Below are 142272 nucleotides of genomic sequence, written 5' to 3'. Positions count from 1 at the left end.
GTGTGTGCAGAGTAGAGCTGTTCCATAGAGTTTTCAAGGCTATGACTTTTTAGAAGCAGATTGCCAGGTCTTTCTTCTGAGGTGCCTCTAGGGTGGATTCAAACCGCCAACCTTTCAGTTAGTAGTCAAGAATTTACCCATTTGCACCACCCATGAACCCCTGATGAGTCCTTTGGGAGTATTCCTTTTTTCTGATAGGCCTTTGCCTGAGGGTGGAACCGATTTAATCCCTTCGAATTATCATCCAGTATTTCAAAAAAAAATCCTCCTCGGAACTGGCCCTGAAATAGTTACAGTTCTGATGGAAAATAGATACCCAGTTCTCCTAGAGTAAAAAGTAACCTTTTGTTCACATCAGTGCTTCATGGCCTAGGCTTTCCCACAAACACCACTATGATCTCATCAAGTGCAGGATGTCCACTCCCACCTGGTCCATTTGAACCACCTTCCCCCATACCACAGTTTTTTTATATACATCCCTTCTTGCTTTGGTATTTCTTGCTGGGTCATGTTCTTCAAAATCTCTTCTTTCTCTACCATGTCATGTCAAATGAAAGACAATTTTCCAACCCTAGAGTGTTCTTAGAAAAAAAAAATTTTTTTTTTTTTTCCTTACGTCCAAATAATCCCAGAGGCATACCTCTGTAAGGTGTGGTTATAATAAACATTGAATTCACTACAAAGGAGAGTTACCTCACTCTCTAGCAGGAAGAGAGATCTGCATAGTTTGGCTTATTTTCTGTTGTTCATGGAAAAACATTGGTGGATTCTTCCACCAACACGGAAAAATGTTACAGCTGTCGTCAAGACCAACTACGTCAAGGCCCAGAAAGACACAGAAAGCATAAAACCAAGCAGGTGTCAGGTTGAAAGATAGAAACAAAAACTTGCCTGAGAACACTGCCAAGAAAACAGTCCATCAGAAGGAATAAAAACAATGATCGAAATTGGGGAGCAAATTACTGAACTGAAGGAAGCTGTCACCTCTACAAACATGAGACAGATGTACAGATCCCAGGGCTCATGCTAAAGAGAGCAAGACTACAGAGGAGCAGATATGTAGGTAGCAGCCCTCAGGACAAGAAAAATATAGAAAGGAAGTGGCAAGTGATAAAAGTTTTTCCGTGGGAATAAGAAATGGGATGAGGAATTTTTTTTTTTAATTTTTATTGTGCTTTAAGTGAAAGTTTACAAATCGAGTCAGTCTCTCGTACAAAAACTTATATACACCTTGCTATATACTTCTAATTGCTCTCCCCCTAATGAGACAGCACACTCCTTCCTTCCACTCTCTATTTTTGTGTCCATTCGGGCAGCTTCTGACCCCCTCTCCCCTCTCATCTCCCCTCCAGACAGGAGATGCCAACATAGTCTCATATGTCTACTTGAGCCAAGAAGCTCACCCTTCACCAGTATCATTTTCTATCTCATAATCCTGTCCAATCCTTGTCTGAAGAGTTGGCTTTGGGAATGGTTCCTGTCTTGGGCTAACAGAAGGTCTGGGGACCAGGAACTCTGGGGTCCTTCTAGTCTCAGCCAGACCATTAAGTCTGGTCTTTTTTGAGAATTTGAGGTCTGCATCCCACTGCTTTCCTGCTCCCTCAGGGATTCTCACTTGTGTTCCCTGTCAGGGTAGTCATCTGTTGTAGTCAGGCACCATCTAGTTCTTCTGGTCTCAGGCTGATGTAGTCTCTGGTTTATGTGGTCCTTTCTGTCTCTTGGGCTCATAATTACCTTGTGTCTTTGGTGTTCTTCATTCTCCTTTGCTCCAGGTGGGTGGGGACCCAGTGATGCATCTTAGATGGCTGCTTGCTAGCATTTAAGACCCCAGAAGCCACTCTCCGAAGTGGCATGCAGAATGTTTTCTTAATAGATTTTATTATGCCAATTGACTTTGATGTCCCTTGAAACCATGATCCCCAAACCCCTGCCCCTACTATGCTGGCCTTCGAAGCATTCAGTTTATTCTGGAAACTTCTTTGCTTTTAGTTTAGTCCAGTTGTGCTGACCTCACCTGTATTGTGTTGTCTTTCCCTTCACCTAAAATGATTCTTATCTACCATCTAATTAGTGAAGACCCCTCTCCCTCCCTTCATCCCTCCACCCTCTCATAACCATCAAAGAATATTTTCTTCTCTGTTTAAACTATTTCTCCAGTTATTATAATAGTGGTCTCATACAATATTTGTCCTTTTGCAACTGACTAATTTCACTCAGCATAATGCCTTCCAGATTCCTCCATGTTATGAAACGTTTCATGGATTCATCATTGTTCTTTATCGATGCATAGTATTCCATCGTGTGAATATACCATAATTTATTTATCCATTCATCCTTTGGTGGGCATCTTGGTTGCTTCCATCTTTTTGCTACTGTAAACAGTGCTGCAGTGAACATGGGTGTGCCTTCGTGTAAAGGCTCTTACTTCTCTAGGATATATTCCAAGGAGTGGGGTTGCTGGATCGTATGGTAATCCTATTTCTAGTTTTTTCAGGAAGCGCCAAATTGATTTCCAAAGTGGTTATACCATTTTACACACTCATCAGCAGTGTATAAGTGTTCCAGTCTCTCCACAACCTCTTCAACATTTATTATTCTGTGTTTTTGATTAATGCCAGCCTTGTTGGAGTGAAATGGAATCTCATTGTAGTTTTGATCTGCATTTCTCTAATGGCTAATGATTGTGATCATTTCCTCATGTATCTGTTAGCTACCTGAATGTCTTGTTTAGTGAAGTGCCTGTTCTTATCCTTTGCCCATTTTTTAATTGGGTTATTTGTCTTTTTGTAGTTGAGTTTTTGCAGTGCTATGTAGATTTTAGAGATCAGATGCTGATCAGAAATATCATAGCTAAAAACTTTTTCCCAGTTGTACGTAATATTTTTTCTCTTTTGGTGAAGTCTTTGGATGAGCATAGGTGTTTGATTTTCGGGAGCTCCGAGTTATCTGGTTTCTTGTCTGCATTGTTAGTAATGTTTTGTATACTGTTTGTGCCAGGTATTAGGGCTCATAGCATTGTCCCTATTTTTTTTTCTTCCATGATCTTTATCATTTAAAATTTTATATTTAGGTCTTTGATTCATTTTGAGTTAGTTTTTGTGCATGGTATGAGGTATGGGTCTTGTTTCATTTTTTTGCAGATGGATATCCAGTTATGCCAGCACCATTTCTTAAACAGACTATCTTTTCCCCATTTAACTGACTCTGGGCCTTTGTCAAATATCAGCTGCTCATATGTGGATGGATTTATGTCTGGATTCTCAATTCTGTTCCATTGGTCTATGTATCTGTTGTTGTACCAGTACCAGGTTGTTTTGACTACTGTGGCAGTATAATAGTTTCTAAAATCAGGTAGAGTGAGGCCCCCCACTTTGTTCTTTTTCAGTAATGCTTTACTTATCCGGGGCCTCTTTCCTTTCGAGAAGAAGTTGGTGATTTGTTTCTCCATCTCATTAAAAAATGTCATTGGAATTTTAACCGGAATTGCATTAAATCTATAGATCACCTTTGGTAGAATAGCCATTTTTACAATGTTAAGTCTTTCTATCCATGAGCAAGGTATGTTTTTCAACTTATGTAGGTCTGTTTTGGTTTCTTGCAGTAATGTCTTGTAGTTTTCTTTGTATAGGTCTTTTATGCCTCTGGTAAGATTTATTCCTTGGGGGCTACAGTAAATAGCATTGATTTGGTGATTTCCTCCTCAACGTTCTTTTTTGTTGGTGTAGAGGAATCCAACTGATTTTTATATGTTTATCTTGTATCCCGATACTCTGCTGAACTCTTCCATTAGTTTCAGTAGTTTTCTTGAGGGTTCCTTAGCGTTTTCTGTGTATAAAATCATTTCATCTGCGAATAGAGATACTTTTACTTCTTCCTTACCTTCCATGATATTTACCATTTCAAATTTTATATTCAGGTCTTTCTTTATCTAGCCTAATTGCTCTGGCGAGGACCTCCAGCATAATGTTGAATAAGAGCAGTGATAAAGGACATCCTTGTCTGTTTCCTGATCTCAAGGTGAATGCTTTCAGGCTGTCTCCATTTAGGATGATACTGGCTCTTGGCTTTGTATAAATACCTTTTATTATGTTGAGGAATTTTCCTTCTACTCCTATTTTGCTGAGAGTTTTTATCATGAATGGGTGTTTAACTTTGTCAAACGACTTTTCTGCATCCATTGATAAAATCATGTGGTTCTTGTCTTTTGTTTCACTTATATGAGGGATTACATTGTTTTTCTAATGTTGAACCATCCCTGCATACCTGGTGTGAATCCCACGTGGTCATGGTGAGTTATTTATTTTTTTTATATGTATTGTTGAATTCTATTGGCTAGAATTTTGTTGAGGTTTTTGCATCTAAGCTCATGAGGGATATGGGCCTGTAATTTTCTTTTTTTGTGGTGTCTTTATCTGGTTTTGGTATTAGGGATATGTTGGCTTCATGGAATGAGTTTGGGAGCATTCTGTCATTTTCTATGCTCTGAAATACCTTTAGTAGTAGTGGTGATAACTCTTCTCTGAAAGTTTGGTAGAACTCTGCAGTGAAGCCATCTGGGCCAGGGCTTTTTTTTGTTGGGAGTTTTTTGACAACCTTTTCAATCTGTTCTTTTTTTATGGGTCTTTTCAGTTGTTCTACCTCTGTTTGTGCCCCACGTGTCTGTCAGTTTGTCATACTCTGGGTGCTTGCCTGTTGCTGTGATGCTGGAAGCTATGCCACCAGTATTCAGATACCAGCAGGGTCACCCATGGAGGACAGGTTTCAGCGAGCTTCCAGACTAAGGCAGACCAGGAAGAAGGACCTGGCAGTCTACTTCTGAAAAGCATTAGCCAGTGAAAATGTTATGAATAGCAGCAGAACATTGTCTGATATAGTGCTGGAAGATGAGCCCCCCGCCCCCCCCCCAGGTTGGAAGGCACTCAAAAGATGACTGGGGAAGAGCTGCCTCCTCAAAGCAGAGTCAACCTTAATAATGTGGGTGGAGTAAAGCTTTCAGGACCTTCATTTGCTCATATAGCATGACTCAAAATAAGTAGAAACAACTGCAAACATCCATTAATAATTGGAACCTGGAATGTACGAAGTATGAATCTAGGAAAATTGGAAATCATCAAAAATGAAATGGAATGCATAAACATCGATATCCTAGGCATTAGTGAGCTGAAATGGACTGGTATTGGTCATTTTGAATTGGGCAATCATATAGTCTCCTATGTTGGGAATGACAACTTGCAGAGGAATGGTGTTGCATTCATCATCAAAAAGAACTCTTCAAGATCTATCCTGAAGTACAATGCTATCATTGATAGGATAATATCCATACACCTACAAGGAAGACCAGTTAATACAACTATTATTCAAATTTATGCACCAACCGCTAGGGCCAAAGATGAAGGAATAGAAGATTTTTATCAGCTACTGCAGTCTGAAATTGATCGAACATGCAATCGAGATGCATTGATAATTACTGGTGATTGGAATGTGAAAGTTGGAAACAAAGAAGAAGGATCTGCAGTTGGAAAATGTGGCCTTGGTGATAGAAACAATGCCGGAGATCGAATGAGAGAATTTTGCAAGACCAACGACTTCTTCATTGCAAATACCTTCTTTCACCAACATAAATAGTGGCTATATGCACAGACCTTGCCAGATGGGACACACAGAAATCAAATTGACTACATCTGTGGCAAGAGACGATGGAAAAGCTCAATATCATTAGTCAGAACAAGGCCAGGGGCCGACTGTGGAACAGACCATCATATGCAAGTTCAAGCTGAAATTGAAGAAATCAGAGCAAGTCCACGAGAGCCAAAATATGACCTTGAGTATATCCCACCTGAATTTAGAAACCATCTGAAGAATAGACTTGATGCATTGAACACTAGTGACCGACCAGATGAGTTGTGGAATGACATCAAGGACATCGCACATGAAGAAAGCAAGGGGTCACTGAAAAGATAGGAAAGAAAGAAAAGACCAAAATGGTTGTCAGAGGAGACTCTGAGACTTGCTCTCAAATGTCAAGCAGCTAAAGCAAAGGAAGAATTGATGAAGTAAATGAACTGAAGATTTCAAAGGGTGTCTCAAGAAGACAAAGTTAAGTATTTTAATGACATGTGCAAAGAGCTGGAGATGGAAAACCAAAAGGGAAGAACACGCGCAGCATTTCTCAAGCTGAAAGAACTGAAGGAAAAATTCAAGCCTCAAGTTGCAATAGTGAAGGATTCTATGGGGAAAATATTAAACGATGCAGGAAGCATCAAAAGAAGATGGAAGGAATACACAGAGTCATTATACCAAAAAGAATTAGTCGATGTTCAACCATTTCAAGAGGTAGCATATGATCAGGAACCGATGGTACTGAAGGAAGAAGTCCAAGCTGCTCTTAAGGCATTGGCAAAAAACAAGGCTCCGGGAACTGATGGAATATCAATTGAGATGTTTCAACAAACAGATGCGGCGCTGGAGGTGCTCACTCGTCTATGCCAAGAAATATGGAAGAGAGCTTCCTGGCCAACTGACTGGAAGAGATCCATATTTATACCTATTCCCAAGAAAGGTGATCCAACCAAATGTGGAACTTACAGAACGATATCATTAATATCACACTCAAGCAAAATTTTGCTGAAGATCATTCAAAAATGGCTGCAGCAGTACAACAATGGTTGGGCAGATGGACCATGGGCACCCAATGCTTTTGGTTGTAAGGACTGGGAAGTACCAATTATCCTTGGACCCCTATCATGGGTGGCTGGGTGACCTGAGTGGAGCCACCAGTCCTTATGGCCCTGATGTGGGTAGGTGAAAACCCTGTTTAATAGGCAAAGCAGTGTCAAATATCAAACACCCACCTCTTCACCGCACAGCTGAAATGGTTGCAATCTGCCAACGGGGGTGGGGGAGGTGTTCAAAGTCCACAGACCATTTATGCATGGACAGGAGCCACTTCTGTCCTGAGCTCCCCAGTTAGTGGAGCTGGCAAATTATCTTTTCCCCCAATTGTCAATTTATTCCTACTTCAAGTCCGGGAGAATGGCTCAGGGCACTCAACACAGCTTATCTCAGACCCAGGGAAATCAACAGCCACCGAAGCCAGTTTGGGGGCTGGGGGTACAGTAAAGTATATGCAAGTACTTAGCTTTTGCCGAGAGTGCTGCTCTTCTCTGGTTCTGGAGGTGTGAGTAGGCTGTGTGGCTGGCTGCTTCTCCCTGAGGAGACTATGGCCAAACACTACCACCAGCCCACCGCAGCCGCTTCCAGGAAAGGTGCCTGAGGGATCCCCGCATTTCAGGTGTGGTAACTTCTCTCCATTTCTGAACCATCTCTCCCTACCCCTGCCACTCAGTCTGTTTTCTAACTTTGCCTTTGATGTTCAGGGCTTGCAACTCTTCATAAGTATAATCGTTTCACTTACTTTTTTGGGTCTTTGTTGTACGAGAGATTGCAGGAAGCGTCTGGCTATTCCTCCATCTTGGCCCCACCTCCTAATTTTTTTTTAATTGTATTTTAGATGAAGGTTTGCAGAGCAAACTAGTTTCTCATTAAACAATTAATACACATATTGTTTTGTGACACTGGTTGCCAACCCCACGACATGTTAACACTCTCCCCTTCTCCACCTTGGGTTTCCTGTTATCAACTTCCCTGTCCCCTCCTGCCTTCTCATCCTTGCCCCTGGGTTGGTGTGCCCATTTAGTCTTGTTTTGTTTTATGGGCCTGTCTAATCTTTGGCTGAATGGTGAACCTCAGGAGTGACTTCATTCCTGAGTTTCAAGGGTGTCCGGGGAACATACTCTCAGGGGTTTCTCTGAGCAGACGGTGGTAGCTGGCAGCATCCAGTTGTGCTGGGCTCAGTATGGTGGAGGCTGTGGTAGTTGTGGTCCATTAGTCCTTTGGACTAATCTTTCCCTCGTGTCTTTGGTTTTCTTCATTCTCCCTTGTTCCCAAAGGGGTGAGACTGGTGGACTATCTTAGATAGCCCCACACAAGCTTTTAAGACTCCAGATGCTACTCACCAAAAGTAAAATGTAGAACATTTTCTTTATAAACTCTGTTATGCCAATTGAGCTAGGTATTCTCCAAGACCATAGTCCCTACAGCCCTCAGCCCAGCAATTTGGTCCCTTAGGGAGTTTGGATGTGTCTATGGAGCTTCCACAACCTTGCTTTGGACAAGTTGTGCTGGCTTCCCCAGTACTGTGTACTGTCTTACCTCAAGGTGCTATGTTTTCAATAAGGATTCTGGAATGATTCAGTCCTTGAAACTATGAAAGGGTATCACTTCATTTTGAAGTAAACATTAAAAAATCCAACAGCTAAAAAAATTCATTACTTAAATATTTTTATTATTTAAAAAGGCAAGCCTGAAAGTAAATGAACTAAGCACTCAACTCAGTGAGTTAGAAAGAGGGCTCCTTCAAGAACATTCATGAGAAAAGAAATAGGAAAGACAAAAGTAAAAAAATTAAGGAATTATTTGATAAAAACTATTAGAGTTAAAAGTAAATCATCACTGAAAATTTCTTAATGATGAAAGTATTTGTCTTGTCATCTAGTGCTGCTATAACAGAAATACCACAAGTGGATGGCTTTAACAAAGAGGAGTTTATTCTCTCACAGTCCAGTAGTCTACAAGTCCAAATTCAGAGCATCAGCTCCAGGGGAAGGCTTTCGCTCTCTGTTGGCTCTAGAGGAAGGTCCTCGTCATCAATCTTTCCCTGGTGGAGGAGCTTCTCTGTGCATTAACCTCAGGTCCAAAAGACATGCTCTGCTCCCAGCAATGCTTCCTTGGTGGTACGAGGTCCCCCTCTTTCTGCTCGCTTCTCTCTTTTATATCTCAAAAGGGATTGGCTTAAGACACTATCTAATCTTGTAGATCTCATCAATATAACTGCCACTAATCCATCTCACTACATTATAGTGATAGGATTTACAACACATAGGGAAATTACATCAGAGGACAAAATGGTAGACAATCATACAATACCAGGAATCATGACCTGGCCAAGTTGACAGATATTTTGGGGAGACACAATTCAATCCATGACAGTACTGAAACTTGATGTAACTTGAGCATACAGTTTTTGACGTAGAGGGAGGAGGTAATAACAGGGACCAGGTAGGGTATGGCAGTGGCCCTCACGATGACATTTGAAAAAATGTCTGGAAGCAAAGAGAACAACATTTAAACCCTGCTTAGTTGTATTTGGAAACGCTGGTGGCATAGTGGTTAAGTCCTATGGCTGCTAACCATAAAGCTAGGCATTTCATATCCACCAGGCGCTCCTTAGAAACTGTATGGGGTAGTTCTACTCTGTTGTATAGGGTTGCTATGAGTCAGAAACAACTCAGTGGCAACAGGTTTTTTTTTTTTTTTTTTGGTTGTATTTGATAAGGAATAAAAGGAGACTCAAACCTTTTGATAGATCTCTTTTTCCTGGTGTCATAAAATTTCCACCTCACTATGGCCAGATTTTAGAACCTAAATAAGGCCTAGCCAAAGACAAGGTGACAACTCCTTAAGTAGAAAGATTACTAAGAATACCAAATATAAAGTGATAAGCATTAATAAATTTCCTTGATGACATCAAAACCCAGTTATAAATCACAATAAAAAATGTGAGATTCGCTGAACCAACAAAAATTTTATGTATGATGAAGGTGGCACCATAAATGGAAAGGAAACATTATTTAATAAATGGTCCAAGAAAAATTGGTGTATTATTTTGAAGAGAAGTTTAGATTTCCACTTCCAACTTTATGCAATAATAATTCCCTGGAGGATTTCACAGAGTCAACTTTTAAATAGAACTGTAAGAAAACTGGAAACCCCGGTGATGTAGTGGTTAAGAGCTACGGCTGCTAACCAAAAAGGTGGCAGTTCAAATTTACCAGGCGCTCCTTGGAAACTCTGTGGGGCAGTTCCACTCTGTCCTACAGTGTTGCTATGAGTCAGAATTGGCTCAAAGGCAACGGATTTAAGAAAACTAGAATAAATTGAGAAGATATACTAAATATCTATCAGGCCTCAGATAGGGAATGATGCTCCAAGCATTAAGACAATGTAAAGAAGTCACAAAGGAAAGAACTGCTAGATTTAGTATATAAACCAAATTAATGCTTCTGTATATAAAAAGAAAACCAAAATTAAACTATAAATGACAGCCTAGGAAAAATGTTTGCTACAAATATGACAAATGAAAGTTGGGATGTCTCCTTAATGACAAAGAGCCAAGAAAAATAATAGTATACCAATAAAGAAGATGGGCAATGGACAAAAATAGATCTTCACACAACAAAACAAAGTTTCTATTCAATTTATTCACAAATCTGGTTGGCTCTACCTTCAAAACATATCCAGAATCTGACTACCTCTCACCATCTCCACTGCTACTACCTGGTCCAGGCCATCACCATTCCTCAACTGCATTATTGCAGCCTTCTAAGTGGTTAATCCGCTGCCACCACTTCCCCCTTCAGCCTGTCCCCTCCACATAGCAACCAGAGTAAAATTATAATGGATAACTCAGATGACCTTCCTTGCTCAAAACCTTCCCAAATTTTCCCATTTCTTTTCTTTTCTTTTTTTTATTGTGTTAGGTGCAAGTTAATGTCTCATACAAAAATTTATACACATACTGTTTTGTGACATTAGTTGTAATCCCCACAATGTGACAGCATACTCCCCCTTTCCACCCTGCATTTCCTGTGTCCATTCAGCCAGTTCCTGTCCCTTCCTGCCTTCTCATCCTGCCTCGGGACAGGAGCCACCCATTTGGTCTCATACATCTGATTGAACTAAGAAGTACACTCCTCGTGTGTATTATTTTTTGTTTTATAGTCCCATCTAATCTTTGTCTGAAGAGTTGACTTGGGGATAAATTGTTTCAGTTCTGGGTTAAGAAAGTGTCCAGGGGACTTAATTTCTGGAATTCCTCCAATCTCTGTCAGACCATTAAGTTTGGTCTTTTTATGTGAATTTGAGTTCTGCTCCACACTCTTCTCCCTCTCCATCTGGAACTCTCTGTTGTGTTCCCTGTCAGGGCTGTCATTGATGGTAGCCGGGCACCATCTAGTTCTTCTGGTCTCAGGCTGGTGGAGTCCGTGGTTCATGCGGTCCTTTATCTTTTGGGGTAATATTTTCCTTGTGTCTTTTGTTTTCTTCATTCTCCTTTGCTCCAAGTGGGATGGGACCAATTGATGCATCTTAGATGGCCGCTTGCAAGCTTTTAAGACCCCATATGCCACTTACCAAAGTGGGATGCAGAACAGTTTCTTAATAAAATTTGTTATGCCAATTGACCTAGATGTCCCCTGAAACTATGGTCCCCAGGCCCCAGCCCAAATCTTCCCATTTCAAAGAATAAAAACTAAAGTGCTTACAATGGTTTTCAAGGCCCTACATGATATTCCCCCACACCTTATGTCATCCCATCGTCTCCCTCACTCTACACTAGCTATACTGGGCTTATTGCTGTTCCTCAAACACACCAAGCATGTTCCTACTTCAGGGATTTTTCACTTGATGTTTCCTCTGCCTGGGATATTCTTCCTCATAATATGGCTCACTCCCTGTTGTCTTTGGGTCTGTGCTTAAATGTCACAATATTAATGAGACCTTCTTTAGATAGCAACCACAGTCTTTTTCTAGTCCAACATGTAAAGGGCTTGGAAATCGTCACTCCTGTCCTGACAACAAGAAAAAAGCTGAACAAACTGAAAATGAACAACTCTTTTTAGATCCATCAGAGAATTGAGGTCACAGGGCAAACCGCCACCCTAAAACTGGAGAGACAGACAAATAAATATAGAGAACCACAGGTTACTGGGAGCAGAAGCCCCATCAGGTTCCCAAGGTGAAAGTAAAGAAAAATCCCCTTGAGCTTCCAGCAGGGGAGGAGGAAAGTAACCATCCTGAAATAAGTCCAGAATACTCTGTTCTCCTTAACAACGGTCGACTCTCAAGGAGAACTATTTTACCAGAGCATAACTGACTTTGGGGAAGGGAAATAACCCAACTCCAGCCCCTTGTAACCTTCAATGTGAGGGAAGGGAGATAACCAACTTCTGTCCTCTCTAGCCTTTCTTTCTTAAAAAAAAGTTGAGAAGAACATGTGAAAGTCACAATCCAGGGGCAAGGCTCACTAGAATGAGAGCCAATCATAGGATTATAGAACCCTTCCCTTCCCCCTACGCCTTACCACTATGTCAATAAGGCTCCTGCATAAGACAGGGGAAAAAACACAAGCAAATATTTAACCAAGAATTAACACCAATTTTATACAATCTCTTCTAGAAAATAGAAGAGAAGGGAACACTTTCCAACTCATTTTATGAGGACGGTATTACTGATACCAAAACCAGACAAACACACACACATACACTCACAAACAAAACTACAAAACAATATCTCTAATGAACTTAGATGAAAAATCATGAAACAGTATTAGCAAATGAAATCCAGCAATGTATTAAAACAAAAATGATACACCATAACCAAGTAAGATTTTTTTTCAGGTGCATAAGGCTGGTTCAACATTTAAAAATTAGCCTGTAAAATCCTCTATATCAACAGGCTAAGAGAGAAAAATCATACATATGATCAACTGATGTAGAAAAAAATATTTGACAAAATCAACACTCACTCATGATAAAAATGATAAAATTTTTCAGCAAGTGGGTTTTAAGAGCTTGGTTGCTAACTGAATGGTTGCCAGTTCGAATCCACAAACCACTCCTTGAAGATCCTATGGGGCAGTTCTACTCTTTTCTATACAGTCACCATGAGCTGGAATCAACTCAACAGCAACAGGTTTTTTTGGTCTACCTCAACGCGATAGAGTATCTACAAAAACCTAAGCTAACATCATGCTTCCCCCTAAAATTGAGAATAAGGCAAAGATGTCCACTGTTGCCCCTCTTCTTCCACACAGTACTGGAAGTCCTAGCTTGAGCAATAAAATAAGAAAAAAGAAATAAAAGGCATACAGATTGCAAAGGAAGAAATAAAACTTATCCTATGTGCAGATGACGTGATTGATTGTGAAAATAAGGAACCTACAAGAAAATTCCTAAAACTAGTAAGTAAGTACAGCAAGGTAGCAGGATAAAAAACCAACACACAAAAGCCAGTCACATTTCTATATACTAAAAATGAACATATGGAAACTGAAATTAAAGGTATAATGTCATTTTTAATTGCTCCAAAAAATTAATACTTAGGTTTATATTTAACAAAACATATACAGCATCAGCATGCTAAAAATGAGAAAAGAAAAATTGTGATTAAAGAAATCAAAGACATAAATAAATGGAGAGACATACTGTTTTCATGGATTGGAAGACTCAATATAGTAAAGATGTCAGTTCTCCCCAAATTGATCTATAGGTTGAAAGTAGCTCCTACAAAAATCTCAGTAGTTTTTTTTTTTTTTAGTAGAAATATACAAGCTTATTCTAAACTTTTTTTGAAAGCCAACTGATATTTGACAAAGGTGCAAAAGCAATTCAATGGAGGAAGGATAGCCTTTTCAACACATTGTGCTGGAGCAATTGGCCATCAATAGGCAAAAAAAAAAAAAAAAGAACCTCAAACTCAACCCTTTATACAAAATGTTTCAAGGACTTAGATGTAAAATTATAAAACTTTTAGAAAAAAATTATAAGTTTTTAGACTTGATGCCAAAATCATGACTAATAAAAGTTAATTGAACCTCGTTAAAATTAAAAACTTCTGATTTGTGAAAGACCCTATTAAGAGGACAAAAAGACAAGCTACAGCCTGGGAGATAATATTTGCTAACCGAACGTCTGACAAAGGACTAGTATTTACAATACATGAAGAACTCTCAAAATTCAGCAATAACAAAACAAACAAGCAATTAGAAAAGAGGGAAGAACAGAAGCAGATATTTCACTGAACAGGATATACAGATGTCAAATAAGCATATAAAAAGATGTTCAACATCTTTAACCATTAGGGAAATGCAAATTAAAACTGCAATAAGGTATAATTGCATGCCTATAAGAATGGCTAAAGTAATTATAGGAATGGCTAAAGTAATATATGGTAACAACACTAAATGATGGCACGGATGTGGAAAGACTAGGTACAATGCTGGTGGGAATGTAAAATAGTACAACCGTGGTTAAGAGCTAACCAAAAGGTCAGCAGTTAGAATTCACCAGCTGCTCCTTGGAAACCCTGTGGGGCAGTTCTACTCTGTTGTGCAGTGTCACAGTGAGTTGGAAATGACTGGACAGCAACAGGTTTGTTTTTTTTTTTAATACTGGAAAACAGTTTGGTATTTTCTTATAAAACTAACTAGGCGATTAATACATGACCCAGCAGTTGTACTCTTGGGCATTTATCCCAGAAGAAACTTCTGCTCACACAAAAAAACTATACACAAATGTTTATACTAGCTTTATTCTTGATAGCTCCAAACTGGAAACAACCCAGATGTCCTTCAACAGGTGAATGGTTAATCGAACTGGTACATCCATACCATGGAATCCTTACTCTGCAATAAAAAGGAACAGACCACTGACACACACAACCTAGATGAATCTCCAGGGAATGACAGAAGCCAATCCCAAAGGTTGCACAGTGTATGAGTCCATTTATATAATGTATGTAGAGGAACACAGTTTTAGAAATAGAAAACAGATTAGTGGTTGGCAGGGTTGAAGATGGGGGGTGCAGAATGCAGGAGGAAGGTCTGTGTTGTTAAAGAAGAACAACAAGAAGGATCCTTGGGGTGGTGGAACTGTCCTGTATCTTGACTGTGGTTGGGCATGTTGTTGTTGTTGTTAGGTGCTGTCAAGTCTATTTTGACTCGTAGCAACCCCATGGGACAGAGTAGAAGTGTCCTATAGGGTATTCTAGGCTCTAATCTTTATGGAAGCAGATTGTCAGGTCTTTCTCCCACAGAGCCACTTGGTGGGTTCAAACTGCCCATCTTTATGTTAGCAGCCAAGTGCTTAACCGTTAAGCCACCAGGGCTCCTTGTGGTGTTCCATATGCACATGTAAAACCGGGGAACTGGTAACAAGATCAATGGATCCTATCAATGTCAATATCCTGACTGTGACAAACTCAAGCTGTGCAAGACTCCACCATTGGTGAAAACTGGGTAAAGAAGACACGGCATCTCTCTGTATTATTTCTTATTACTGCATGTGAATCTATAATTACCCCAAAATATAAAGTTTATTTTGACCTTCATTCAATTCAAGTCAATTAAACTCAATTTAAAACATATTTACTGAATACTTAGCATATGTTAGGCAACGTGCCCAGAACGGAGCAAAAGTTATAGAGAAGGCAGACGTCATCTCACTCCTCACAAAGTATATAATCTAGCAGGCTGGAAATATGAGACTGCTGGGAGGTGGAGAGGCCATCCAGTCCTTCTCAAGCTTTAATATGCACACAAATCAGCTGGGGGTCTTGCTAAGATACAGGCTTTATTCAGTGTGTCTGCAGGGGTTATGTATTATGTCTATTGCTTCCCTGCATCCTTATTTCTATACTTAAGCTTTGCTAAAATTAACAACTATAAATAACATTGATTGAGTACTACTATCTGCAAGTGGGGGCGATGGTGGTTCAGTGGTAGAATCCTCACCTTCCATGTGGGAGACCTGGGTTCAATTCCCAGCCAAAGCATCTCACACTCAGTCACTACCCGCCTGTCAGTGGAGGCTTGCCTGTTGCTATGACGCCAAACAGGTTTCAGGAGAGCTTCCGGACTAAGACAGACTAAGAAAAAAGGCCTGGCAATCTACTTCCAAAACTCAGCCAATGAAAATTCTATGGATCACAATGGTCTGATCCACAGCCTATCACGGGGGTGGTGCAGCGCAAGGCAGCATTTCATTTATTTGTGCTTGGTGTTGCCATGAGTCAAGGGCTGACATGACGGCAGCTAAAAACATATGCAACTACTCGTGTTTTCTCCTTTAGTTCTCATAATAACATCGTGAGGTAGGTATTATTATTTTGTTAATTTTACAGACCAAAAAACTAAGGCTTAGAAAGATTAATTGGGTTTCTCAAGGTCATGCAGCTAGTAAATGGCAAATCTGGACTTAATCCCAGTCTGACTGTAAAGCCTATCTATGCCATGTAACTTGCTTAGCTTCCACGTACACCAAGAAATCTCCTTGGAGGTAAATGTCTCAGTGTCTCAGTGTTGCTGTAACAGAAATATCACAAGTAGGAAATGGGTGACTTTAACAAATAGAGATTTATTTTTTCACAGTTAGGCAGCTAGAAGTCTAAATTGAGGGTGCCCGCTCTAGCTAGGGTAAGGCTTTCCCTCTCTGTCAGCTCCGGGGGAAGGTCCTTGTCTCTTTTCAGTTTCTGTCCCTCAGTCCTTTAGTGATCTTCACGTGGTGAGGCATCGATCTTTTCCCATCTGTTCTTCCCTCTGTGTCTGAGCTGTTCTCTTTGTATCTCAAGATTGGTTGGTTTAAGACACACCCTGAAATGATATGGTCTCATTTACATAACAAAAGAAAACCGTATTCCCAAATGGGATTACAGCCACAAGTACAGGGGTTGGGTTCCAAGACGTATTTTAGGGGACTCAAGTCAATCCAGAACAGTAAATTTCTAAAATTTTACATAAAAGAAAAAAAACAAAAGCTGTCGACGTAATCCCAGCAGGCTGGTAGGGCAGATGCTGAGTTTCACTAATAATCCTTAGTGCAGTTCTGACGCATTCAGATTTGGGTGTTATTCAGCTAACTTTTGTTTTTAATACCTATTTTTTGTGTTATTTTAGTGCCACAGAGGTGGCATCCTGCTGGACCTGGAGTGGTGCCTCTCCTTGCATCTGGTCTGTGGTTAACTCCAAGTTGTCTAAGACTCATGTTATCATAGTGATGCGGATGTGATGTTACCTGTCTCACAGGATTATTCTCCGGCAACAGGTTTGGGTTTTTCTTTTTTTCTTTCTTTTTTTTTAAATCAGCGGAAGGCTTTGTTTGTAAGGAACTCCAGTGGTTGGTGAATAGCTTTTTTCCAAAGAATGTTTAAGCAAGTAAAACCAAAAAACCAAACCCGCTGCCGTTGAGTCCATTCCAACTCATAGCAACCCTATAAAACAGAGTAGAACTGCCCCACAGAGTTTCCAAGGAGCGCTGGTAGATTCGAACTGCTGACCTTTCAGTTAGCAGCCATAGCTCCTAATCATTATGACACCAGGGTGTCCTTCAGCCAATAAGAGAACCTAAATTGTTGTTGTTGTTTGGTGCTGTAGAGTAGCTTCCAACTCCTAGCGACCCTATCTGTGTACAACAGAACAAAACACTGCCTGGTCCTTCACCAGCCTCACAGTCGTTGCTGTGTTTGAGCCCATTGTTTTCCTAGATTCGTACTTCGTACATTCCACGTTCCAATAATAATGGATGTTTGCAGCTGTTTCTTCTCATTTTGAGTCATGCTACATCAGCAAATGAAGATCCTGAAAGATTTACTCCATCCAGGTCATTAAAGCTGACCCTGCTTTGAGGAGGCGGCTGGCTCTTCCCCAGGGTTGCCGGATTTAGCAAATAAAGATATAGGGTGTACAGCAAGGTTCATTGCTGCATTATTCACAATAGCCAAAAGGCAGAAACAACCCAAGTGTCCATCGACAAGAAAGCAAAATGTAGCATATACATACAACAGATTGTTATTCTGCCTTCAAGAGACATGAGGTTCTGATACACACTACCACATGGGTGAACCTTGGAGACACGATGCTAAGTGAAATAAGCTACACACACAAGACAAGTATTGTACATTCCCACCTACATGAAATATCAAGAATAGGCAAATGCATAGAAACCAAAGTTAAGCAGTGGCATTCAGGGGTTCAAGGGAGGGCAGAACGGGGAGCCATTGCTTAAGGGGTACTGAGTTTCTCTCGGGGTGAGGAAAAACTTTTGGATATAGATAGTGGTGACTATAATTAATGTCACTTGAATTTTACACTTAAAAATTATTAAAGTGGCAAAATTATTGTTATATATATTTTATTGCAAAAAAATTTAAAAAACATTATAAAAATATAGGCTGCCTATAAAATATTTATGATGCATTGGTGGTTTAGTGGTAGAATCCTTGCCTTTCATATGGAAGACCTGAGTTCGATTCCCAGGCAATGTACCTCATGTGCAGCCACCATCTGCCAGTGGAGGCTTGTCCGTTGCTATGATGCCGAGCAGCTTTCAGTGAAGCTTGCAGACTAAGACAGACTAGGAAGAAAGGCCTGGTGATCTACTTCGAAAAATCAGCCAGTGAAAATTCTGTAGATCACAACTGTTTGATTCATAGCTTATCATAGGGCTGGCGCAGGAACAGGGAGTGTTTTGTTTCGTCGTGTATGGGGTTGCCATGAGTAGGGGGCTGACTCAATGGCAGCTAACAATAACATGTAATATTTGGGACATACTTATACTAAAAATGTATTCATTATTTAACCAAAATTCTAATTTAACTAGGCACCTTTTATTTTATCTGGTAAACCTAACCTACATGCATTTTGAATTTATAGAACTTTGATGGTTACATTATGACAATTACTATCTTAGGACAGTGCTTCTTAACCTTGACTGCAGATTATAATCTTCTAAGGAGCTAAAACTTCATGGGTGGGACTCAGGCATAGGGATTTTTTTTTTAGAATTCCCCTCCTTTCTCCTTACAACTGGAAACTCTGGTGGTATAGTGGTTAAGAGCTACAGCTCCTAACCAAAACGTTGGCAGTTTGAATCCACCAGGAACTCCTTGAAAACCCTATGGGGCAGTTCTACTCTGGCCTATACGGACTCTACGAGTCAGAAGTGACTCGATGGCACACAACAACAGTCAAGTTAAGACAATGTGTTGAAAGACATTAAATTAGATGACAGCAATTATTTGGGGGAACTGTTTCATTCATTTTATGGAGCTTTGTGTAAGCTGGAGAATATTTTAGAACCTAAAAGTATTGATCAATTTTTCTAAACTTGACTGAACATTAGGATTACCTGGTTGTAAAAGGACCCACCCACTGCCATCCAGTCAGTTCCGACTCATAGCGACCCTATGTATAACAGAATGAAACACTGCCTGGTCCTGTACCATCCTCACAATGGTTATTATGCTTGAGCCCATTGTTGCAGCCACTGTGTCAATCCATCTTGTTGAGAGTCTTCCTTTTTTTTGGTGACCCTCCACTTTACTAAGCATGATGTCTTTCTCCAGGGACTGGTCCCTCCTGATAACATGTCCAACATGTACATAAGACGAAATCTCGCCTTTCTTACATTTAAGGAGTATTCTGGCTGTACGTCTTCCAAGACAGATTTGTTCATTCTTCTGGAAGTCCATAGAATATTCAATATTCTTAGTCAACACCATGATAACCTGACAGTAATATGTGCAATATATCTGACATGACTCCATTACTTTGCTGGTAGTTTGTTTTTCTATTACATTTCTTTGGAAATCTTCAAGCTTGCTTTCTTCCCACTCAGGAGAGAAATTGCTAAAGGTTATGGTATAAAAGCAAGTAAAACTCTTTCTCAAGCTGAGACAAAAAGAAATTGAATGTATTTTTTAAATTGTTTTTGGTGATGAAGTTCTGTTTCAAAGTAGAAGGCAAGAAATAATATTAATGAAGAAAACAGATTATATAAAACATACAAGCAGTTGCCCTGAAGCATAATTCAATATTTATCAAATTCTTTGTAAATTTTTCCTGAACTTGAAAAGAGTGGCTTTGGTCTTGACTAATACTCATCTGTCTATGATAGCTATTCTGAGTCCCTTCTACACCAGATTTAAATGTGCTTATTTTGTTTCTGTTCAATTTTGCAAGAAAGGGAGACGAGACTGAACTGCTGAGGGTTTCTTTTTGATCTTATGTACTATTTCAGCTTCTCAGAATAAATGAGAATGTCTCTTTATTTAATTAAAATGAACCCATTGGCTGTGTTAGCCTGTCTTCTTATTGACAGTGGCACTCACAGAAGGGTCAAAAGTTGTGGTTTCAATTGCTTCTGCATTTTCTAGCCTGTTTTGACAGCTTTTGGGAATATCAGCTGATTTTTTTTTTTTTAATGGTTTATCGTGAGTCTTAAAAATAACCATTTCCTACCTCACATCCTAAATCATTATGTCCAATCGGGGGGTAGTTGATGAGATGCCCCCAGAATAACCAACCACTTGCCATTGAATCGACTCTAACTCATGATGGCCCCATGTATGTTACAGTAGAACTGTGCTCCATAGAATTTTCAATAGCTGAACTTTCAGAAGTAGGCCACCAGGCTTTTCTTTTGAGTCACCTCTGGGTGGACTCAAACTTCCAACTTTCTGACTAGCAGCCAAGCCAGTTAGCTGTTTGCACCAGCCAGGGGCTGGGCCTCCAAATACCCCGAGATTATTGATTAGTTCAAATTGCTGATTAGAAAGGAAACTTATGCTAAAAACTGGTAATCTCAACGGGAAAGCCAGCTGGTCACCCAGCCCACCTATGGGCGTTATCTTGACAACTGCACCACACTCCATCCAGAGTCCATTCTTCAGCCCAGCAGGCTCACAACTTGATTTATAATGTCTCAGGTAAAGACTCAGAAAAAAGACCTGGCAACCTACTTCCGAAAATCAGCCAAGGAAAACCCTGTAGACCACAACAGTCTGATCCTGTTGCACATGGGATCACCAAGAGTTGGGGAGAACTTGATGGCAGCTGACAACAACAGGTAGAGACTCAAGTTAACCACACGCACAAAGACTAACGTATGTGACCAGAAGCCAATTTATTAACTGGTTGTAAAAATAACATACACTTGTCAATAATTCTTTCTCTCCCAGTGAATCTCAGTTTGAGGCCAAACTTCAATCAGAAGAGTTAGTTAACATTAGGTATTAATGGCTAGCACCATCAATCTATAACACTTTAATACACCCAGTTCCATTTTAGGATTTCATCTCTTGCATTCCTGATCACCAGTTTTGATTGATATATGCCTTTTTTTTTTTAATATGATAAAGCATTCAATCAGGTTACAGTCAAGTATTGCCAGGAAGGAGGAATTTCTTTAACCCCATGATGGTCTTACCTACTGATGAAATGATGCTTCACAGGTAACCCTGGATCATTGGTTCCCTAGTCTGTCTATAAACCAAAAAAGCAAACCCATTGCCCTTGAGTGAATTCTGACTCATGGTGACCTTATAGGACAGTGTAGAACTGTCCCTGCCCCTAGGGGCAGACTGCCACCTCTTTCTCCTGCGGAGAGGCTGGTGGGTTCGAGCCTCCAACATTTTGGTTAGCAGCCAAGGGCTCAACTGCTGCGCCACCAGGGGCTCTTTCAAATAATCATTATGTTCCTAAAAGTTGTTCATCTCAGTTAACATTCAGCTAAGTGTGTACTTGGTTTGGCTATTGAATTGTATGTATTTAAATGCTATTTACAGCTGTCAAGTTTACATTTTTTATTGTGTGTTGTGAAGGCTAACTCACAGAAAGAAATCTGTAGCTGAAAAGGAGTGAGGTGTAAAAGTGGTCATAAAAATTGTACTGTAAAATGTAGCGATGAAAAATAGTGTACAAATGTAACATTATGTAACAGAACAGCACTGTAAATGTAAACAGTGAGCAAGAGTCCAATGTGAATGTTGAATGTGAAGCTGTATTTGCTAGAACAAGTGGATCTTGATGAATACGTGAAAATTGGATTTTATCGGACCAGCAATCAATTTGCCTCTAGTTTCTATTGCATTGTCTGTTATGAAACTTTGTTAAAGAATGGCAAGAAGCCACAGAACCTTTTGCATTGTTTTCAAAGTACAGTGACCTCTCTGATAACCCAATGGAGTTTTTCCTGAACAAGGACAAAATAATGCTTTCTAATATGAAATTGACAATTTTTGTCATTGAACAGTGGAGAATAGACCCAAACTAAGGAAACATTATTCAAAGTTGTACTCCAAACAACAATGCTGTATTTGCCACACTAGCACTGAAAAGTTCTAGAGCCAGCTACAAGGTTAATGATGATTACCATACTTAGGAAGAAATCTCATTAGCTCCGTGAAATTTTGTAATCAAAGTGGACTGTTGTACATCATGTGATATTAATGACATACAGCATGGAAGAGCAGTTTCTATCATGAGTACATGCCAGCAGATATTTCGTTTACATTCAGAAGGAATCACAGATGAGCAGAGCATCAATCAGCGCTTGGCAGAAAGAAGAGGGCTCAGTGACTTATGGGTTGGTTCATTGCTGCAACTCCATGCTTGAGGAGATTTTTCATTCAGTTAGCACTTACTTTGTAAGCCATGATGTAGGCTGGAAAAGATAGTAATAAAAAGGGTTGTCCCTTTACCCATAGCTTTATTCCTGGAAAATAGTTGGTGAGAGCAGTTAACACATTCAAACTGTGGCCACCGAGTGTTTATCTTTTAAGAACGCTTTGTGAAGAAATTGGCAGCAAGCATAAGACTCCTTTTCCACAGAGAAATAAACAGTTTATTGAGATGAAAAATGTTTACACAAGTTTTGGAAATCAGGGATGAGATAAAAGCATTTCTTCATGAAACCAGTAAGGACAGTTAAAAAAAAAAAAAAGAAAGCAAAGTTGTTTGTTCAAGTGGTAGATGCCATGACATAATTCTAATTTTTTAATAGCTTCAGTCTATCACTTGAGAATAAATATTATCGTTTTTAATGGTGTGGTGATCAGCATTTCTTAAGAAGACCAAACTCTGGTACAAATAGCTTGATCCACAAGTTGGATTTTTCTCAACACTTGATGTTTTTGATTCATCAAACAATCAATGACATTATGGGATGTCATATCAAAAAAAAAGATAAAAAGAAACGAATCCAAACAGAAACACTTTCCAAAAGTCAAATGAAATCAAAGTGGCGTAGGACTCTTTTGCATCATCTCTGAGTTTGGGACAGAGAACATTCCAGAGAATAAGTGCAATGTTTTCCAACTTACTACCTGTTTAATACTAAATGGAAAATCATACCATATTTTCTGGGTAAATGTTTGAGCCATATATTTGGAATTATCAGACAGAGGCCCTGAACAACTTTGCCAACCCTGATGACCAAAAATTGTGAAAAGGATTTTCTATTTCAATAGAAATAGAGTCTACCATTTGTCTGTCAGTTTGTAGTACTGTGGTGGCTTGTATGTTGTTCTAATGCTAGAAGCTATGCTACCAGTATTTCAAACACCAGCAGGGTCACCTATGGCGGACAGGTTTCTGCAGAGCTTCCAGACAAAGAGATAATAGGAAAAAAGGTCTGGTGAACTACTTCTGAAGATTAGCCAATGAAAACCCCATGGATCATAACAGAATGGTGCTGGCAGATGAGCTCCTGAGGTTGGAAGACACTCAAAATACGCAATGGCCACAATGGGCCCGAGCATACCAGTGTTTGTGAAGACGGTACAGAACGGGGCAAAGTGTCATTCTTTCTGTTTTATATGGGTTGCCATGAGTCAAGCCAGCTTGATGGCAACTCAGAACAACAGAAAGAGAGTAAGAAAAGGAACTGACTGGATGTAGATTCTAACCAGTGCTTCAAGCTCTGCATCTTCTAGAGGCTTTCAGAAGTGCTGGGGAAACAATATCATCCCTTTCGCTGATAAGAAATAATTTTCATCATTAATTAAAATGTTTTATTGGTATATAAAAAAGAAAATAAAATTTTATTTAAATACATCCCAAATTGTTAGTCTTGTATGTGCCAAACACCTAATGAATGGTCTATGGATGCTGGAAGGCAGCTCTGGAAATCTTCATTAGGGACTTTGGAAGTGTCGATTCTACACAATGGAGGAAGTGAGAGTGGACTGGAAAAGGCCAAAAGGAGGGCAACCCTTAAAGCATTAAGATCAGGAGGTGTCATGAATTGTGTTTCCCAAAATATGTGTTGGAATCCTAGCCCCTATACCTAGCCCGTCTGCAATCATGTTTGCAAATATAGCTTTCTTTGTTGTGTTAATGAGGCCTAATCAGTGTAGGGTGTGTCCTAAACCTAATCACTTCTGGGTCATTAAAAAGGGCAGATTAGACACAGGAGCAAGTATGATTGGGGGGAAGATAGATGCCACATGAAGTTCACCAAGGAGCTGAGAAATGCCAGGGCTACAGAAGGTGAGACAAGGCTCTTCCGTCAGAGCTGACAGAGAGAGACAGAGAGCCTTCCCCTACATCCAGTGAACTGAATTTGGACTTCTAGTCTCCTAAACAGAAAATAAATTTCTATACTTTAAAGCCATCCGCTTGTGGTATTTCTGTTACAGCAGCATTAGGTAACTAAGACAGGAAGTGAAAGGGGGAATTCCTTGTGGTTTGCCTTGGGAGGATCTACACTCCTTTTCCCCGTGGAGAAAGAGCTTTCTTCCTACCAGGAATTCTGTGGTAGGCATGTCCAGTGTCAGGCTACTGAAGCACATTTGTTGCTGTTTGATAGTTCTGTATTTATTTTGTACATTAATTCATCAGGCATATTAAGGTGTAAGCCTTGGTTCTGGAATTCCTTCTTTAGGCAAAACCAAAACACCATTGCCGTTGAGTCAATTCCGACTTCTAGTGAACATATAGGAGCAGACTGCCACATCTTTCTCCCAGGGAAAGGCTGGTGGGTTCAAACTGCCAACCTTTCAGTTAGCAGTTGAGTGTTAACCAGTATGCCGCCAGGGCTCATTCATTAAGCAAAGTAATCAGAATAAGAGTTCTTTCGGACTTAAAGACAGAAGGTCTCCTTGAACTTACCTGAAGACCCACAGTGACCATATAGGACAGAGTAGAGCTACCCCATAGGGTTTCCAAGGAGTGGCTGGTGGATTCGAACTGCTGACCTTTTGGATAGCAGCCGAGCTCTTAACCACTGCGCCACCAGAGCTCCGTACCTGAAGACAGCATTTCCTAAACGGGAGCCATGGAATGTTAGTATGTATTCAAGAAAAAAAGGAGGTCTGTGGTCAAGTAAGTTTGCAAACTGCTGCAACAGGACTCCACTGCCGAATTTTCCAGAGAGCGTTTTGTATAAACAAAAGCATTAGAGTTAGGGTTAGGGTTCTTCATTTTTTCAAATGTTTCTGACATTGTGATAGGTCTTAAAATCAACGTCATTTTTTTGTTCTTCAGAGAGCATTTTATGGGTTGTGTGCTCTGGGGAGCACACTTTGGAGGAGATTGGTCCTAATGTGTCATTTATGTTGGCATTTACTTGCTTCTTGCCTCTGTTTTGTGTGATTACTGCAAACATCAGTGGATCCATTGCTGTCAAGTGATCGGAACACTTTTTGCTATAAAACATATTTAAAGTAACTTATTTTTTTCCTATTAAAAAACAATTTGAAACATCTTCTACTAAGTGCAAAGACTATATGTTTTCTAACACCACTGTAACTCCAGCACCTAGCCCAATACTTTACATATACTGTCGCTCAATAAAAATTGTTGAATAAATGTTGAAAGAAAAAAAATTTTTTAAAAATGCAATTTTATTGAAGAAAAAAATAGGAAATACAGAACAGGAAAAAGATTAAAATAAACACCCAACATCCCACCAGCTATGGGTAATCACTGTTAACAACTATGTATCAATTCAGCTCTGTTATTATAATAACTATCTACACATTTATTTACAATGGAACCTTCAGTACACATTTTTTTGTGCTTTAGATAAAGATTTACAGAGCAAATTAGTTTCTCATTAAGCAATTAACATACATATTGGTTTGTCACATTAGTTGTATTTTTTTTGTAACCTGATTTTTAAGTTAACCATCTACTACAAACTTCTACCCATGTCAATACATATTAATTCACAATTCAATTTTTTTATTCAAAAATTTTATACATAAATTGTTTTATGACATTTGTTGCAATCCCCGCAATGTGTCAGCACCACAAAATCATTTTTAACGGCTAAAAACACTCATTTTTAAATATAGTTTTGATATAATACTAAAAAGCAGGTCCTAACTATTGGCAAGAAGCCCCTGGGTAGCGCAAGCGGTGAAGTGCTTGACTACTAGTTGAAAGGCTGGTGGTTCAGACCTACCCAGAGGTGCCTTGGAGGACAAGCCTGGCAATCTGCTCTGAAAGGTCACAGCCACGAAAACCCTATGGAGTCCAGTTCTGCCCTGCAGCACGCTGGTCTCCGTAAGTCGGAGTTGATTCAATGGCAACCGGCAACTATTGGCTCAGATTTTGTAGGTTTAGGACATGCGTACCTGTCTTATCCATCTTATCTCTCTTGTGTTGCCCTTTTAAGGCAGCTTTCAGGCAATGATAGATAAGCCCTTCCTCATCCCTCTACAGCTGCATTTTCACTATACCCGTACAGCCAGGGCCATATCAAGATTATGTGTGTCAATAACATATTTGTTTATAAGGTCATTCTTGAATACTGAAAAATGCCTTATTTCTGAGACTCTTGCTTTTTTTTTTTTTTTTTTGCTTAGCAGCTCATATGCATTTATTTCTGCATTGATTGTTGTTTCCTTGTGCTCTCTGGACCTTAAATGGCGGTTAGCAACTGAAATACGAAGTTCACTACAGAAAATGGGAAAAACACAAAGCTTCTTTCCAGGAAGGAATTTGGCTTTCAGAGTGAAACATGTAGAGAGCACCAGCGCTCTCCCAAAGACGATGCTATCTAAGTATTACCATGTGCCACCCAAACCCTAGTTGTGATTATGTTTATATTTCAAAGGCCCTCGGAGATCAAAAGGGCTTGAGGATTGTACTCAGCTGGACAACACACTGTTTCCCAGGCAAGAAAGAATGCTGCCTACGGAGACATTGCTCCTTAAGCTCTTTTCGGTGACCCCAAATGAGGGTTCTCCTCCACTTTTCAGTCCGTTTTCTTTTCTTTTTTTCTTATTGCTTCTATACCGCCCCAAGAAATCATTGCAGACGTAACGTTTTCTGTGAGTTTAGCTAAAACGCACCTGAGTTTTGATCCTTTGTCCATGGAGAGAGCGACTCCTTCTCTGATGAAATAAAGAACTCACGTAAATTTGACAGCCAGGTGGAGACCAGCTCAACGTTCCTGAAGGATAGAGTGTTTACTCCAAATTAGAAATGAAAATTTTGAACATAATCAAGAAGACTTTGAACATAAGTTAAAAGATGGCAATTTGTATCATTATTTAAACAACACATGTGCAATTCACTTAAAGATCTTATTTTTTCCGAACCATACACATTTCTAATCTGGCACAAGAATAAGCACAAATTGATAAACAAAGGATTAAAGATCACACACTTTAAGAACAGGGCTGGCCTAGTTCTAAAAACTGTTTTGGATTATTGGTCACATGTAAGTTTCCCCTTCTAATTTGCCAAATCATTCAAGCCAGCCTCAGATATGCTTCCATGTCTAAGGATATTTCTATAGACTTAGAAAATAGATCTTGTGTTTCCCCCAAAGAGTGCTTTTGTTACCAGTAACTAAACTAAACACACACACACACATGCACGCACATGCATACTCACAAGCTTCTGTCTAGTTGCAAGGACATTAAAAAAAAACCTGTTGCCATTGAGTCGATTCCGACTCACAGTGACCCCATAGGACAGAATAGAACTGTCCCACAGGGTTTCTAAGGAGTAGCTGGTGGATTTGAACTGCTGACCGTTTGAATAGCAGCCTGAGCTCTTAACACTGTGCCACTGGGGATCCTAAAGGAATATCTAATTAACATTCAAAAAATACTGTTGATAGAAGCCCTGTTCTTTGTTGACACATCTCCCGGAAACGAAGTTTACTTGTCAATACAGAATGTATATTTCTGCTTTTACTTAAAATGACCTCATGATTTTATTCACATGTGCTTAGTTGTTCCCTTCTCTCTCTTCCTCAATCCCTCACCCCCCCATATAGGCATATCTATATATACAATTAGATAATTAAAAACAAACCCCTTGCCATCAAGCTGATTCAGACTCATGGTGACCCCATGTGTTTCAGAGTAGAACTGCACTCCATAGGGTTTTCAGTGGCTGTAATCTTATGGAAGTAGATTGCCAGGCCTTTCTTCTGCAGTGTCGCTGGGTGGATTTGAACCTCCAACCTTTGGGTTAGTAGTCAAGTAGGGATTATGTCTGTATTTGCTCACGATTATATCCAAAACACCCTGTATCTGGCATGACATAGATGCTTAAATAACAATTTGTTGGCTAAATGGCGATCATCGTATGCTGGTGATTGAAAAACAATTCATGCTGAGTGTTATGGTTTGAATTGTGGTCCCCCAAAAGATATATTGAAGTTCTAACCCCCTGGTACCACTGAACGTGATCTTATTTGGAAATAGGGTCCTATGAAACACATTTCTACTTTGACACACATGGGGTCACCATGAGTCGAAATAGACTCCATGGCAACTAGTTTGGTTTTTTAGTTTCCTTAAAAACAAACCCATTGCTGCCAAGTCGATTCTGGCTCAAAGTGACCCTATAAGACAGAGTTGAACTGCCCCGCAGGGTTTCCACCAAAAAGAAAACCAAACCCATTGCCTTGAGTCAGTTCTGACTCATAGCGACACTATAGGACAGAGTAGAACTGCCCCATAGGGTTTCCATGGAGCAACTGGTGGATTTGAACTGGTGATCTTTGGGTAGCACCAAGCCACTACATCTTGGAAGTACAGCGAGATTGCTCCTTAGAAGCAAGGATGGCAAGGCTTCGCCTCACATACTTTGGACATGTTATCAGTAGGAACCAGTGCCTAGAGAAGGATATCATGCTTGGTATAGACGGCCGGTGAAAACGAGGAAGACCGTCAGTGAGATGGATTGACACAGTGGCTGCAACAATGGGCTCAAACATAGCAATGATTTTGAGGATGGCTCAGAACAGGGTCATGTTTTGTTCTGTTGTACATAGGGGTCTATATGAGTTGGAACCAACTCGACAACGCCTAACAATAACACCATCTAGATTAACTAGTGTTTGAAAACCTGAGGACTGTTGCCTAGCCAAGGTGACATGTCACCAAAGCCACCACGTGGAGGCAAAAGAAAAGAAAGAGAATCGGAAGCTACAAGAAAAACAAAATCCCATCAGAAACTTATGGTCTTAATACAAAGCAATGTAAAATGAAAACGTTATTTTCATTAAATAGTTGTTGTTATTGTCGTTGTTAGGTGCCATGGAGTTGATTCTGATTCATAGCAACCCTATGTACAACAGAACAAAACACTGCCTGGTCCTGTGTCATCCTTACAATCACTGTTATGCTTAAGCCCCTTGTTGCAGTTACTGTGTCAACCCATCTCGTTGAGAGTCTTCCTCTTTTTCTGCTGACCCTCTGCTTTACCGAGTATGATGTCCTTCTCCAGGGGCTGATCCCTCCTGATAACATGTCCAAAGTCTGTGAGACGTAGTCTCGCCATTCTCGTTTCTAAGGAGCACTCTGGCTGTATTTCTTCCAAGACAGATTTGTTCGTTCTTTTGGCAGTCCATGGTATATTCAATATTCTTCTCCAACACCACAATTCAAAGGTGTCAATTCTTCTTTGGTCGTCCTTATTTGTCATCCAGCTTTCACACGCATAGGAGGTGATTGAAAACACCATGGCCTTGGGTTTCACCATGGCGCACCTTAGTCTTCAAGGTGACATCTTTGCTTTTTAACATTTTAAGAGGTCTTTTGCAGCAGATTTGCCCAGTGTGATGCGTCTTTTGTTTTCTTGACTGCTGCTTCCATGGGTGTCAATTCTGGATCCAAGTAAAGGAAATCCTTGACAACTTCAATCTTTTCTCCATGTATCATGATGTTGCTTATTGGTCCAGTTGTGAGGATTTTTGTTTTCTTTATATTGAGGTATAATCCGTACTAAAGGCTGTGGTCTTTGATCTTCATCAGTGCTTCAAGTCCTCTTCACTTTCAGCAAGCAAGGCTGTGTCATCTGCATAACACAGGTTGTTAATGAGTCTTCCTCCAATTCTGATGCCCCATTTTTCTCCACGTAGTTCAGCTTCTTGGATATTTACTCAGCGTACAGATACAATAGGTATGGTGAGAGAATACAACCCTGATGCACACCTTTCCTGACTTTAAACCATGCAATATCTGCTTGTTCTGTCCAAATAACTGCCTCTTGATCTACGTACAGGTTCCTCAGGAGCACAAATAAGTGTTTTGGAATTCCTATTCTTCGTGATGTTATCCATAATTTTTTATGATCCATACAGTCAATTGCCTTTGCATAGTCGATAAAACACAAGTAAACATTTTTCTGGTATTCTCTGCTTTCGGCCAGGATCCACCTGATGTCAGCAATGATATCCCTGGTTCCAAATCCTCTTCTGAATCCGGTTTGAGTTTCTGGCAGTTCCCTGTTGATATAATGCTTCAGCCGCTTTTGAATGATTTTCAGGAAAATTTTACTTGCATGTGATATTAATGTTATAGTTCGATAATTTCCGCATTCGGTGGGATCACCTTTCTTTGGAATAGGCATAAATATGGATCTCCTCCAGTAGGTTGTCAGGTAGCTGTCTTTCAAATTTCTTGGCATAGAAGAGTGAGTACTTCCAGTGGTATTCCATCAGTTCCTGGAGCCTTGTTTGTCACCAATGCCTTCAGTGCAGCTTGAACTTCTTCCTTCGGTACCATTGATTCCTGCTCATATGGTACCTCCTGAAATGGTTGAACATCGACCAATTCTTTTTGGTATACTGACTGTGTATTCCTTCTATCTTCATTTGATGCTTCCTGAGTCTTTTAATATTTTCCTCATAGAATCCTTCACTATTGCAACTCAAGGCCTGAATTTTTTCTTGAGCTCTTTCGGCTTGAGAAATGCAGAGCGTGTTGTTCCCTTTTGGTTTTCCATCTCCAGGTCTTTGCACATGTCATTATAACACTTTTCTTTGTCTTCTTGAGCCACCTTTTGAAATCTTCTGTTCAACTCTTTTGCTTCATCAGTTCTTTCTTTCGCTTTAGCTACTTGACCTTCAAGAGGAAGTTTCAGAGTCTATTCTGACATCCATTTTGTTCTTTTCTTTCTTTCCTGTCTTTTCAATGACCTCTCGCTTTCTTCATGTATGATGTCCTTGATGTCATTCCACAACTGGTCTGGTCTTAGGTCATTAGTGGCCAATGCATCAAATCTGTTCTTGAGATGGTCTCTAAATTCAGGTGGGATATACTCAAGGTCATACTTTGGCTCTCGTGGACTTGTTCTAATTTTCTTCATTTTCATTTTGCACTTGTATATGAGCAATTGATGGTCTGTTTCACAGTCAGCCCCTGGCCTTGTTCTGACTGATGATATTGAGCTTTTCCGTCGTCTCTTTCCACAGATGTAGTCGATTTGATTCATGTATTCCGTCAGGTGAAAAAAGGTATTTGCAATGAAGAAGTCGTTGGTCTTGCAAAATTCAATCATGCCATCTCCAGCATCATTTCTATCACCAAGTCCGTATTTTCGAACTGCCCATCCTTCTTCTTTGTTTCCAACTTTCACATTCCAATCACCAGTAATTATCAATGCATCCTGACTGCATGTTCAATGAATTTCAGACTGCAGAAGTTGGCAAAAATTTTTCTTTGGCCTTAGAGTTGGGTTTGTAAATTCAAATAATAGTCATATTAACTGGTCTTCCTTGTAGGTGTATGGATATTATCCTCTCACTGCCAGTGTTGTACTTCAGGATAGATCTTGAAATGCTCTTTTTGACGATGAATGCAATGCCATTCCTCTTCAAGTTGTCATTCCTGGCATAGAAGACCATATGGTTGTCTGATTCAAACTGGCCAATACCAGTCCATTTCAGCTCACTAATGCCTAGGCTATCAATATTTATGAGTACCATTTCATTTTTGATGACTTCTAATTTTCCTAGATTCATACTTCACACATTCCAGGTTCTGATTATCAATGGATGTTTGCAGCTGTTTCTTCTCATTTTGAGTTGTGCCACATCAGCAAATGAAGGTCCCAAAAGCTTCACTCCAATGATGTTATTAAGATCAACTCTACTTTGAGGAGGCAGCTCTTCCCCAATAGTTTTTTTAGTGCCTTCTGACCTGAGGGGCTCATCTTCTGGCACTATGTTAAACAATGTTCTGCTGCTATTCATAAGGTTTTCACTGGCTGAATCTTATTAGAAGTAGACCGTTGGGTCCTTCTTCCTAGTCTGTCTTTTCTGGAAGCTCTGCTGAAACCTGTCCTTCACGGGTGACCCTGCTGGTATTTGAATACTGGTGACATACTTTCCAGCATCACAGCAATATGCAAGCCCTCACAGTATGACAAACTGACAGACACACAGGGGGATTAAATGGTACCATACACAAAAGGGAAATCCATTTAAACTTGATTCCAGCGACATTTTCAATTGAGGGTCACAGGAGTAGTGACATTGGAACTATGGAGGAAAATGGGTAACTAGAGCTCACCATTTGGCTCCAGATGGACACAACTTACTGTTTACTGGCTTGGAATATTTAGACTCAAACTGTGGGCAAATCACAGTAGATGCCACTATGCACACAGCATAAATGCTACCAACCTTGGCATTGTACAATAAAGATTCAGGTTAGGAGGGTGACTGGAGAATTTAAAGTCAAGGTACGAACACTTATGTCTTCATCTCACAGTGTGAGCAGTCATGAGAAGCTGTCTCCAATTGACGCAGAGCAAGAATGGAGATTTAAGATTTGGAAATATGAAAAAGGAAACAAGAATCAAGAAAAAAACTATGCTGGGAGGAGGCAGGAAGGGGATGTTAGCTAACCCTCTATCATAGGGATGCAATAAATCAAGAAAAAGCAGTATAAGCTTATTATTTAGAGCTATAGAGATGGCAACCAAAAGAAAAACAATAACTTAATAATGACCATGGCTGCCTCAGGGCAGCAAAACTGGGAAAAGGGAGAGTAGAGTCCAGGATTGTAAATCATAAATTCTTCTGTACTATTGATTGCCAATTAATCATGTGCATGTAATCTTTAAAAAAGAAATTTAAACAACTGTATTTGGAAAAAAAAAAAAAATCCCAAACAAAAACAAAGAGCAGAGTGAGATATGTATAAGATGAAAGCTAGACAACAGAGCACCATAGCTAATTACGTTATTTACAACAGGAATCCAGGGTTCCCGTCCAGGTTTCCACTGCTGCACTGTGTCTGCAATGAAGCCCCACCAAGATTCATGTTTGGAGACCACCTTGGCAGTTGAGTATGGTAGGGCACACAGGTGGCCTAGAGATTGGGGAAGGGTACTTGAGAAAAAGTCAAGTACCATGTGGCAATAACCTAATATCTAATATTGGACCCCTCCCCCCCCTTTTTTTTTGTTAGTTGCCATCAAGTAGACTCCAACTCATGGTGATCCCGTGTACAAACAGAAGATTGCTCGGTTGCGAGCCATCTTCGCCACAGTTGGTATGCTAGAGGCTATTGTTGCAGCCACTGTGTATTTTGAGTGTCTTCCAACCAGAGGGACTCAACTTCCAGCACTATATTGGACAATATTCTGTTGTGATCCATACGGTTTTTATCGGCTAATTTTTGGAAATAGGTCACCAGGCCTTTCTTTCTATTCTCTTTTAGTCTGCAAGCTCTGTTGAAATCTGTCTACCACAAGTGATCCTGCTGGTGTCTGAAATACTGGTGGCATAGCTTCCAGCATCACAGCAACATATAAGCTACCACAGTGCTACAAGCTGGCAGACAGGTGGTAGATCTGATCCCTAGTCAATGTATCAAAGGGCATTGTCTCCGCTTCCTGGCTCCTCAGGCCATCTGCTTTCCCCCCCTCCCCGCGACAAGCTTTCCTATTTAACATACAAAGCTCAAAGAAAACATCAACTTGACCACCATGTGAAGGAACCTGGGGAGAAGGAAGCATTTTGCCCGTGAATACACGTTGTAGGCTATTCAAGCTCCTGGTTTGCTGGAAATGTCACCTTTTACTTTCTCCTTGCAATTTCCTGGCAGTCCTGCTTCCAAGGCTAGACGAAATCTTGGCTCTTGCCAGAAGTCATTCTCAATAAACATTTGCTAAATAAATGCTTGCATATATGAATGAATGATTAAAAGCTGGAGGAATAAGCTTCCAAGAGGAGCTTGGAAAAGAGCAGGTCAGCAAGCTGGTTTCTCTAGGATCTTTTGAAGGTAGGGGTGGCTGGTAGGAGCGTGAAGTGGGTACTGCAGGGAAATGGGACAATAAAAGGCAGACAGTCTTTTTCTTCTCTCTTTTCTTTTGCTGTGAGTCGTTAAACCAAAAGCCAGTGGCCATGGAGTTGACACTGACTCCTAGTGACCCCATGTGTGTCAGAGCAGAGCTCTGTGCTCTGTAGGGTTTTCAATGGCTGATTTTTGGAAGTAGATCACCAGGCCGTTCTTCCCAGGCACCTCTGAGTGGACTCCAACCCCCAACCTTTCTGTTAGCAGCAGAGCTCACTGACTGTTTGCACCACTGGGACTCCTCAGCAATATCAAGTTTAAGCTGAATCACCTTAGGCAGCTGTGCAACCCAGGAAGCACCTCCCGTTCTCCCTGAGTGTTACTGAAAGGCAAGAAGGATACAGGGTGATACGCTCTTTCGGTCAGCAATTCCCTCAAGGTGCTAACTCTAAAGAGGGCATATTTCCATTAGGAAGAGAAATGCATGCCCTCTTTTTTTTCTTTTTCTACTCCAAACCAAAGGGCAATAATGCTTCTTTTTCCAAAGGATTCAAAACAAAAATTTTCCAGGGAACTTCCGATTGTCATTTCCTCTAGAGAAAACCAAGTAATAAAATGCATAGTCCTTTAAAAGAGTTAAGCAACTTGGCTCATGTATAAGTAAAGCAAGTCATCATTATTTCAGAAGCCAAGAGCTTATGAAACTGCAATTTTAAAAGCTCAAACCCAGCTCAGTAATTTCATTATGAGATTTGCATTCTGACCTAGAGTACAAATGTAAAAGGAATTTAAAGTGTCTTGAAAGTGTGTTTGTGGGAAAATGGAAGTATCAAATAGCACTCCATCAGAGTTCAATTATATCATCTGGGGTAAAACAGAGATCAAATGCAATAAGCATATTATTTAGCCTCAGTTTTAAAGTGGTACCCTTTGGTATTGTATTTAACTTAGAGGGGAGGACAAATGGAATACTCTGTCAATTTATGAAGCCTTTTTGAGGAAATTGCCAGAAGCATTAGACTTCTCTGATGGATGGCAACATGGCCAAGCAGTGTGACGATGCTCAGAGACTGGATCCTAGACACAGCTGTGACACCAAGGTGCAGTGAGACCTCAGACTAACTGCCTAACTGCTCCTAGCCTCAGTTTTCTACGTAAAAGGTGAGGGCGGGCTAAATATTGGGCTAGATCTTAACCTTATATCTTAATCTTTATCCATCACAGATGTCTCTGAGAATCTAATCAAAGCTATGGATGGGCCCTTCCATTCCCACCCTTGCAGGAAAAATACATTTTGGTACTTATACAAAACATTTCACAATTTTAGGGGCACATGCCTTTCCCCCTAAAGCTCACACATGGATCACACGTACCCTGGTCCCTCAAGCTCTTTCCTTCTATAACTGTAGCTTAATGGTGAACCAGACTGGGTCACATCCTCCACTCTTTTGGAAACTCCACTATAGTGTTATGGTCACAAACATCCTTAATAAAAACGTGTTGAACTTAGTGTAGACAAATTTACCTGCCTCCATGAATCTGTGTTTTTACTGAACAGTATTCTAAAGAAGGAGCCCTGGTAGCACAACGGTTAATCACTCAGCTGCTAACCATAATGTTGGCGGTTCAAACTCACTCAGAGGCTCTATGGGATAAAGACCTGGGATTCTCTCCTATAAAGATTTCAGACTAGAAAACCCTATGGGGTAGCTCTACTCTGTCTCAGGAACTCACTGTGAATCAAAAATTGACAGCACCTCCCAACAACAACAAGTATTCTCAAGGGGTGGAACATAAAAATAACCAAGGGAAAAAAAATTCAGGTCTCACATTCAGACTCAGAGTGAATCGTGTTCAACACTAACCAATTGCCTTTGAGTCAATTCCAACTCATAGTGACCCCATGTGTATCAGAGTAGAGTTCGGCTCCACAAGATTTCAGTGGCTGATTTTTTGGAAGTAGATACCAGGCCTTTCTTCCAAGTTGCCCCTGGGTAGACTTGAACCTCCAGCCTTTCTGTTAGCAGCCAAGTACTTTAACCATTTGTACCACCAAGGACACAATCAGTTTACTCAGGTAAAAAGAGTTAGAACTCTTTACATGAATTTACTCTTTCATTCAGACAAACATTTATTGACTGCTTATTATGTTTCAAGCACTGGGATAATAAATGGGGATCCTAAACTAAATGCCACACAACCCTGTATCCAAGCTGAGTGGGGTAACGTGACTAGAAATTTGCACTAGGAGTGTTCACTGATTGCGTTGGGGTATGTTGAGAGTGCTATGGGTGTGTATTGGAGGGGACCCCACCTCTGCCTAAGATGGGCGTCAGGGAAGCTACATCTGAAGTATTTCTTGAAGGATGAGTTAGAATTTTTCAGGGAGCAGAAAGACTTCTCAGACAGAGGAATGTGTAAGAGCCAGTGGTTGTTAGAAAGCATGGGTGAGGATGACAGTTGTCCAGGGTGGCTGGAGCTCAGCCCCGCGTGTCACGAGCTAAGAGGAGATGAGAGAAGCCAGGCTGTGAAGGACCTCACTGTGCTTGGTCTCATTGTTATACATGTCATATATGGGTGATGGGGCTTACTAAAGGATTTTCTCCAGAGTGGCATGATATAGGGATGTGGGAGACGCAGGTTTAATTCCAGTCTATGCCCCTCAGTGCTGCCATGCCTCTTTGTCAGTAGAGGCTTGTGTCTTGTTGTGATGCTGAACAAGTTTTGGTGGACCTTCCAGACTCCTCTGGGGGTGGCACAGGACCGGACAGCATTCTGTTCCATTGTGCATGGAGTTGCCTTGAGTTGGGGGTCACCATGGGTCAGGGGTCACCATGAGTTGGGGGTGGCCATGAGCCAGGAGCCTACCTGATGGCACCTAACAGCAGAGTGACATACAGTAATTGGTATTTTAGAAGGATGGTGTCTTAGTCATCTAGAGCTGCTATAACAGAAATACCACAAGTGGTTGGCTTTAACAAAGAGAAATTTATTTCCTCACAGTAAAGTAGGCTGGAAGTCCACATTCAGGGCATCAGCTCCAGGGCAAGGCTTCCTCTCTCTGTCAGCTCTGCAGGAAGGTCTTTGTCATCAGTGTTCATTTGGTCTGGGAGCATCTCAGCACAGGAACCTCAGGTCCAAAGGGCACACTCTGCTCCCAGCACTGCTTTCTTGGTGGTATGAGGTCCCCCACCCTCTGCTGGCTTCCCTTTCTCTTTACCGCTTGTAAGATAAAAGGTGGTGCAGACCACACCCCAGGGAAACTTCCTTTACATTGGATCAGGGATGTGACCTGAGCAAGGGTGTTACATCCCACCCTAATCCTCTTCAACATAATCCAATCTTACCTTATTTACCACAGGCAGAGATTAGGATTTACAAGGTATAGGAAAAGTATATCAATCACAAAATGCAAGACAACCACACAATACTGGAAATCATAGCCTAAGCAAGTTGACACATATTTTGGGGGACACAATTCAATCCATGACAGATGGTATAGAGAGAGGATGGATTGGAGTAGGGGAAGGCTGGAGGCAGATTAATACTCTTTAAGTACACGTCTATTTATATACTCTCTTGACAATAGTTTCCACTCTCTTAGCCTTTCCTTTATTTGCCATTTTTTCATGCTGACAACCATATTTTTTCTTATTGGCAGTCAAGGTTTGCTTGGGGACATCAGACCTCATGTTTGTCCATTTATGCTTTCATTTCTAACCCCAGTTTGACCACCCCATCACCTATAGGAGCTTTTATATCCCTTGTATGTGCCCACAAATACAGTACTTTATCTAAGAAATATCATATCTAGTTGGAGAAAGAGAGCTTGCAAATATATTGTGAATGTTACAGGAATTTGCAGGATCTCTGAGACAGTGAGCATCTTGTTCAACACTAGCCAGTTGTGGTTGAGTTGGTTCCAACTCATGGCGACCCCAAGTGTGGCAGAGAAGAATTGTGCTCCACAGGGTTTCAATGGCTGATTTTTTTTGGTGCCGTAGATGCCACCACATTGCTTCAAATGTTCTAACATTGTATTTCATAATGCAAAGTTACACAGTTTTGTATATTACAGAATTATGGATGCTATGAGGCTAAATAGGTTTCAGCAGAGCTTTCAGACTGAGACAGACTAAGAAGAAAGACCTAGTGATCTACTGTGGAAAACCAGCCTATGAAAACCCTACGGAGTGCAACAAACCGATCCCCAAGCCGTCATGGGGATGGTGCAGGACGGTGCAGCGTTTTGTTCCATTGTGCGCGAGGTCACCGCGAGTCAGGCCAACTCGGGGGCAGCTAACAACAGCAACCACATGTACATATTACCACCAGGATGCTTGACCTCACCTTACCTTATTCATTCTTTCATTACACACATTGTGACTGGACCCCTACTATATTCCAGGTAACGTTGGCAGCACCAAGGAAACACTGCTGTAAAATCCCAGGAAAGGACCTTGATCAGCTAATGATAAGTGACTCAGGACCATTGCTGTTAGAGTGGTCAGCCAAGACCTAAGCATGTGTCTTAGTTTCTTAGTACTGCTGTAACAGAAACTACACAAGTGGGGAGCTTTAACATACAGAAATTTATTTTCTCACACTTTAGGAGGCTAGAAGCCTGAATTCTAGGCACTGGCTCTAGGGAAAGGCTTTTTCTCTCTGTCGGCTCTAGGGGAAAGTTCTTGTCTTTTTTAGCTTCTGTTCCTCGGTTCCTTGGTGATCTTCATGTGCTGTGTACCTTCCCCTCCGTTTGTGCTTCCTTCTCTGCACCTAATCTGCTCTTTTTTATATCTCAAAGGTGATTGGTTTAAGACACACCATACATCGATATGGCCCCATTAACATAAGAAAGGGAGTCCTGTTCCCAAATGGGATTATATCCACAGGTATAGGGATTAGGATTTACAATACATATTTTTGGGGAGACACAATGCAATTCATAACAGGAGGTGCCTTAGGCTGGGTTCTCTAGAGGAGCAAAACCAGTAAAGTGAATGTATATATAGAGAGAATATACAGAGAGATTTATTTCAAAGAAATGGTTCACGCAACTGCAGAGGCTGACGAGTCTCAAATCCATGGTGAGGCTGGAGGCCTCTCCTGACTCATGTGGTTGCAGGAGCTGATGAACCCACCCAAAATCTGCAGGTCAAAAAGCAGGCTGAAGACTTCTCACATCCCAAGAACAAAAAAGTCAGAGGATGATGAGATAAATGCAGGATGGAGAGAGAGTGAGCTCTGCCAGAATATTCGTTTATATCATGAGTGAAGGCCACACCCCCAAGGAAACTCCTCTTCCAACTGATTGGCTGCTCACATCAGACCACAAAATGGGAGGTGATATAGTGCCTGCCAAACCACTGAGAATCACAGCCTAGCCAAGTTGACCAAACATTAACCATCACAGGAGGTAGCACTTAACATGAAGCCATCTGTGCAAACAGCAGATGAAGGGGTAGGAAGGGAAATGAGTAAGCTGGTGCAAAGGCCCTGAGGTGGGAACGAACCTAGTGCGTGGAGGGTTTGGATTGAAGTGGGATGAGGTAAGGTGGGGGAGGTAAGCAGGAGCCACAGCACACAGGACAGTGGCTCATAACCCTTTCAGATGCAAACACAAACAAAAATATTTTGTAATGCCATTGGTGTTGCATTAAAATGAAATTCATAGATGTTATTTTCGCCTAAAAAAAAAAAAAAAAAAAAGTTACCATCAAGTCGATTCTGACTCATAGTGACACTATAGGACAGCGTAGAGCTGCCCCATAGAGTTTCCAAGGAGCGCCTGGTGGATTCGAACTGCTGACTTTTGGTTAGCAGCCATAGCACTTAACCACTACGCCACCAGGGTTTCCATTTTCACCTTAACCATTTTTTAAATTTAAAAGCATACTAAGAAGACAAAAGTCATCTAACTCTCCTAGAAAACATGAAATTGATATTAAAACTGAAATTCCAGCATCTAGCTTATAGGTGGCCAATAAACTGACACTCATCAACAGTTTTTCTTGTGAGGACAACAGAGTAAGATCTTCCATAGGTAGCCCACATTAATTACTGTTTATCGTGCCATAAGATTGTTATGACAACCACACCCCACGCACTGGGAAAACATGTGCTTCATGTAGAAATGCCCTCATCCCTCAACGGATGAGTGAATGTAATTTGTTCCCAAACTTTTGCATTTATACCCAAGCTGGTATCATCAATCAACCACCGATTCTTGTTAAAAGTCATTTGTTATGAAATAATGTGCATTTCAACATGTAAATGGTCAGGCACAACTCCATTAGAAGACATGAGAAGTGAAGAGATGATTTTCCGTTTAGGTAGAATCACTGTGCATGTGAATATATGTTGCATTAATGACTCACACAGAGGCAGTGGCTTCCGTAGGGGTGAGGCGATTTTCTGAAATGGTGAACATTGCTAGATGAAGTTCAAAGCAAAACAAGTACATCCTTTTCTACATTGACAAGGTAGTTACTTCCCTGGAAAAATCTGCGTAAGACCCTCAGTGAGATGGACTGACACAGTGGCTGCAAAAATGGGCTTAATTAAGCATAACAACAATTGTGACTATGGCATAGAACTGGGCAGTGTTTCATTCTGTTGTACACGGGGTCGCTATGAGTTGGAACAAATTCGATGGCACCTAACAACACTTTGCATTTCACTATAACACCAACTCAGGATCTAGGCTCAGATAATTATCAACAGGTTTTTCATGACTAGACGTTTGAAAGTTGTGCCTGATGTAGGGCAGCTCTTTGCTATGAGGGACCATCCCCACAATTGTCGATGGCTAGCATTCCTTACCTTGCTCACTAAATGCCAGTAGCAGCCCCTCCCTCCCAATCACTGACAATCAAAATGTTGCCATAAAATTCCAAGCACTCCCTAGGAATGAGAACCCTAAAGCAGGGCTTCATGAGCCATGGGAAGAAGGCTGGATTTTATTCTAAGTACTGTGGGAACCCACTGAAAGATCTTACCTTATCAGACATAAACTGATCCACATTTTTCAAAAATTGTCCTGGATGTTATGTAGAGAATCGATTGTTGCAGGAGCAAGGGTGGTGGAAGATACACTGCTTGTATCTGAGTCATTAAAACGACATGTGTTCACACACACATTTGTTGTGGTTAGCTGGCGTGGAGTCTGCCCGACTCATAGCAACCTAGTGATAACAGAATAAAATGCTGCCCTATGGTGGCCATCCCCGTGATGGGTTGCGGATTGGACCTCTGTGATTCATAGGGTTTTCTTTCGCCTTTCTTCCTAGTGTGTCTTAGTCTGGAAGCTCCACTAACACCTGTTCAGCATCAGAGCAACACTCGGGCCTCCACTGAGGAGGGAAGGTGGCTGTGCATGAGGTGTGTTGTCCGGGACGGTGAGAATTCTACCACTGAACCTCCACTGCCTCCTCGTGATTCTACTAAACAGGCAATCATCTGATTACTTCTATGTCTTCTAATGGGGTCCTGCCCGAGCATTACAAGTTGAAATACAAATTTCATATTTTGCTATAAATTTCTTTTAACAAGAATGGTTGATTGATGATACCAGTTTGGGCTTATGAGCAAAAACTTTGGAACAAATTATGCTCCTCCATTGAAGGATGAGGGCATTTCTATCCAAAGCCAGGAAGCTATTGTAGTAGTCCCGGCAAGAGATGATGGTGCCTTAGGCTAGGGTGGAAGGAGCAGAGATGGAAAGAGATGAATAAATTCAGGATGTGTTTTGAGCATAAATACTGATGGAATTGATGTGGGTTGAAGAAAAGACTTTTGGCTCAGCAACTGGGTGAATGATGGTAGTATTTATCAAGAAGGGAAGCAGCAGGTGGGTGGGTGGGGAGCAGCATGGGAATCATGAGTTCAGTTTTGGCCACATGAAGTTTAAGATGAAGCCCATGTGGAGATGTCAAGCAGGCTGTCAGATGCATGAGTCTTGAGTTCTGGAGACATGCCCTGTCTGGAGACACATCTGGAAGGCAATGGTCCATAGAAGGTGTCCAGAGCCATGGGATTGGAGCCTGGATGAGGTCACCATGGGAGAGTGGGTGGATGGAGGAGAGAAGGGTTGCCAGGACAGAGCCTAGGGGCCCTCCTACACTATTAAATGAGGCATTCTGCTCTATTAATTTGTCCATTAAGAGAAACACTCAAGTGTCTACATTAATTTTAATGGGAATATTTAATGATTGATGACACCAGTTTTGGTTTATGAATAAAAAATTTTGAACTAATTATACTCATTTATCAAAACATGAAGATGGACTTCCTTAAAATTTGAAGTTATTTCCAGATGCCTAGAGCATAATTATCATAACAATCTTGTAATTAAAAAAGCAGTAGCTAATGTTTGGACTAAGGGCAAACTAAGTAAGGAAGGTCTTGGACTCATGTTCTCATATGAAATATTAGAGATAAAGTCCATTAATCAATACTTACTGGTCACCTACAAAATAGGCACCGAGACTTTCTCAGTTTAAAAATTACTTTCAGATTTTCTCAGGGAATTTGATGGATCCCATTCTTAATTTTTTTTAATCTTTATTTTTACAGGTTTATTGAGGTATAATTTCCATACTATACAATTTTAATGGTTTTTAATTTGAAGGTAGTTATGGTAAATTTTCAAAGAGACATTTCAAAGAGAATTAAAAAATAAATCACCCTACCAGCTTAACCAAACATAATAGCAACTACTATTCACTGGGCACGTAATTGTTGCCAATCTTCATGACAACTCTGAAAAGTGTGCCTCCCATTTTACAGAGAGAAAACTCAGGCTGAAGGATCTGGAGAACCTCCCAGGGATCATCCACTGAAGGCATACAGGAGCCAGGATTGAATTCCGGTCTCTCTGACCTGAAGTCTTTTCTCTTTCCCTTACAGACTCCTGCCCCTAGTCTCCTGAAAGATAGAAGCTGGAATCTGAAATATATAGAAACTCTCCACCCATCTGAAAGATAAATCAATGTCACAGCCCACTGGTATTGGTGTCTTGCTAGTTCAAAATTTAAAGGGTTTTCCTGTCATATAAGGATTAACTTCAAAGAAATTTCTTAGTGGTGTTATGCCTTAGGCCTAAATGGACTTACATATCCTATAAATGTTAGACTCATCTATCTTGTCTCCCTTCCTCTCCCAGGAATCTACGTTAATTTAAGTTTCTAAATATATATAGGCAAGTGTAGGGGGTGGGGTAGGAAAATGGATAGGGACATGAGTTAATGGATTTTACTAGATACAAGTGAGTTATTAATATAGCATGACTGGTAATGGGAGAATCTGCTGTTTATTTAGGCAGACACCCAGGGCAAAGTGGCTGCCAGTTCACCCAGTTACCAATCAGACACTTCCAGATGCCGACTAGGAGACACCAAGTGCCCTGAACAGGAGACATAATCACACTACCAAAATAAATCCTTCCCTACAAAGGGAAAAAACAGGGACTTGGAATTTAGAAATATCCAGAATGGCAAAAGTTGTGGTGAAGGCCTATACTGGGTGCGAATTGCAAATGGGTGCAAGGATTCCTGGCATTACCTTTCACCAGATGAAGCAGAATCTGGGTGAAAGATTAAGAACTTAAGGGTCATCTAAGTCCTTTGTGGAAGTGGAAGATATGGGTTTGACAGCAGGTGGGACATACATTCGGAGCAGAATAATCCAGGGTTCAACCAGAGATGAAGAAATTATCTTAGTATTGGCAATTACAATGGTAGGGCAAGAGATGTCCTAAAAAGTGGGAATCAACTCGACGGCAATGGGTACGTGCTGGGCGCTGAACTTTTTTTTTGCTTTGCCAGAACTCAGTGTTTTTTTATTATAATGCTTATTATTGTCAGGGTGGGGGGGTTAATTTATTACTGGGTTTTAAATCATCTACCATACCCCAAGCATTTTGCATACCCCACCACTCACACTTATTAAGCTCACTGTTTTTTGTTGTTGTTTTGGGTGCTGTTGATTCCAACTCATAGAGACCCCGTGTGACAGAGTGGAACTGCCCCATAGAGTTTTCTTAATCTTTATGGAAGCAGACTGGCAGGTCTTTCTTCTACAGAGCTGCGGGGTGGGTTTGAACTGGCAACCTTCCGGTTAGCAGCCGAGTGTTTTACCATTGTGTCACCAGGAGCTCACTAGAAGCTCATCATCTCAGCCCATCAAAAAAACCCCAAAATTGAGTGTTTATTATATGCATCTGGCTCTGTGCCCAGTATTTAATGTGCATCACACCACTGCATCCTCACAACCACCTATGAGACAGTGGCTGTTATTTTCCCATTTTACAGATGAGACTGGAGCTCAGACATTCACTTACTTGCTAGGATGATACAGATAGAAAGCGGTAGAGCTAGGATTAAAAACCACGTCTATATAACTCAAGTGCCCAGGCACACACCTGCAAAATAATTGTCCATCCATGGGATGGAAATAACATGTAGGTGACTCTCTAGTCTCCAAATGACCCCAAACCAGTGGAAAGATAAATGTTTTTTCCCTCTTGTTCACATACAGTGTCTACTCCTAATTAGCAACAAGCATCTCATTTTTTCAATATTTTTGCCCCTTTCTAAAACTTTGTTTAGGGATAAGGAAGTGTGTCCGTTTGCTTTTTGGATCAAGGTGGGGATTTACAAATTGTCAGCTTTTCACAAGTAATATTCCTTAGAGAAGACACCCCCAAACTTCAAAATACAATAGGCCCCTGCCTTTCAATTATCATGCTACATTTAGACTGGAACAGGTTACGACCTTCCAAATGTTGGCACTGAGCCTCCGGGTCTGTTGACGTGGCTTTCAGTTCTAACAGTGGCAACTGCAGGTGAGCTTCCCTACAGCATGCTCTTTGGGGACTACTGCCTTAAAGACCACTTAAGAATTACAAAACTGTACCTGTTACAGTCATCAGACTTAATTAAAAAAAAAAAAAAACTTTTTTCAGCAAACTGCCTACGATTTGTACAATCTCAATTCTCCCAGGAGACAAAGAAATGTATATTTAACAAAGAAACCAGCTGACATCATGGCCATCTTCTGTGCTGGGTGAAACCACAGAATAATTAAATTTAAATCTGGTACACTTACGAGGCACTCGGTAAATCATTTCTATTTAATAACTCCTGCTAGTACAAGAAGAAACTCTGGTGGTATAGTAGTTAAGTGCTATGGCTGCTAACCAAAGGGTGGGCAGTTCAAATCCACCAGGCGCTCCTTGGAAACTCCATGGGGCAGTTCTACTCTGTCCTATAGGGTTGCTATGAGTTGGAAGCGACTGGATGGCACTGGGTTTGGTTTGGTTTGGCTAGTATAAGAAAATGCCATAGACCTAGAGGCTTTGAACCTGTTTGGTCTGATTTGATCCCTTTCTGAGAATTTGCATTTCCACTCCAGCTATACTCAATCAGAATCCACATTTTCATAACCCCCCAGCTGATTCTTATGTGTACGTCTTGGTAAAATGCAGATTCTGATTCAGTATATCTGGGGGGTAGAGATGCAAATTCTAAGCAGGGGGTAAAATCAGTTCAAAGCCCTGTGTAGACCCAATGCAGGCAACAAATAAAATATTCTTTTAAGAAACACCTGCTGTTCTAGATGACTCAAAACCCCAAAAACGCAGTGCCGTCGATTCCAACTCATAGCGACCCTATAGGACAGAGTAGAACTGCCCCACAGAGTTTCCAAGGAGCGCCTGGTGGATTTGAACTGCTCACCCTTTGGTTAGCAGCCATAGCACTTAACCACTATGCCACTAGGGTTTCCCCCAAATGACTCAGCTGGTGTTAAATCAGCCAAGAAAACACCCAAATGTTCCACATCTGTGGTCCTTAGAGCCATCACTCTAATGAATGTCATTAGTCCCCTAGAATTTCCCCAGTTTTGCTTTGTCAATCCTCCACTCTAGAAATATATCCTTTTTCTCTGACCCTGTCCCCAAATTCCTGAGTCTTTATACAACCATGTGGATTGGATACATTTCAAGGCCATGCCACCCAACCTCAACTGTGCCACTGATACTTCTTGACAATGCTTTAGTTTATTACTAGTTGACTCCTCTTCATAGCAACTGCTCTGACCTTCCTATTCTTCTCTAGCCTAGTCCCTTTTGGTGGATGACCTCACCACAAAGGCAGACATCATTTTACAGGCATACACCTAACTCCTTGTTCTAACACACCCTTCCTTCACATCTACTCACCTCCCCAGCTACCATATGTAGTCTGCCTCTTTCTCCTCACCTAGAATTAAAGATACTCTGCCCCCACTTTTTCAGTCCAAACTGTTAGAATTTAGCTTTACGCTCCCCTCAACACTTTTAAGGAGCCCCTGGTGATGCAATGGCTAATCACTTGGCTGCTAACCAAAAGGTTGGTGGTTTGAACCCACCCAGTGGCTCCATGGGATAAAGACCTGGCGATTTGTTCCTGTAAAGATTACAGCCTAGAAAAACCTACAGAGCAGTTCTACTCTGTCACATGGGGGTCGATAAGAGTTGAAAATCGACTCGTCAGCACACAACACTCCTAAGGTCATCAAAGACCTCCTAGTTACCCAATCTAAACCTTTTCTAAGTTCTCACCCTTCTTTACCTTGTATCATTCACACTGGAAATCAAACCCTCCTTGTTGAAACTCCCCCCTTAGCTTCTATGATTCTTTCCTACTCCTGCTAGCTTCTGATGGGTATGCTTCATAGGTTCCCTCCTGGACCCTGGCCTGTTTGATACCTTTGTGGTCTCATTTTCAGAACTACAATCCTAGGGGAAAATCCCACTCCTTAATATGACATATGCAAGATCCTTAATGACCTGGCCCTTTCCTATCCACTTCATTCCCTTATCTTCTATCACCCCCAACTGGCCTATACTCCACCTATCTAAATCACTGGCTCTTCCCAAAGGTGCAGATATATCCCACTCAGGCCTTTGTATATTCGGCCACTTCTACCTGTACACATTTCCTCCTACCTATCCCTTGCCCTGGTGGCATAGTGGTTAAGAGCTACATCTGCCAACCAAAAGGTCGGCAATTTGAATCCACCAGTCGCTTGTTGGAAACTCTATGGGGCAGTTCTACTCTGTCCTATAGGGTCACTATGAGTCAGAATTGACTCAACGGCAACGGGGGCAAGTCTTGGTGTACTAACTAGAACACTTGGTGTACCACCAAACCACCACTTCCATGCTGTTGTTGCACACCATGCAGTTGATTCCAACTCATAGCAACCCTATATGACGCAATAGAACGGCCTGTAGCATTTCCTAAGCTGTAATCTTAATGGGAACAGATCTCCAGGTCTTTTCCCCTGTGAAGCCACTGGTGGGTTCGATACACTGGCGTTTCATTTAGCAGCCCAGTGCTTAAGGTTGTCATAATCAACCAATTCAAGAACAAACTAATTTAATTAGCAGTGGTTAATACAGGTGACTTCAGGTTCTTCTTTTTTTATCTTATACCTTTTAAATCTTCTGTGAACAAGGAATTATTTTGGCTAAGACAAGATTTCTCACTGTGCTTATTAAACTAAAAACTTTAAAGGTGAGTCTTCACCAAATGTCTGTTGCGTCAAACTCCTTTCTGGTTGACTTCCCAAGCAAATTTTATTAAGTGCATTAATGTTTACTAAGAGGTTCTAAGTTTTTTGTGTGCATTGACTTACTTAATCTTCTTGATAACCCTATGAAGCAGCTTTACCACCCACTTTTTATAGCCGAGGAAAAAGGTGCAGAAAAGTTAAACTTGCTGGATATCCAACAGCTATTAAGTGATGGAGTGAGGCAGTAGCTTTAGGGTGCTACTGGATGCTGGTCGGCAGAAAAGACGTCTACTATGAAACAGTTCACCTTGTTTTTTTTTGTACAAATTAGTTATATTTTTTTCCCTAGTAATCTAAACAAATAGTTGTTTTGACTTTTCATTCCTTTAATTAAAAAATTCCAAGAGACTTTGTAGCTGATCATACTCATAAAACTCATAGCGACCCTATATTTCGATCTGGAATTCCAGATTTTGCTAGTTTTTTAATTTTTGAAGTTTTACATGTCCTTTCTTTTCTGATGTAAAGTGACTCTGCTCTGTACATGATTCTGTCTCCCTGTCTCTGTATTAGTAATTTAGTCTGTTACGTGCTTGGCAAAGAATATTGACCAAAACACTCTCAAAAGAGGAGCAAATCTTACTGACCCTAAAATCTGGTATATGAAGCAAAGAAACAACAGATTTTTAATCAAAGTAAGCAATAATGACAGGTTTATTTCAAATTTCCAGTAGAGAAAACCCACTAGTTTTGGAATAAAAGTACTCAATGTACTAGAGCGTTTAAGTGAATATAAAAGATTAGCAGAAGAAAAATAAAACCAAACATAGTACAAAAAAATTTTAAAAGTTTGAAATGGATTTAAACAGGGATGTTCTTTAAATCCTCCAAATATTTAACAGAGTTACTAGGTTTGGCAAATAATTCACTTGAAAATTAAAGCCTATTTCTGTAATGTAAACGCCATAAAACTGCTTATTAAATTTAAGCACTCCATACAATTGGTATTGAAACACACAGGCAGTCAATTTCAGGATAGCAGGAAGTATTCATTTGCTCTCACAGTTATATGAATTAACCAGCTGCATAACTGCTTTCTGGAGGGTATGAGACAGAAGAATGCAGGGGGGGAAAAAAAAAAAGTAGGATAAAAACTCTAAAAAATTGAAACACAGCAAAATTCAGATGTCAGTTTTTCCTTAAAGCAACAAACTGGAATTTTGCAGTATATTCTACATTTGCAGTTGTCATTTCCCTCTCCCCCCGCCCCCTCCAATACGCCCAGATCTTCTAGTCTAATTGATTCTTAACTTTCAAATATTCTGTACATACATATTTAGCAAAGAGCATACGGCTAATATTATTCTGACAGCAGATGGTCAGCATACAATTTTAGAAAGATTACTGTGTATATCATCAAGATTAAACCTTTACTTAAAAAAAAAAATCAAAAACCATTACTAAACAAATAGTTTTAAAATATTATGAAAACCCATGAAAAGGAGACGCAGCATGGGCTCTAAACCTGATAAAAACACACTTCAGAAAGACTAACCGTTAATGCTAAGCTTCTGCCACATGATGACCTTAAAGTGCCAAACACAAAAGAATCTTTTAGGATCATTTTTTCCAATAGATAATTTGTCTCTGGCTTGGCCATGTCTCCTTTAGCTATACACAAAGTCTTGCTAAAAGTCTGCATTTTAGTTGATTTTACAATAGAATGTTACAATGTAAACTAAACAGGTTCTTGATATCAACGGTATGTTACCAAGGTTTCTTTCTTTTTTTTAAATTTTTTTAGATTTCGGAATCCAACAGTTGGTCACGAGGTCAAGTATTATCAAGGCTCCTTTTTCAGTTCTTAATTCTGTCTGACTCATCCATCCTTCAAGTACATGCAAGGCTCAATAGCTTCCAAGAGGCAGAAGCCTGAGACCATTTAAGACACAGATGAAATGGGATTATGAGGCGAACCCATTTGAGTAAGAACTTTATCCAGCCACTGTAGGGGGCCGTGCAGATGTATCTCAATCCAGCAGGGGGTGCTAGTTACATCCTGGCGGTGGTATTCTGCTCCCCAGCCCTAGAAACAACACATTGAAGGTCATTTAACTTGTTTAACTTAGTGGTTAAAAAAAAAAAAGTGGTTAAGCTGAAGTAAAAACAGTTCACATTATCAGAGTCTCTGATTAAAGCTAGGGACCCTTTCCAACAGAAAAATACACAGGCATGTGCACACAAGCACAAATACACACACAATTTGGCAGGCAGTTTTAGGATGCTGTGTGTGTTCATAGTGCCTCCCTGGATTCCAGATTAAGAACTCCTGGTCTTGGGCAATCAAAGGTTTAAAATATATTACAAGGCTGTTTTAATTAAGACGCTTTTAACTTTCATCTTCACTGCCCATTACGTTCCACAGAGTTGGCTTCATAATCCAAAGGTGTACGTACTATCATGTATTTTAACTTCCTGAATTTGGATGTGTCTTTACACTTGATATGATAATTCCCTGTGATGTTATTTATTTTTCTCAAAAACCTATTAAGTTCTCATTTTATCATCAAGAAAATAAAGAAAAAGGTGTGTTAGACAGACTTGACATCCAGTTCCTTCTCTGTTCAGGCAACAAAGGTCCTCCTATGAACACAAAGCTCTTGATCTTTGCATCTCTAAGCAAGACTGGCAGGCGTACACTAAGTATCCAGAAAGCTATTATTGACACATAACCATCGCCCAGAATCAACAGATTCCATCGTTCATTTGTACAAGGGGGTAGTTTGCCAGACATCTTCGGAACTGCTGAATTAGGACAGGAAGGGTCGATAGAAGGAAGTCATTATGCACAAGAGAAAAGCGATTTTGTTATTGCAAAGGATCAAAAAACTCACTGACGTGGGTGGACAATGGAATGTGAAGTTCTGATAAACTTTTCTTTCATGAAGAATATCAGAGAAGACTGGGCTTTATACATCTCTGCTACCTACCTACTCCAACAGTTTCAAGAAATACATCTGGATATCAGAACTTTCAGGAAAAAGTTGTGATATATGAACTACATATATATATACACCCCCATGCATTTATACATACATCAACGAACTACTGTTTAAAGGCTTGCTTATGTGCATATTTCCTCTGCTAAACAGTAAATCCCTTGAAGGCAGTGATCAGATCTTACTTATCTTTAATCTCCAACATTTAGCACAGTGATTAGGAAAGCAGGAGCTCCATACTTGTTCAGCTGAACGGATTTGCATTTTTCAGATACAGGAGAGTCTAAGTTGCAAGTAATTTATAAAATGTTTTATATTAAAGTCCAAAAATGATCATCTTAAAAACAGAGCAAGTTTGGCTATTAACAGTTCATATCATTTCTCTAAGATGCTAAGTGTAAGAGAGTCAAGTACATGATCCTTATAATATCAAAGGACATTATAAAAAATGTGCAAATTCTTTGATGTTAGTTTATGATAACCAGCTGTCCTTTATCTTGTCAGCAGAGTTTGTAATAAGATTTGTTTATCCTTAACTCTTCCAATCCAGCTTTCCAGTTCTGTCCACTAAATCATATATTAAAAAAAACAAAAAAACAAAAAAAACTCAACCTTGGTGCTATGAGTCGATTCTGACTCATAGCGACCATACAGGAGAGAAGAGAACTGCATCATAGGGTTTCCAAGAAGTGGCTGGTGGATTCGAACTGCCGACCTTTTGGTTAGTAGCCGAGATCTACTATGTCACCAGGGCTTCAAATCATGTACAACCCTCCACTAGAGTGCTTACTATACTATAATTAAATGTAACTAGACCATAAGCTCTTGAAGCATAAAACTTTAGGTGCCTTTTCTTTTTTGTATTACTTCTCTGAGGTGGTACTAGAAATATTTGCTGAATAAATGAAATCTAATAAAATTTCAATTGCCTCATAATTCATGTGAAAGCTGGACAATGAATAAGGAAGAATCAGGGCCTCTGAATCATGGTGTTGGCACAGAATACGGTAATATACCATGGACTGCCAGAAGAATGAACAAATCTGTCTTGGAAGAAGTACAGCCAGAATGTTCATTAGAAGCAAGGATGGTGAGATTTCATCTCAAGTTCTTTGAACATCTTATCAGTAGGGACCAGTCCCTGGAGAAGGACATCATGCTTGGTAGAGCTAAGGGTCAGCGAAAAAGAGGAAGACCCTCAATGAGACGGACTGACACAGTGGCTGCAATAATGCGCTCAAGCATAACGATTGTCAGGATGGCCCAGGACTGGGCAATGTTTTGTTCTGTTGTACATAGGGTAGCTACAACTGGAACTGACCTGACGGTGCCTAACAACAACAACAACAATAATAAAATTCTCAATGTACATCATTGCATTATAAAAAAAAACAAAAACCTTTTTATTAGTGTAAAGGTTGTTTTTACTTGTATATAAAATAAGTAATTAAAATTGGTCAGATAATCAAGATGAAAATGAGTTTGAGGAGAAAGTCCAATTGGAGCATTTGATTTATAAATTCTTCTAGAGTGGTCCTTTAATAACAACAGACCGGTCAGGGGACTTCAGCATCATTACCAGTTTCCAACCTCACCCCATCTCCATGGTAGAGATGATGAACATGAGGATCAGAGAAGAATCCCTGTGTCTTAATCACACATTTAAGAGGGTAAAGACAGAACTAGAACCTGCATCTCTTGACTCCTAAGGCAGTATTTTTCCTCTATGCAAAACAAACAAACAAACAAACAAACAAAAAAGCACTTCTGGCAAGTCATCGGACTCATTTTAGCCAAATGCTTAGTCAAATATTTAAGAGTGAATGTTAATAATGAATGACAAGGGTCTTTATAGTCTCATATATACACAGCCTAGAGGTCAACCTCTTTAAAAGGCCTCCTTTCATACTAAAGAGGTACCATAATCAGCTACAAAGAACTGTGGAGTGATCTCTCAGAAAAAAACACTAAAAAAAATCCTCTGAAACTTTGCTAATATGATTCCAAGAAGTAAGGAAAAACAATGTCCAGGGAAAGATGACCTTTAACTTGAAGGACGATGAACAAAGTAAGGTTCTACCATTATCCTCAGTCATAAATACATTACAAAAATTACAAAACAGCTTTCAAAACAAGTTAGGTGAGCTTCTGAAGAGAGAACACGAAAACTGCCTCACCCAAATATATAATTAGATTTGTTTCTCAGAGTAACGGAGAATGAATATTTATCTTCGAGAATGCAGGGACAAGTCAGTCAGTTACCAGACTCAGGAACTGATTCATGACATCTATTCAGATATTTAAATATTTATTTGATATTTCAGTGGCATCTTTTAAATTTTTATTTCTCAGAGGCAAAAGATGAGGCAACAAAGAGATCAATTATTATGATCGATGTCTTTAACCTTCTCCCTCTTCAAATCTCACAATACTATCTTTGGGCAAAAACCTTTTGGACTGTAAGAAAATCATGAGGTTTACAGGAACCACTAAAAAAAACTGATCAATCAAAAACCATTTCCTGGATGATGGACGTGTATTTTTACATAAAGGTTGCCTGCTTATTCTTGAAACAAAAGCTTCAAGCCTTGCCATCATTAAAGTACTAAAAATAAAAAATGAAGAGAAATGTGTCTGTTGAACTGAACTGAGACAACCATGTGTTTAAGTTATGTATGTTAAATAGATAACATATTCTAATAGCATTACAATAGCTAAAACAGTGCAAACAGAATAACAAAAAGGTTATGAAAGCCTGACGGTTACCACAAACATGCCTCCGTTCCAATGACAGTCTCCTAACAATGGACATCCTGTTAGAGTCTGAAAATGCCTTGGTAAGTTGGCTTCTATGGACACCTATGAAGAGGACGTGTATTTCTGTATTGGGAGAAAGCACAGGACAGCGTGTCAAACCCCAACCAGAGGAAATCAGCACTCCTTTACCTTCACAAAGCTCATGCGGATCGTACACATTTTTGTGAGCTCGTAGACGGTCTCAAAACCATGGTTTACGGACTGTGCCAGTAACTGAGCGAATTCTTGGTTGTTGAAAATTTTCAAACTACATCCACTAGGGATCTTGCAAACCGTGGTGGGATGAAATCCATGATGGTAGTTGCAGTTCCGACTTTGCACAAAGATGCTACTATCACTGAGGCATTCGGCATATACCTCCCCGCCAACATAATAAAGATGAACGCCTGTAGGGAGATAAAGTATATGATTTAGCCACTACAATTTTTTTTAATAATTAAAGTCACCCGTGCCATTTCTTTTTTTAAAAATTTACTTTAGATGAAGGTTTACAGAGAAAATTGGTTTCTCGTTTAATAATTAATACACATATTCTTTTGTAACATTGGTAGCCTGCCTCACAACACGTTAACATTCTTCCCTTCTCAACCTTGGGTTCCCCATTACCAGCATTCCTGTCCCCTCCTGCTTTCTCATCCTTGCCCCTGGGCAGGTGTGCCCATTTAGTCCCATTTTGTTTTATGGGCCTGTCTAATCTTTGGCTGAAAGGTGAACCTCAGGAGTGAGTTAAAAGGGTGTCTGGGGGCCAGACTCTTGGGGTTTCTCCAGGCTCTGTCAGACTAGTAGGTCTGGTCTTTGTCAGTTAGAATTTTGTTCTACATTTTTCTCCAGCTCTGTCCTGGACCCTCTATGGTGAACCCTGTCAGAGCAGTCAGTGGTGGTAGCCGGGCACCATCTAGTTGTGCTGGACTGAGTCTGGGGGAGGCTGTGGTAGTTGTGGTCTATTAGCCCTTTGGACTAATCTTTCCCTGTGTCTTCATTTTCCCTTGCTCCAGACAGGGTGGGGCATCTGTGCTATTTCAATATAGAAATATAAATGTACATGGATTTAAACTTTGGTAGGTAGATAAATATTCTCTAAGTCCCGCACAACTGACAAAATCTTAGTGAACTGTATTAGTTAATACAATGTCTGAATGTCAACATGCATGTCTAGTAGGTTTCCAGGAAATAATTTAGCAAAAACATTTAAAAACTAATAACAAAATACAGCAGTTTCATTTTGATGAGAGTTTAATGCTCTGTTTAGCCACGAATTTTAAGAGTAGTGCCACTTCAAAAAATCAGCATTGTAAAGCCTAGGCCTTTATCACAGAATCCTGTATGATTCATCATTTAAGTTCTGTTGCATTTATTCTGCAGTTAGGCTGTTTGAGAATTTCAGGGTGAAAAGAAAGGAGGATAGAGAGAAGTAGAGGGAGCAGAGGAACGAGAAAGCCACAGGTGGAGGAAGTATTGCTCAGAGCTGTAAGATGTAAGGTCTGGTTTTAAAAAAAAACTGCAAAAATAATTCATACTATGTGAAATCTGATCTCACTGAACTAGCACCTGCTCCAAACATCTTCCTGTGAGATCTAAGTACTAAGAGTGTAGGAAATTGGTATTATCCATGCTTTAAAAAAAGGAAAGGAGTTAGAAAAAAAAAAAAAAAAAAAAACACCCAACGTTCTGACAAAGCCCATACCATCAGGGGAGATTAGACAGGCCACCCAGTAAACAGTCGCATCCCATGTGGCTTTAAATGACACACCTCGCAGGGAAAGGTTAACTCTGGCACGGTTTAGTCAGTGCTCAAGCTACTGTCTCATACAAAATGCTACGTGTTGTGCTCATGTGTTTGCACAATGGCTAAGACTTCTGTAACTCAACTAGAGAGCTGCTGCAGCAGAAGTCCATTTTTCTGCCTGGTGGAGAGAAAACAATTTTTTTTTTCCCTGACTATTAAAATGATGAATTTTCACTTTAGGAAATTTAGAAAGTAAAATATAAGGAAGCAGAACATATTATCACTCCTTGGGTGACCTAGAGGCAAAGACTGTTAACAGTTTGACACACATACTGTATTCAGTCTTGGGAATCATTAAAATTTCTTTGAACACATTTAAAACATCTGTGTGATTGCATGGATGTAACAATTTATTTAACTATTCTCCCACTACTGGACCATTTCTGCTATTTTAACGATGCCATGATAAATGTCTTCGGACAATTTTTGATAATATCCTTAGGAGAGGTTCCTGGAAATTAAATTATTGGATCGAAGGCTCTTGATTCACTTTGCCAAACACTTTCCAGAAAGCTTGAATGAATGTACACCCTCACCAGCACTATATGACTGGGTGCCTTTTCTCATTTCACCTGTGTCAGTGCTGGCACTTAAAACATTATGTCCTAACTTATGGGTGAAAAATAGTATCAGTTTTCATTTTCATTTTCGTGATTACCAGTGAGCCTGGGTACGCTCTCATATGTTTATTAGCCATCTGTACTTCTCTTGCGAATTCACTGTTCATATTTGCTACTCATTTATCCCACTAAAACCAATCAGGTGCTGTCGAGTCAATTCTGACTCACGGTGACCCCACACGTTTCAGAGTAGAACTGCCCTTCACAGAGTTTTCGGGGTTGTGACCTTTTGGAAGTAGATCATCAGGACTTTTTCCTGCAGTGCCTCTGGGTGGATTTGAACCACCAAACTTTCCATTAGTAGCTGAGACTTAAAAACATCTCTGCTACCTAGGGACTCCACTTATACTACTGGGATCCTAGTATTTTTATTATTTTTTTTATGAGCTGAGTGTATAGGGAGGATGTAAATAATTTGTTTCTTATTTGTTTACCCATTAGCCCTTTGTCTTTTAATTTTGTTCGCAGTATTTTTTTTTAACCTACAGAAGTCTGAAATCTTTAAGTATTCAAATCTCATGTGATCTTTTCCATTGCTCTTTAAACTGAGAAAATTTCTCCCTCTCTGATCTCTATCCATTGAGATCAAATATATTTTCTTCTGCCTTTTTAACGATCTGCTTTTTAAAAAAACCAAAACACTCATGTCGTTAATCTACTTGGGCATATGGGATGAGGCTAGAGTTTTTCCCTCTATTTCCACCTATTAACAGACCATTAGAAAACTCTTTTCTACTGATTTTGTTATGCTCCACTTAAATTTTTATATATATTACAGTGTGAGTTTAATTTAGTCTATTGTTTTATCTACACACTTTTAATTGTAGTTTTATAAACCCTAAAGTCAAGGATTTTTTCTTTGACTTTTTTATTAAAATTTTAGCTATTCTCATTTATTCTTCCAGGTAATATTCAGAATACATTTTCTAATTTTCAAAAAACAACACATTCTGATAGAGATTGTTTTAAAACTATAAACTGAATTAGGTAGAACTAATATTCTTAAAACACCTTCCCTTTAAAGAATATGGCCTATCTGTTCAAATTTTCTGTCTCAGTAAAATTTTGTTTTCTTTACATAATTCTCACATATTGTTGGTTCAGATTATTTCTAAGAAATTTGTTTTCTGTTGCTATTTGGAATGGAAGGAGCCCTGGTGGCACAGCGGGTTAAACGCTCGGCCACTAAATGAAAGGTTCGTGGTTCGAACCCACCAGATGCCCTGAGGGAGAAAGATGTGGCAGTCTGCTTCCATAAAGATTACAGCCTTGGAAACCCTATGGCGCAGTTCTACTCTGTCCTATAGGGTAGCTAGGAATAGGAATCCACTTGACAGCAGTGATTTTATTCAGAACGGGACTTCTCTCTTCACTGTATTTTCTAACTGGTGACTGCCAGATTAAAGGAAACTGACTTACGTAAATTTTAAAAAACGTCCTTTAGAGGTTTTGAGGTGAACAATCTTATCATTTGAACAGACACGATGTTCATATGCAGTACTAGCACAGGCAAGTAAGAAATGCACTCGTATGCTTCTGGTCTGAGTGTAAACTAGGAAAGGCTTTCTGGAAAGTAACCTGGCAAGGTCTATCAAGAACTTTGACCCACTAATTTCACTTCAAGAATACTTCCCAAGAATATAATCAATCATATCACCTACAAATAATGCTAATTTTGGCTTATTTCCATTATCTGTAATTCTACATTTGAGAACGCTTGTCAGGGTGTCTGGAATAATTTTAAATAATGGTATTCCTAGAATCCTCAGAGTACAATGGTTTTTAACGACTTTACAATAATGACTATCTTTAGAACTTGATGAAAAATATGTCCCTCGGCCCCAAAGGTATGCAAAATTGTGTTATAAACAATTTCAGTGGTTTGCAGGCTGTGGAAAGGCATCTATCTATGCATGTTAAGAACCTAAATTCTAGCATCAGTAAATGTGATGAAAGCTGTTAATTTGAAATAGAACAAACAACACAGAAAAACAGAACCAAGGATATCCATACACCCATTCTCCAGATTTCTCTATTGTGACCATTTGTTCCCTTTGCTTTACCATTGGGGCCCTCCCTCTCTACCACCCCTCTTTCTCTCTCTCTTTCTCAACACAGATTCTAACACAGGATTGTTTGATAGATAGACAGACAGATAAATCTTTATATATACATAATTTTTCCTGAACCATTTCTTCCAGCCCTTTACCCCTACATGGTTAAGCATGCATTTCCTAAGAAAAACGATATTCTCTTTCATAGCCACAGTAAGGGTAACAATGCCAGCAAATTTAACACTGATAAAATTAACATTGATTTATCTAATCTAACATTCATATTCTAATTCTGCCTACTGACCCCAATAATGTCTTTTAAATACCATGAAGTACTTTTTCCTTGTCTAGTACAGCTGCACGTCCAGGCGCAGGTACTGCACACAGTCATATCTTTATAACCTACTTTGATCTGGAACCTTTCCACAAGGTTTGTCTTTTGACACTGGCATTGTGGAAAAATACAGCACCCCCTCACCCTTTTTAGCAGAATGTTCATAGAGGAGGGTTTGTCTGCTGTTTCCTCACAATGAGATTCCAATTTGCATTCTCAGCTGGAACACGCAGAGGTATATCCTTCTCCAGGCATCACATCCGGAGGCACACACGATGGCGGTCTGTCTCTCGTTGGTAATGTTAATTCTGATCCTAAGTCAAGGTGCTGTCCAATTTCTGTACTATATAATTACTGCTTTTGATTCTCCCTTGTAGCTAACAGGTAGCCCATGAGGAGGCACTTTAACACCATGCAAATACCCGGCTTCTCCCTAGGGTGCAGTGGTTAAGAGCTACGGCTGCTAGTCAAAAAGCTCAGCAGTTCGAATCCACCAGCCGCTCCTCAGAAACCCTGTGGGGGCAGTACTCCTCTGTCTTACAGGCTTGCTATGAGTCGGAACTGACTCCATGGCCATGGGTTTTGTTTTTTTGGTTTAATGCCTCCTGCCTGATCCTTAGTATGACGGTTGCAAAATGATCATTTTCTCACGGTAGCACTCCCTCTACACTTAGCAATCAGCCTTACCCATTCATTTATTTATCCCTTTATTATTGCTGTGGGCTCACGAAGACTATTGCTTTTCAATGACTTAAAGTTCATTGTTGTTGTTGTTAGGTGCTGTTGAGTTGGTTCCAACTCATAGCAACCCTTCAAGACAGAGTAGAACTGCCCCATAGGGTTTCTAAGGAGCAGCTGGTGGATTTGAACTGCTGACCTGTCTGGTTAGCAGGTGAGCTCTTAAACAGTATGCCACCAGGGCTCCTTAAAGTTCATTACCATACGTACTTAATTTGGTGTTTAAATTGTCCCGGAGGTGGCCAGTGGGAGCCCTTCCAAGTTGGCTCTGCTGACATGCCCCCATCATTTTCACAGGCGTTTCTTTACTCATGGGCGTAACAAGGTATTCTAGGCTCAACTCGTGCCTACCTGCCCAGCTTTGGAGTCAGTCATTCTCCAAAATACCCTGGTTTCTTTCAACTGGAAATGATGTTACAGACCGAGACCTGAGCACTGGATTTGCTTATTACTATTGGGTGTCTTTGCTTCTCGGCTCTTTCAGTGGCGGATGTAGAAACTATACACGTGTATTTACATACATACATACATGTACATATAAACACGCAGGTACCTATATATGAGAACATAAACAGACACACAGACATGCTGTTGCTGCTGTTATTGTCAGCTGCTGTTGAGTTAGCCCTGGATTCATGGCAGCCTCATGCACAATGGAACAAATGCTGCCAGGCTCTGCTCCAGCCCCACGACTGACTGCAGATGGGACTGTTTTGATCCACTGGGTTTTCGCTGGCTGATTTTTGGAAGGAGATCACCAGCCTTTCTGCCTAGTCTGTCTTAGCCGGGAAGCTCTGCTGAAACTATTCAGCATCATAGCAACATGCAAGCCTCCACTACAGACGGGCTGAGGCTAAGCTTGAGGTGCACTGGCCAGGAATCGGACCTGGGTCACACATACACTATTAAAAACATGATTTCACATTGACACCTCATCCATCTCCATGGGATCCTCCCTCCCCACCCAGTCTTCCATATTTATATATCTCTTCTTCCACAGTGAAAACCTACGCTCCCAACAACAGCCACACATTTACTCATTTGTTTAACCTTGTAAGTTCCACAACTGTTTCACTCATGACTCCACAATCATCAGGTCTACTAACTAGAGTTCAGGAGTTGTTTGCAAAACCTCCCCAGCTCTTCCTACCCCACCTGGCCCCTACTAAAGGTATATAGTCAAATACTACCTTCAGAAATTATTTTGGATTAGTTCTTTCTTTACAGTGAGTTAGGGTATTCATCTGAAATAGAATTTGGTTATTTGCTTTAGTTTAATTTCAGTTCTTAGGTTGTAACTCATTCTTTAACAGCTATTTTACTCTGTGGCAATACATAAGACAGAATAGTGCCCACAAACAGCAAATCACTATTTTAGCTAATTTATATCAATATTACGGACACTGATAGAAAATCACAAAAATCACTGTTTGGAACATGAAGAACTTCCTGATAATACAAACTAGGGGAAACAATATTTACCCATTGTAGCAAGTGAGCATTACCTGATGTTGTTTGCTATGCTAGTTTGCCACAGGAATGATGAATGGTTCAGTCTCATCAGAGGAGACAGGGACCCAGCAGATTTGCACTCAAAAAAGGCCACAGGGAGAACTCACCTTTTCCAATATGCCGCCTCGTGTTTTCAATAGTGGAATTCCGGTTAACGTTGGATAGCAGCCCAAGGCAGAAACGGTTCTTGTTGTTGGAAGGATCAGTGAAACCATCCACCAACACACTTGTGGAGGAGGCATGGAACGCTTCACCCACACGATTGTTGAGCTCATAGTAGACAATAGAGCACCAGTGTTTTGGTTCCTCATAAGCAACTGCCTGAACATCTGCAAGAAAGAAAAGGCTATAGTCAATCAGGGTTAGTGCCTCCAGCTCTCAAAAACTGAAACTGTGTTGTAAACTTGGCTCAGGACCATGGAATGAAGATACAGGAGATCAACTGCTAATACAATGTATGTAATTTATCTATGATGTCTAAAGCAGGTACTTCTTACTAAGTGTGACTGACATCCCCCTGTAATTGAAGTTTCTCCAACTACTATCAGGTAGCCAAAATGCCAGCTAAGCAAGCAACAGTATATGCTGAACACCAACAATATGCTACTTGCTATGTAGTGTGCAGAAGTAGAAAGTAGGCTCACCACAGACCCCGGCTCACCATCTAAAGAAATGCAACAAGTAGCGAGGGAAAAAACAAACGGGAAGAGAACAATGAGGAGAGAAAATATTCGAGAGGTGCTGGCATAACAGGAATACTCTGGGCAAAGCCTTGGTAGGCCTACGCTTTTTCTAAGCAATGAGAATCAGCTTCTAATATTGATAAGAAATTACTTCACATTTGGTTGCCAATAACTATCACTGCTACAGCTTTACTCCAGCTCTCAAACCCAGGAAGAAACCTTGCCAGCTGGCCATTCCTACAGAATGAATCATATCTCTCTCATCCAGATTTCATGCTAACTTCCTTATATTTGCTTTAAGTCATGCAGAGCAGGTGTGTTTTGTCTCTCCATTACCAGAATGGGCCAACAATGGAAATTACCCAACTTTACTGACAGGATGCAGCTTGTTAAGTCAAATCTCTTAAGACCAACAAATCTCCAAACAGAACATGCTTCTAAACATTTGCAGCTAAAAGGTTTTAAAGATAAGTTCCTTCTGTAGTAAAACCTCTTATAGCATTGCTTTTAGAGATTCCAGGAATACAACCCATTGTACATCCAGTGTGCCAGTATGTAATGATCGGAGGTTTATGAAGTCTTTGGTGAACAATCATTAAAAAAAAAAAGAAAGGAAGGAAATCCACATCAGAAGCATGGGCTAAAACTGATAAGGGAGAATTACCACCGTGTTCTTAAATCAATTCCACAAATATTAAAAAGCATTTTACTTTAAAATTCAGAAAACAAGGAAAACGATCATTTAAAAATCCACACATACACTAGCTGTTTGATAAACAAGTGAGCTGCAAACAAACACACCCTAGTGTCCTTATCTGCTAAATACCTCTCCCATATCAACACAAATTTCCAAGAGCAAAACTTTAATGATTTACAACTGTGAAATCTTGAAGAAGCCTTCAGTGTCATTAATAAAATGTTCTTATCAGTTATCAGGATTGTTCAAAATACTATTTATCTACCACAAGGGTTGAAAATTTTTTCTGTAAAAAGCCAGAAAGGTTTTGTGAGCCATATGGTCTCTACTGTAACTACTCAATTCTGCTCACGTAGCACCAAAAGCAGCCATAGAGAACATAAATAAACGAGCCTGTGTTCCAACACAATTTTATTTACAAACACAGACAGAGGGCTGAACTGGCCTGCGGACTACAGTTTGCTAAACTCTCTAATCTAGGGAAACCACTAAAATTTTTTGTTGTTCTTGTTTAAAAAGGGGTCAATACTCCTTCCTCCTGAAAATATTAACTGCAAACTTTTTCTAGCGAAGAAAAAAAAGATTTTTAAAATTCTGATTTAGGTGAAAGTTTACAGAGCAAATTAGTTTCTCATTGGACAATTAATACATGAATTGTTAAGTGACATTGGCTGCCAACTCCACAATGTGTCAACACTCTCCCCTTCTCCACCCCGGGTTCCCTGTTTCCATTCGTCCAGTTTTCCTGTCCCTTCCTGCCTTCTCGTCTTTGCTTTTGGGCTCCTGCACCCACTAGTCTCGTATCCATGACTCAGCTATGAAGCACGTCCCTCACATATGTTACTGTTGGCCATACAGACCTGTCTAATCTTTGGCTGCAGGGTGAACCTCAGGAGTGACTTCAGTACTGAGTTAAAACGGTGTCTCGGAGCCATACGCTAGGGGTTTCTCCAGTCTCTGTTAGACCAGAAAGCCTGTTTTGCGGGGGGCGGGGGTTTGGTGTGAATTTGAATTTTATTCTACATTTTTCCCTCCACTCTGTCTGGGACCCTCTATTGTGTCTAGTGGAGAAAATTTTAAAGGCTATTTAAAGGACATGCCTATTTCTCAAAGTTGGCCATTTTAGGCATAACAACTAAATTGGCATAGAATGGAACAATAGTTACAGGGCCCACATGCTCCTAACTGTAGAGTAATGGCTGTGCCCTCTTTTGCTACACTGTCCCCCAAGTGCAGATTCCAAGGATGTGTGAGATAGAGGTTACTTTCCCCAACCAAAGTCTTTCACTGTTGGCTTGTAATCACATGTTCTAAGAGATGATCAGGAAGCATAAAATACAGAGCCAATAAAAAGGGATACAAAAACACTGCCTCTGCCTATGGAGCTGCCATATACTAAGAGATATACCTCTGGTATACGATCCAGCTCATTCCAATGGAGGGAGCACAAGGACAGAATTCCCCAAACCGTATCAGTGTAGATCGCAGAATAAAATTTTACAGGTAGAAAGGTGTACATTCTATTTTACCACATTGCACACCTAAGAACAGTTTTTTGAGTTCATGCTCAAATTTTAAGCACTGAAAAAATATACGCAATTCTAGCAAAGACTAAATTTTCTCCTAATGCAATATGACACACCTACGAGTCCCTGGGTGGTGCAAATGGTTAACATGCTCAGCTGCTATGCGAAAGGTTGGTGGTTCAAGTCCGCCCAGAGGCACCCTGGAAGAAAAGCCTGGGAATCTACTTCTGAAAGGTCATAGCCATTGAAACCCTACGGAGCGCTGTTCCTACTCTGACACACATGGGGTCACCATGAATCAGAATCTACTCCACAGCAACTGGTTTCCTGGTTTAAGTAATCAAATTGTAGTTAACTTCAATTTGCATAAACTATATATGAACTGAACGGTCCATGCCACAGGTTAAGTGCGTTACTGAAGTACTTTCTCCAACAGTGTGGTCATGACATCATATAGATGCTCAAGGATTCTCCCAAACTCATTTACCCGAGTTTTCTGCTCACTTGAACCTACTCAACTTCCCAATGCAGACCTGGAAGAATGATGCCATCTTCCCTTCAGCTGCTTCCAGGGGAGATAATGAGCTGGGAACAAAGGCCCTACCAGACAAGGAAAGAAATTTTCAGTTCTGCTTATAAAGTCTGCAGATAAGAACAGGAAAAACATGTACCTCAAAACCTTTTTGGCAACAAGGCTGTGTACCATCAAGTCGATTCGACTCACAGCGACCCTATATGACAGGGGAGAACTGCCCCATAGGCAGTTTTTTTGTTTTTTTTTTTTTTGACATTTGAAATTCAGATACCTGTATTATCTGAATAGGGTTTCCTAGACTATACTTTTTACAGGAGCAGATTGCTAGGTCTTTTCTCCCATGAAATTGCTGGTGGGTTCTAACCGCAGACCTTTTGCCTAGCAGCCGAGCATTTAAACCATTGTGCAATGAGGTTAGAGATAAATAAATACAGCAAAAAAGAAACAAATGCCATCAGTTTGCTCCAGCTGCACCTATACACAGATGGGCAGAGAAAATAAATGAGGTTTATGAAAATCTATCCTAACCAAAAATGGAACCCTTTGGAAAGCCCAGCTATACGAACTTCCGATTCTGGAAATCACTAGTAAAAACTCAACTTTAGCATTATTCTGCTCATTATTTCACAGCATCCCTCTGTCCTTCGTTTAAAAATACTATATTTATCACCAACTCAAAATTATCACATATTATACATCTATACAGACTGCACAATTATACTCAAGCCCTCATTAAGTCAAATGTGTTTTTTTTTAAATAAAAGACTTGCTGTCCAAAGACTTCTTTCTACTGCACTTTTCTTATCATTGTGCTCCATCTTCCTCAAAAAAGCTACCTTTCTAAAGATTAATAAAACTCGTGAGAGAAATGAACATTTGGAAAGGTAAACTTCAGCCTCTAAAAAGGGAGTCAGTGGCGAATCATTTTACCTCCTCTGTTGATTTCTGAGGGCAGTGAAGGCGCCATCATATTCGTGTCCATGGGCTGTGAGCCATCCTGGGTCATGGGGTCTTCAGGAGGCAAGTAAGCAGGCGGGGGTGTATCTGCTACAAATTTTAAAAGGAAAATCAATTCTTCATCCTCGATAAACACACAGGCTTAAACATATATTCTCTTTTGTGCTGAAATTCTTAGGAGATCATGTTATCATTTCAACTTGGCTGATCTCCTTGTCAGAAGACTGGCTACCATGGACATGGGTCTTGACATATGATTTCTAAAAATAACTACTACCCTATAATCTTATACATCTTTAGTGAAAATTCGGTGGGAGGAAAAGTACTATATACCAGTTCTAGAAGTTGTCTGCCTATCCTGGATCGTGACATTTTGAAACAATTGAATAGCATTTAAACCACACTTTCATGCAGTCCACTTTGACAGGACCTCTGCATTGTCCAGACAGATGGACAACCTTTGAATGCCACACGGGACTTCAGAAAAGCAGCTTCAAGGTCTCCTGCATGAAATCCATGGCACTTAGGAATCTACCGCTGAGTTTCATTACAGCCTACTGGTTCACACTGCTACTTTTCCACGACTTCAAGCAATCTGTTAGGACGATCTACTCCCCCACCCACTTCACCAATCACTAACTTCAGAAATCCTCGTAACAGAATAAGGAAATAAATCAGTTTATCACAGCTATCTCCTATTTCAGAAGTTAGGTTTTTCTTTTTCCTGAAAAGCACATAGCCAGTTGGCAAATAAAAACCCATCTGGCATATATGGCCGAGGCTCGGGAACAAATTTTTACCTTAGGGACTCATGGATAACTGGGATGAGCGCTCTAGACTATTCAGGGTAAATGTTGACTACAAATAGCTAGTACTGCTGCTTTAGTTTTTCTCAGTGATTTCCATGTCAGAATCTCAGCTGAATCATAACTCGGTAACTCCCACCAACTAGCTGCTAACAAAGGCATAGCTAACAAGCAATGACTCAAAGCACTGGACTATGGGGACCTTATCTGGATGCCTTTTTCACCCTTTCCTGAGCTTCTCTGAACTCAGCTTCTTCCCTACAGCTGTAATGCTGACTCTGATTTACCTCCAGCCAGGAATGAAGACAAAGAGCCTCCTCTGAGACCACATGCAATGAATTTCTGCAAACCAGCTGGTGGATATTTTATGGGCGACCTGCGGCATGAGCACCACTGAGAGGGACCAGACAATCAAGGCTAGCACTCTACTTGCCTTAAGAAGCTCCTCCTACTCCCTGCAACTTTCTCTTTTCCATACTTCCTCTACTTGGCCTATGACTTAATCACTGACAGCTAGGGACAAAGTGTAAATTCAAGTGATAATCTTCCATTTCCTTCACTGTTGGGACCACCCTGGGTTTGCCAAAACTAAACTCCTCACCACTAACCTAGCAAATCCACTGGGTTTAGGAGAGAGTGGGTTAGATAGGAAAAATCAGTAGGCAGGATATTAGCTGGACTTTTAAACTAATCTATGTCCCAGCCTCATCCTAAACAGCTCTGCATTGAAAAACAAACAAAACAATGCAAAATAAACAGGCTTAAAATAAAAGAAGCAATCAATCAATACATGCATGCAAGCAATATCAAACCTGGACGACTTTTCAAATTCTCAGGACATACCAGCATTGTTGTTGAATTCAAATTTACTTAAAAACATTTCAAGTGGCCCAAATGACACCGTGGCCCAGTCATTCTCCCTTCTTGAAATGCTAACAGATACGAAGTATATCTTTGTTTAGCATATCCTTCTTGAGTTCTATTGGCAAGCAATTTGGCACTATTATTTTTTTTTTGTCTGAGATGCTCGCTTATTAACCTATAACTTGAAAAATATAATGTTCTAATTAATCATTTGATAAACACTACACCATTGGTTCTATCTTAAAAAAGAGGGTAATTGCCTTTGTCTTTGCTAAATTAAACAGATGGTTTCCAGTGCTTCTGTTACAATTCCTTTGATGCTGAAGTGTATGTTTCTTGGGATTACATCACCATTTAAGTGAATTTAATTAAGTAGGGGGGTATGACCCCTCAGGAAGTTAAGTTTTCTGAGGCTGACCGTACAACTGGGTTTCTCATAGCAGCAAATGTGCGTAACATACTATTTTTCTCTTCCTCTCTTTTACAGAGAGCAAAGACTATGACCATTGTATCACTTCCAGAATGATGGACCTCTTTCAAAACCTTTTATAATCCAGGAAAAATACACAGCTTATTCAAGGACCTGTGCCTGACAAATAACACAAGAAGTTTGCTTACTCGGCTACCGGGTCTTCTTTCGCCAAAAGTCACATTGTAAGAGTACTAGAGCACAGTGCCACACACCAGGACTAGCCTTCTCCCTTCCAGATCACCCCGCGTCTCCCCAGCACTGCGATGACCCAGCCTGATCTAACCACAGCATGCGCTAAGCATTCCAACGTACCTGGCATCTGAAAAGGGCTTCCTGGGTCTGAGCTGGTGGGAGAGTGGGGGTAGGTGCTACTGCTGCTTCCAGGAGAGTTTGGGTAACTGCTGTTGGGTGAATGAGGAAACGGATGGCTGTTGGGCTGCTGGAAAGAATCCGGAAAAGTGGCATTGAGTGGCATGTGAGGCTCGTTTTGTCCTAAGTTACGGAACTGAGCTAAGAGGCTGTGCTGAGGGTTATACTCGCTATGGCGTGGAACCAGCACTGGAGGAAGAACTGGAAAAGGGGGAAGAGAAAAAGAGAGACAAAAATGAGAATGATTAACATCTGTAATTACGTACAAGAAAGCTGACACATGATCTGTGACAACAGACTACCTGAACTGTCTTGCTGGTAACTCAAAAGCACTATTCAGATGAGACGCCATTTTACACTCAGTAACAAATATGGACTCTTTAGACCCGTCAGTGACATATGCCTGAGATATGCCGCCTTGATAAGCTGTCGCTGGCAAGTCTTACAAAATATATTCTTTTAGGTTAAGAATGCTAATGTCCCCCCATTCTTAATTTTTTCATTCACTAAGAACAACAAAACAGAAACCCTGGTGGCGTACTGGTTAAGTGCTACGGCTGCTAACCAAAAGGTCAGCAGTTCGAATCCACCAGGCATTCCTTGGAAACTCTGTGGGGCAGTTCTACTCTGTCCCATATGGCCGCTATGGTTGGAATCAACTCAATGGCAGCAGGTTTCTTTTTTTTTTTTTAAGAACAAAAACACAATTAATGATACAGATCATCACTGACAATTCCAGTTTGCAGCTCTGGCTGATAAAGATTTTACGTTTAAGTGGTAATAATATTTATGAATAGTTTTAGAAGAAATAGGATGGAGTCACTGGCTGGCTTACTTTGGACATGTCATTAGAAAGACCAATCACTAGAAAAAGGCATCATGCTTGGGAAAGCAGAGGGTCAGAGAAAAGGAGGAGGACCCTCAATGAGAAGAACTGACACAATAGCGACAACAACGGGCTGAGACATATCAAAGATCATGAAGATGGTGCAGGACCGGCCAACGTTTCATTCCGTTGTTTATACATAAAGTCACGTGAATTAGAGTTGACTGGGCAGCAACTTACAGCAACGTTTATTGAATGATATGAACTATTCACCACAAAATGTTTTAAACTGACACACTAACACTTTAAAACAAAAGGTAGTGTAACAACCAAACCCGCTGCCATCGAGTCAATTCTGACTCATAGCGACCCTACAGGACAGAACAGAGCTACCCCATAGGGTTTCCAAGGGAGCATCTGGTGGATTCCAACTGCCGACCTTTTGGTCAGCAGCCGTAGCACTTAACTACTGCACCAGGGCTCTAGTAAATGAAGTAGAGGGGGTAAACGCAGCAAGCAGTATAAAATTCAAATGCCAATGAAGATGCTTCATCAGACAAGATATGACATTTTGTAGGACAGAATGTGTGTTGTGTCCCATTAGTCATGCTTTACGAAAATCTTTTCTCTAAGGGCCTTAATGTTCACTCACTCCTCACAATCTGATAGACCAAGGAACAAACAGGTCATGCAACCACATTTTTCTTCAGAATCTGTTGAGAAGCTAGGAAACCAACCCTCATGTTGTTCCTAAATACGCTGTATGTTAGGAACCTAAGGAGTTAATAATTAGCATGGTCATCACCCTCCAGAAACCCAATGTTTTGAAACCTCACGGTGGAGGCAAAGCCACTATAAACTTAATGCTCACAGCAGGAAAGGGTGGGGGAACAGTCACAGCCCTACCCAGGGCCAGACCCTACTCTCCTCACTGGGGTGGCCAGAATGCCCTTCCCGATCACAAAGGTCATTGGAAGCCCTACTTCTCTGGTGGCCCAGCTAGGAAGAGAAAAACACACCAGCTAGTAAACTGCAGGGGAGGAGCGAGGAGGAGATTTAAAATCTGTTATATTGTTGAGTGCCCGAATGTATCTTCCCAAGGAAATTATATTCAGTAGTATTAGGAATTAAGTAAACTTTTTAGGGCTTTCCATAGAATCTATCCATAATTTATATCATTTCTATGGGATCTATGGGAGGATGTGTTCTAACACTTGGAATGTCATTTATTTATGAGATGAAAATTGTTTTTCTTTTAAGTAAAAATAGGTTTTGAAGACAGTGAAATTTCCCATATGCTGTATCTTAAATTTCTGCATAATCCTGTATCAATAAGATTTGTTATTTCCCTGTTATCTGATCCCTTAGAAAGAAACCTTTTTAGTATAACAAGTATATTTTCTTTTTAGCATAGTGATGGAATCTGTCCAAACCAGCTCTTCAAAGCATAGTAATTTCTCCTTTTACCTTTCAATAGCCATCTGAAGTGTAACCTACTTTGTTCTGTGAAGAAAAAAACCCTGAAAGTCATAAAGATTCCCTGTACTCCAATAAAAATCTGTATTTTTAAAATAAATACATGCTATAAAAGTCTAATACCTTTAGATTTCCTATATAATCAGAAACTTTTTTTTTTAGCTGCTGCAGCTTTAGTTACCACTTCCCAACTTGCCTTTTTACAGTCATCTCTCAATTCTGACTCTTATCCTTAAAAAAAATAAAAGAGGGCAAACAATGGCCCTTAAACCTTCCCCACAAACGCAGTGCCAGACAGCAACTGGAACCAATCAATCTCCCATCTCCCCAACCGTTCTGGAGGGCCCCTCACCCCACATGCAGATTCTATTACCACAGCCCATGTTTTAATGGGTTTGGGTTTTTGTTTTTTTTTTTTGTATTGCCAGTGCTTTGACTCATGGTGATCCCACAGGACAGGAAAACTGTCCCATAGGGTTTCCAAGGCTGTAATCCTTACAGAAGGAGACTGCTATATCTTCCTCCCACATATCTTCATACAGATATTATATATTTCTTGTTAAATTTACTCTTACATATATTATCATTTTTGTTGATATTTTAAACGGAATTTTCTCATTGTATCTTCTGATAAATATGAAAGTTACTCATTTTGGCACGTTACTTTTATATCCTATTATTTTGGCTGAATTCTTTTGTTGTTTAGGTTAGTTTTATCATTGATTCTTTATAGTGTTCTCCTAGTATATGATCATGGCACAAACAAGTAGATATAAAAAAAAAAAAAACAACCAAACCCAGTGCCATCGAGTCGATTCCAACTCATAGCGACCCTACAGGACAGAGGAGAACTGCCCCATAGAGTTTCCAAGGAGCGCCTGGCGGATTTGAACTGCCGATCCTTTGGTTAGCAGCCGTAGCACTTAACCATTACACCACCAGGGTTTCCAAGTAGGTATGGTTTTCCTTTTCCCATTGTTTTCTCTTGTCTAATTGCATTGGCTAATGGGGGCAGAATAATGTTAAAAAGCAGCAGAGACGGCGGCTCCTTGACTTATTCCTGACCCTGATGAAAACACCTCCAGTGCTTCCCCATTGGGGCTGAAAACCAATAACCCACGGCTGTCGAGTCGATTCTGACTCACAGCGACCCTACAGGACAGAGTAGAACTGCCTGAAAGAGTTTCCAAGGAGTGCCTGGTGGATTCCAACTGCCGACCTCTCGGTTAGCAGCCATAGCACTTAACCACTACGCCACCACGGCTTCCATTAGGGCTTAAGTACATATATATTCTCTCAAAGAAGTATCTATTAATTCCTGTATTTGAGTGTTTTTAATTATCAATGGGTGTTGAATTTTTGTCAGAAGCTTTCTCAGCATTTCTGGAGATACTACTATGATTTTTCTTCTTATACCAATTAATATGGTGAATTATGCTTGAATTCCTGGCATAAATCCCACTTGGTCATGATAAACTATTCTGATCACTGCTTTAAATGTATCCCACAGATATGTAGGTGTTCTTTGTGATCATTATTTCCCAGAAATCCTGTAGTTTTTGCTTTTATTTTCTCATTCGAGTTATTTAATAGAAAAATTTAAAAAATATCCCAGTGGAGGAGCTTATTTGCTTTCAATTTCTACTTTTATGGCAGCATTATAAGAATGTTGATTGTAATACTTCTACTTTGTATGAAACTTATTAATGTTTCCTTTGAGACCTACAATGTGATATATTTTTGTGAATGTTCTTTGTACATTTGAAAAAAAGGCACATTTTCTATTTAATCATGGTTCAGTGTTCAATATTTATCTATTAAGAGCTACCTTACATTTTTTTTTTTAACTGATAATGTTGCTTAGGTATCCTGTATCGGGGTCAGCACAGTATTTCTGTGAAGGGCCAGAGAGTAAATATTTTAGACTCTGGAAGCTATATGGTCTCCTTCATTCAATTCTGCTGTTGTAGTGAGAAAGTAGCCACTAAAATACATAAACACATAGGCATAGCTATGTTCCAATAAAGCATTTTTTACAAAAACAGATGGCAACTAGATCTGGCCTGCAGACTACAGTTTCCCTGTCTCTGGTATCATTACTTACGTTTTTCCTACATGACCTGTCTCGTATTTAGATTGCCATGTAAAAGTTCCTATTATTAGTGTGTTTCTATTTGTTTTTTCCAACATATCCTGCAGTTTCTTCTTTATATAGGTGGTTGCTGTGTTATTTGGTACATAGATGTTCATTATAAAGTGTATATATGTATGTCAATGCTTTTTGGCCTGAATTGTATTTTGTTTGCTATCAGAATTTCAACCTTTACCTTCTTTTTGTTTCTATTTTGCCTGGTACTTTTGCTAATTCCTTTATTTTAAGCCTTTTAGATGACTTTTTTGCGGGGGTGGCTACAGAAGCCCCAGTAGCGCACTAGTTAAGAGCTCAGCTGCTAACCAAAAGGTTGGTGGTTTGAATCCACCAGCCATTCTACAGAAGAAAGATCTGACAGTCTGCCTCAGTAAAGATTTACTGCAGCTCTACTTTGTACTACAGGGTGGCTATGAGGTGGAATTAATTCAGGGGCAATGGATTTGGTTTTGGGTCTCTTGTATACAGCACAGAGTTGAGTTTTGCATTAAGACCCAATTTGGAGATCCTCTTAACAGGTGAGATAAGCCCATTTACATTTATTGATATGATTGATTGATGTTTGGTCTCAACTCTGCCATTTTATTACACATTATAGTTACCGTATTATATTACTTTTTCTGAATTTCTCTGTGATATAACTTCTCTTTGTCTTCTGTTTTTGTTTTTAAAGAAGCTCTAAATATAGCTTTGCGTTTCTCTTCTAAGGTTATTTTTGTATTTGTACCTTTTTGGGTCTTCAATTCCTTTTTTCCCTTATATTTTCCCTTAACATTATCCTATCTGGTTTGTCAGTCTTAAATGGTATCCTTTGACTCCCACCTATTACTGATACAATAATCAATAACTTTAATCTACTTTGCTTTTTCATTACTGCTTTGATTCCAGTTTGTAAAGTTGCACTCTTACTACTTTGTCAGAACATGTAAGATTTACATACTATTCCTTCATCCATGTCCCCAACTCTTCTTCTAGTCTTGTCTCTACAATTATATGTTTATTAAATACATAAAATGCTCATCACAGTCCTTTGCCAAGGTTTCCCTGGTCATCTCTTAGATGGTTAACAGCAGGAATGCACTGAAACAGCATGTTTAAAACTTTTTCTGTAATCTTGATATTTGAAGGACAGGTTGGCTTGCACTTGCTTAAGTTTCTTGCAAAACACTTTTTTTCACTGTTGAATATTTCTGTCTGATGCTTTTGAGAAGTCAGATTCCAACCTTACTTTCTTAACCTTTGTTAAGTAAATGTGTTCTTTTTGCCTGGAGGAATTTTGTCTTGAAAGTCTAATAGTTTTAAAAAGGTATGTTTCAACGTTGATTATTACAGGTAAAGGGAGGTCATTTCAACATGTAGAATTAGGTTTTCATTTATTTCTAGGAAGTTTTCTTAGCTTATAGTTTCAAACACTAGTTCTACTTCACTGTTTACCCCACCTACTGCTATCCCTGGGCTAGAAGCCCGGGAGCTCCAATTATACATATGTTGGATATTCTCTGCCTGTTTTTCATTCCAATCACTTTATCTCTGACCCTTTTTGCTTATCTCCTTTTCATTTTCTTAGTCATTTATCTTTCTTCAGTGAACTGTATTAAGTTTTAAAACAAACCTATTCTCCCTCTGTCATGCTGTAATTTATTATTTATGAAATGGTTCTGTCTTTTTATTTTCTGAGTTCCATCAACTCTCAATGATTTCTTCCCATTTTTCTCTGTTTCTGAACTCAGCTTTTGAATTTCTATCCCCTTCCCAAATTCTTCTTTGAGAATATTCAATTTGTTTTGAAGTATTGTCTTATACTTAACTCATTCAAGCCAAGGACTGGAAGAAAATATTTGCAAATCATGTACCTGATAAAGAATTTGTGTCCTGACTATATTCCAGCTGGCATCTAGTCAATTCCAACTATATATAAAGAGCTCATAAAGCTCATTAATAATAATAAAAAAAAATCCAATTAAAAAACAGGCAAGGTTTCAATAGACTCTTCATGAAAGACTAGAAACAGATGGTAAATAAACACATGAAAAGATGCTCAAAATTATTAGCCAGTAGAGAAATGCAAATTAAAACCAAAATGATATATCAATACATAATTATAACAATGTTTAAAATTAAAAGGACTGACCATACCAAGTGTTCACAAGAATGCTGAGCAACAGGAACACTCATACACTGCTAGTGGGAATGTAAAATGGCACAACCACTTTGGAAAATGTTTTGGCAGTTTTTTACAAAGTTAAACATACACCTACCGTATGATCCACCCATTCCACTTCTAAGCATTTACCCAAGCAAAATGAAAACATACATCCATACAAAGAGTGGTATGGTAGCCAAAAACAAGAAACAAACCAATGTCTATCAATAGATGAATGAATAAAAAAAAATTATGACATATCCATAAAATGCAATACTATTTAGCAATAAAAAAAATCAGGTATTGATTCGTGCAACATCAATCAGCTACTAACCAAAATAATTAGGCCAGACCCAAAAAAAGTACATGCATATTATATGATTCCATGCTTAGGAGCTGGAGGGAGGGATTATGAGGGTGCAAGAGTAACTTTTTGGAGTGATGAGTTATGTTCGTTTTCATGATTGTGGTGATACTTTCACATATATGTGAAAACTTATCAAAGGATATACTTTAAATATGTATGGTTTATTCTCTGCAAATTATTCTTAAATGAAGCTTTAAAAAAACTAATGTGAATAATTAAAAATTATCCTTTACCAATTTTTTAAAAAATGGGCAAAAATTTTAATTACCCATTCCTTTTCCACTCTCCGCTCTCACAGTCAAGGTTTGTGAACCGCTATTCTGAGCTCTGTAACTCTTCTGTTATATATTGCCAACCAAATGAGTTTTATCCTACTACCTCTACTGCATGGGTCACAAAAGGAAAATCTCCCGATTCAGACTCCCTATCCAGGAAAGAAATTTCAGTTGACTATCAAGCAGTGGTTACAAGCTTAGCTGCTAACCAAAATGTCAGCAGTTCCAATCCACCAGCCACTCCTTGGAAACTCTATGGGGCAGTTCTATTCTGTCCTATAGGGTTGCTATGAACCTGAAATCAACGACAGCAACAGTTTTTTTTTTTTTTAAATCACAGATACATGGAGCCCTGGTGGTGTAGTGGTTAAGAGCTCAGGTTGCTAACCAAAAAAGACTAGCAGTTCAAATCCACCAGCAACTCTTTGGAAATGCTACGGGCAGTTCTACTCTGTTCTACAGGGTCACTATGAGTCGGAACTGACTCAATGGCAACGGATTTTTATCACAGATACAGAGCTCTGGTAGCACAGTGGTTAAGCTCTTGGCTTCTAATTGAACGGTCAGCAGTTAGAACCCACCAACCACTCTGTGGAAGAAAAACATGGCAGTCTGCTTCCATGAAGATTATAGCCTTTGAAACCCTATGGGGCAGTTCTACTGTGTCCTATAGGGTTGCTGTGAATTGCAACTGACTTGACAGCAATGGGTTATCAGAGATACATCAGCTCATACAGTAAAAACCAACTGAAGTATCAAAAGCGAAGAACAAGGAAGCCTCAAGTTAAAGTGGTGATAACAATTAAGATTTATAACGTGGTGGGGTTTTCATGAGTCAGGGGCCAACGTGACAGCAGCTAACAACAGGAATAACAACGAGCCACTCAAGTTAATAAACAGAACTACAAGACTAAAATAAACAGATATCCTACACACTTATGGAAGAGATTTTTTTGTCATGTATACTAAAAGTTCAGTTTAACCCTTAATGAATATCTACAATCAGGGCTTCAAACCCACTCAAATTACCCTCAGAATCTCTCTGAGAGACATTTTTCCAGTATTTTTCAACATATCTCTTTCCTCAGCTCTGCTTGTTCCTCTGTTCTATTCTGCTCACCGAAAGGTTGGCACTTGGAACTGTTAACAACCTGACTATACCAGCCTCAAAATGTAGTCACTTGTGCTGAGCCCAACGTCTGCAAACCGAAAGCCCTGGTGGCATAGCAGTTAAGAGCTTGGCTGCTAACCAAAGGTTGGCAGCTGAATCTACCAGTTGCTCCTTGGAAACTCTATGGGGCAGTTCTATTGTGTCCTATAGGGTTGCTATGAGTTGGACTCGAGAGCAACAAGACTGGCTTTTGGTTTTAACCTTCCCATAAGTCAACCAATTGACTCTCTTGGAAATGGAAACCTACATAAGCCAATTAAGACTTGACTGATCAGTTTAACCTGGTTCAAAATTTCCCTCTTAACCTCAAATTAAGAAAATGCCTGCTAGCCAACTGGAAAACTGCTCAGTATAGCTTCCTTGTTCCCGTTTGTCTACTGTTACAAAAGCCCTTCTGCTTGTACCTTGCTTAGGAGCTCTTGTCTGACTTCCACACCAGACAGTCCCTGTTTCATGAACTGAAACACAATGCTTAGGAGTTCATACACAAATTTAATATTGTGAAAATTCTATTTTTAAAACAGAACCCACCCAGCAGCTCCAAAGGAGAAAGACCTGGCAATTTGTTCCTGTAAAGATTTCAGCCAAGAAAACCTTTACAGGGCAGCTCTACTCTGTCATGAGGTTGCTGTGAGCCGAAATTGACTCGACGGCATGTAACGACGACGACACAGTCTGTTTAAGGCATGGATGAGTAGAATAAATTCGAAAGTGTTTCTGGATCAATTAATGTTTAAGGTCTCTCAATGTAAAGGAGAAAACTCCAGCCTAATAAGTTTGGTTATGAGAAGTACCTAACTTTCTGATAATGTACAGTGAATGAATCTTTATAAAAATGAGATCTGTACTCCACGGCACTGGGTATAGTTTAAAGACTGTATAAGTAGTGTTTATATGTTCTGGCTTGCTTGGGACAGTCCCAATTTGCACTTGTCTGATGTAACTGGTAAGAGCAATCCTTTCCACTCTCCAAAGTGTCCTGGTTTGGACAATAAATTACGTGATCATTCTAACTGCAAGTAATAACCAATTAACTTCAAAGGTCACTATGTGGCGTGAGTGGTTTGTGCTTGACTGCTAACCTAGAGGTTGGCGGTTCGAAACCACCTAGCATTACCAGGGAAGAAAAGGCCTGCCAATCTGCTTAAGATTACATCCAAGAAAACCCTATAAATCAGTTCTACTCTGTCACACAAGGGGTTGCCATGAATCGGAACAGACTCGAGGGCAACTAGCAATTAACAATTCACTTTAGGAAACAGAGGTCTGGAAGAGCTGCCAGCCCTAGAAAGAGGTGTTACTATGAGAGAAGAGGCACGTGGAAGCCAGTTAGGCAGGGTTAAGCCCACACATGTGCTGCTCTAAAATGGCCTGGGTGCCTCCCGCAAGTGCGGAATCCGGAAGGACAACGCAGTTGGTCTTTCCAAGATGTCTTTGACTTCCAGTCCTTGTTACTCCCATTCTCAGCAGTATTTCAGGTGAAGAATACTTAAGATATCTCTTTTCTATTAGAGGAAGAAAAAGAATAAATATCCATGAAGTATGTTTAAAATATTTCTGTAACACACTTTCCATATGCAATTCTTAATTCTTGGGTGAAAGGCCGAATAACCAAATGAATCTGTAAACTCTACGCTTAACTCAGGTGGAAAACAGGATGGGGGAAAGCATGGTGAGTGCCTTCCTTTACTACGTATTTCTACATGTTTCAGGCTATTTCTGTTTTACGGGAAAACAGAAGTAAAGGAGTACTGATTCCACACGGGAACCATTTTCTTTGGTGTACTGATAAGGTCACTTCTACTTGGCAACTTCAAAGAATGACTATAGTTTGGGCTTCTCTTTAAAGGCTGCTCCTACTGGTTACTTTCAAATACAAGAATATCCTTTGAAAGAGGAGCCCAATGTTAGAACACTTTTTTTTTTTTTTTTACTCACGTGAATTTATGATTTGAGTCTTTTAAAAATCAGACTGTGTTGGGTTATTCCCTTGTTCCAGGAGTTTGAACCCTGGGCTAGTTCGGAAACCACCCACCCCAGGTGTATTCTGGGAAAAAAAAGGCCCCTGAGGGATCTCACTACAGCTCCCTTTTAGAATCACCAATTGCTAGATGTCTTTTAAAGGTAGAAACTATCTTCCCTTATTTTCCTGACTTCTCAGGAGAAGCTTCAGCACGCTGTCTTTTCTCAGTGTGATGTGTCTCGGCTTTTCAAACCACCTGTGCATCTTGCTTGGTTAAAAAATAAAATCCCTTTTCCACAACAGGGAAGCCAAAACAAGAAGGAAGAGTTTTGGGAGACATGTGTGATTTTGCTACTGGACTTGGCTCTTCTGAGTTGCCAAGGCATGAAAAAAAGGAATGAAAAAGCAGCAGCTCAAACTGGAAAGCGGGGATGACCTCCTGAAAGGGTTCCAGTACACCCTCCCCCTACATCTGTGAGCTTTTTCAAGGTTCTGAAATGCAGCTTGAAATTTCTATAACCAAGTCATCAGTGGTAAAAATAGTCTGGTAATGAGACATGAGGCTAGGGCTGACCAATCCCTACCATGATCTAGTCTAGCCATGTGCTCACAAAAAGGACATTAAAAAAAAAAAAAAAAAAGGCCTGATAACAAAGAGGCCCCTGCTTCTGTCCACCCAAATAGATATAAGGGCAAACAAGCCAGGTGCTTCCTGAGGTACATACAAGCTTTCTAGCTCTGAAGAGCTGGAGAAGGTATTTAGGTGAGAAGTAAGACTCCTGAGTTCTAGTTCTGGCTTTCATAGTAACTACCTTTGTGACTCTGAGCTGAGAAACAATTTTCTTGTTTTTGAATTTTTATTCTGTTGTTGGGCACATACACAGCAAAACACATATCTACAAGTATAACTCAGGGACACTGACCACATTATGGGAGTTATGTAACCGTCCTTACTCTCCTTTTCTGAGTTCTTCCTTCCCCTTTAACATCAACTCCGGTCCACTAAGATTCCTACCCAATCTTTCTAGTTGCTGTTGTCAATTTGATCCCATATAGTTCTTAAAATAGCAGGTTACTGACATTAAGTTGGTACCAATTTACCCCAAAAACCAAAAAACCAAACCCGTTGCCATTGAGTCGATTCCGACTCACAGCGACCCTCTAGGACAGAATAGAACTGCCCCATAGGGTTTGCAAGGGGCACCTGGTGGATTCGAACTGCCTTTTGGTTAGCAGCCATAGCTCTTGACCACTCACCACGAGGGTTTCTAATTTACCCTAGGATGTTATAAATACAAGCTGCTAAATATAATTTTCATGGTAACCACTAAGAAAGTATCAAGGGAAACAAAATGGCTCACTACAGTAAAAGAAAACCCAAAAGCAAAATAAGAAAAGGCAAATGTATAGAGACCAAAGTTTATTACTGGTTATGGGGCAGGAAGGAAAAGGAAAGAAGGGGTCATTGCTTGTAGATTATGTACTGAGTTTCAGTTTACGGAGATGGAAAAATTGCATTGATTAAAGGTAGGGTTGCACTATTCTAAGTTCTGTCAATAAGCTGTACACCTGTAAAAAGCTGAACTTGCCAAAGTTGTGTGACAGACATATTTACAACAACGACCAAAAAAAAAAAAAAAAAGAGTAGCTGCTGAGGCTGTTTATGTACGACCAAACACCTCATGGGATTTGGTTCCTTTATTTGAAGGTTTAAGGTCATGGTTTCACGAGACATCCCAGTTAACTGACCTGATAACGTGTCTAGTGCGTCTGTTCTACCTCCTAGTTCGTTGAGAAAGTTTTTAATTCTCCCGGAATCCAGATTTCTGGGGTCTATGGAGTTGGGGTGACCCACCCAAGCCACTGCCCTGAGATCTTCTTTTGAACTTTGAGCCTTGAGCAGACAGATCTCCTTTAAGTCAGACAATAGTCTTGCTACTTAATTAGTAAAGCCCCTTTTGACTTGGGCATTATGCTCTTTTGAAGAATTTAATAGTTTTGGGAAACAAACTCCAGAGCCTGACTGGAAGCTTTAGGGTAAAACGTTATTATGTAAACACTGATCCCTGACCCTTTTCTATGGCAATGTGGATAAGAGGTAGTATTTAAGAGTCTTTGGAAGTTCTTTTCTCTTTGGAACATTTTTGACTAAAATATTACCTTAATTTGCATATGTTAATTTAAATAAACATCAATCGACTCATATTATTGCCTTAATGTGATTTTTGTTTTAACAGAGCAAATGATGTAACTTCTCAGGGTCTCAATTTCCTCACTCCAAAGAGCAAGGGGCATGATTTCCAAAAGGCCCTTCTCCTCCGAAGTTCTCGGACTGATAATAGTGCTGCTTTACAGACATCTGGGCTTTCACAGGATACGTACACAGTTCAGTCACAACAGCCTCTCAGCTGAGTCTCAGGACAGTTCCGACAAGTCACTTAAGAGCCGAGAGGTGACCAACAGCCAAACAGCCAGTTAAAGAGCTCATCCCAGGAGCAAGTCCAGCTGCAGCAATTCTCACTTAAACAGGTAGTGAGGGGGAGTAGTCAAGCTGCCAAAGCAGCTGTGCCCAATATAATACCTAGATCGCTGTCCTTCCAGTATGGGACAGGCTTGAAAGGTTTTGTGGACAATAACCTTTTAAACATAAACTGTGGAACAAAGAATTTGTTTCGGTCTTTATTTCTGGTTTCCTTTGAAAATAACGCCTGAAATTCGCCAGCAATCGAGGTACCTTTATTATGTAAAATAGCGAGACAACACGTAAACATATGCAAATGTAGTGGGAGCCCCCAAAACCCAGTCATTGCCATCAAGACAATGCTGACTCCTAGCAACCCTACAGGACACAGCAGAAATGCCCCATAGGGTTTCTAAGGCTGTAAATCTTTATGGAAGCAGACTGCCACATTCTTCTCCCACAAAGTGGCTGGTGGGGTGAATTCGAACCACCGACCTTTTGGTTACCAGCCAAGCGCTTAACCACTGTACCACCAGGGCTCCTCTCCCAAAGACCACACCTGACAGATAACTTCAGGAAGGGAGGGGAGCATGATGCAATCAATAATGCATATGTAACTCATGACTATGCATTGAGGATGGTTACTTGTGCTGATGTTATCTGTAAATGAAAGTAAGCGGCCTTCTTTTAATAAGTGGCTTTCACTTTGCAAACACTGTGAATGCCTTGTGTGTGGGACTCAATTGAACCTAATGGACATAGTACCCATGACGGAATTACTACTACTGCTACTGGCTGGGGTCCTCATCCCTAGAAATCTTGTGGCTGCTTGGGATCTAGGCCCGCCTTTAAGATTGCCTGCACGTGCAGTGCAGAAACGCTTTAAGTATGAGGTGGTGGAGAGGGTAAGACCGCTTAAAGGTGAAGAGTATATGAATTTGTGAAATAAAATTCCTTACCTCATGATTTGTCATGGAAACTTTACACTGAAGAAAAGATTCTCGGAACCTTGATCAAGATTAATATTAATGACAATATACTACAGCCAAATACACGTGTGGTGGCACTTCACCTTTTGGTTTGTTTGCTTATTTGTGGTGAGGTGTTGGAAGGGAGGGTGTGAGATATTAACTAACATCCACGGAATACACTATACATATCCATTAGACACCTACCACAAGCAAGGCTCTGTGCCAGCCACTGCAGATAAAGAAGTCAACAGGACAGACACTGTCCCTGCCCATGTGGAGTTTACCTAATCCACACAAGAATCTCTGGTTTACAGATGAGGAAGGAGCCTCGGCTAAGTACCCCACCCAAGGTCACACAGCTGCTAGGCTGAAGAACAGGATTTAAATCATGATTTCATTACAACTGGGTTTTAATTCTTTTGTTTCTTCCAGTGTCTTACTGTTTTCTTAAAATAATGTATGTTTTTGAAGTATATTATTATTCCTGAACTGTTTATTTTTTTTAGATGAAGGTTTACAGTACAAACTAGCTTCTCATTAAACAATTAGTGCACATATTGTTTTGTGACACCGGTTACCAACCCCAGGACATGTCAACACTCCCTTCTCGGGACCTCAGGTTCCCTATTACCAGCTTTCCTGTCCCCTCCTGCTGAACTGTTTCTTATATGCTGATTAATGTAGACCAGCCTTCCTCAGAGGGTAGTCCTCAGATTCCCTTTGTCTGAATAAGCAAGACAGGTGTTTAAAAGGGCAGATTCTTGCACCTCCTCCCAGACATAATAAAGTCGAGCCTCCAGGGACAAGGCCTGGAAATCTGTGCTCTAGAAAGCTCCCCGGTAATTCCTGTGTGCCTTGAAGTTTGAGAACCACTGATGTAGCATATAAAGATACAAGGGGTTATCAAAACTCAACACACAAAGAGCAGTCTGAATTGTTCAGAAACCCAAGTCTTAACCAGAGTTTGAGTGAGTATAGCCTAGGAGGAGGAAGATACCCAAAACCAAACCAAATCCATTGCCATCCAGTCGGTTCTGACTCCTAGTGACCCTACGGGACAGAACAGAACTGCTCTACAGGGTTTCCAAGGCTGTAAATCTTTACGGAAGCAGACAATCACATCTTTCTTCCGCAGTGTGGCTGGTGGGTTCGAAGTGCCAATCTTTCAGTTAGTAGCTGAGCTCTTAACCACTGCACCACCAGGGTTCCTGCAGAAGGAAGATAAGCAGTTGCTATGTGCACTGGTGACAGAGCACTAGGTTTGTTTGTCTATGCCTCTCACTAGCTGTGAAATCTGAACTTCAGTTTTCCCATTTTAAGTCAAACGTCTAGATATTATTCTTTTCACCTCTAAAACCCTATACAATGTTGGTCCCTATTCCTGGGTAGTATATATATTGAAATTAGAATGATGTTGAGAAGACTGGAAGGGCCTTATACAAAGTTGACAGGGAAATTCCTAGCGTCCAGTATTTCTGGGCAGGCAATATGGTGCCATGGGAAATGCATTGGCTTTGGACCAAAACAGCGCAGGGTCCTAGCTGTGTGAATTTAGGCACTGAGTTCTTGCCTCAGTTTCCACATAAGAATAATGGAACAAGCCCCTCATCAGCACTGTGAGGATCAAGTGAGGCACCGTGTACGAGAGGCTGGCCACAAGGTGCTGGCACACAGCAGACTCTCAAACGCTGGCTGGCTCCCTGCCCTTTCTCTTCCTACCCTTACCTTAGTTTCCTGTCCTTTACCAAATATTCACGTGCTTCACTTCCACAGAAGGAGGGGGCTGTGTTATTAAAGACTTCATAAGTTGTCACAGGTGGGAAAAACAAAGGGTATAAGCTAAGAATATCAGCGCACGTGCGTGCACGCACACAACACACACATGCACGATCCTTCATGGAGTATGACAGCATTAAGAGGCAGGTTTTAATTTTAGATTTCCGAAGCTGGAAACCCTGCTCAACAATTTACTAATATTAAAAATACTCAAAACTCAAAATAATTGCAACATAAGGTTTGTTCCAAGAAGTTATTTTATATGCATATAGGGAGACGATTCTGATTCAAAAAAAGCAAACGGCTTGAAGTTGGCTATAGTTACAATGAAGATTATAAAAAGAGAAGGGAGGAGAATAGAAGATCAACCACTGGATAATCTTAACATGACTGACTGAACCTTGCTCTCCCCGAATTAAGAGCCCTGGTGGCACAGTGGTTAAGCACTTGGCTGCTAACCAAAAGGTCAGTGGTTTGAACCCACCCGCTGCTCCATGAGAGAAAAGATGTGGCCGGTCTGCTTCCGTAAAGATTACAGCCTCGGAAACCCTCTGGGGCAGTTCTCTGTCCTAGAGGGTTGCTGTGAGTTGGAATCAACTCGACAGCAATGGAATTTGGGGGGGCTCCCCCTTTTACTGAGATCAACTGATTATCAGGTCACAAGGTGGTCTCTGGCCCTCCACCCATCTACAGCTGTATTAGTTGAAGTTAAATTAAGTAAGCCTGGCTTCAAACAGGAAAGAAAAAATTAGCAATTTTGGGTAAAAAAAAGCTGCTAGCAGGAATTGGTCAGGAATTTTTTTGGTTAATATTTGGTTTTGTGGGTAAGAAAAGCCCTAAAATCAAAGTAGGATGTCTGTTATTAATTTTTCTCTTTGACCCCGCCCAATTGTTGCTGTTGGTAGGTGTTGTCAACTTGATTTTCAATCCACAGTGGCCCTGTGTGACAGAATAAAATTGCCACATAGGGTTTTCTAGGCTGCAATCTTTTCAGGAGCAGATCACCAGGTCTGTCTCCTGTGAAGCAGTTGGGTGGGTCTGAGCCACCAACTTCTCAGTTAGCAGCTGAGGGCTTAACCATTGCGCTACCAGGGCCCCTTTTACTAGCCAATTAACGGGGTAATTCACTCTTTAAACCTCTTACTTTTCTTATTAGTAAAATGGAAATAATAGTAGTTCTCTTAAATTTTATTATTTTTTAATATCTACATAGTATTTATATGCCAAGTACTGTACCAAGCTGTACCAAAGATCAACTCATTTAATCCTCCTAATAACTAAGGTAGGCAGTGTCATCATCTCCAGAGTCCCTGGGTGATTAATGTTCTCAGCTGCTAACCAAAAGGTCAGAGGTTCAAGGCTACCCAGAGGCACCTCAGAAAAAAGTCCTGGCAATCTACTTCCCAAAAATCAGCCGATGAAAACCCTATAGAGCACAGTTTTATTCTGACACACATGGGGTAGCCAGGAGTCAGGGCTGATTTGAGGGCAACTGGTTTTTTATCATTATCTCCACTTTACAGAAGTGGAAACTGAGTTACACAGAGAGATTAAGTACCTTGGTCAAAAATATATAACCAGGAATCAGCGGAGGCAGGATTCAAACCCAGGCAGTCTGGCTCCAGAATCTACACTCTTAACCACTGTGTTATGCTCTGTCTCAGAGCCGCACAAGTTTGTTTTAACAAAGTTCCTGGGCTATGGTCAATAGTTATTACACAGAGAGCTGTAGGCCTAGAGTGCTGAACTACCCGTTAAACCGTATTGATATGGGAATGACTATTCCCAGGTGTCATGTCAGGCAGCTTGGCTTAATTAGCAATTCTAATTGCAGCTAAATGTAATTAGTTCCCATTCTGAGTTGTTCAAATTTGATTGCATTAAAAGCATTTCACTAAACCAAGGCACTTGCTAGCAATAATAAAGATTACTGAACATGGGAAATAAAAATAAAGCCTCCATAAACACGTGAAGCACGGGTATGGACTCTCTGAATGTACCACTATCAATCCCAAATTTATATAGCTGGAGCACCTATGTATTTCAGATTATATGCTCTGCTACTAGAAGAAAAAAAATTGGGTGCCCCCTTTGTTAAATAGAGAAAGCTAATTTAAGGGGGAAAACCCCACTTGTTTTGGGAAGCAGTTCAGTGTGGCGGTCAGCAGCCTGGAGTCTGGAGTTAGACTTCAATTTGAACCCTGGCTCTCCAGTTACAAGCTGTGTGACAACTCAGACTCTCCCCATCTCCGTGGCCCCGGTTAGTAGCTACTTCTAACAGTTGTCAGCAGGATTAAATGAGAATACATGTGATGAGCACAGTGCCTGGCACATAAAAAAAAAAAAATTAGTAAGCATAAAAGTAGCCATTTTTATTGTTTCTGAGACTATTATCATTAGTTTTCCAAGTATCTGTTTAGTATAAACTTGCTTACTTTACAAATTGATGTTTTTATTCCAAAGATGATGCACATGGAAGTTATGTTCCTTGTACTACCACTTTAGCCACATTTCAAGAATTCATGAATATGTACAATGCAGACGTTTTCTTAATTTAATCCTCACAATTCCCCATTTCATAGGCTGGCAAACACAAGCTAAATGACAAGTGACAGGCCCAAGGTCAAAATTATTCAAGTCCCAAAGGTTTAGTCCAGGTCTTGACCCTAGATTCTCTCCACCGTATTTCAACCTTGCCGCTAAAGGGAAATAAATATCTCCTTTAAGTATCTTATTTGTCCTGATTTCCTGAAGAACTCAACTCCACATTCCCCCATAGGCAATTTGCATTCTACTGTGAGCAGGAGGGAAACCCTGGTGGCGTAGTGGTTAAGTGCCACGGCTGCTAACCAAGAGGCTAGCAGTTCAAATCCACCAGGCGCTCCTTGGAAACTCTATGGGGCAGTTCTACTCTGTCCTACAGGGTCACTGTGAGTCGGAATCGACTGGACTCGAGGGCAGTGGGTTTGGTTTGGGTTTGTGAGCAGGAGCCATCCAGTGTCTGTGTGGACATCGCTCTCTTTCATTCGCTCATTCAGTCTTGCTCAGTAGGGAGTCACGGATCTCCTCCCCCTCTGCCCCCCTCCACATGGTTTTATAATTAGTTCCATTCTTATTGACCCCTGTGTTCTTATAACATGCTCCTATCATGTTTTGTTTTGTTTTACAGAGTGACTCATTTTGAAATGAGCTGATCTTTTTCCCACTTAAAAGCTGTAGGTTATATGTTTCAAAAGTAGGTATCCACAACTGTTTCCTAATTTGACTATCCTAGCACTGTCCCTGAGTAAACTTTTTAGATGCTCAAAGAAAGATACTACCACAGAAAAAAATATTGCCAAATCTGCTACAAGGATAGATACAGACAGACAGAATTGATAAGTAAACAAAGGAAAAAAAGCACACACGGCAATTTTACTCTGCTATACTTGTTTATACTTGTAGGTTACAAAAAGCTGCCAGACAAACGCAACTACAAGTGCACGAACAACAGAAGACAAATTAGATAACTGGGACCTCATAAAATTAAATACTTTTGCTCATCAAAAGATTTTACCGAAAGAATAGAAAGAGAACCTAAGACCAAACCAAGACCACTGCCGTTGGTTGGATTCTGATTCATAAAAGAACCTACAGACTGGGAAAAAATCTTTGGGAACAATGTATCTGTTAAGGGCCTATTCTTAAAAATATATAGAAAATTTCAACAACTTGACAACAAAAAGATAAACAATCCAATCAAAAAATGGGCAAAGGAACAGACTTCACCAAAGAGGACATTCAGGAGGCTAATAAACACATGCATGAAGAGATGTTCATGATCATTAGCTATTAGATGGAAGTCAGAACTACAATGATACCATCTCACCCCTGCAAAAATGGCACTGAGCTAAAAAACCAAAAAACAAAACAACAAACGCTGGAGATGTTGTGGGGAGGCTGGAACTCATACACTGCTGGTGGGAATGTACAATGGTACAATCACTACGGGAAATGGTTTCTAAAATGGTTTCCAAAATGGAAAGTGTTTCTAAAAGCTAGAAATGGAATACCTTATGATCCAGCAATCCCACTCCTAGGTATATTTCCTAGAGATATAAGAACAGTGACATGAACAGACATATGCACACCTGTGTTCACTGCAGCACTGCTCACAATAGCAAAAAGATGGAAACAACCTAAGAGCCGATAAACAGATGGATGAATAAACTATGGTACACACATACAATGGAATGCTATGCAGCTATAAAGAAAAACGAGTCCTTGAAACATTATAACATGGATGAATCTGGAGGATATTATGCTGAATAAAATAAGTCAATCACAAAAGAACAAATATTGTATGAGACCACTATTATAAAATTTTAAAAAAGGTTTACACATATAAAGTTAACATTATTTGATGGTTAGCAGGGATGCAAGGGCAAGGGAGGGAAAACCACCAACTAGACAGTAGACATTTGTTATTTTTGGTGATGGGAAAGGCAATACCCAATGTGGGTGAAGTCAGCACAATTTGACCAAAGTAAATGACGACACTAAGTACACAAGAATAACAGATAATTTTGGTAAATGCTATAACATATACAATTTTGCAATGAACATATACAATTTTGCAATGAAAGTAATAACAACCAAAAATTATGTGTATAGTTACACAGGTATGCCTATATGTATATAGGACGGCACATGTGAGTATATGGGTGTTCATGTACAGGTGTTATCTGTACCAAACCTGTTGCCATCGAGTTGACTCATAGGAACCCTATGAGAGTAGAACTGCCCCATAGAGTTTCCAAGGACAGCCTGGTAGATTCAAATTGTTGACCTCTTGTTTGGCAGCTGTAGCTCTTAACCACTATGCCGCCAGGGTTTCCAGTGTACCTGCAGACATATGTATATACATGTTTGTGTGTACTACATATATATTCATACATATAATAAAGCATGCAGAGGGCACAGCTATGGATACTTCCTAGACACAACCAAACACTTCTTGGGGCTGGTTCACTGGGCTTGAAGGCTTAGGACCATAGTTTCAGACTAAAACTTGGTCAAGTGGCATAACAGTTCATAAAAATACTGTTCTACATCCTAATTGTCTTAAAAGCTTGCAGCAGCCACCTAAGGTACAACAATTGATCTGTACTTGTCTGGAGCAAAAGAGAAAAAAAGAAACCAAGGACTCAAGAAACTAGTCTATGGGACTAACAGCCCACATGAACCATGGCCACATCATCTTTCCTGACATCAGAAGAATGAGGCGGTGCCCGGCTACCGTTAACAACCATCCTGACCAGAGACATATAGATGACCCTGGACAGAATGGGAGTAGAAAAATATAGAACAAACCTCAAATTCCTTAAAAAAAAAAAAAAAAAAAAGCCAGACTTGATAGACAGGTAGAGACTAGAGGAACCCCTGAGACTACTGTCCTGAGATACTCTTTAAATTTCAAACTGAAGCTACTCCTGAAAGTCACCTTCCAGCCAAATAATAGCGTGGCCCATAAAACAGTACCATCTGTGAGTACTGTGGTCCTTTAACAATCATCTATATGAAGCCAAATGGTCAATTATTTACTCTAAAGCAAAGATGAGATGGTAAGAGGGGAGGGGAAGGACAGGGAAGATAGATTAATGGAAACAGAACAACCAGAATGGAAAAGAGAATGCTGACAAATTGTGAAAAACGTAACCAATGTCACTGAACAGTATGTACAGAAATTGTTAAACGGGAACCTAATTTGCTATGTAAACATCTACAAAAACTGCAGTTAAAAAAAAAAACTGCCCGAATACCTCTTCTGACAGAAGATCCCAGACAGGCAAGCAGGCAGGCAGTCTAGTGAAGGTGATGAGTGGTTATATAAACCACATCATCATCACTTAGATAAGAAATGGCTTTATTTTAGTAAAAGACTGAAGAATCAAGGCTAGCAGCATCCCTTGGAGAGCTGTTTCAGGGCTGAGCTAGTGATGTAGTATAACGTAAACCTGATTTTCCTTTGTAAGGTCTGCTAAGGCTCCAGAGCAAAAAAAAAAAAAAAGCTATTTAAAGAACGGGTGGAAAATCTGCCAAGCAGTCCTTTGTCAACCTAAATCTTTTTATTTAAACCATTGTGTGTGTTTCCAAACTCTGAATCTCTTAGCAAGGAAGCTAAGATGACAAACCATGTGGTTTGTAGCAGTTTTAGGAAAGGCAGACTGGTAATAGAACATTACTGGGCAGGCTTCAATGCCAAAGGTCACAGATAAAGAGAAATCATACAGAGAGCACTAGTAATTGGGAAAGTGGAAGTTAAGTGTTAATCTCCTCCTCTCTCACAAACAGGGCAGGATTACCCAATAAGTGAGGCACACGTGGGCTTACTTGTGCATGCTTGCTAATCTGTAGTGAACCTCACCTGTTTTTCACCACAGGTGAAACCCATGTGGAATTGTTCACTACAGATTGGTAGGTAAACACAAGTAAACCAGTGCCTATCTTGATTACTGGTTAATCTGGCCCTGCCCACAAACGGGGAAGAACTGTACAGAAATGAAAGGCCAGACCAGACTAGACCAAACCCGGGCGAAACAGAAATCTGCAGCCTTTCAAACTAGTCCTAACACCCATATCTGACAACTACACTAATCCCCAGCCAAACTGGCAAACTAACAAAATGTGGGTTCTGTAGCTCTACTATGCTTCTGTCCCTCCTGGATGTTTAGCCCAGCGTTCATGGTGTTCTATCGCTGCCCCAAAGCCCCCACCTCTGCGCTTCCCCTTCTCCTTCCCCAGAGAAATCTCATTTTTCTAATTACCAGGACAGAGCTTTGGTGATCTGGGTAATTCATGAGTCACATTGCTTAGTCTTTCAGGAGAATTTATATTCTGAAGTGGGAAAAGACAAGGGAATGGGGTATACATATGGAGAAAAGGAAGCTCCAGATTTCTTGTGCTATCTAGCGCTGAGGAGGCCAAAAGCAAAACTGAGATAATCACCCAAGAGCCTTACAAAAGCCAACCTTTTCCTCTATGCCTCTTCCTTTTCTTTACGTTGTCTTCAAGGCCAGAGGGCATGGCCAACATGGGGCAAGCCACCTCTGACCCTGTCCCCAAACATACAGAAAATCCTCAAACCACTGTTTGAAAGTGATCCACTTTTGGAGATCACAGACCAAAAAACACAACTCTCGAAGTCTCAGTATTTTTTCACCCAAAGTTAGTCTTACAAGATTCAGCCAGGCTTTTTTCTTTTTAACTTAAAAATTATTTTCACACAACTGCAATCAGTATACACAATAATTTTTTCATTTATTAAGGCAAATGTTTTTCTAGGGCTTTCAAAATTACTTCTTCGTCAGCCTTTTTTAGTTTTTGGTTTTAACAGCTTTTTTTTTTTTTTTTTTTTTAGCTGGCATAGGGGCCTTCTGCCCTCCGAACTGGAAGTGCAGGTGAAGGAGCCCTGTATGAGTCGGGAAGGTCTGAAAATACTGCCCCTGCCTACCCAATGCCTCAGAGATAAAGAGGAAAAACAATGAAGTGGGAGATAAAGGTCAGTAAAGCCCAAATAGGAGAAAGAAACTTTGTATAATCTGTAGGCCACTGTCTTAAAATTTCAAGCTAGAGTAAAAAATTTCAAGCTGGAGTAGATCTGACAAAAGAAAAACCCCACCCAGAAACTACACTGTAGCTGTCTAGATGCTTCAATACAATTCATGTAGAAATATACAGTAACTGCAGAGACCTTCCATCAATAAATAACCTAAAACAAATAACCTCAAACAATGCACTAGAAACAGTTCAGGAAATTTTTTTTTTTTTCTTCAATCAGAGACCCTCCCACGTTGCCTTAGATTTAAGAGTATGACAGCCACTAAAAGATCAAGGTATAAAATCCTACTCATGACTATTACTTCAACTGGCTTCTATATAATATTATAGACTAACATTCTAGCAGTATTATAGATTATAATATGATGAAATTATAAAACATACACCAAATGCCAGTGATGAAACCCCACGTCCACTTGGCTGTGAGTCAAGAATGGAGAAAAGTAGTGACCAAGTGCTTTTTCAAAACAGAATGACTGCCACGTGGGCCAAGATGGCGCCCTGAGTGGACTGTGGAACAGCAACTGCTAAGGCTGGGACATCCTCGTTGCCCTTGAAGGCATCCCTCCTGCAGGAAGCCTCTGCAAACTGCTTCTAACAGCTCTTCCTTCCCCACCACCCACCATTCAGGAACAAATGCTTTTTGATTTGTATCTCTTATAAAGCTTTTAATGCACTCTTCCTTCATCTCAATTTTATACACATCTCCCATCCACTCCAAAAGAATTAAAGATCCAGATTAAGATTACAAACATATAGTAACTCACACTGTGGAATATACATAGCAGTATTTTTGTATTATAGTAACTCCTATGGAATGCTAATGCTAATTTTCCTCCTAGTCTTGACCTTCCATTGTTTTCCCCCCTGGTCTACTTTATTAGTAGTATTTCTCTATTGCATATTGTCTTACAAACTGATTTAAATTCTTTACACAAATACATGTATATATGTGTGTATATATCTTTGTCTGCACTACCACACAGGCTGGAATACAATGTCCAGGTGTGTTAAGTGAGTTTTTTCTGACTACTCTCAGGTTTGCTAGAGTTAGCTGCATCCAGGGCTTCAAACCAGTTAATTCCGTTTTGAACCCCTGCTGAGAATTTGCATTTCTACCTGATATACTGGTCAGAATCTACCATTTAACAAGATCTCCATGTGATTCTTATGTATAAATAAATCTTCAGAACCACTACTCTATTAGTGTTGCTCCCTAACCAAGAGTATTAGCATCTTCTGGGAACTTGCTACAAGCAAATTCTCAGCAGGGGTTCAAAGCAGGAATGAACTGGTTTGAAGTCCTGGAGCCTACATCAAAGAAGGAAACCAAAGCCTCAGGTCGGAAACTAGTCTACAGGGCTAACAGCCTACACAAGCCACAAACTCATCTACTCTGAGACCAGAAGAACTAGATGGTGCCAGGTACCACTACCAACTGTTCTGATCAGGACCACAATAGACGGACCCAGGTAGAAGAGGAGAAAAATGCACAACAGAACTCAAATTCTTAAAAAGTCCAGACTTACTGAGCCAAATGAGTCTGGAGGACTCCCTGGACTATAGTCCTGAGATACTCTTCAAAATTGGAACTGAAACTACCCCTAAGGTCACCTTTTAGCGAAATAATAGATTGGCACACAAAAATAAAGGATATTACCATGAGTACGGAGTTCTGTTAAATTCCTTTTACATGATACCAAAAGGTCAATAATTAAAGCAAACATGAGAAGACAAGGGGACAGGGAAACCAGAGTCCTGGAAACAGAACAACCAGAACCAGAACAATTCCATGTGCCCTTTATCCAGCTTCCCCCAGGTGGTAACATCTTGCAAAACTACGGAGCCATCACCACAGCCAGTAAGGAATCAAAATGGTGACACAGTGTGAAAAATGTACCTAGTGTCATGGAACAACCTGGGTAGAAATTATCAAATGGGGACCTAATGTGCTGTGTAAACTTTCACCAAAAACAATAAAATATTAAAAAAAAAAAGTTAGCTACATCCTCTGCCACACCCCTATTCAGTTTAACACACTGTGCTATATAATGATTTACATGCCAGTCTTTCTTGAGCAGGCACAGTCATGAAGTCATTTAGATGCCATAAATGACTGGAGAGAAATTTAGATGTACATGAACATAGCGCATGTTTTATTTTAGTTTTTGTAGTTAATACCGTTGCTAATTAATCCGAAGTCTTCAAAACACTTGTGATGATCGTAACCTTGGTATCTGGCGTACAACTTCAGTTATCAGACTCATGCACAAGATATCCCCAACTCAGATAAACGTGAAGGAAAAGTCAATACTTTTACGCTTCCACCCCCAAATGCATGTAATAATGTACGGCTTAAAAAAAAAAAAAAACCACCCTATGGGGCAGTTCTACCCTGTCCTACCAGGTTGCTATGAGTCGGAATCAACTTGAAGGCAACGGGTTTGGTTTTGCTACCTGATAAGTGTTTAATTTCCAGAATATATAAAGAATTCCTACAACTCAAAACAAAAAGACAACTTAATTTTAAAAATGGGCAAATGACTTCAATAGACATTTCTCCATAGAAGATACACAAATGACAATAAGCACATGAAAGATGCTCAACAAATCACTACTCATTTAAAAAAAGATTCATTCGAGAAATAGTAGTGATGGTTTTACAACACAGTGAATGTGATTAATGCCACTGAATGGTACACTTAAAAATGGTGGAAATGGTCTATTTTATGTTATATATCTTTTACTACAATAAATAAAAGATTAAAAAAACTCATTGGGTTAAAGTTTTTATCACTGGCTCATATAAAAACACATTCACAACATAGTGAAGTTAACACATTTTTAAAAAATAGAATTTCGGATTTTTTTTTAAAGCAATTATCGATTTTATTAAACCTTGACCCTTGCGTATACATCTTTTGACTATTCTGGGTGACAAAACAGGAAGTACGCAGACAGTACCTGTGCTGCATCCTCGCTTACAATGGCTGTCTGGAGGAAACGCACGCGTGCAGATGACTTGTGGGCTGTATGTACTGGCTGATTTTTCATGGAATGCTGCTTTTAAATTGAGGTAACTGTAGATTCACATGCAGTTTTAAGAAACATACAGAAAAATCCCATGTGCCCTTTATCCAGCTTCCCCCAATGGTGACATCTTGGAAAACTGCTGTACAGCATCACAATCAGGACACTGATACGCATACAGTCAGGAAAACAGAACATTGCTGTCACCACAAGGATTTATCATGTTGCCAAGTCCTTCTGCCCTCCCTCCTTTCTAGCCCCTAATCTGCTCTCCATTTCTATAATTTCAAGACTTTCTTTTTAAGGTAAAATTTACTAAGCCCGAGAGTCACAACTCACATTCCGACAACAGGTGAAGTGGATGTTAGGTGTATTTTAATTTGAAACAGCTGGCAGCCATCATGGTGACAATGAAAGCACCTGGTAGCAAGCTCCGGGTGGTTACTTTAGACATCGAAATGGAAATCTCAGAATTTCAAGTTCCGGTTTAATACGGCCTTTTAAGTTGATTAAGTTCAAAGTGAAGAGAATAATTTTCAAGAACCACGTGAAAAACAAAATAAATAAATAAGGCCAGATGGCAGGAAGTCTCTACTCAGGCATTTTAATAGCAGCAGATCGCAAATGAATGGTCGTTTCAATACCACGGTTACACGGCTTACGGTTACCACTGTCAGCCTTTACTTCGGTGAAGAAAAAAAAAGAAAGGCTACATTTAATTCAACCACTAATAAGTAGTTATGAAGTGGTTATGAAGACCAGTAAAAAGCCCAGGTAAACAGTCCACCTGTTACATTACCAGCAGGGTCACAGTCTTCCAAAGCTACCTGAACTTTGTTTCGATTTCTTGTAACTATCCAGACATTTGCATTAAAAGGAACTCTTGACAGCATTTTCTACTTTCCCCAAAATGGCATTTTTCAGCATTGGTCAAGGTAGCACCTTTCAATAAAAGGGAAGTTCTTTCTCTCACACACTCTGTACCGTTGTTAACTATAACGAATACTAGTTGTTGCAATGTGTTTCAGTAACTTTGGGTTTTTCTCCGCTAATATTTTTAGACATTATAACACAATAAATGGCACAGGTTAATGAAAAATTATAACTCCTTAAACCCATAAAATTATTTTTGATCAAAGAAACAAAGAAAGATAGTAAACAAAGCATTACAAAACTTGCATTGGGTCAAATAACAAAGCATTCCTTTCTCCCCCCCCCCATCCCCCTTAGAGACACCTTATCACGTTTTACGGGAGTTTTTTTACTGACCTTAATGAACACCAGCAGAAATGGAAATTCCAGAAAGAGCACGTCATTTTACATGTATCACAATATGTGAAATTCAAAATGCTGAATTATTTAAAAGACTAACTCATCCAACATCTGTCTTTTCAGTAAGAGATTTCACCTAGTCAGTTGGATTGACGATCTGCCTAGAGACCTTAAACCAGAGGTTCTCAAACTTTAGCGAGCATCAGAGTCACCTGGAGAGCTTGTTAAATCAAACATTGCCGGGCTCCAACCCAAGAGTTCTGTTCAGTAAATGTGTGCAAGGGTCTCTGAATCTGAACCTCCAACAAGTTCCCAAGTGACACTGACGCTGCAAGTCCAGGGACCACATTGAAAATCATGACTCTAAACCTTAAGGATACTGCCAACTCTTGTTAAATTTTTTCTCCAAAGACGTTGGGACTTCAGCAGAGAACACCAAGTTTGGGAGACCGTAGTACTACCTTACGCTTGAAGTGCTGAACTGCTCTTTGAAGTCCTTGATCTGGGGTAAGACACTAGTAATGTGCTGTGCTCATCGTTAGCTGTTGTCAGGTAGGCACCATGCACAATGGAAGCAAATGCCGGTGCTGTGCCATCTCCATGATCGGTTGGGGATTGTTGTGATCCATTCAGTTTTCATTGCCTGATTTTCAGAGGTAAATTGCCAGGCCTTCTTCCTAGTCCACCTTAGTCTGGAAGCTCCACTGAAACCTGTTCAGCGTTGTAAAAATGGCATGGTGGAGGCGTCTGACCTCCCTGTGTAACTTCACAAGCCGCTGATTGCTATAAGCCAAGGGTTAGATATACCTCTTCTCTCTCTGCCATCTTTACCAATTCTGACACCATCTGTCCCTCCCACGGCAGTCTCTACTTCTCTGCTGGGTTTGATAATTCATTGCGGTGGCCACACAGTACTCACGGGCTATACTCACAATTACAGGGTTTATTAGGGAAGCAACAGGTTACAATTCAGGTTCAGGAACGCTCAGGGTACAGTTCTTTGATCAGGACAGACTCTTTGCAGCCATGCCTCAGGCCTTTGCCCCACTTAGAGCAAGTGGTAGAAAGCTCTTTAGCTCTGCCAATAGGTGCCCAGAGGTACCTCGCTCTGCCAGTAAGCCTCAGCTCTAGCTCCATGGATTGGCAAACCTAGCTCACCAAGTACCTGGAGTCACCCTACTCTGCCAGCAAGCTTCCTGACTGAAGGCACTCAGCTTTCTCGCTCCATGGGCCAGGAAGCCACCACACTGTCTCCTGCCTCTGCTGCCACCACTTCTAGTCATCTTCGGTGTTATAACTCACTCTCTCTCTCGGAATATGGTTCCAGGAGCTTCTTAGTGCAGGTATCCTGGGTCCAAAGGATGCATTCCACTCCTGGCTCTTCCTTCTTGGTGGTGGTGAGATCCTCTCCTCCCACTTCTGGGATGGCTCATTTTAAGGCTAGCAGGATTGCAAAACTGGCCAATCTTCTTGTTAGGGTTCCATATACCTTACTGGCATAGTCCCAATCAATCACTGTGCGTGGGTCACAAAGACCATGGCTAGAAGGGCCATAATAAGTCATTCATTGCTCCTCAAGCATCATAGAAACATGCAAGCCTCCACTGACAGGCAGGTAAAACATGGTCCCTGCCCTTACGGAGCTTATTTACTATCTTGCAGGGAAGACCAACAAAACAATAATTATGAAGAAATTCAAGTGGCTCTGGGAGATGGAGACATAACCCACCTGGAGGTGGGAAAGGGGTCGCAAGAAAGGCTTCCCAGTGAAACTGACCATTTATGAAGCTTCAAGTGGGAAAGACAAATAAGACTAAGCCAGGAAAAGAGGGAGGAGAAAAGAGATCCAGGTAGAGGAAACATGCGCAGGGTGTTTATATGACTCACACACACAAAGTATGAGAGAGTGGGAAATGTAGCTCAAACAGCAGGCAAGCACCAGAACATGCAGGGCTCTATGTAAGACACTCTGGGAGCAATGGGAAACAGGAAGACAATGTGATCATATTTGCATCTTAAACGATCACTCCCTACAGTACAAATGATAGTGACCAGTGAGCAGACAACTGATGCAGTTCTAGATGAAATGGTAGAAGCATGGAGTCACATGGGGGTGGAGGGATAGGGATGGAGAAAATACTACATCCTCGGAGTTTTCTAATAGTGATTCTTAAATTTACTATAGGAACACTGATTCGAATTCAGAATATCTCTCGTGTCGAAATGCCTCTACTCTCTAGTTGTCTGGCATACAAGGCACTTTCACTTCTATGGGCTTCAGTTCCATCAACTGTATAAAAACCCATTGCCATGGAGTCAATTTCGACTCATACAAACCCTACAGGAAAGAGCAGAACTGCCCCACAGTGTTTCCCAGGCTGTAAATCTTTATGGAAGCAGACTGCCACATCTTTCTCCCGTGGAGCAGCTGGTGAGTTCCAACTGCTAACCTCTTTGTTAGCAGCTGAGGGCTTAACCACTGCACCACCAGGGCTCCTTATCAACTGTATAAAACCAAACCAAATGAAACCCACTGCCACTGGGTCAATTCTGACTCATAGAGACCCTACAGGACAGAGTAGAACTGCCCCACGGGGTTTCCAAGGAGCAACTGATGGATTCAAACTGCCAACCTTTTGATTAGCGGTCAAGTTCTTAACCACTGTGCCACCAAGGCTCCTTATCAACTGTAGCGTAGGATTAAAATCTTCACTTTGTATCTCTTAAAGTCACTATACTATAGGGATCAAAAAATCATGTACCTAAATAATCTTGTTTCTACATATTACATACACACTGATTTTTATTCTCCTGAACTCTGAGCCCCATCTCAATTTCCAGCTGTAATATAAACGCATGTATCTCTGTATTGAGCCTTCTTTCTTAAAAAAAAAAAAAACCTCTACGTCATAACTGGCATAATAAGCAGTAAAAATGTAGGAGAACTAATAAGAGTTCGGCAAGTCCACTGGGAAAAAGTAACTGCACACCTAACCAAGAGCAACTGTAACAAAATATTCTTTTAAAGGATACAAAAAAAAAAAAAGATAAGTTGTCTAGAAATAAATGTGACAAAAGATGTATAAGGACTTACCAAGGAAAGTTAATAAACACCTGTATAAATAAAGGAAAATATTACGCTCAATAACATAACTATGCCAATCCTCCTTAAATGAAATCAATAAAATTTCAATAAAATCCCGAGTGTTTTTCACAGAAATTGACAAGGTCATCCTGAAATGTGAAGTCTAGAAATCTCAAAAACATAATGTTGAATGAAAATAAAAACAGGAAGCTGTAGAAGCATACTCTAATATCATTACATTAAAAACCGAACCAAAACAAAACCCAAACCCATTGCTGTTGAGTCGATTCTAACTCAAAGCAACCCTACAGGACAGAGTAGGGCTGCCCCATAGAGTTTCCAAGGAGTGCCCGGTAGATTAGAACTGCCAACCTTCTGGTCTGCAGCTGTAGCTGTTAACCACTATGCCACCAGGGTTTCCAATATCATTACATATAACTTGAACATACGCAAAACAGTATTACACACTGTTATGGATTTATACATTTTTTTTTAGCAACAGTATAAGGACATGCATGGGAAACAAACATCAAATTCAGAATACTGGCTACTGAAGGAGCAGCGTCAGAGAGGCAGGGGGTTCCATTTTATGTGTAATCTTATGCTTGTTGTACTATTCCTGAGTCTTTAAACTTTTTTCATATGTCTTAAATATTCTACAAACAAAATAGAATCTTTTATTTGAAAACCTGTACATTATTACATGATCTAATTCAGTATTTCCCAAACACCAATCCAGTAGCTGCATCTGCACCATGTGAAGTACTTGCTAAAAATACAAATTTACCAGACTCTGAGCCCTGGTGGCACAGTGGCTAAGAGTTCAGCCGCTAACCACCAGCCACTCCTTGGAAACTCTATGGGGCAGTTCTATTCTGTCCTATAGGATCACTATGAGTCATCACTGACTTGATGGCAATGGGTTTTTTTGGTCCCACAATCAGAATTTCTGAGAGGTGAGCCATGTGATTCTAACAGCTACCTAAAATCTAGGTAACCCAATAGCTGTTAATAACCATTAATTCATTGACAAAATTGGTCCCAATCTGACAATGGTGTATTTAAATGCTTAAAATGGCCTGATTGAGGGCAAAACCATAAAGTTTTAAAATATATCCTTTAACTTCCAAAAAGGTCATACATGTGAAATCTAGGAATATCTTACAAAGTAACAGTATCCAATGATGCTGTAAGAAAAAATAACTCCCTCCTATCCCCCTCAAGAAATATGTCATAGTAAACTCCACTGGAGAGGATAAAGCATGCTGCCCTCCAGTATAAAGCAACCGATACTGCCCTCATGATGTACTTTCCTCGGCACGTAGACACCAACACCCCCGCTCCCTTCTTGTCCCAGCTTTCTTCCCTTGTAATAAAACTCATAGCCAAATGCTGTCGAGAGAAATAAACACCCAAGGGGAAACATAAAAAATAAACCTGGAAGGAAAACAATTAAAAGTTATAATGACAATTTTCATAACCTTGCTCCTAGAAGATAACATTAACTCAAATGGACTTCACTGTTAGTCTGTATGAAACATTGAAGGGCTGACAAAATATGTAACTTCCCATGATATTTTAAAATTACAACTAAAAACACGGAAAAGGATTCTTGTAATATTTGAAAAGACCCAAATCTGCTACTGGCACACAAATCCACATGGATATAAAAGGTCTCACTCACCAGGGCTTTCGACTCTCTTATAGTGGTACGGGTTGATGCAGACCTCCTTCTGCTTGGACCCAAAAGGAAACTCACAGCATTCGAGTGGCTTCAGTTCATGGTGGCTCTGGAGGTCGGGCCAGCGCCACACGCGGCAGTAAATGACATGGGGCAGTCCCTTCCGGTGGGACACTTGGAGCCTGCCATCCAGAGAGCGGGGAATGGTGACACAGTTACTTGGTTGCCCCGGGCAGCTCAAGGCCTTTTCCAGTTCCTCCATGGCACCTTTCTTTTTCTTCAGTTTTTTCACCAAAGCATCAACAGCTTTCTCTGCCCATTTTTCTTCTTCATCACCCTGTTTCCACCCAAGAAGTCTCTTCACAGCTGGACTTGTGAAGGAAAATAAACTTGTCACGTTCATAATGACGGCACTTGTTATACACGCCTCAGGGATGTGAAACAAAGGGATCTCCAAATGCAAACAGATAGAAGACTACGCTTCACTTTATTTGCATAAGATACTTTTTAGCTTGTTCTGAGGTCCTGAAAAGTAGAAATTACCATTCCCAGCGTTTCACAAAGCAACCCAAAGTCACCACCTACAAAAGAAAAAAAGAAGAAAACGTTTTAAAAAATCATTTCTATCACACAACTTCCATTTATTAAGCAATTACTAAGTGCCAGGTACTATTTTAAGTGCTTTTATGTATAATGGTATTTTAATTCATTTAACAATTACTTGTACTAGGTAACACAACTATTGCCCTTTTACAGATGAATAAACTGAGACACAGTTTAAAGAGTGTGTCACCGTTTACATGAGTACTGGGATAGAACAGAAGATACCTTAGTGAAAACAAACTGAAGTTCTCAACGGATATTGCAATGCTGTGTATTTAATTCATTTATAACCTCTAAAAATACATTCCAAAACACACTTCAATCGAGAAAAACTGAAAGCAACAAGAAATGATAAAAATACATTAGTCCTAACATCTTTTGGGCTTTGGGTTTATTCTTCCAGCATTTTCATGCTAAAAGAAAGGGTAGTTATGTTTCTACTATATAAATGTAGCAACATTTTAGGGGCTATTCAGTAAACAAGCCTGAGCCTTTGGGTTAAGGAAGTAAGGGGGGAAATTTACTCCCCCACCCCCGTTTTTTTTTTTTTTTTAATTTGCTTTTATAGATATGAAAAGAAGACACCTGGACACATACTATCTACCAAATTCTTTAGTTAAGGTGTCTAATTTAAACCTCGTAGCTATTCTTCACCCGATAAAAACACAAAAGAAAGGTTAACTTTATACAAACTCTGGTTAAGATGGAGTAACATGTGTCAGACCAACCTCCTACCAAGAGTAACTATAAAAGTGGAGTAAAATAACAAATTTAAAAACCCAACTTTTTAAAGACATCACAGAGCTCAACCAAGGTAGCCAGGACTTGACGGGCCAAGATCCTGGATAGAGGGGAAAAGCAATGAACTGAGCATTCTTTACTGCTTTTCCTTTCAAGGTACCTGCCAAGGCTTATGCTACGAGCAGTAATGGGCCTAGCGGCCAAATGAAAAGTGGCAACTAAAAGCCTAAAAAACTGCGAAGAGTTTTCCGTAGTCTCAGTGTTGAGGCAAAAAAAAAAAATCGAGGTGTGGGCCTAGTGAACAGAAAGAAATACCCCAGGTTTTTGTGGAGACCCCTGAAGGGGTATGCCTAGTGTAAGAGGAAACCTGAAAAGGACTCATCTTTACCAACAGTGAAAGCCAGCCTAGAATCCTCTCCATCCTTGACTTGATCAAGGTGATGGGTCCCTCCAACAGCCTGCCAGAAGAAAAATAAATCCTCTACAGAGGATGATTGTGTCCTCCTTAAAAAACAAACAAACAAAAAACCCAAACCCGTTGCCATCGAGTCAATTCCAACTCGTAGTGACCCCGCTGGACAGAGCAGAACTGCCCTATAGAGTTTACAAGGCAGTAAATCTTTACAGAAGCAGGCTGCCACATCTTTCTCCTACATAGAGGCTGGTGGGTTTGAACCGCTGACCACTCAAGTTAGCAGCCAAGCACTTAAACCACTGCGCCACCAGGGCCCTCAACAGCTTGCCAGAAAAAAAATCCCCTGTAGAGGAAGACAGCACCATCCTTAGCCTCTACAATTTTGTATTCACAGTGTATAGCAATCAAGGAAAACTTACGAGGTATGCCAGGAGACAGGACCAAATGACCAAAACAAAAGAGAAGAGAAACAGACCTAAGAGGTGATCCACATAGTAATCAAATACAGACTTAAAAATATCAATAACTACTGATTAATACGTTCAAGGAAACAGAAGACAGAAAATTTCACCATAGAACTGGAATCCACAAATGATGAAATTCTACAACTGAAAAATATAGTAACTTGGAGACTTAAATAGATGGATTTCATAGCAGATTAGTTACAGCAGAAGAAAGGATTAGTGAATTGAAAGATAGATCAGTAAAAAATAACCATTCTAAAGCACGGAGAGAAAAAAGATTGAAAATAAAGAAAAAGAAAATTGAAGCATCATAAAATTTGATAAAAGGCACTAGCATCATATAATTTGAGTCCCAGAGGAAAAGGATCGTGGTACAAGCCATAGGATTTTCCAAAACTGACAACAGACATTTAGTCACAGATTCATGAAGCCCTACAAATGCCAAGAAGGATATATATAAAGAAACAAACAAAAAATTCTGATATATCACAGTAAAATTGCTGAAAACTTAAAATCTTTAATGCAGTCAGAAAAGGCAAAACATTACCATCCAATAAGCACAATAAAGCTAACAGTCGATTTGTCAACAGAAACAACGGATACAAGAAGACAATTAAACGACATCTTTAACTTTTTCATTACCATTGGCATAAACTGTATGGCAGCCACTTTTTATGACTCTGGACCTCAGAGGTAAGGCCTTATGCTGGTTCTAATGCATTTAGTGTCAAGGTGGCCCCTTTTGAAATGCGTGAAGCTCAGCAGATCAGAATTTGAGCCTTATTGTTGTGTAGGTTGAGCATTCTATAAGGTGATGCTTCCTGGATGTTAGCTTTGTAAACTTTTGCCTTTTTCTTTTCATTTATGTGAGACAAAGCTTGTGTGCATAATTATAGCTTTCCTGTGTGATAGTTAGGGAGCCCTGATGGATTTGTTTTCATTTTTCTCTGTCATGTTTAGAAACCAGAGGTTCCCCATGTAACCTAATGGAAAGGCGCCCGCAATAAATTCCTTATCTAGCTCTAATTGGTAATATTGAGCGCCAGAATCCCATTCGCCTCATTGACAGCTTGTACTACCAGATCGTATTTCTCAAAATCCGTATTACTAATCAAAAATGTAAACACACTTAACTAGTAAGCATGCATTCAAATATCGAATACACGTGTCATCAAAATATATATACATATATGAGAAAAAAATGTAGTAACAAAAAGGTTAACATGCCAAATGGAAATAGCTGGCAACTTAGAATTCTATTTCTGCTTAGATTAAAAAAAAAAAATTGCTCAAATATGATTGGGAAACGAAGATGCTTTCCAACAAACAAAATCTGAGAGAACTGTTTGCCAGAAGATTGTCAATAAAAGAAATACTAACAAAATTATTCAGGCATAAAGAAAAAGATCCCAGAAAGCAGCACAGAACTGCAGGGAAGTATGAAGAGCACTGTAAAGGTAAACATGTGGGTAAGGTTAAATAAACACTGGCTTTACAAAACAATAATTGAGCTGTCTTATGGTATTCAAAATATATGTAGTATTGAAATGCATGACAACAGCAGAAAAAGCAGAAATGAAGTTAGTGTTCTAAGGTCCTTGCATTACCCAGGCTGTGGTGAAAGCATTAATTTATTATTGATTATAATCAGTTATCATATTTTTACACAAATAAAGTGCATGTTATGTTTCTTGCCAACTGTACACCTCCCCGCCCCCGCCACCCCCGTCCCCCAGTGTTACTTTCACAAGCAGGCTACGCCAGTTTCCACTTTATATGTGTGGGCGCCTTATTTACACGGTCCCATTATTTGGAAAACATACAGCAGTAATGTGTGTCATAAGTAACCATTGAAAGAATAATTTTTAAAAATACGTAACAATAGAAGTTTTAAAATGAAATTAATTTTTAAATGTAAATAATCCAAAGAGTGCAAAGGAGAAAACAGGAGCAAGTAATAGATGGGACAAATAGAAAATAAATAGTAAGATTTAAATCTAATCCTAAAAGTATCAGCAATTAATTAAATGTAAACAGACTAAACATGGCAATTAAAAATGGGGGTGGGGAACACTACCTAACCATATGGTGCTTAGAAGAGACATACATTACACATCTAAGGACCCAGAAGGGTTGAAAGGAAAAAGATGGAAATGATATGCAAATGCTAATAGCTCTAAGAATCATCACTAGGGATAAAAAAAGGAGCATCTCATAATGTTAAAAGAGTTGATCTGCCATGAATATTATCACAATCTCAAATTTTTATGCAACTAATAACAGTCTCAAAATAAAACACAAAAAGCAAAAGCTGACAGAATTAAAACGACAAATTGACAAACCCACAATCCTGGTAAGAGATTAACACAGAGATAAAACAAGCAAACAGAAATCAATAGATCTAGAAGATTAACATCATGTTTAACAAAGTTGATCCAATTCATCTACATAGATCATGGAACCAACAACTGCAGAATACACAGTATTTTCAAATATAGATGGAATACGTACCCAAACTGACTATATAATGGAACATAAAGCAAATCTCAACATACATCAAAGGAATAAAATCATAAAGAGTACATCCTTTGATCATAGTATAACTAAGAAGTCAATGACGAAAGTATTGTTACTGAAAACAACCACACTTCTAAATGACTCATGGGTCAAAGAAATCACAGTAAAAATTAATAAGTATTTTTAACTGAATATGACACATGAAAACTTGTGAGATGTGGCTCAAGCCATGCTCAGAGAGAAATTTATAGTCTTAAATACATATATTGGAGTCCCTCAGCTGCTAATCAAAAGGTTGAAAGTTCAAGTCCACCTAGAGGTGCCCTGAGAAAAAGGTCCAGTGATCTACTTCCAAAAATCACCCATTGAAAAACCTATGCACAGTTACAAAAAGAACAAAAAAGCCAACTTCTTCATAATCCTCTAGCCACAGTTATACTCCGACACACATACGGCTGCCACGAGTCAGAATGCACTCAACAGCAACTGGTTTCTTAATTACATACGTTAAAAAGAAAAAAGGGGAAAACTAATGTTCTATTTTTCTACTTCAATAAAAAAGTAAATTAAGCCCAAGGAAAGGAGAAGAAAATGAAGAGTAAAAACAAAGTAAAACAAACAAACCCAAACGTATGATAGAGAAAACCTCTAAAATCCAAAGCTGATTCTGTGAAAACACTAATAAACTCCTGGCAAAACTGATCAATAAAAAAAGAAGTCATAAATTACCAGTAACAAGAATAAAAGGGGGGTATCATTAGTTATTAGTGATCCTCAGAAATTAAAACGACAATGATTATGAACAGCTGTCACGGCGAGCCGTGCTTGTTTAAGCTACACCGTAATGGTCTACACGTCTGTCTTCTCACTACAGGAAGATGGGTGAGGGATCTATCGTAGCATCTTCCTGTCTGGGGGCACAGCATAATACCCGGTACACAGCAGACTCTCAGTCATGTCTGAAGAATGACAGAGCTCACTGAAGAACTCAGAAGGCCAGCTGTGGAGTTTCAACTTTATTCAGTAGGCTATATTGTTTTGCTCATGCAGAACCTGTGCACAGACCAAGAGGGAGTCACTGGAACAGAAAAAGGGGATGCTGCATGGTTTAAAATCAGGAAAGATGTGCATGAGGGTTGCATCCTTTTGTCGTATTTACTCAATCTGTAAAATGAGCAAATAATCCGAGAAGCTGGACTATATGAAGAAGGACGTGGCATCAGGATCAGAGGAAGGCTCATCTACAACCTGCGATATGCAGATGACACAACCTTTCTTGCTGTAAGTGAAGAGAACACAAAGCACTTACTGATGATGATCAAAGACTACAGCTTTCAGTAAGGATTACACCTCAATATCAAGAAAGCAAAAACCCTCACAACTGGACCAATAAGCAACATGGTAAATGGAGAAAAGACTGAAGTTGTCAAGGATTTCATTTTACTTGTATCCACAATCAACACCCATGGAAGTAGCAGTCAAGAAATCCAACAATGTATTGCATTGGGCAAATGTGCTACAAAAGACCTTTCTGAAGTGTTAAAAAGCAAAGATGTCACTTTGAAGACTAAGGGACACCTGACCCCAAGCCATGGTATCTTCAATAGCCTCATCCACATCCGAAAGCTGGACAATGAATAAAGGAGACAGAAGAATTGATGCCTTTGAATTATGGTGTTCGTAAAGATTATTTTATATACCATGGACTGCAGGAAAAATGAACAAATCTGTCTTGGAAGAAGTACAGCCAGAATGCTCCTTAGAAGCAAGGATGGCAAGACTTTATCTCCCGTACTTTGGACATGTTATCAGGAGGGACTGATCCTTGGAGAAGGACATCATACTTAGTAGAGGGTCATCGAAAAAGAGGAAGACCCTCAACGAGATGGACTGACACAGTGGCTGCAACAATGGGCTCAAACAAAGCAACGATTGTGAGGATGGCACAGAAGTGGGCAGTGTTTCGTTCTGTTGTTCCCTGGGTCACTGTGATGAGAACCAAATTGACAGCACCTAACCACAACAATATGTGGGAAGTTCTTTTTTTTAAATAGAGTTTTATCCAAATTTACCAGTCCTTTGGGGTTCTTACATACATTTAACAGAAAAGGGGGAAAAAATATATCATTACCAAAGTTTACATTTGGTCCGAGTGTACCTATCGATACGATCATTTACTTTTGGTAAAGGTTTTTGCAAAAAAAGAACATGAAAGACAACATCTTTGGGGACCTCTAGTCACAATTTATTGAGGAAATATATTTCTCCTTATACTACATGTCCTTTTCTTCTGCCCTGAAATGGCTTCCATATACTTTGAACGATGATTTTCTAACGGAGGGGATAAGTGTATATGTCACATCACTTGAGCTGTTTCAAGCTCTATCACTGCTGGAAGCGTGCTACATTAGGCAAGCGTGTTAGGATGGACAAAAGGGATTAAGAACCACCATTTCAAAGCTCTGTCTTAACTATTACAACTGACATTCTTCCGGCAAAGCTGTGCTGAGTACTGCTAAGCACCTGGCACTGTGCTAGACACAGTGGATACGTGGGGATAGAGTCTGCATCCCTGGGGGGCTCTCAGTCTAACAGAAGAACTAATAATTAACTTCAATAAAGCAAACTCATCTTCCTGCACACTAACTCTGAAGGACTGTGTTGAGAAGTCTAACTGGGCCATCTCCACGGCCTCAGCCAGAAGAAATGCTGTGGCTGTACCCACGCTGACCATGGGCAGAGGAATATACGGAGACCCAGGTATTGCGCATTGCTCACAATTAACTAACTATAATACAGTGTGGCAAAAGCTATACAACAAGTGTAAGCAATAATATATATATAAGGGCAGAAAAGAATGATTAATTCCAGGAATTTCAGGTACTTTTCCCAAAGCCTTAAAGAATGAGCAGAATTTTGCAAAACAATAGAGCCAGCAGTCTGAGTGCTCATTGCACTGTTCTAAGTTGGAATCCACTGGATGGCAACTAGTTCCTCATTTCACAGATAAGGAAAATGAAGTAAGAAAGGTTAAATAACCTTTCCAAGATTACATACCTAGCTGTAAGTGGCAAAGCCTGGATTTGAATCCAGGTCGTCTGGCTCTAGACCCTGTACTTTTTAGCCACTTTTCTAAGTTGCTAGTTCTAATACACACACAATAGAAATGCTAGGACTCAATCCGGTTGGAGACAATGTTTTTGTTAGTTGCTGTCAAGTCAGTTCCAACTCATGGCGACCCCATGTGTGCAGAGTAGAACTGCCCCCTGGGGTTTTCAAGGCTGTGACCTTTTAGAAGCAGGTCACCAGGCCTGTCTCCCGAGGTGCCTCTGGGTGCGTTCAAACTGCCAATACAAAGCAGGCTGATAAGAAGGGCAGGGTAAGACTGTGAAGGGCCTATGATACATCTTAGTCTATGGACAAATGGAATTTGTCAACAAATCTGTTTCAGAAAGGCAGCTAAGCTAATGCTCTCAATACGAAACAGGAAGACCTTCCCATTGATGATGTTGCCATCCAGTCGATCCTATAGGACAGAGTAGAACCTCTCCCTACAGGGAGCAAACACAACTGCTGCCTCCACACACTGCAGGGGCCACGTGGTGGTGCAAGATGCCTCACGCCATTCAGAAAACTCAAACGACAAGATCACGAACCTTGTACCCTGTACATGGACAAAACAAACTGCAGGCGGGTGACTGAATTTTGCCTAGCTAATGTTTTTTAAAATACAAGTCAAACAAGTAACCTATCTCATATCAGGAACTCAAATGAGTCCATGACACTGTGACCTTGGCAAGACAGCTCATTTTTTTTCTGCCCCTTTTTTTGTACTTCCTGCCTTAGTTTATGTCGAAAGTTAAGTGGCCTTATCAGTTTAAAGTGCAAAATAAAAACATGAGTCAGCAAACAGAGATTTCCTTCCCTCTTCTCCAAATACAAACATTTCACTGACAAAAAAAAAAAAAGGGCTTTCATCTAGTAAAGAACTGCTCCCTCCCCACAGCAGCTTAAAATATATTGAGAGTTTTGTTCCAATGACTTCACGCTTAGAAATTTACTCTAAGGAAATGTTCTTAACTAGTAAGGGAGAAAAGTTTCTGTACAAAGATTTTCATCAGAGCACTATTTATAACAGAAAAAAAAAAGGAAACACCTAACCATAGGAAAATACTAAGTAAGCTCTAGTACATCATCCAGTGAATTACTACGTACCCCTTAAAAACCATATTCATAAGGACTATGTAATAAACGGTGCATATAACATGAACACGTGTGTAAAGGAAATATATCAAAATATTAAATGGTGGCTGGGCTGGGAAGATTGGTAATGTATCTCCTACTTTCCTAAAGTTCTCAAACATTCTTTAACGAGAAATTTCTAACATTCAATTTTTTTTAAGTCTCTATACGCAACACTGGTGGAGCACTGGTTAAAGCAATCAACTGCTAAACCAAAGGTCAGCGGTTGGAAACCACCAGTGGCTCCGAGGGAGAAAGATGCAGCAGACAGTCTGCTTCTGCAGAGACTGCCCTTGGAAACCCTATGGGGTCGCTATGAGCGGGAATGGACTCGACGGCAGCGGGTTTTTTTGGATCCTTCAGTGGTAGGGAAACCCTGGTGGCATAGTGGTTAAGAGCTATGGCTGCTAACCGGCCGGCAGTTCAAATCCAACCAGGCGTTCCTTGGAAACCCTATGAGGCAGTTCTACTCTGTCCTTAGGGTCGCTATGACTCAGAATTGACTCGACAGCAACGGGTGTTGTTTTTCGGTGGTAGAATCCTTGCTGCCTCCCATATGTGAGGCCCTGGTTCAGTTTCTGGCCAATGCACCTCATGTGTAGCCTCCATCCGTCTGCCCGTGGAGGCTTGCGTCTTGGTATGACGCTGGGCAGGTTCCAGCAGAACTTCCAGAAGACACACGAGGAAGAGTCCAGCAATCTCCTTCTGAAAACCAGTCAGTGAAAATCCTACGGATCACAACAGTCTGATCTGCAACCAACCATGGAGGTGGTGCGGGACTGGGCAGTGTTTCATTCTTTTGTGTATGGGGTTGTCATGCAGCTAAGGACAACATGCAAATACTTCCTGTTAATCACAAAAGCCTCTTAACAATTCACGAAGCCCTAGTGGTGTGATGGTTAAGAGCTCCAGAGCTCCGCCGCTAACCAGAAAGTCAGCAATTCAAGTTCACCAGCCTCTTCCTGGAAACTGTATGGGGCAGTCACTGAGTCGGAATCAACTTGATGGCAGTGGGTTTGGGTTTTTTTCTTATCAATTTGTGAGCCTGAGCCACAGATAAACTCTACTTAGAAGTCAGGTTGGACTTAGGGTGTGATCCCTTTTTGGAAATAATAAAAACGCAGTTTCATGGTTCCAAGTGTAAACCCTTTTTCCACGGAGTCTCACCACTGGGAAGGATTTTTCTGAGGACTACCAGCAGAGGTGTAGCTGGGGTGGTGGTGGGGGAGATATTGCAGAGAGGAGGGATGTGCCCCAGACACAAGCCCAAGGAGGCGCCAGGTAAAGCATGGAATGACATTCCGAGGCGCCACAAATATGAAAGGCGCCTGACTGAGGGAGCCAGACGAGGGTGGGAGGTGTTTCTGCTGATGCATCACTGCAATCAACGTCTAGTCATCTTGAAATTGGGGGAGTGGGTGCAACTTAGAGACTGACCCTGGGTGCTCAAACTGGGGGCGGGGGGGTGCAACTTAGAGAGTGACCCTGGGTGCTCGAATTGGGGGGGGTGCAACTTAGAGACTGACCCTGAGTGCTCAAATTGGGGGGGGTGCAACTTAAAGAGTGATCCTGGGTGCTCGAATTGGGGGGGGGGTGCAACTTAGAGACTGACCCTGGGTGCTCAAATTGGGGGGGTGCAACTTAGATAGTGACCCTGGGTGCTCAAATGGGGGGGGGTGCAACTTAGACACTGACCCTGGGTGCCCGATTGGGAGGGGTACAACTTAGAGAGTGACCCTGGATGTTCCTTACCTTGCTACACCCCTGACTACCAGATGCCATATAAGAAAAATACCCTTAGAATCCTCCTCTTGACATGGCTATTTAATTTCGCAATTTAGTGGTATTTGCTCATGCTCAAAGGGCAAAAACTTCTAAAATTCCCCTTAACAGCTTTGTTACTTACTTGATATTTAAAGGAAACTAATTAACCAATTGCACAACAATGAGCATTTTCTCCATCTCAGACTCATCTAGTACAGAAACATGTGATCATCCAACTACTGAGCATCAACAAAAATACTCTGACATTCAATACCTCACGGATTCCAGATTTCCACAGAAGTTTTGAAAACAATTGTATCTGAAAATACAATTAAAAAAAAAAAAGATAGCCTTCAAGTGTTACAACCAACCAAGTACCTTTAATGTAAGGACGAATGGGAGGGAGGCAAAGAATAGTCAAACGTCCTCTGTTATCAGCTTTGGACTAGAGACAGTTTCATGATTCTTGCACTGACATGGAATTCAGTGGACTAGACAAAATAAATGACCCCATTAAATATTGAGGGAGTAACTATACAATAAAATAAACATAAAATTTAGGCTCCAAAACCTGACCAGGGGGGAAAAAAAATCAAAGACTCTTGGGACCTTAAAAAAGGCAACTGACAGGAGATAAATGGTCTCCTGTCCACGAAGCGAGCAAACCATTTTTCCTCCACTTCTTGTTCTCAGGCTCATTACTCTGTATTAACTCCAATGGTAAAAAACCATGGCATAAAGATCCAAAAAATTAAGGAACTGAAAGTACAGGGTACTGATTAACTTCGCTTTGAAACGGTTTTAACAGTTGGATAAGCTATTCAAGAAAAAAAGACAACTTCAAAAAATGATCTTTCCAAAACCGTTTGATCATTTTTTGGAAACAAGTATTTCCAGGTAACTAATTATTTTTTTTTTACATATCCAACCTGGAACAAATCTCTCGACTTATACCATCCCACCAGCTTTCTTCTTAAAACTGATGGACTGATCCTATGAATGAACAGAGAAAATATACCTATGTTGGGGCTTCAGTGAGATCATAGGCAAACTGTATGATTCCCAGAGTTACCTATGTTTTCATACATAAAATCATTTCACCATATTCCTTGTTAGAACGCCATGGAGATGGAAAACATCTCAGAAATGTGGTGTGTTAAATGACTGGTGGCAATATTAATTAGTATTATGGAAAGACAGATGTCATTTATCCTAACATCCTATTTTAGACAGGATTCAAGGCCTGTTCAAATTAAAATTCTCGCCTCCTCTAAGGGCTTAGCTAAATCAAAACATCAAAAAAGGTCAAAAGTGAACATGCCAAGGGACCCGCAATGTAACTTTTCATTACTCCACAACGGACTTTTTTTTTTTAACCTGTTCGATTTCACTGAGGTGCTCAAATCAACTGTCTACTCCTAACAAAATCAGAATTGTCAAATCAACTGTACATTCCTGACAAACTCAGAATTGTCAAAACAGATCGCCAACTTCCAAAGAAGATAAAACAACACCCTAAAAATCCTTGACATTCATGGAAACCATAGCAACACAGAAGACTAGATACTAGTTTTAAAAAGTGGTTACAAATGCTTAAAAAAAGATGAAGGTCACAAAGAAAAATATGGCAGAGATTTAATGCCAGTAAATATTTCAAAACATAAAGAGCAATCCATTGTTGGAACGAGCTTTGTTGGTAGAATGTGGGGAATTCACAAAATGGCCCAAAACTTTTTTTTATTAAGAATCATAATTATAGTCAGTCATTAGGCCCAAATAAAATGAGGCTACTGAATTACTCAAAAGCCTTGAAGAAATAAGAACATGCGAACATCATGACAAACCTACACACCTATAACTTAAAAGTGGAACTGCAGACAACCCACACAGAGACTGGGCCAGCAGGAGGGCTGAAGGAGGAACGGCACACATACACACTCACATTTCCAGACTGAGAATCCTTTGAGCAACAGCTGTGGAAAACACCTATGGAAGACAGTTGGAGACAGTATTCTAGGACAAGTGGAACATAACTACAAGTGGTATGAACTCTAAAAGTTCCTCGTAAAAAGTATAAAAGACTATTGCACAGACAGGTCCTTAAGGAAAATGGTACATCTTTACTCTTAGAAAAAGATGAAATTTGTTGTAAAATGCTGTTAAAATGAATGTAAAAACAGAGATGAGTTTCCTCTACTGCAGCCTAAGAAAATACTCCCAAGTAACAATGCTCTGTGATTTGCTTTCAAGAAATCATCTGGCCAAATGCTGCTTCTGGCCTATGTTACTCTAAGAACCAACTTGGTGTTGTGATAACTGTATTACAGGAAAGCACAGGTAAACTGCCTTTGCGTTTCTTTTCCTGTTTTAAAGCAGTCAGCCCTCAGTTTTCAACCTTTCTCAATCTTACTGGGTCAAATGTAATGAAATAAAACCCACCACTAACCAAATAAGAGAAAAAAAATCCTAGAAGAAGAAAAGGGAGGCTGGTTAAAAACTCTCCCTTTCCATGTCTTTTACAAAACCTAAAGCATTTTATAAACTCTTAGTCCAGTGCTAGAAAACTGGGCTAAAAACAAACTCTACTTCAATTGAGTCCTCAGAAAATGTATTTAAACAAAATTCCTATACAAGAAAGCCAACTGAAGATCCACTAGAGACCGCGGAGGCATTCTGCAGGTCTTAGTTCAAAGCAGCAGGTAAGTCTTACTGCCACAAATACCTAGAAGTCATATTTCACCTTACCGAGCTGCTCATTATTGAGCCTTGTCTTGGTTGCTTCTCAACATTTTCCAACTTTCTAAACATGATATTGATGACACATAAAAGTTAAGAACCAAAGTTTAAGAGGAAACAAACAATGGCTAGCTTGCCACTGTTTCCTTAAAAAAAATTTTTTTTTTCAGAGATTAATTTTCCAAATCTGGAGAAATTGGGGGGATGGAGGCGGGAGACAGGTCAAGCTCTCAAAAGCCTATTTACACTGGGCCTGCCTCTGAAGCATGAGCACTAACAATCCATCTTTCAGTCTCTCAGCAGTGACTTAAGTGACAAGCCAGCAAGGGATTCTACGTGGTCTCTCAACAGAGTATTCAGAAGGAATCTTAAGAATCAAAGAGATAAGGAATGACGATGCAGACTTCAATTTCCATTCAGCTCACCATTTAGTACTTGGAGCACTGATGGCGTAGTGGTTAAGGGCTCAGCGGCTAACCAAAACGTTGGCAGTTCAAACTCATCAGCTGCTCCGTGAAAAGTCTATGGGGCAGTTCTACTCTGTCCTACATGGCCACCGTAAGTTGGAATCAACTCAATGGCAATGGGTTTTTAGTACTTGTAAGTTCGTTGTAAACTACAACACTTCAGCCAAATAATTCCAAAAGTAGCATCTTGAGAAAAAGGAAGCAAGAAATTTATTGGTGTCACAATTCCATGAGTACCTAAGGATATAACTGTTTCTATGCTGACTCGACGGCAGTGGTTTTTTGGATTTATGCTGTTCAATATATCGTCGCTGTATGAAAATTCTTAAGGACATGAACTCTTTCTTGTTTGTTCTGCATACACACGTCCTTCATCAGGACAAATTTACACTGCTTATGGGGCAACTGGTTAATTTTTCTTAGTCACAGAGACTCCCAAAATAGCTTTCAGTTCTATTTTGTGTCATTCATCAGATGACTGATTACTCATTTAGAAGCAGAATCAACGCACTGAAAAGTCTTCTTACTCTCTCCAACTTCAACGAACAAACTTGGCCTCTTTCTATGTCTCCTTGCCATTCCCTCTAAAAGTCACACCACATTGCTTAATCCCACCGAATCCCCATTCTCAAACTCAGGTTTATGATGGAAACTCAGTGCATGGCAACCTTTGCAGATATCCAGGGACTAACGAAAACGACCTCACCATTGTAAAGTCCATCCATGTTCACCTCAATTCAAAAAACGTGCAGGGTCATCTGGTCTGCAAGTGTTCTCTACTCGGACACAGGAAAAGCTGGAGACCAGAGGCATTTTAAAGTTAATTTTATTGGCTACAAGAGGAAAAAGTCTTCAGTAGTTGCCTCATAAAAGGTGGGTGGAGGGGGGGATGGACAACTATTCTCTTTGAGTCACTTCTTCCTAGAATAGCAATTTTACAGACTGCAAGGAATGAGAAATGCAGTAAATTTCCCAGCGGCCACTTATGAGTTGTTCAACCTTAACAAATGAAGTAAACTGCTTTTAACTGAACTATTACCTTAAGCAATCACCATGTTTTTTTTACAAACATTGTTTCACTGACTCTTCACTGCAATCCTTTGAAGTATGTATCATTATTATTAATAAATGTGAGGCTAGAGGTCAAGTAATTTTCTCCAGACTATATCTAGTTACATGGTAGATCCACCTTCGAATGCAGTACTGATAAAGTCCATTAATCAGGGGAAAAAAAAAATTCAAATGAAAAGTTCACAGCTGAAAATGGAACGGGCTACAAGAGGAAGTAACTATCCCTTTTATTTAAAAATCCTGCTGGATCTCATGTTTTGGAACATACTTCTCTTCGCCACTGACCTCACAGGTGCTGTTTGTGACAGCAAACACGCACATCTGCGAGGGTGAGGTGACATACACACAGGCGGGGCCGCCCAAACCTTCTCACTATATTTAGATCCTTCAGAGCAGCTTTTAATTGCATAATTTAATCAGGACCCTCTAGAAGGGAAACACATCCATATTCATCAACAGGCATCAAAGGAAACATCTTTACAAGTTATATCCTTTTACAAACCAACATATGGTCTCACGCCACTCTCCCAATTGTTGAACTCCTCCTCTGGGGAGAGCATGGAATTTTATTTCTTTTTATCACTTGAAAAAATCACTTCCCTCCTAATTCAGTAAAACTGGGTGGAGGTCACTTCCTCCACAGGTGAGAGAAATAAAACTTGTTGATTTGTCATTGTCAGGAATTTTAAAGTTAACCATTTATTTTAAGTATTCTCAAAATGGAAACACCAAACCCAGAATGAGAAATCAGGGCACATTCTCTAGACTTTCAAATAAAACCTCTAGTTTTTTTTTTGTCATTTTAAGACATTTTATGGTAGAGAACAAGAGCCCTTAACTCGACATGAAAGATGTAGGTTTGAACTGCAGCCACTTACTCGCTGTACTTTGAATAAAGCCACCTCTCTGAGCCTCCATCTGCTTTCCCATAAAAGTTTGATACCACCAACTACAGACTGGGTTTTTATGAGGATTAAATACGAAAATGTAAAACTGATCTGAAAACTGTACCATGCTAAGGAACATGAAGTATGCTATTAATAAAGCAGTACAAGTAAAAAAATAATAATTTTAATGCTTTATTAAAAAAAAAAATGCTTTATTGGCCCCCCCAAAAATTTACCTTCCAGTTTCCGTCTTTTTGGTGAAGTTCTAACTTTATATCAATAAAAAAGAAGCCAACAACTGCTACAGTCATTCAAGTCATTCAACAAACACCTACTATGTGTCAGACACTATTCTAAGCACTGGGGATATGGCACTGAACAAAATAAAGTTAAAAAACAAAAATAAAAAAATTCCTTTCTGTGGCCTACATTCTAGTGGTCAGGGAAAGCCATGCTGACAAGGTGATATTCAAGTAGCACTCTGAAAAGGTGAGGGACTGAGCCACGTGGCTATCTGGAGGAAGTGCATTCCGGGCTGAGGGAACAGCAAGTGCAATAGCTATGAGGCAGGAATGCACCTGGAATGTTCAAGGAACTGCTGGGAGTCCAGTGTGGCTGGAATGGACGGAGTCGGGGGAGATGAGGTCAGAGCAGTGACAGGGCAGACATACAGAGACTTTACTTGTAGGGACTTCAGCTTTTACTCCAAATTGAGATGAGAATCACTGGGCGATCTGAGCAGCAAGGAGCCTGACTTTTTACAGTTTAACAGGATTACTGTGGCTTGCTGGGTTGAGAACACAGGGAAAGGGTACAAGGATGGAAGCAGTGAGGAGGGAGAACATTTAGGAAGCTATGGCAATTGCTGAGGCAAGAAGTGATAAAGGTTTGGCCCAGGGTGGCAGAAATGGTCAGATTCTGGATATATCCCGAAGGTATACCCATGAACCAATGCTGTAAAATTTTATTGCCCATGTACGTAAAGAAAATAATTAACTAGTCATAAAGTTGGAGAGACCTGTTTCGTTTTTGAAAGGGCAAAATCCCGTATTATGGGACTGTGGGACTGAGTATTTGAGGTGGGGGTGGGGTCAAAGACAAGGTCATTGGGAGAAAAATGGTCTGTGAATTATGACAGCAGAAGCACAGAGGGAGCAATGACTAGGAGCTAGAAGCTAAAATCTTCTGGGAATCAAAGAACAATGGGAGATGAAGCAGCAAACAACTAACACAAAAGGACAGTGGGTGGCACAACCTGATGTCATGATATTCAGGGCTGGGCGTTTTTATGGAGGATGCCGGAAGAATGGTCTGGAGGAGGAAAAGGACCCCTCTCCCACCCCAGACTCTGTGGTATCAGGGTTATAAGGGAGAAAAGGGCCACCACTTCAGAAGCTGCAAGGGAGGCAGCATTCTCAGGTGAGTACACACAAAGATGTATGTTCAAAGAAAATCACGTTGTAAACAACCTAAATGTCTAACAACAGTGGACTGATGAAATAAATTATGATACATTTGACACTGATGTTAAAAAGAAAACAGACTTTCATGCACTGACATGGAAAGAAAACATACCATAATTGTTCAGGTAAAAAAAAGTTGTAGAACAATACATATAGTATGATCCCTTTTTAAAACCAAACAAAAGCTGCATATGTGTATGTGTGTGTGATATGCATATATAAAGAGAAAGAGTCTCTCATTGATACAAATGGTTAATGCACTTGGCTACTAATTGAAAGACTGGAAGTTCAAGCCCATTTAGAGGCACCTCAAAAGCAAGGTCTGACAATCTACTTCCAAAAAATCAGCCATTGAAAACCCTGTAGAGCACAGTTCTACTCTGACATATGTAGAGTACCATGAGTTAAAATCAACTAGACAGCAACTAAAATATACTTAAGAACAATTATATGAATTTTGATAGTTGCTATAATAAATCATACAGTTACTTTGATTCATTTCAAAACCAAAATGAACTCAATCTTGTTGTTGATGTGTGCCACTAAAAACCCTACAGAGCACAGTTCTACTCTGACTCACGTGGGGTTGCCATGAGTTGGAATTGACTCGATGCAAACTGAAAAGGTGTGTGTGTGTGTGTGTGTGTGTGTGTGTGTATGTGCGCGCCCCCACATTACTGAAGGTCCTGAAGGATATAAACAAAACTGAACAGTGGTTACCTTTTGGGAGTGAGCTGGGAAGCAGGTGAGTCCAGCAAGGGGTAATTGGTTACTTTTAACCAATTGCTGTTTTCAATTTTAAAGCTCTAATAATAAAAAACTAAACACTGAAAGTAAGAGATTTATTTTGCATGACTCCAGAAGGAAAACATATGACCAAGAGGCAGCAAGATTTATCACTTTATAAAGGAAAAAAAACTGAAAATGTTTCTGCAGAGAATAGAATATCATTGAACTGGAATGCTACAGAGAAATTTATTCATGTGTACAGGGTTAGAATACATGATCTAATTCTGAGTGAACATGATATAGATAGGAATGCAGTTTTTATTAACCAATTCATCCACAATATCAAAAAATTCAATTAAAAAAAATGGCATATAACAAAAAATTTCCTTCTATTCCAATTAATAATTCAAATATTCTTCAAATGTCTCAATGCATGAATTCTGTAGCAAAAAAATGTTTTGTATTACTCTAATATCTTTTAGAGCAACTTTGTCCTGTCCCTTTTTCCAGGTATGTAAATGCTATTTGGAAAGAGTAAAGTAGCTTCCACAAATCAGAGTTTACATACCCACTGAAACAAACACTGAGATCTGCCAGGTTCCACTCTCCTCCACATGCCGATCAATGACAGTCTGTTTTCAATCGGCCAAAAACTGGACTAGACTTACAGCCCTTCACCTGGCCACCTCAGAGGAGAAATGGAACAAACAGCAGCAGGCTTCTTCCAGAACAGTGGGAGATCCTTCCACATAAGAGCTAAAAGAAGCAAACACAAAGTCTCTCACTGGCTTAAAGAACTACTGCTTTAGATATAAACAAGCATCACCTATGTCATCAGGTGTGACCTGTACCCTAAGTCCCGACCTTTCTGCCTCAGAGCACTTTTTAAACTGTACTTCAGATGAAGGGTTACAGAGCAAATTAGTTTCTCATTAAACAATTAACACACATTGTTTTGTGACTTTGGCTGCCAACGCCACAACACATCAACCTCTCCACTTCTCGACCTTGGGTTCCCTATTACCAGCCTTCCTGTCCCCTCCTGCCTTCCCATCCTTGCCCCTGAGCCGGTGTGCCCATTTAGTCTCGTCTTGTTTGATGGGCCTGTCTAATCTTTGGCTGAAAGGTGAACCTCAAGAGCAACTTCAGAATTGAGTTACATGGGTGTCCAGGGGTCAGATCACTTTTTCATTCCTATTGTTAACCTCTCCACCCACTGCCATTGAGTCGATTCTGACTCATAACTGCCCCATAGGGCTTTCAAGGCTGTAATCTAAAAAGGTTAAAAAGATTATAAAGCAGATGTTCTCGTGTGGAGCATCTGATGCATTTGAACCTCCGACCTTTCAGGTAGCAGCTGAGCGCTTTACCACTGCGCCACCAGGGCTCCTCTTTTTTTAAGTTGTGCTTTAAGTGAAAGTTTACAAATCATGTCAGTCTCTCGTGCAAAAGTTTATATACACCTTGCTACGTACTCCTAGCTGCTCTTCCCCTATGAGACAGCACACTCCTCCTCTCCACCCTGTATTCCCCATGTCCATTCAGCCAGTTCCTGTCCCCCTCTGCCTTCTCATCTCCCTTCCAGACAGGAGCTAACCAGGGCTCCTTTCAACCTCCCCACAGTAACTTATTTACCAGCCAGAAGGGAAAAACCTAAAGTGTCCTTGGAAGGTTTCAGAATCCAAGTTCTCCTTCACATGTCCAACTACTGAGAGCTTTATTGCCATTCATTCACTACCTAATTGAACAAATTGTTTACGTGCTCACCACCAACATAAAGGTGCTATAGAAGGAAAATGAGGACGACACAGTTCCTACTACTGCCAAGCTTACAAAGGTGTCTGTGGGGCGGGGGGGGGGGAATCATTCTAAAGTGGGCTGTGATAAGTCACACAACAACACGTGCAGGCTGTTTATCTAAAGAGGAAAAACACACGCAGGGAGAGTGGCCAACGATGTGTGCCATATTCCTTGCGATGCATCCCGAGTTTTGTGTTAGTTTCTTTGGAATGGGAATCTAAATGGAGTTCAACTGGCTGTCAGTCATATCAGAGGGTGTGAACAATGGAATGAATAATAAAAACAGCCATAATAAAAACTGTTGGAAACCCTGGTGGCCCAGTGGTTAAGAGCTATGGCTGCTAACCAAAAGGTCGGCAGTTCGAATCCACCAGGTGCTCCTTGGAAACCCTATGAGGTAGTTTTACCCTGTCCTATAGGGTCGCTATAAGTCCGAATAGACTCAATAGCAACGGATATGCTGCTTTAACAAAAAAGGCATTTAACTCTTTATTATATCTTGCTTAGGCTAATAATAAAGCTATTCTATACCCTAGGAACATAGTAAATTCTAAAGAGATGCCTGTTCGAAATTCAAAAATTGCTGTAGAAAATCAAAAGTGCACGACAATGAACTAGAATAGCTGTATTAAAATTGCAAAAAGTAAACAAACACTTTTTATCATATAGGTCACTCTATCCTCCTCTCAAAACCCAGACTATAGGCAAGAGACAGCCCTTCCAGAACATGTGAAACATCGCAGCCTGAGAACTCAATACACTCCTGTCACCTTCACCACCAATTTCAAAGGGAGCGTTGTCACTCAGGGAGTTCTACAGGAAACTCCACGTAAAAGAGGGGTCTCCCATCAATTTTCAACATGGCTCAAGTATTCAGTATAGTAAATCCAGGGCTTTCAATCACTTATTTTTGGTTCAGCCCCAGGTATACTGAATCAGGATCTACATTTTAACAAGATCCTCAAGTGATTCTAAGAATCTTGTTAAAGTGTAGCTTCTGATTCAGTATATCTGGGGTCGAAATGAATATAACTAGTTCGAAGTCCTGAACATATCATTCTCATATCAACATCATCATCATCATCGTAGCAATGCAGCATCAAGAGGCGCACATATTAACTCTCTCAATCCTTACAAGAATCCTATAACGTAAGTACTATTTTCAGATGATGAAACCGAGGCACAGAAAGGTCACCTAACTTGCCAAGGTCACCCCTAGACAATTCTGCTTCTCCTGAACTACCTCCTTCCTTGTCTGGCACAGAAGGCAGAAGACTGACAAACGAGCACTTGCTTACAGTTTTATTTTAATCCCTCCAATGCCTTCCCTTCTCAATTTTTTTTTTTCATTTTCCTTCTTGATAGCACCCCACTTTCCTAGAATATGGAGAAAACCAAAAGTTTGATCAGGGTAGCAACAACAAAAGCAAACTAAATTTAATTCAAACGGTTCAGAATAAGGATAAGAAGACACAAACCATAATTCAACAAGACATAAGGAGATGAGCACTGTTACGAGACTTCACACAACTGCCTGTGCACGCCTTCATCTCTTAATATTCTCTTCTAATCAGTCTGTGGAACATTAAACTTCTGTTAAGAAATTTGTTTCCTTTACATTTCCACTGGTTATTTTTAAGGTCCTTCACCAAAAACATAAATGAAAATTGAACAAAAGATTAAGGGTTCATTTTTTTCTTGAAACGAAGAAAATTTAACTAAAGGACTCTTTCAGTAATATTTAAATACAGGTAAAGTTTTAAAATATTCATGTTAGTGACTAACACACAGCTAGAAGTCACAATGCTTTCTACAGAGTGGTTTTTCTTTAATGGCAAAAAACAGCACTCAACTCTGGAGAGTCTGGATGAGGGGAGGAGTAGAGGAGATAAAGCAAACCGTGTACTGGTGTGGCAGAAACATCGGTCAGTGACATCACCACTTCGGGTGGTGCAACAGTTAAGCTGTCGACTGCTGCTCAGCAGAGAAAAGACCTGGTGATCTGCTCCCATCAAGATTAAACCAAAACCAAAACCAGTGCCGTCGAGTCAATTCCGACTCATAGTGACCCTATAGGTTACGCCCTAGGAAGAACCCTATGGAGCAGTTCTACCTGACACATAGGGTCGCTATGAGTCGGAATCCACTTGAGAGCACACAACAACAACAAACCTGTCCCCTAAGTCCCTTTCTTATCCTCTATTCCCAGGTTTATCAACCTCACTATTGTTGACATTTTAGGCCAGATAATTTTGTGTGTGTGTGTGTAGGGGGGTGCCTCTCCTGCGCACTGTAGCATGTTTAGCAGCATCCCTGGTCTCTACCCACTAGATGCTAGTAGCAACCAACCACCCCAAGTTATGAAAGCCAAAAAAGTCTCCAGACATTCTCAAATGAACCACTGATCTGTTCTACTCAACTTCCTCCCCTTTTTCTCTCTGTCTTCTAAGTGCCTCAAACTCAACATCTTTACTTAGGTCGACTTTAAATTCTATAACTAAACAACTGCTACTCCCTTTAAGCAAGGGAAAGGGAGAAATAGCAAACACATACACCTTTTACTCCTATCTCTATTTGTCTCCAAGAAAAAAAATCGGAGTAGCAAAACAGTCAGTCCTCAAAATTAACTGGTATGTCTTGAAAATCTACAACAGGCATCACAGTGCCAAGTGCTGCTGCGTATAAAAGACACCATACACCACAATGAACTTACAACATACCATAGGTCATATTTCCCAACATGTTTTTAAAAACATCAAAATAAAAAAAATCATTCATCAAGTACCTACTGTATGTCAGGCCAACAGTTTTGAATCCTGTTGTACATTCGACTTACTATGGCACTTTTTTAAAAGCTCCAGGCCACAACTATTGAATAGGATCCCCTAGGGGCAGGGCCCAGGCCTCTTTGTGGTGGTTGTCATTCATGTGATTCTGATGTGCAAAAAGAGTGTGAGAACCACCATGCTAGGCACTGAGGACACAGAGATCTTAAGACACTGTTCATACCTCAAGTAACTCTGTACGAATAAAGAGTTAACAACTACAATAAACGCTATTAAACAGAAGCTAGTCAAGCATGCCTGTATTGTTCCTCAAAGTTCTAAGATCCTCAGTGAAAGTCCTACATTTACGACTCTTTAGTTAAGAGCCCGGCTGCTAAAATCAGCAGTTCAAAACTACCAGCCGCTCCTTGGAAATTCCATGGGACAATTTTGACACTATGAGTCGGAATCAACTCCACGACAATGGGATTTTTTATTCTGACTTTATCAAGCTGTATGAGACATACTATTAATATAATTACAAACACAGACACTCAAAAACTTGCTGAAAGAATGAACTAAAACAGAACAGGCAGGAAGCAACCGCTCTACTAATCAGATCATACCTCTTTCCCACTCCCTTGATTTTAAAAAACCGTCTCAATTATAAATGTCTTCAAACTAAGATTCTTAGTAAAAATGGCTTGTGACCTAGCCTTTATATTACTACAGTCTGTCCTAAGGAACCCTGGTGGCGCAGTGGTCAAGTGCTCAGCTGCTAACCAGCAGCTCCAAACCCGCCAGCTGCTCGGTGGGAGAAAGATGTGGCAGTCTGCCTTCTTAAAGATTTACAGCCTTGGAAACCCTATGAGGCGGTTCTATTCTGTCCTTACCAGTGAGATTGCTTTTTCAAGGCAAAACTGACCCATTTCTCTATCCATCCAACACATGCTGGATACACAGTAGGAATACGTGAAATACTTGCTGAATTGACTCACGAAAAGCAGAACACCCTTTTTCAAGGAGGTTTCCTGGAATACAGATTGACTTCTCGGCTATATCATTTGACAAGACAAAACTCCTCAGTGTTTAAATGCAAATAAATGCTATAAACACAGTTTTTTTTGTACCAATCACTTAAATGATAATCACGTTAGTTTTGTTTACAGTTAACAAACATTGCAAACCAATCAAACATTCCCACAAGCTTAACAAGCTAAGCTTGAGTCCTGAGTACATAAACATGAACGCAGGGAAAATAAAGAGGTTGTTATTAATTATGCCAGATTGCAAAGCCAGCGATGGGCAAAAAGCAAAACAGGAAGCTAACAGATGAGATGGCAAGCGACATACAAATCAGCTTTCAAGAGCTTTAATACGAAATAAAGGTCTCATTTCTAAAGCAAAATTCACTGCATCGTTAATGTTCCCTTTCATGAAAAGCTATTGTCTTTGATAATTAAGACGGATTTTCTCATCATTCACCATTCCTCCAAGCTTGGTTTATAAAGTTTGAGAAACAGGCCTGACCAATGCACAGCTTGTTCAGGGCTCTCCTCTCCGTCAATCATCATTCAGGAAGGACTTAAACATGGGTAGGGGATGGTAAAAGGACAAGTGGTGAGCCTGCAGCTGAGATTTAAAAGTATTATTTTGTTTTTTGCTAACTTTAAAATATCTGCATACCATTTAAAAGCAAGGACATGACAAGTCAGAAGATGCTGACAAATTCTGACTTTGTCTAGTGGCTAGAAAGACCCACTTAATGCTGAAGTAGGACCGAACGTAATTCAGTTAGATAAGGATGCTGCACGTGAGTCCCCTAACGGTCACCACATGAAAGCCTTTTTCAACCTATGGCGATTAACTGTTATCCGTAAGAGAAAACCTGGGAGATTAAATACTGAGCCCTTTTTTTTTTCCCACTATATAAGAAGTTTTACTACGTGGGAAAACTTTTCTCACTTTATTTTATACCTCATAAACTATTCCATCTCAATAATCGAAACCATATTCTAAGACCATCACTGTATGTCCCATGACTAAGCTGTTGCTACCTGCTGTCGAGTGGGCTCCAACTCATGGCAACCTTAGGTAAACCAGAACCAAACGTTGCCCAGTCTGAACCGTCTTCGTGATTGTTGGTATATTTGAGTTCGCTGTCGTAGCCATCAGGAAAAAAGTTAATACCACTATAAAATCTAATACTGTAACTCAGGTAGGAGAGAGAGAGGCCCACTTTAACGTGCTCTATGGTGGCAACTGGTTAAGAGCTATGGCTGCTAATCAAAAGGTCGGCAGTTCGAATCCACCAGGTGCTCCTTGGAAGCCGTATGGTGCAGTTCTACTCTGTCCTATAGGGTCACTATGAGTTGGAATCAATTCGACGGCAACGGGATTCATTTTTTTTTTTTTGGTATGACACATTGGGTGTCTTCAAGGTTCATCAATCATGGCCACTTGGTTGAGAACCTGTGCACAATCAATAGCCCAGAAAGGACTACGAATAACTCACATTCTAATACGAAGACTTCTAGTCCAAAATTTTATCACAGAGGGTAGTAGAGCAATGTCAAGCAAATACGATAGAGAAGGCTGTCTCTTGTAACTTCAGCTTATATATCTTATACCTCCTTCTAACTCCAGCTTCTCTTATGCAGCTGGGAAGTTTTTACTTCCCTTCTTTCAATGAGAAAAGCCCAGTTTCCCCAGACTGACTCTGGTCCACAGAGTATCAAAACCAAGTAAATGGGAAGACCAACACACCCACTCCAGTGAAGACTCTGATATAGGACACAGCATCTCACAGAGCTTAGGGCCACACTGCCTACAAACCAGGTATCCCAAAACACAAAGTAACTCAAGGCTATAAACTTTAGCAACTCTCAACCAATTAGAATAGACTCAATTAATAGAAACACAAAAGAACTCTTACAGAAAAAATTCTATTGATTATATTTTACTTTTAAGCAAGTCAAAGCTGTCCAAGAATGCTTTCCCACAATTTCAGTAAACACTAAAAGTAATCACTGCCATTTTAAAGACAAGGATTATCCTTCCTCTCTCTTCACCGCAAGTATCAGAACAGAAATTAAAGTATTTATTAAAATATTCTAAAGGAATGAGCTCCTTCCCTTTCCCCAGTTGCTGTCACTATCTGTCTTTACAAGGTGACAAGGCTGCTCTGAACTTCTACCGGCGCTCCAGAATTCCCATTTTCATGGCACTTTACTAAACAGGCCAACTCTTTAAAACCACCAACTATGATGAAATGATGAAATAACATGAACTATAGCCAAACTGGCATTTCATTATTAATTCAGATACAACAACCCAAAGAGTCTTCACGTCACATTTCTCAGTGGTGAACGGGCTGTCCAGTAACTGGTGATTATTTTCAGCCTGCACCAGCAGAGAGAGCAAAGAGCAGGAAGAAACTATTTCCCTCAAATGTGAAAGGCTTACTGAGAATTAGTTACCTCTTCCTGACAGCTAAGTGGTTAGCACACATATGTCCTTATACACACTTCCTCAATCTTATATGGGTCACATATGCGTTTATTGGATATTTTTATTACACAAATAACTCATACACAGAAGTCAACCAAATACTGACAGCTTATAACTGAACAGGATTAAAAAAAAAAAAAGACAATCTATAATTCCACTAGCTAGAGATATTACAGAATCTTCCTAAGTGTAACACATATGCATAAATTTATATGTACCAATTCACACCTAAACACACACATAAACAGTTTAGAAAGACTGTTGTTATAGCAACTCTATGTATAAAAGAACGAAATACTGCCCATTCCTGAGCCATCCTCACAATCACTGCTTTGTTTGAGCCCACTGTCGTAGCCACTGTGTGGTATTTCTGAGTGCCTTCCCATCTGTTTTTTTTCCAATCTGAGGGGCTCGTCTTGCGGCAGTGCATCAGACAATGTTCTGCAGCTGTTCATGAGGTTTTCACTGGCCAATTTTTTCAAAAGTAGACAGCCAGGTCCTTCTTCTAGTCTATCTTAGTCTGGAAGCTCTGCTGAAGCCTGTCTACCATGTGTGACCCTGCTGGTATTTGCTATATCAGTGGCATAATTTCCAGCATCGTAGCAACATGCAAGCACTGCAATATGACAAACTGATGAGTGGTGGTTAGAAAGACAGACCCATTAATAAAATGAGATTATACTAGTTGCTATTCTATACTATAGCTTTTCTTAAAAAAAATACACACACACAGCCATAAATGGATCCATGCTATCATTTTAAATATGATTACATGGTATTCTGTACGTTGGACACACACTATTGACAGCTTTTTGAAAGTATAAAAACACTTTCATAAAATCCTTGTTCATACATCCCTGAAATCTTGCCAGATAATTTCCTTAAAATAAATTCCTGTAAGTGGAATTATAGGTCCAAAGAGAGGCACATTTTAGACTTTTGTGATACCTACTGGCAAACTATATGTCCAGAAAAGTTATACAAGAATATTTTTCCACCAGCAGTATTAAAAAAAAAAAAAAAAAACCATTGCTGTCGAGTCGATTCCGACTCATAGCGACTCTATAGGACAGAGTAGAATTACCCCATACAGATTCCAAGGAGTGCCTGGTAGATTCGAACTGCTGACCTTTTTGATTAGCAGCCACAGCTCTTAACCACTACGCTACCATGGTTTCCACCAGCAGTATACAAGTGTTCAATTTCCAAGCCCTTACTAATCAATTATTGTGTTATCATCTTAAATTTTAATCTGATAGGTTAAAAAAAAAGTTATCAACCTTAATTTGCATTTCTGGATTACTAATGAAACAGAACATTTTATGTTTATTAGTAGTTTGCATTTCATTTGTTTGTTAATTGCTTCTTCAGGTCCTTCACCAATTCTTCTATGGGGTGGTATTCCTTATTGTTTCTTACAAAGAACAATAACTTGTTACAAATGTGTTATGTCTTTCATGTTGTGTCTGTGACTGTGTGCTACATAACACAAATGCTCTGGGTCAAACCTATGAAATTTTCTTTTATGATCCTGGTCTTTGGAGTCTTGTGAAGAAAAGCTCTGTAAACTGGCTGTTAACAACCCCCCATATCTTGAAACGGCTTAACTCAATCTCTCCCTTTCTTTCCAGCACTATGCCAAGAGCCTACGCCAGAATCTTTCTGCACTAGCACATGCTGCTTTAATGATAAAGAATTTTTTAAAACACTAATGAATGTTATAAGAAAAATCGGAGAATAAATTTAGAATACTTATTTTTAAAAGCTTTTGGCAATTCAAATAACTTCTTTAAATCATTAAAGGGCATACTTTGACTCTTAGTTCAATTACTATACTTTTCTTAAAAATCCTTATCTAGAATTGTCAGGGAAATGCTCTATCTACAAATTCCCAAACTTGGTATTTTACAATTTCATTACCAGTATTCCCATTGATTAACTCTTCTCAATTCATTTAGTCCATTAGGCTCCTTGTAACCTGTGACTCCTTATCTAAATTGGATTCCATATTGCCCTCATTAACATTTATTCTCTAAAATCACACTGATTTTTATAAATAGCTAACCATTTTTGAATGTTTATTATGTGCCAGGTCCTATGCTAAACCGTTTATATATTCCACACTTCATGAATTATAAAATGTACTCCCCCACCACCACCCCATTTAACATCTCTGAAATCAGGAAGTTTTACAATCGTTTGTGTCCTGTTTGAGTTTTTTTCCTCAGTAGTACGTGAAATAATGTCTCACAATTAGAGCATCCTAGATTAGACGAAACATGGACGTATAATTCACTTTATCCTAATATCAATCCTGAGGCTGATACTATAATCTGTTTTTCAGATGAGGAAAAGTGAGGTCCAAAGTTAACGGTAGCTTTCCCGAGGTTACAAAGGAAGTAAGTGTTGGAGCTCAGATGCAAACCCAGGCAGACTGACTCTAGAACCTCATCTCTTAACCAATTTGCTACTCCCAGGCCCAAATCACCTCTACCATCATTTCTCTCCAATCTTACTACCGGGCCACAAAATCAAACTAAGAGAGTAACAATTGCCTCTTCTACTATACATCCACATCACACTTCACCTCAGGCTTATTAATTCTTCTGAATTCTACATACACTCCCTGGCATACAGCCTACAATGGTTCTTCCAAATCTTCTGTTATTCTTACACTTCCAATACCATCTGCTGATTCTCCTCCCATCTCACCATCCCAATGAAGACATCTGCCTGCTGTATTACTGGGAAAATCAATGCAAGCTACCACGAGCTCTGTCACCTGCTTTCCACTCTACCTTGGACCCCATTCTTCTTTCTCAGACAATTCTATCTCCTTACCATGGTTAATATTTTGTCACCTGTGCCCCAGATCACTAACTCTGTCAACTTTAATTGGTCTCTCTTCATTAACTTCTTTCCCTCAACCTTGAAATCTGAAGAGGTCTCATCTATTCTGAAAGATAAGGGAGTATACAAGCCTATTTCTCATTTCTTTATACCTAGCTTCATTCCACAAAGGATTCAAAAGCTTTTCTTCATATTTGTTTTTATCTTCTACTTGATGGTAAACATCTAGCTACACCTTTCATACCCTGTGTCTTATTGCCACAGCAACTCACTTGATTACTCCGACTCTTTCTCTTTCACCCTGAACCATACGACATATCCCCTTCCCAACCTGTTTCTGGAATCTCTCTTCCTTTGGCTTCCTGGTTTTACCACTCCTACAATTTTTCTTTCAATTCATTCTCTTGTCTACTTCAAACCTGCTTCTCTCCCCTACCATTTCTATTGTGGGCTTTAATGGAAGGCTCAACCCACCAGCTCTTGGTTTCTCTCTTTATGATTCTTTCAGACTACCAATTCACTCTTAGAAGTTCAACCATCATTTCTAGTAGATGATTGCCAAAATTTTTATATAAAGCTCTGAGCCCTTCCCCAAGGCTTAGTTATATAGTTCCAACTTGCCGGTAGGATACATCTTAACTTCAACACACCAACTCTAATTTGTTATTTGCACAATCCTAATTCCTTCTACAATCAATTCTTTCCTAAAGTAACAACAGTATTAATTTTCCACCCAGGTTTGAAACTTGAGATAATTTCTGTCCTCTCTCTCTTTCCCATTACCCTACAGCCAAATAATCACCAAGTCTTCAGTTTCTCTATCCACAAAAAAAGTTATCTTCCCACTTCTACCTTTACCAGGAATTGACCATAAATTGAGGGCATTGGTGGTTCAGTGGTAGAATTCTCACCTTCCATGCAGGAGACCCAGGTTTGATTTTCAGCCAATGCAACCTCACGCATAGCCACCACCCGTCCATCAGTGGAGGCCTGCGTACTGCTATGATGCTGAACAGGTTTCAGTGGGGCTTCCAGACTAAGCAGACTAGAAAGAAAGGCCCGGCAATCTACTTCTGAAAATCAGCTAGGAAAAACCTGATGGATCACAAAAAAGTCTGATGCACAACCAGTCATGAGGATGGAGCAGGACCGGGAAGTGTTTCATTCCATTGTACATGGGGGTCATCATGAGCTGGGGGGCCGACTTGAGGCTAACAACCACCACATCATCACACAGATAACTCAACAGCTTTCTTACTAATCTCCTTGCATCCAGATTCTATCCCCTCCAATCCAAGCTGCACATTAAAACATTTTGGGTAACTCTCCAATTCTTCCTTATTCTGGCACTCTAAGGCCCTCAAGATTCTTACCACAACTTAATCTTTCTGAATATCTCCACCACCTCACCACGCTAGGACGCTTAGGAACAGTCACTCTGGTCAGGCAGAGCTGTTCGCTAGCCTCTACATTTCTGTTGCCTGATACAACAACTACATATCGCTATTTAAACATGACTTAATTAAAAATAAAAATGCACTTCCTCAGCTGCACTAGCCACATTTTAAGTGCTTAATAGCAGCTTGTGGCTATTGTATTGGACAGAGCAGATATAGAGCCTCTCCATCATTACAGAAACTTCTACTGGACAGTGCTGCCCAACACTCACGCCCACCTCCTCAGTTCCCCTGCCATTACTCTGCCTATCGCTCCTCTTTCCTTCTTCCCATCCAAACCACATGTCCTTCCAGCTCCAGCTCAAGTTTCTGCTCACTCCTTCCCCAAACTCTACATGCCACAGTGGTCCTCACGTGAGCTGTCTGTACAACTCACTCTGTACTACCTTGTGACAACTCTTACAAGGTTGCTGCATTTTTCATTTTTGCGTATCTTCTCACTAATTACTGAGTCACTTTGCTGTTGTTAGGTGCTATAGAGGTGGTTCCGACTCATAGCGACCCTATTTGCAACAGAACAAAACACTGCCCGGTCCTGTGCCCCCCTGTTGCTATGTTTGAAGCCTACTGTTCAGCTACTGGGTCAACTTAGTCACTTAGAAGTAATATTCATTGACTAAATGAAGCATATACTTATTATAATAAACCAAAACCAAACCCGCTGCCATCAAATCAATTCTGACTCCTGGTGACTCATGTGTTTCAGAGTAGAACTGTACAACACAGAGTTTGCACAGCTGTAACCTTTCGGAAGCAAATTGCTAGGCCTTTCTTCTGAGGTGCCTCTGGGTAGGTTCAAACCACCAACCTTTAAGTTAGTAACCCAGCACTAAACTGTTTGCACCACCCAGGGACTCCTGCTTATTGTAATTAAAAAAACCGGAGTTGAGTTGATTCTGACTCATAGCAACCTAAGAGATCAGGGGAGAACTGCTCCATAGGGTTTCCAAAGCTGTAAATCTTCACAGAAGCAGACTGCCACATCTTTTTCCCACGGAGAAGCTGGTGGATTAGAACCATCGACCTTTTGGTTAGCAGCTGAATGCTTAACCACTGTGCCACCAGGGCTCCTCGATTACTATAATACATCAAAATTATCAAATGAGGGCATATTTAATATCCATCACAAAGGCATGCTTTCTTTCACTCTAAATAAACAAAAGCTCTTGAGTTTAGCTAACTAACTAATGACAATGCTTAAAACTGAAAGAAAGAAGCTACAAAGATCTGAAATACTTCCACTTTGTATAAGCACATCACAAAGAAACCACAAAAGATGGGCAAGGAGAGCAAAATAAATGAATAGCTTGAGAAAACCAAACCAAACTCGTTGCCATGGAGTCAATTCCGACACATAGCGACCCTACAGGACAGAGTAGAACTGCCCCACAGTGTTTCCAAGAAGTGCCTGGTAGATTTGAACTGCCAACCTCTTGGTCAGCAGCTGCAGCTCTTAACCACTATGCCACCGGGGTTTCCTATATAAACAATCCCAGATCAGAAAAAAAAATATCTATAATACAGGAGCCCTAAAGTTAAGGGAAAAACTACAAATAAGGCATTAAAAAATCATGTTTATAAATATATTTTCTACTCAATAGACAGAAGACCGAGCCTGACACTGCCACTGCCACCGAGTAGATTCTGACTCATAGCAACCCTATAAGACAGAAGAGAACCGCCCCATAGAGTTTCCAAGAATTTCCTAGTGGATTTGAACTGCCCATCTTTTGATGAGCAGCCATAGCACTTAACCACTATGCCACCAGGGTTTCCAAGCATGACATACCCAGTGCCGTCGAGTCGATTCCGACTCATAGCGACCCTATAGGACAGAGTAGAACTGCTCCACAGTTTCCGAGGAGCGCCTGGCAGATTCGAACTGCTGACCCTTTGGTTAGCAGCCATAGCATTTAACCACTACACCACCATGACACAGGGAACATTTATTTACACCATGAGCTCAAAAGCATATGCGTACACAATTAACTTCTTTGTAGGTGTGCTTGTTTTTAATTCGGGCTTGTTATCTTAAAAAATGAGTTCAGAAATCAATTCACCATACCACAGACCCGGATTCTTAAAAGGAATAAGGCTCCTCATCAAAACACTAGGAACTGAGCAGAGAACAGATCTGGGAGAATCAGCAGGTAAGGACTCTCTCAAACCTTAAAGGGTTTGATGCTTATTTGCAAAAGCAAGTCTTCCCTAAAGTTTTTAAAATCTTCCCTAAAGATTTCAGTTTACTACAAAAATTGTTAAACTGTTCAGTCACTGCAGCTTCCAGTATCTTCCTGAAATTCTGATGTATTCACTGGAGTACGACTGTTTATGAATGTTTAGCTTTTCTTGTCTGAAAAAGAGCTTCCCTTATACAAATAAATGTCCTGCAGAACGTGCATGTCAGCCAGCCATAGCTGTAAATGTTACTTTTTTTGCCTATAGGACTAGTAGTGCATCTCTAAAGCTGACCCCATCTTAATAATACACACCAAAACAAAGATTTCATTTTAGATTTGAAGTAATTACATTCATGCTAGTTAGCTGCAGCTGCCCATTTTTTTCTTTTTTTTAAGGAAACTACTCCAGATACTTCAGGAGTTTTTGCTGCAAATCAGGTGATAGCGCACTAGATGAGACTGAATATTTGCACTACCAGATAACAGAAAAGGAACACGAACAGTCATGAGATTTCAGTCTGGGACAAACAGGAGGTACTCCTATTTGTTGTTATCAAAGTACACCCTGCTAATCTTGGCATCAGAAAGGAAAACCACATGTAGAAATACTATGACAGAGTATTTCATTAGCCTCTTATCTTACGACTTAGTGACAATTTTCTCCATCTTTTACATTAAATTATCCCTTTTTCTCCTCAGACCTTTCCAGCTCTCTTCCCAGGAACCTCTAGCTCCTTCCCTAATCTCCCAAACTTCAGCTTTCGGTTAGGAATGTGATTTGTTTTTAAGATTCAAAAGAGAGTTGTGTTTTGCTCTGTATATCAGAATTGCCTGCCTGAAGGGTGTATCTGCATTATGACTTACTTTGAATTTTGTACAATCTCGGCTCTCCCATTCTCTAGTAATGTCCCATTTATTAAACTGGACGCAAGGCTTTTCTTTTCTATCACTAGAAAGAAAAAAAATCAATACTAATCTGTAAAAAAACGAACCTCTCTCTGCAGGTGTCAGACTTGATTCCTACTCAGCTCAAACAGTGCTGGGTAGAAAAAGTCACCATCAAGCCAAAAATTTCTTCTTTCCTTCTCTTGCCAAATTATGCTGCTATGCTCAGACCAAAACCTCAGGAATATAGTGGAGTAGAAAAAAACCAAGAAATGAATTCCGTATTTAAACACAAAGAGACAGAGGCAGGTTCTAGCTTCCCTTCGTTCAATCACTGGAGGGATAACTTTGGGCAAGCTGGTTATCCTCTCCGGGCCTCAAATTTCTCATCTTAATGCGAACCAACTCATTAGAAAATCTCTAGAACACTAAATGTCTATATTCGCTGTAAAGGAAATCACAAATCTTTAATGTTTATGAAAGCACCCAACGAGGCAGTCCATGAATATAACTCACCTGACGTACCTGCGATCTGCGTATGTGCACACACAAGCTCAAGAGGGCACATAAGCATTTTTGGGCAAGAGAACAGGAGTGAGGAGAAGATATAGTGTCCATAGTTACATTAGATTCTTAAACAGCCCTGCCCGTCCCCCAAAAAAGTTGAAAACTACTGAATTGTAAGACATTACACAAAGTATAGACATTAAACATTTAAAAAAAAAATAATCTTTGGGAATTTACAATGAACTATTCTTATCTCAAGATGCAGTGTTTTAACAGCTCCCGCAAGACTAATTTTGAAGAGATAAACTGAACTACTAGTACTTTCCTCATCAGTACAATCAGCTTGTGATGTACAAGACAACAACAGGAGAAAGTGGCAGGAGTGATCCAGAAAAGAAGGTGATTCGACTAATTTGCCTTTGAAATGCACTACTTTTATGTCAGATCTATTCTTCCAACTATGTTCTGCTTAGAAAAGTGTTAACATTACTCCAGGAGAAGGCAGCCCAGAAAAGCACAACAGAGGACAAACCTGTCTGAAAGTACAAAAAATAAAAGCAAAGTCATGTCTATAGTGACATAGTAAAGCACAGCCGAACAATGACTATCTGGGTATTCTAGACTCAAATACAAAAAAAAAAAAAACAGTTAAGAGTGAGGCTCTGGAGTCAGACTGCCTTGCTCCTATCCCAGCTGAGATTATTAACCATGTTTATTTACTAGCTATGGAGCCTGGGACAATACACTAAATCACTCTGGCCTCAGTTTCTTCACCTGTGAAATGTGATTAACAATAGTACTTAGGGAAACTTTGAGGCTTAAATGAGATACTATGCACATTAAAACAATGCCTAGCACATGGTAAAGACCAAAAAAAAAGCTACCATTACTTCTCTTACCCAAAGCGCTAATCAAATAAGGATCCATGAGGCCGATGGTAAATAAGATCCGGAGAAAAGTCAACCTCATTTTATCCAGAAGCTTCAGCTGTCACTTCTAAACTGCTTATTTTTACAAAAGCAACTAACTAATAACAAAATTAGTTGATTTGTCTTTCTCTTTGATCCCACAAAATCATTAGTAGCGGTAACAAGCAAAGAAGCCACCGAAAAAGTAAAGGGAGCAGGAGGCAGAGGTCCCAGAGCAGCACTGTCCAGTAGAACCTTCTGGAGTGATGGATATGTTTTTATATATACGTTATCTGATAGGGCAGCCGCCAGCCACGTGTGGCTACGGAGCACTTTAAACGCAGCTACTGCTACTGAGAAAATAAATTTTTATCTAATACTAAATAATTTAAATTTAAACAGCCACACGTAGCTGCTGTTGTTGTTAGGGGCGTCAAAGACGGGTGGGACTCACAGCAACCCTGTGTACAACAGAACGAAACACCGCCTGGTCCTGCGCCATCCTCGTAATCGTTATGTTTGAGCCCGTTGTTACAGCCACTGTGTCAACCCACCTCCTTGAGGGTCTTCCTCTTTTTCATTGACCCTCTGCTTTACCAAGCATGATGTCCTCCTTCAAGGACTGATTCCTCCTGATAACATGTCCAAAGTATGTGAGACTAGTCTCGCCACCTCGCTTCTAAGGAAAATTCTGGCTGTACTTCTTCCAAGATAGACTTGTTTATTCTTCTGGCAGTCCACGGTACAGTCAATATTCTTCGCTAGTGGCTACCTTACTGTGCAACACAGTCATAGATGATCCACGAACTGAGTAAGGATTACCAAAAATTTAAGCAAAAACAGGAGTTTTCTTTTCCTGAATTGTTCGTATGTTCAATTCAAGTGTTTGGTTTCAGTGGAGTCCTAGTAATTATGACTAGTCAAAGAAATAACATGTCAGCTGATACATCGATACAGTGAGAACTCATGCTAATAAGATAAGAGATATGGGTTCTGCTGGTATTTTAGAAAGTCCCCGAGGCCAAGTTAAATTCCAGCTCACATGAAGCATGATTCAGTACACGGATCAGAGCTGCTGCGGTCCTGCCTTACCAGTACCCTCAAAGCATCTATTTCTCCACTACCAAACAGAAAGCTACTTATACTATGCTGACTGAACATCTCTGCATTTACTTTCAATTTTTTCAGAAATTCAGAGTTCCATAAGCCTCTCCCTCCTTCAGACACACTAGGGTTCTTGGCCATTTAGTCTTTTGCACTATAAACAAAACTCATGCACCACCCATATCTGAAGGATAACGCCAGACTCCTGCTTAGCTGCCCCCGTAATATGGTTTAATTATGATGACTGAACTAATAGGCTGACATCATAGACTTTTACAGGCTGACCCCAAGTCATCCTGATGTATCATTTTGCACCAGTTCAGTGCTGTAAATCAATTTAAGATCTCAAGCAGGTTGAAAAGGCTGGTAATGATGCTTTCTCTGCCGTCTCTTGAGACTCTACATTATACACAACTTACATTATTTATAAAGCTTCAGTGATGCCTCCATTAGCCTTGTAAGACTACACAAATGAGACCTTTTATACACACAACTTGGCCTTGATTAAGTAGGCTACTGCAGCTCAAATACACTCGTCTAATTAGAATCAAGTTTATTCTTTTCCCAGTCTACCAAATTATTAATTTTATCCGTGACCCAGAATTACTAGAAATTGCAATTACAAACTGAAATTTAGTTCGGAACTCATAAATATATTTAGGAAAATGTGCCTTACTTCCTTTTAATACTTCATCTGAACTTAGTAGAAAAAAAAAATTTTTTTTTACTTCAATTCTAAAAGGTGCAAGAGGCTGACACTGTTAATTCCTTAAAAACTGTCATTTCTCTAGAATGCAAAGGTCATCAGCTTTTCAAGAGTATAAAAGATACTGCAGAAGAAAAAACGTATTTGGTTACATACCTATGGTTGGAAGGGTCAAAACTAAATCAAGGACAAATCCCCACCCTTAGAAGAAACCTGATCCCGCCTGGATCCTCTAGAGGCTCCAACATCACCCATCTCCAGAAAACCATCTCGAACGACCCCGTTTACCGTTTCCTAAGAACTGCAGTATTACACAAATGGTATACCACCTCACAGAAATATCAAATAACTGCAAATGGGAAAGACAGAGGGAGGATAAACACTTTCATGAGAACAGCACAGTCAGGCCTTGCATCTACATCAGAATCATACAACACTGGTGCAAAAATATGTATGCCAATTTTGGGGCGGTGAACAGCCGTTCTGCCTCAGTTCTTTTTAAGTAGTGGTTCCTCCAATACGGCTCACCTACCTCCGATAAAATTTAGAGTGGTAATTATAAACAAGGCGAAAAATCAACACAGGCAGAGAACAGTTTTCTCACTGTGTTACTGAAGTGTGGGCATGTTATCCACGAGAGACGATCTGAGCGAGAGATGTTTTGAAATAAAGGCATTCTGTGATTTAGGTGCAAAGCGTTTCAGCCACAGAAGACACACAGCAATCATGCAACTTCTGTATCATTCCACATATTCAGAAACTTGAGATACAATGGCAATTAAAAAAAAAAAAACACGAGTGAAAAGAAAAAGGCCAGTTGTCACAGCACTCACGAAAACGCTGCTTTCCTCAGGAGATGGTTCTGAGACGGGCCTCAGTTTTCAGAAGGAAAGCGCCTTCCTGATTATCTTGCGCAGTGTATTTAAAAACTGCATGTACCTCCAAAGAAACAGGAGCCGCAGCTACTGGAGTTGTAAGATTCGCCAGGCATTTGTTCCTCTTCCCTTCCTAAGCACATGAAGGAAACGCTCTCTCTGGAAGCCTTCATATATACTCAGCAACTAGAAAAACAAGCCCACATCTGTCTCTCTCACACCCACCATCCCCATCTTCCAATACAAACAACCCCGAGAACACCTAACAAAGGCAGGGAGCAGGGAAAAGAACAGTTGTTCCACAGCGAACTCACAAATACACATGCAGTGAGGCAATCGAATCCAGTAAAGGGAAAGGAATGAGACGACACTTGAAGACGCAGGCGGCGTAGGCGGAAGACGAAAAAAAAAAAAAATTACGCGCCGCCAAACCTTTGAATAAATTAGAATTTCGGTGCGAACTTTCCTTGACCTCGACCCCAAAGGCGCGCTCGTTGGGACAGACAAGGCAACCCTTTGCGATGCGGAGGGGCCAGGGCACCCGTGTCGTCCTCCCGCGAGCCCCGCTCCCCGAGCCCGTAAACGGCAGCGCCGGCGCCGGTTCTCCAACTCCCGCAAGGGTTGCCCTGCCGGCGCGGGACACAATGGGTCCGCGGGCCGCGCACACGGACGCGGCCCGGCTGCAGACCGGGAAAGAGAAACCGGGAACAGGCGGAGGGGGAGGGCGGCCGGAGAGGTCCCGCCGCGGGCAGGGCCGGGGGCGAGGCTCCAAGGCCAAGGAATGCGGCTTCTCCGGCGCAGACCCAACAAAGACGCGAGGGGAACCCCGGCGGAGCCCTGCCCGGCCGGCTGGGCGCGAAGGGAGGCGGCGGCCGAGGTGGCAGGTTCTCTCCTGCGAGCGGCGGGGAGGCGCCCTCGTGGGGGAGGGGGCCGCTTCCCGGCCCGCCCCACGCGGCGCAGAACCCCCTCCCCTCGGCAGTCGCGCCGCCGACCCCGCACCACCCCGGCCCGCCCGCTAGCCCGTGCCGTCCGCGCCGGCTCAAGCGGCGGCTCTGGGAAACCTCGGGCGCGGAGGGGAGACGGCAGCAAGGGAAGCTGGGTTCGGTTCTGTTTCGTTTTACCGGGTTGGCGGCGCGCCCGTCCGTGCGGGCGCACGAATGGCCGGGCGAGCGGGGTCCCGCCGCCCGGGTCCGGCCGGCCGGGCGCTGCGCCGCGCTCCGCTCGCAGGGTGCCTCCCCGTTCCTCTGCCCGGGCTAAGGCGCTCGGCTTCTCCTTCCTCCTCCCGCCTGCTTGCTCCCGGAGCCTGGATTGATCTGGTCGCGCTGGCGTCAGGGAGTCGGAGCCGCCCAGCCTCCACTGCACCGCTGCCAATACCCGGCGCACTCGCCCGCCCGCCCGCTCGCTCACACGCGCACTCGCGCGCCGCCGCCTCCGCCGCGCGACCAGGGATCCTCTCCAAATTCCCGGCTGGGCCGGCCCGAGCGCAGCGGCGCCGGGGCCGGCGGACAGCGCGGGGAAGCGGCCCGAGCGACCGCCCCCAGCCCCACGCCCCAAGAAGGAAAAAGAACGCTGCGTGCTGGCTTTCCTGAACCTACCTCTTTTAATCCAGCTGCTGAGGTCTTAGTGCATTCTCTGCTAGCGAAGTTCAGTGTTCTGCGTGTTTATTTTCTGAAATACTCATTAACACATCCACCGCACCCACCGAACCACACTGTAAACGTGGAGTGTATTTTTGGCAATTATCTCCCGAGACCTCTTCTTAGGTCAAGTTTTCATAGCCCCTCATTCCCCAATGATTTGCAGGCCTCAGAATTTGCGGGTATCTAAACTTGGATGACCGAGTAACTATTGCATGCGCTCACAACCCAAAACCAAACTTACCATGTAGTTGATTCCGACTCATCAGCGACTCGGTAGGACAGAGCAGAACTGCCCCATAGGTTTCCAAGGCTGTAATCTTCAGGGAAGCGGACTGCCACATCTTTCTCCGGCCATGTACTCGTAACCCACCCAGTGCCCTCGATTCCGCTCATACCAACCCTAAATCAAAAGATGTGTTTTGTGCCAATTTGGGGTCCAATAATTTGAATAGTTCACCTTCTTGGCTCCAAATAATAACAGATGCCTGAAAGGAGTTTAGAATTCTGTTTGGTCCAATTTCTACTATCTTTTAGAACACACAACTCCCCCCCGCCCCGCAAAGAAAAACTAGCTCTCATCTACCTGATCTGCACAACCCACCTGACCTGCATAGACATTGAAAGTATCTTTTCTTAAGAGTCAGTTTTTCTCTTGGCCAAGCCTCTAGAAGCTGGCATAAAATCTTGGATAATTACCATATTGTTGAGTTAGCATAGAGGAGAATAATTATTCTGAGGAATAAGCTTCACATGAACCAAAAGAATTCCTACACCATTTTTTACAGTAAAGAAAATACCAAAGACTTACATAAATAAGTGATACTCTGCAATGGTTCATATGCCCTTATGAAATCTGGCATACCATTTTAAATTCTTCTTAATAATTATTATTTTTCATTCCATTTTAATTATTCAAGGGAAATGCAACAAATTCCATAAAACTCATAAAATACCCTTTATAAATTAAATAGCAGAATACTTTTGCTAACTTAATTCCTTTCTTTGTTAAACTATTTGAGCACTTACTGGTCAATTCTTGGGCTTCATCTTCTTTTCCCTACCAGCAGCATTTGACACAGTTGATCACTCTCTGCTCCTTGGAACAACAGCCAGAGTCAAAACCAACCAAACTCACTGCCTTGGAGTCTGTTCCGACTCATAGCGACACTGTGGGACAGAGCAGAACTGCCCCATAGGCTTTCCAAGGCTGTAAATCTTCATGGAAGACTGCCACATCTTTTTACCAAGGAGTGGCTGGTGGGTTCAAACCCACGTGTGCTTTCAGTTAGCAGCCAAGCACTGAAACCACTGCACCACCAGGGCTACTTACAGCCAGAGTAAGCCTAGTTAAATGCCAGTCCAATCAGGTCATTCCTCTGCTCAAAATCCTTCCTCAATAAACAAAATGTGATAAAAATCCTTGATAAATCAAACCCATTGCCATGGTGCTGATACCAACTCACAACAACCCTATAGGACAGAGTAGAACTGCCCGTAGGGTTTCCAAGCATCCACCGATAGATTCGAACTGACTACCTTTTGGCTAGCAGCCACTGTGCCACCAGAGCTCCGTATCCATACAATGGAATATTATTCATTCATAAAAGAAGTGAAGTACTGACACATGCTACAACTTGGTGAGACTTGAAAACATTACACTAAGTAATAGGAGCCAGTCACAAAAGACACATATTGTATGATTCCAGATTCCATTTATATGAAATGTTCCAAACAGGCAAATCCGTAGAGACAGAAAGTAGATGCATGGTTGCCTAAGGCGGGGGGAAAAACCCTGGTGGCATAGTGGTAAAAAACTGTGGCTGCTAACCAAAAGATCAGCAGTTTGAATCCACTAGGCACTCCTTGGATACTCCATGGGGCAGTTCTACTGCGTCCTGTATCGCTGTGAGTGGGAATCGACTGGATGGTAGTGGGTTGGTTGTTGTGTTGGAAGGCTGAGAGAAAGGTGAGTTTGGAGGAATGCTGGCTAAAGGGTATAGAGTTTCTTTTGGGGGGGGTAACGAAAATGTCCTCAAATTAGTTTGTGGTGATGTTTGCACAACTTTGTTACTATAGTCGAAGCCAGTGAATTGTATACTTTAAATGCGTGAATTATATCTCCATAAAACTGTTAAAAAACACTTAACTAAATGCAGCATATGGTGCTCGCTTGTATGTTGGATTGAGGGGAAGAGCGATAAAATCATATTATAAAGCTGTTCATGTTTTTTCTAACCTGTGGACGGCCTTTCTCAGTGCACCACTAGTAATCCCAAATAATAGCTATTAATACTACAAATACTATGGAATTTGATTTGGCACATTGTGAAAGTTATTTCTTCAAGTGGTAGTAAACATTCAGGTACATGTTTGGAAAGGACATTATTAGAACAACAGTGAATACCTGAATATGGACTGTCTGTTAAACATCATTGTATCGAAAAACAAACAACCTCTCTCTGTCTTTCTCTTTCTGTCTCTCAGCTCCTCTTTCATTCAATGTAGAAGTTCTCACAATGTGCCCAAGACCCTCCATGATCTTCAATCCCCACCCCTATTTACCTCTCTGACCTCTGTCCTACTCCTGATGAGTTCCTCAAGTATGTCTGTCCTCCTCACTAGCCCTGGAACGACCCTCGCACACCCTCGCCTCAATACCTCTGCACTGGCTGTTCCTTCCCTGGAAAGTCCTTACCAGAGTCAGCCACTTGGCTCACTCCCTCACCTCAAGATTTTACTCATCTGCCCCCATTTCAGTGATGCTTGCCCTGGCCACTCCAGCAACCCTCCCGACCCGTCACACACATATTTTATATCCTCTTTTCCTGCTTGTCTATGGATGTTTCACTTGTTGCTTTTGTTGTTAGGTGCCATGGAGTTGGTTCCAACTTGTAGCTACCCTATGTACAACAGAAGGAAACACTCTTCTGTACCATCCTTCCAGCTGTTGCTGTGTTTGAGCCCATTGTTGCAGCCACTGTGTCAATCCATCTTATCAAGGGTCTTTCTCTGTTTCACTGACCTTTTACTTTACTAAGCATGACGTCCTTCTCCAGAGACTAGCCCCTCCTAACAACATGTCCAAAGAACGTGAGGCAAATTCTTGCCGTCCCTCTTTCTAAGGAACATCGTGGCTGTACACCTCCCAAGACAGATTTGTTTGTTCGTCTGGTAGTCCATGGCATATTCAATATTCTTCCCCAACACCGCAATTCAAAGGCATCAATTCTGTAGTCTCTTATTCATTGTCC

The 142272-nt window shown here is 40.5% G+C and overlaps 1 protein-coding gene across 2 annotated transcripts; it reads right to left on the bottom strand.

Moving 5' to 3' along the window:
* Positions 1-48118: 48118 nt before the first annotated feature.
* On the bottom strand, positions 48119-138714 carry SMAD1 (SMAD family member 1). Of its 2 annotated transcripts, none has more exons than XM_064267544.1 (7): positions 138503-138714; positions 99739-100316; positions 67434-67691; positions 64953-65066; positions 60689-60910; positions 53667-53923; positions 48119-49807 (listed from the first exon to the last, which is right to left on the bottom strand). In XM_064267544.1, exons 2-7 carry the CDS (start codon positions 100136-100138, stop codon positions 49664-49666), a joined length of 1395 nt encoding a protein of 464 aa, XP_064123614.1. In that variant the 5' UTR covers positions 100139-100316; positions 138503-138714; the 3' UTR covers positions 48119-49663. The 2 variants fall into 2 exon arrangements, with proteins under 2 accessions (XP_064123614.1, XP_064123613.1); XM_064267543.1 differs by having other exon boundaries at positions 48122-49807; positions 64953-65069.
* Between the last annotated feature and the right edge of the window lie 3558 nt (positions 138715-142272).

Source organism: Loxodonta africana, chromosome 13, assembly GCF_030014295.1.
Source record: "Loxodonta africana isolate mLoxAfr1 chromosome 13, mLoxAfr1.hap2, whole genome shotgun sequence".
NCBI classification, from domain to species: domain Eukaryota; kingdom Metazoa; phylum Chordata; class Mammalia; order Proboscidea; family Elephantidae; genus Loxodonta; species Loxodonta africana.
This window is presented reverse-complemented; position numbering and strand designations above follow the sequence as displayed.

Excerpts from the sequence above, each read along its gene's own strand:
- SMAD1 (XM_064267543.1), bottom strand. The coding sequence starts at position 100,138 with ATGAACGTGACAAGTTTATTTTCCTTCACAAGTCCAGCTGTGAAGAGA. Across the intron at positions 67,692-99,738 it reads TAAGAGAGTCGAAAGCCCTG|TTCTTCCTCCAGTGCTGGTT; the intron begins GTGAGTGAGACC and ends CCCCTTTTCCAG. Across the intron at positions 53,924-60,688 it reads GAGGCGGCATATTGGAAAAG|GCGTTCATCTTTATTATGTT; the intron begins GTGAGTTCTCCC and ends ATCTCCCTACAG.